Genomic DNA, 133,966 nt, shown 5'->3' on the forward strand with positions numbered 1-133,966 from the left:
TTAAAAAAAAAATATGTGAATGGATTTTAAATTTCAATAGAAAAATGATTTAAAGGTGAAAGCAAAATAAAATGAAGAATAGATGATAACCACGTATTCAAAAGAAAGAAAAAATGATAGAAAACGTACATTTTTTATAATCTGATGTTCTCAGGCCCTTTTTCCTATCTGTGAATTGTTTGTACGACTTTTCGAGTCCTCATATGACTTTTAGTAACTGCTTGTGAACTATCCAGGTCTTTTATCAATATAGAAAATATTATTCTGGTAGCAATAGCACCTGAAAGGTTTTACTCTTGAAATGCCCTTATCTACAACGCGACTAGAAATATGACTAGATTATGCTATGAAACAGTGATGGCATGGTGGAAGAGTCGCTGCACGACAAGCGGTAGATTGCAGGTTCAAATCCCCATGGTTCCTAGAAAAAAAAAAGACTTATTTTTTCAATTACAAGATCAAGCACGATTTTTTTTATCGACTCGGCGCAAGCCAAGAATTTCTTTATACACTCTAAAAAAAAACTGCTCAATTTGAGTCAAAATGTTACTCTTTTGGGTGGTCAAAAGGAAACCACCCGACTTTTGAGTAAACTTTACTCAGCATGTGTTGAGTAACAAATCTACCCATCTGTTGAGTAAAAATATTACTCAATAAAAGACTAAATCTCTACTCAGTTTGAATGAGTCAACCTTTACTCAATATTTACTCTTTGTTTAGCGGTTTCCTTTTTTACTCAGTACTGGGTAGAAACGTAATCAACTCATGTCGAGTAAGAAACTGCTCATGAGTTGAGCCAAATTTTACTCAATTAACGAGTACATGTTTTGACTCAAATTGTTTGAGCGATTTTTTTGCTCAAATATTGAGTATGTTTTCTGGGTAACGCTTAGTTGCTCAATCAATATTGAGTAAAATCATGTACTAAGTTAAGTACATGTTTTTACTCCATTAGGGGTGCAAACCGATGCAATAGCAGCACCTTTAGGGGTTCAATCCTGCACCCTTTAAAAGGTGCAATCCTGCACCCATCATCGAGGAATACTGGTAAAATTTGCTCGTACACAAATACATATTAAACATGCATGATGTTTCTTGGTTAGTAATCATATAATCAATATATCTATTGCTAAAACGTGAATGTAATTGTAACATGATCAGACAAAATAATATATTGGTTAATGATTGCCAAAGGAAAATACAAAATCAAAAAATTGATGTGCATTGTCATAATTTGCTTAACAAATCATGATAAATGTATTTTTATGTGAACACGTGGAAAGTAATCATGAATATGCATGCAATATGCAAACTTTTATTTTGCACCCTCTTTTGGTCGATAGGGTTCATTTTTGTGGGAAGGGTGCAAAATCTTATATTGCACCCTTTTTTTAACCCCTTTTCCTTCAATAGGGTTCATTTTTATGTAAAGGGTGCAAACTCTTATTTTGCACCCTTTTTTGCACCCTTTTTTCTAAGAGTGTATCTCAGTTCTTTCGCATCTTTCTGCACGCGCACATGCATGCACGAGACATGCACATGACGGACAATGAAAGAGTACAAAATATCCAGTTCCTTAGGTAGACAAAGGAACATACAGCTGCTATTATGTAAAAATGTGTAGAACAGGTGTCACATGCATATTGACAGCTAGTTGCACTTTCCATCGATCCAACTTTCACTCGCACCCGAGGTAAATTCGGGTAAGAGATCAATGTTGATTTATTTATCACCTGCCGCAGCGTAATACCCAACCGTAGTTTACTCAAAATTGATACAAACGAAATTCGTACTCAATGTTGAGTCATTGATTTACTCTTTATCGAAGGTAACAAATTACTCGGGTGACGAGTACCACTAAAATCAAGGTCTTACTCCAGCTTGAGTACTGAATTGCTCATTTTGTTACTCAACTTGTTTTACTCGGCACAATTTACTCGCTGACATTAAGAGTGTAACAATTGAAACTTTTTCTAGGAATCCTAACTTTCAATTATTAGAAATACTTTGGTGTATACAAGCCATCAAACCCCCACGCAATTTCTTCACAATTAAACCTCATATCTACTTCTGTGTCAACTCTTTCTTATGGTAATCGCTCTTTTTGCAAAGCTTCTGCTGAACTTTGGAACAATCTACCTTTAAATGTCATAAACTGTCAAACCGTTAACCTATTCCAAACTAGTCTTAAAGGTACTATGTCCCTTTTGCAGCCAATCTCAAATTCTGTACAACTTTGCAGGAATTATGAATATGTCATGTATGTCCTATCTGTGAAATTTAAACGTTGTGTCCTCATATTCAAATTTTGCAAGGAAACCCGTTTACTTGCTAGACTTCACTGTCAGACACTATTGAGTGACTGACTGGCTTTTTTCTTCTTTGGTAATAACATACATGAAAAGAGTTGTAAAGGGTACATGAGCATTTGTCTACATCAATAACCCACTTCTTGTGATGGCCAAGATTAAACTGATTGAATCTTTGCGCAGCATAAAACGTATGACCATTCGGTACAATTGTCTGAAAATCAAGACTATTACTTTTGGGCTCTATAGCCCTAAAGTAGATTTGACATCTAATAGTCGTTATTTTCCCACTTGAAGACAATTTCAAGCCTCACCTTTTTTAGGGAAGTTCTAAATTAGTATTATCTTTCAAATGCAGTTGGAATTTAACTTTTTCATTTTTTTGGCCTGCAAATGGGACATAGTACCTTTAAAATACATTTATTCAAAATTGTGTTCGATAATTAATTAACTCTGTTCACTGTGTTTTGTATTCCATTTGTATTGTAATTTGTAAGTTTATTTGCACTTTTTAGTTTGGTTTAATATGTAATTTTATATCAGTCTATTTTGTGTGTTATAGCGCTTAGAGACTTCGGTGGTAAGCGCTTTATAAGTAACTTTATTATTATTATTACTATTATTATTATTATTATTATTATTTAAGCTATTGATGCCAGTTGATGAAAGAGATTTTGTCTGAAGTCCAATGTACTCCTTTATATGTATCCAGTGTTTTTTTTTTTTGGGGGGGGGGGGTGGGTTTCAGCAAGATTTAGTAACTTTGAGAAAATCTTGATAATTCTATAACACAATATATTAATCTCATAATCTCATTCATTCAGATAACGTTCTGAAAATTATGTATTTTTTCCCAAAAAAAATCATTACGACTTCATTAGTTCATTAATACTTTCAGGAGGTCATTTATTGAAAGACTTTGCGATCATATTCTTTTGCAATTTTCATTAGAAATCTTTAAAGTTTCTGTGATTTCTAAACACCGCAATACACAATTTCTCGCATCTAAATAAGCAAAGGTTTCTTTCACAACGCTATTTTAAAACGCCACCACCACCACACCAATAACAACAAGAAAAAAATGGATAGCAACGAATACAGACATTCTTTAATAATGTCTTTGAAAGAAAACAAAACTAATGCAATTTCAACAGCTTTGATAATTCCAGGTTTATCAGTAATACTATTTCCTGATCAAAACTAAGAATCACATGTTTTATCTCGTTTACTTGCAGTCTCCAAGCGATTGTAATATCGACTATCATCATAGCACTATCAGCAGCTCTAGCAGCTTCTGCCTCTATAGAAAATCATAGATCTGATGCCCAGTTAATAAAGAATTATACAGATACTCCTAGTCTTCTAAGAATGAAAGGTAAGTTGTAGACACTGCTGCCAATAAATTTGAAATACATCCCTCAAACTCTTTTCATGCAATGGTTGTTACAATATTGTTTATTCGAGATGGATAAAGAATCCTAGAGCACTTACCAAGGCGTATCTAAAGGGCTCAAGGGAGCCATATCCCCCGTTCATCTGCTAAATCGTTATCAACTCAACATTCGTAACGCCTTTTGAATTTCCTATCTCTAAAAGCACTTGATATATTCTTGAAATTTACTCAGAATTATTGCCTTAAGTCTCCTGAAATCATTATCACAAATAAAGCTTTTTTACTACTATTTAGCATTCATATAACTTTCCCGTCTTTATCGCATTATTGGATCACATTATCGTGGGCTAAAATAAGGATTCTAAAAAATACACACCTAATCTTAAAACCTGCATCATCAATTGCCGTAGGGTTTAAATGAGGGATTAATCTCTTGCAGCTGCAGACAAGATTGTTTATAACAATGACGCCTAAAATGTTTCTTGTTTCTTGTTTACAAATATTTTTTAAAACTTATCTTATCCAGGTTTAAAAAGCTCTGTCGTAGTAATTTATTGAATAATTTGTTATCAACTTTTGTGGCTACTTAATATGATTCGTATATTTGTGTATGTGGGGTGTGTGTGTGTGGGTGTGTGCGCGCGTGCCTAATGGATGTAATTTAATTTATATCATTGATTAATAATATGACTCTTCATGTATCTACTTGGTATTTGTTAAGTTTTTTGTTTTTCTCTCTGTTTCAAAAATAATGATGTTATTATTATGTTATTATCATGTTTGTTTTTCGTCAATCATGATTTAAGGTCTCTTCGATCTATACGATGTCGATGTGGACGGGTATATCATTCCACTCGAGATGTCTCTGTTTCTTCAACGTCGTCCAGGACTCAAAACCGACATGGATATCCTGGTCTTTCAGCTGCGAGGGATTTTCAGAACCTATGATGTAAATGGTAAGTATTTGGAACGAAAGGGACCATTTTGTATCGAAAGGACAAAGATTAACGTAACAGGCTACTACAGGGTGTACTAGCAAAGCTGTAATCAGCAGGCTTACGCTTGAACCCTAAGACATGTCAGTTTCACTTGTTAGAACTCAGTTACCTTGGACATTGTATCAGTTGTAACGGTTTGTCACCAGATGATATTCACGTCAAGGCAGTTCTGAAACCGACAACGCAACACCCTGTTGCAATTTTTAGCATTGTGATGTAGCCACACACACACACACACACACACACGCACACTTCATCTTCCTCTCTCTCTCTCTCCCTCTCTCTTTCTCTCTTTACAACATTCTATTCCTCATTTCCTTCCTCTATCTCTCTCCCTCTCCTTCTCCTCTTCTCTCTTTCTATATCTCTTTCATTATCCTATATTTTTTGTTCCACCATCTCTTTTATTTAGTCCTTTTGGAGAGCCCATGGAGAAAACTGAAGCACACAAACCGTTGCAGAAATACTCATAAAAGATTTGGTTACGGTGGTGTCTTTCCATTCAAATAATTATCATTATCTAGTATTCCATATGTTGTCGACTTTATTATACTATTCTTTTCTTTTATTCGTTTCAATTTTTCCTCCTCCGGATCCTAATTTACACAAATCAATCATAATACGTAGTCTTATTATAAAATTCTCCATTAATCTCCTTTAAAAAGAAGTGATAGGCCGTGTTAATTTACCAGCGTAATAATTTGTCTGATCTTCCTCCCCCCCCCCCCCCTCTCTCTCTCTCTCTCTTTCTGTCTGTGCTTCCTCTTACGTGACTGTGCACTACCAAGAGGATGGGCGATTAGACGAGGTTGAATTTTTGGAAGCTACTCCTCCTGAAAACGAAGAAACCGAGCCGGAAGAAGAAGATGCCTTAGTGATGTTTGAAACGTTTGATAAGAACGGAGATGCACGATTGAGGTATGTATTGCAGTGGCCCGTTATTGTTATAGTTATCATTGTTATTATTATCATTCATAATTTTGATATTCAAATTCACATTTATTCGGCAAAAGATAAAAAACATCAAAATGAAATCATTATAAATATCATATGATATCACTATCATTATTAATAGTTGTAGCAGTAGTAGTAGCAGAAGTAGTCGTAGTACTGTAGAAGTAGTAGTAGCGGCGGTAGTAGTTATATAGTATTATTAGTAGTAACAAAGTAGTAGTAGTAGTAGTAGTAGTAGTAGTAGTAGTAGTATTAATATTAATATTATCACCATCATCATCATAATCATTATCATCATTATCCCCTATAGTTCTTGGTTTACTCCGTTTGCATAAACGACCCACTACGATAATTAGAGCAGTTTAATCTCAGTTTACTACATATGCACGTCCCTCCCTCCTCCCTAATCAAGTAAGATTATAAAGGGGGAAAAGAAAGTGAGAACGAGGGGGAGATTAAAAAGCCTCTTGCCCTTATATTTTGGTATTTCATACATCGAGTAAGACTAGTGGTTCCCGCCCCCCTCCTTTTCCCCGGTCATGCTGGCGCCCCTTCAGCCCGATATCCATGTTACATAATAATCTAAATACGCACACACAAGCCATGCACACTCCAGAATGTTGTTTCTTTGTTTTACTACATCGTTGTTTTTTTTTTTTTTTTTTATTATTGTTCTTCTTCTTGTTGCTGTTGCTGTTGGTGTTGTTTTTCTTCTCCTTCTTTTTTTTTTGTTCCTCTCTTCTTCGTCTACTTCTTTTACTACTTCTTCTTCTTATTCTGCTGCTTCCTCTTCTTCTTCTTCTTTCGTTTGAGGCAGCACAGAATTCATTATACTTCATTGTGAAACAATTTCTTCTTTTTTATTTGACCATTCAATTGTACCATCTTATTACAGTTTGAGAGAGGTCATGGAAACAATGAGAACCATTTCATCAACCCCTCTAAATCCAATAGAAGCAATTCATCAATTCGAGCTCATTGATACCAATCAAGACAGCATTATATCTTATGATGGTAAGTACAATCATTGAGATTCCTAAGATCTGAGATGCATGGTCCTATGTGCTATCAGTGTCTGTGATATGGTGTAATATTGAAGCCCTAAACAAAATTGCGCTTCAAAAAGGGTAAAAATCTTTGAGTGGCCGGTTTTACCCCAGTAGACTGTACTGTAATAAAAACTGTTGGGGAAAAGGGTTTTCAAATTTCAATTTTAATCATAAATATCTTGATAATCAGACAGGCGATCGGCTTGTAAAAGGCATAGGAATCCTGACTGACCTAAAGGTTTTAATTATGATTGCAGCATGAGCTAAATCCAGGATTTTGCTAAAGAATCTGAGACAAAGATACCCAATCCCTTTAATCAGCTCGGCGACAATAATTTTCCCGCACTTTACTTCGTCAAAAAAGCAGGGTTCAGAAATAGGGTTACCATTGGAATTTAGGTTAGGTTTAGGTTAGAGTTGGGTATGGTGCTTGGTACAGTGTTTAAGGGGAAAATTAAATTGTTAAAATTGCCCTACAAAGTCATCTTTCAACTAAATTCTTTGCAGTAGATCTATTTGTATTTTCTAACTTATCTAACTATTTGTTTCTTTTGCGTTTTGAGCAAATTTAAGTAACAAAGAGTTGGTGCATTATGCAAATGACTTTTTTTTCGACAAGAAGATCCCACGATTGTCAATTTTAGGGTCTTAGTTAAGCTTTCCTAACGTCAACTCTCTCTCTCTCTTTCTTCATGTTTATTCCAATATTCTTTTGTTGTGTTTCTTCCTCATTTTAAGTGTTTGAAGTCCATGTATTTATAATAATCTCCCTCTATTTCTTTTTCTCTCTTCCGTTTTTCTAGAGTTTTACAGGGCCCTCGAAATTATACCACAAAGCCAAGCCCCGACAAGTGGTGTATAATAATGCGGACTGCAAAGTAAGCAGTTCGATTCTTTGTCTTCTACCCAATCAGGATGAAAGCGGAGCGCTCAACCGGAAGTAAATTTCTTAAAATATTCATGGTGCTCGCTGACCCTTCGTCGATGCTGTTCCATGTGGTCATTTCAGATTTCAGATTTTATGTATGTTATTACCAAAGAAGGAAAAAAGCCAGTCAGTCACTCAATAGTGTCTGACAGTGAAGTCTTGCAAGTAAACGTGTTTCCTTGCATAATTTGAATATTAGGACACTGCTAACGTTTAAATTTCACAGATAGGACACACATGACATATTCATGATTGCTGCAATGTGATATTGGCTGCAAAAGGGACAAAGTATCTTTAAGGGGGATTGGAAATCCAAGTTCAAAATAGTGGAATCCATTCTCAATGAGTATGCCTAGGTCACATTTGCGAATCGAATCGCAATCAGATCGTATAGTATGCGGTAGATTGTATTATGCCTCCTTCTACTGTACAACTAGCTCGAATGTACAGTTTTTTTTCTCGACTCAGTTCTATTCTCTATGATCTTTGGGAGTTCCTGCCTTGGTAGACAAGTGTCCTCTTTTCTAGCTGATCAATGTAAGTCATTGCTGGGCGACCTCTGGCACGTTTGCCCTTTGAAGGCTCCCAGAAGATCGGAGGCCTATACTGTAAATTTATTCGCGTGCAAAAAGATAAAAGAAGTGTTTATGTAGAGCATAGGAACTGTGCAGTAATACGATCTACTTGAATCATCAACATTATTATAAAAATGTCTAAATCGTGCATGAAATCACAAACGCTGACATAATTATGATAGAATTTAGAGAGAGTCATTCCTCATTGAACAAACATTCTATACACTGCAACATTAAAAAAAAAAAAAAAAAAAAATCATACATTATTGTACCTTGCCCAGACCCAAGCCTTCTATTTGATAATCCAAAGATAGGCCTACGTCAGAGTTTGATTCTTCGAGGCAATTATTGCAATAGGTGTTTTATATTTTCATAAATCCCTAAAAAAAAATCAGCAGTGCAAAAACTTATAAGACATTATTGTAGAATTGAAAGCATGTCAGTGATACAAACATTTAAAGTGTCGTGGGGTCCATTAGTGCAATTGAAGGCTTTTTAACCTGTCTAAATTTTAATTGGATATACTACAAAGTTTAATCTGACATTTCTTTTTCAGTATTCGACATCAAAATGTATATAGGAGCCTATATTTTATCCATTCTTCTTTAAAAATGGAACTCCATCTATTTCGTCTCTTGCTCTGTTTAGAACCATGCAGAAGGGCGATAATTATCAGTTGTCAGTTTGATTAGATTTGTGATATATTTTTCCCTTCAAAATTGGGGGTGTATAATAATATGTACATGCCGTCCCCCTCACCTAATTAAAATGTATAATCCCCCTCCCCCGTGATTGACACACGTGTTCATTTTGTCTCTGAAGATACCGACGGTATGGTTAAAGCCTGTATGGAAAATCGGATTCCCAAGATTGGAATTAAGATGGAAGAAAGTTACAAAAGTTGTAAACAACATTTAAAGGGATAGTTGAGTTCTGTTGCAGAGGGCGCTACACAAAATAATTTGTTTGTGAGATAATGAAAAACTGAGTGTCAAATTTAAAAGAACATAATATTTAAATGACAAATTCATCTTTGTTTGATCAAAATCGGTTCAGAGACGGCTGAAATGTCCATAAATATAACAATTTCGTACCACCACAAAAATTAGATATTTTGAAAAATTTGAAAAAACCATTGAAAAAACTAAATAACGGCTTTTACGTCGTATTTCAGCCAATGCCGCTGTATCTTTTTTGTTGGCATTTTCGTGTTGCTTATTATTACGCACAACCAGCCGGACCATGTATTGTTATTTTTAATTAAAAAATTAATTAACGGTCGCCGTGTTTTTTTGAAAGTGGAGCTGTATTGGTATGATCGTATTGGCTAAACTCACACATTTTTTGGTCTAAAATTAACCGTTCATTGAAATTTTAGTTTCTAAAAGGGCACTAGAAATGTCATAGATAAGAGTAAGAGCAATAACCATGCACTTTGAAGGCATTTGCGGTCTGAAAACAGAACTCAACTATCCCTTTAACTTGACCTATTTTACTGTGTTGGTGTTTTTCTTCTTTATTAAACGTCATTGAAGAATATCAATATTCAGTTCATAAAAAATACGAAATGTAAAGTATGATACCTAGTATAACACGTAATAAACGAGCCAATACAATGGTGAAGTAACAATTTAATGTACATGTATATACCATTTCGAATCGTATAGATTATTTTCTTGATGCACTAGAAATAAAGTTTTTATTTTGGAAAAACTAATACCGTATTAATAATGTTTCATATTTGATGGGGGGGAAGGACAATTCATACTTTGGACGATCAGAAGGAGGAAAGAAAAATAGGGGAGGAAGAAACGTAGTGCACAATGAAAAAAGGCAAGAAAGAAGATAAGGAGAGGGGAACGGGGAAGAGAGAGAGGAGGGCGGAGGGAGATCTAGAAGAGGTGACGGAGGGACGGAGATAGCAGAGGGAGAGAGAGAGAGAGACAGAGAGACAGAGAGACAGACAGAAAGACAGACGGAGAAATATACAGAGATACATAGAGAGAAAGAGGGGAGGCAGAAAGAGACAATGTCAGGGAGAGGGAGAGAGAGGGGGAGAGGGAGAGACAGACAGACAGACAGACAGAAAGACAGACGGAGAAATATACAGAGATACATAGAGAGAAAGAGGGGAGGCAGATAGAGACAATAGGGACTTTTAGATTTGCGTGGACTGATACGTGGTACTTCCATTCAAGGCAGTGCTTTAAAAGGACGTCGATCGTAGCATAGACCTATTGTCTTCGTGCGAATCTAAAAGTCCCTAATGTCAGGGAGAGACGGAGAGAGAGAGGGAGAGACGGAGAAATATACAGAGATACATAGAGAGAAAGAGGGGAGGCAGATAGAGACAATGTCAGGGAGAGAGAGAGAGAGAGAGAGAGCGAGGGAGAGAGAGGGAGAGGGAGAGAGACAGGGACAGAGACAGAGACGCGTGAAAAGCATGGTCATCTAACCTAGGATGTAACCGGTGTGTCGCCCATATCATATTGCCCAACCCTCCCCCTTCCCCTATACACACACCTTCTTTAATAGGGTTCTCCAACCCTTGTAACAAGATCAATTGTAATCAAGAAGAAAAATTAGATAAACAGAATGGCAAACAAATTGAAATAAAATTAAAGAGACTAATAAATTAGAAAGTTATGAATGTTTGAAATATGAGATCACTAAGTCTAAGCAAATCTAAAATTGGCCGTTTGGTCAGTGGATTGTGATGTAGTCACGGATAACTATCGTTTGTCGTGTAGTACACATTTTTTCCCTCTGTGCTTTCTCCCTTGGGGCATTGCTCAAAATTTATCATGGATAGCATATTATTATAGAACCTTTACAAAGAATATATACTGTCCTGGCTCATGCAGCCCCCTCGATTGTCCACTATCTATTATCTATAACTTAATATTTGGCTGTAATTCCTTCTATTTCTATTTTTCTTAAGCGCTTAGAGACATATTTTGTGATAAGCGTTATACAAATGTTGTTAATTATTATTATTATTATTATTATTATATTGTTTGAATTTTAGTCATATTAATGTGTGTTAGAACAAAAAGGGAAAGTGTTCTGCCACTGCATCACAATCATATTGCCGATTAAGCCATTTTGAAGAGCGCATACCTAAATATTATTAGTGATAAGTTGTTATTTGAGAATATGATTAAGGGACAATTAGGGGGCTGGTGGATAGATTCAAGAAAGCTGGGACGGTCGGGGGAAGGAGGTGAAGAGTATATATTAAGAAGATTGAACATAAAATGTAATTGCCTTAATCTGAATTTGTAATGTTTTTGGCCTAAAATTAATTGTATTCTATTGGCTTGATGTATCTGTGCCAAGCCTGGTCTGTGTTAATATATTTTGAACTAATGTAGGTTGATAATTATATTAATTATAGTTTGTAATTAGATATTGAATGTAGGCCTAGTGTCTGAGAATCGCCATTTTTTTGTAAAGCGCTTAGAATCATTGTATTTAGCGCTCTAGAAATAAAATCTATTATTAATTATAATTATTATTACAGAGAGAGAGAGAGAGAGGTGGTAGAAAGAGAGGGAGAGAGAAAATGATATATAGAGCCGCTGACAGACAGAGTGGAAATCAGAATGGTAAAGCTAAATTATGATAGGGATCGAGGGATGTTCTTATCTCAAGGCAATCGTATTATTTCTATAATATTGTAAGCATAAAAGTCAGAAGAAAAAAAGGGCTTTTGAAGGCTAAACAAATAAGAAGAAGAAAGATAGAGCGTTTGAAATTATTTTAGATTGCAAATGATTTATATTTAAAAATTAGCGAATTAATCACAAGAATATAAAATAATATTGGAGATAAATCTCCAAGTTTGGCTTGCACTGGTCATGAACTTACCATTTTCTCCCATCCATATTTTCCCTCGTGGCCGCATCACTGGAAACATATCATTATTTCATTTGATCTTATTCATTTTCTTCATGATCTTTTTCCAACAACATACTAATCATGATAATAACAAAATCATAATAATTACATCATCAACGGTAAATATTTACATTATCATAAACTTGGAAGGATTGCCATTATAGACATCTATACGCTGAACAGCTGCTTGAAGGCGTGGTTATGTATAAAAAGTTATGAATAATTCATTAAATACCCGGCATAAACAAAGAGATCCTTCTCCCGAATCCTTCTCAGCCTGATAAGCTTTGAACATAAAGATAGTTATTGTAATTAGAAGACATTTTTTTCATCTACAAAAACTTATTCACGTAGGGCTAAATGATCAGATTAGCTCGATTTTTACCATATATTTTACTTTATGTTACTTTACTTTAATTACTCAAGTCCAGGGCTCAACTCTACTCTACTTCACTTTACTTTACTTTACCTTACCTTACCTTACCTTAATTACCTTACCTTAATTTACTTTACTTTACTTAACTTTGCTTTAGCCCCGGCTTTAGCCAACTTTCCTTTACTTTATCTGATCCAACGTTGCTTGTCTTCGCGCCGCGCCGAGGACCAATGATGATGACGTCAAATATTCAACAACAAAAGTCAATCAAGATCAATTTTTCAAAATGGCGGCGCCCACAGTCATCTTGGATAACGGTGCTTACCACGTTAAAATTGGACTAGCATCTGATAAAGATCCCAGGTAGGCACGAACTTATTGTTGTCAACATACATATCTTTTTCACTGTAATGGAATGATAAGATTTTACGGTTTTAGTGCAAACTATAATACAAAGAGCTGATTACAGCCAACATCGAAATACGTTACGCATTGTTGTAGTCCCACATCATCTATATTTCTGTTAGCTGGCCTGTCGCTGATATTTCTATAGAACAGACGGGTACGCACACTCCTGCAAAGCATAGAAGTCAATGCTAATTAATGCGCACATGTATGTCCCTAAAGTTACGGCGGGTCAAAAGACCAGCCCTGTTATAAATCTGCACTAGTCTAGTAACTAGAAAGTAGACCTAAACAAACAATGCAATGCATGAATTATCAATTTGAAAATAAAAATCTATCAGATCCGTTAATCGTTATCAGCAAAAGCAAACTGCCAAACATTCAAACAAACTTGATTAACCAAATCAGCATCTGCGGCGCAGCGAAGACAGAAATATTGATGCTGACAACAGCTAGCATGTCGGCGATGATTAGATGATGATGTCGTATTGACGTAGATGAAGTCAGTGAACAGGTGAAGATGTCAACGTACAAATACAATGTCCATGATAATAAAAATCGGTTCGGAGACGCATTGAGTTAAGACAAAAATAGATCTTGAACCACAGCAACAGTCAAAATGACTTAGGGTCTACTAACGAAGATCGAAAATACAAGATGCTACGACGACGATGACGATAAATACGTGCTGTTAATATTGTGAAAATAATTATGCAGACTGGGAAAACCAATACTAGATTGCTCTTATAGCTCTGCATGGAGTAAAAAAAAAGTTGAATCACATCCATGAAGACAATTATCAAACGCTCCAAATTGCGATGTGAATAGGAGCAGCAGTCGAAACCCCTGCCAGAGGTGCAGGGACAAAATTTGGACAACATAAAAAAAGGTAACATTATAACCCCCAAAACAGCAACAGTCTGTGCGTGCCAATATAAAAAAATCCCACTGGTTTATTAGAGCAAAACCCCAATCAACATGGCAGCGTGATTGGTTAGCTAAGCATACGAAAGTTATATGCACTTTGCGTAGCAGTAGAAAATCTGCGTAACAAAAGAATATACAGGTATATCAAGAAACCAGGCAGAACCAGTTACGACATGTCTTGAGTCCAGTGGAAGAATACCACGCCAAAAGTTAAGGGGATCAAAATTTCCTTCTTCGCCATTTTAAAAAAGGAATGGAACACATGTATTCTGAATGTGAATCGTGTAAAAAAAACAATGCATACAACTCGTAAAACAATATTGCAGATGCAACAATCATGAACCAGTACTATTTCAAGTAATCGTTTTAGCTTTACCTTGATAATTATGTCAAATGATGAAAAAATATGATGCCAAAAACTTGGTTCATAATCCATATTGCGCATACGTTTCTTAATTTGTTTGTTTCACCTGACTGCTAAGAAAGTATGCTTTTCAGTAAGCAACTAGGAGACCAACAGCTTTTAGTCCTCTCTGAGGGACTTGGTATTAAGAATTAATGCCTTACCAAAGCACACTAGCGCATTGACTTGGTTTCGAACCCGGGACCTCCCGGTAACGAGACCACTGCTCTACCACTGAGCCATCGCACCTCCTCATTTTGTTCTCTTTGTTTTTACTCGGCAGGCACATACCAAACTGTATCTCCAAGTCTAAAAGTGAGAGGAGAAAGCAGTTCATTGGTAACCAGATCGAGGACTGCAGAGATCTTTCCGCACTCTACTACATGCTTCCGTTTCAGAAGGTAAATTTCAATTTTCTGAAAAAAGACCCTTGAATAAATCTTAAAGATAAACTTGAGTTCTGGTAAAAAAAGAAAATCAATTCTCACAGAATCTAACAAAACTTACACTGAATGTTCAAGATTACAAATAAATGTCATGTGCCAAACAATTTTGGAAGAAAATGTATGCTGGCTGAGTAATGAGCATAGAAAGATAAGGAAATCAGGGTACTACTAGCCCCGACGCCATGTGTGTTGTCCCATATACATCTTTATGTGTAAGTGATTGTTACTTTACCAAGACTCTGCCAAATTTATGATGATTTTGATGACTCCAGAACCTTGCATTACACACCATTACTTACATGCTATATGATCAACTTTTCTGATCCATTCCACACCTTTTCTTTCACAATGCAATTGCATTACCAGAACTCAAGTTTATCTTTAAATTAAATTTAGCTGGGGGTGGGAAGGGTGGGTGGTGTAGTTTCTGGGAATATATTGCTGTTGTTATGATGAGAATCATTTATATGAGGAGCACATGCAGGAACACTGATGATGAACCATCGCTCTTGTTAGTTCTATGCATGTCCCTGAACTTCCTGAAGTCATACAAATTGTTAAGGTCATTCTTTTTCTTGTTCTTCCGGTAATCTTCAAAGGGCTATCACAGAGATGGTGATGAAGACAAATGATTTTTGATGGGATAAGGCCCTTAGATACCGCTTGAGTAGTTCTTGGTTTGGGTTGGGGTTAAGCCTAAGTGAAGTACTATTTGTCTAGTCCCATCAGTCCAATGTCAGATTCATATTTCGTAGGGTCCATCTCTCCCATGAGCCTTGTGTCATTGGTCCTGTTATGAATGGGCTTTAGTTTGCATTGGACCAGTGACATGTAGGACCAACTTTGCACATCCAAGTTCTTCTGTCCTATTCATAGTATTGTCTGTAAGAGGGCATGTACACTGTAGTTGGTGCCATTATCGTAAAGCATGGAAACTCGTATTTTTCTGTCCTTTCACCCATGCAGGGTTACCTTGTAAACTGGGACGTGCAGAGGCAGGTATGGGACTACATGTTTGGCAAAGAGCTCCTGGGACTGGAATGCCCAGACACGACGGCCGTTGTCACAGAACCATACTTCAACTTCTCGTCCATCCAAGAGGCTATGAATGAAATCTTCTTTGAGGAGTACCAATTCAAGGCCTTGTTAAGAATAAATGGTAAGAAATGGTGTACAGATTTTACAAACGTGGTTTACCAATATCAAAAGTCAACTTTGAAGAATCAAATGTAGGATTTTGTTTGTTTGTTTGTTTGTTTTACCGCTAAGTAAGCAGCCAGGGGACAGACGGCAAAGGGCACTAGTGCATTGACTTGGCTAAATTATATGAATTATGAATTCATTTTTTCATTAGCTGCATTTTTTTCCATGGGAACAACAATCATAATGTTCCTGTTTTAGAAAGGGAGAGATGAAAAGTTCCAGAGATAAATAGAACAGTTTACATTTGTGCGTTAGGCTCCCCCTCGAAGTTGCATAACACTCAAAAGAACATTATTTAATCAAGGTGTAAACCTGCCCCCCCCCAAAAAAAAGGGCTGACGCCCCCATAGTTTCATGCATATAATTCTGTATAATCCTATCTTAATTGTAAGTTAGTAGACATTCCTAAGGTCATGATTGAAAAGAGCAAGTGGTGTCAAAGAGTGAAATCCAACTCAGCTGCAGCCAGCACATGATGATGATGATGATGACAATGATGACAATGACGATGATGATGATGATGATGATGATGATGAAGATTAAGATGATAATGATTATGACGATGACGATGATGATGATGATGATGATGATGGAGATGATGATGATGATGATAATTGGGGATTGATGATGATTATGATGATGATGATGATGATGATGATGAGGGAGATGGTGATGATGATGATGATTTATGATGATGGTGGTGGTGGTGGTGGTGGTGATGGTGGTGGTGATGATCATCATCTTCATGATCATGATCGTGGTGGTGGTGGTGGCGATGATGATGATGATGATGATGATGATGATGGTGATGATGATGATGATGATGGTTATGATGATGATGATGATGGTGATGATGATGATGATGATGATGGTGGTGGTGGTGGTATTGATAATGATCATCATCATCATCATGATCGTGGTGGTGGTGGTGATGATGACGAAGACGATGGTGATGAACCCTGAAAACTTGACCTACAATACAATCCTATTTTTCTTTACGACTTGTCAATCTTTCAGCGGGTACCCTGAGTGCACACAAGAGAAAGTCTGAAAATCCCGAGCACCGATGTTGCCTCATCGTAGACAGCGGATACTCCTTTACCCATATAGCACCTTATTACAACAGCCAGAAAGTAGCAGAAGCGATATTCAGGTATGAGTAGGCGTGTGTGTAATTTATTTATTTATTCATGATTTCTTTCAACAGGGTAGTTTTATTCAGTTCCACTGGAAGCCAGTGGATCTGCTTTTCAAGAAAGCCCTGCATAATACAATGACAGTATAAAAATAGTTTGTATACATTGCCCGATTAAAGGAGGTTCATTTTTGGATTCATTGGAGTCCAAGCTATCAGAAATTGATGGGGTTCAAATTTTCCCAAAGACACCAAATTTCCCAATTGCGTTTTATATCAGCCATTTTGGCTCCCAATATGGACCCCCGAGGATATGAAGGAGGGGTCTGAAAATTTGAACCTCATCATTTTTGGCCAATTGGGACCCTTTTGAAGCCAAAACAGCAACAACAACAACAAAACAAAACAAAACAAAACAAACAAAATTGGCAAATAAATCCTACAGGATTACATACCATACCGCACTAATAAGGTCTATTTAAAGTGATTTTTGTATAATTAAAAGAACTGATTCTGCAGACAGTTTAGCTTCAGCTAGATTTTACAAAGCACAACACGCATATACAGTCGATGTGCGCTCATTTGACATTGACATTGACATTTCACGTAACCTACTTTGCTATGCTTATTCAAGGGGCAAGTGGGGCAGCAGTAAAAACTAACAATACAAAAGTCCTATCGCAGGGAGATAGTACTTATCTATCATTTATCATGCGACCTCGTTTAGACCAATCAGATTGCAAGATTCTTAGTATGTGGGATATAATATTTATTATCAATTATTTACCAAAAATTATTAAAAAAACTGAATTGTTTTTAACGCCAGTTATGTAATATGTGTGTAATGGGCTTCTTATAGACGTGATTATCAATGAGATTAAAGTCTCGGGACTGACCTTCAACGTGATAATCTGAAATATCAGGCACCTTCAGCACTCCTTGAGATGGATATATGAGCGCATCAGAAATGTTATCAAATTGCAGCATGAGCTCAATCCAGGATTTCTCTTAGAATCTGAGGCAAAGATACACAATCCCTTTAATTTACAATTTTGTACTGTAAATATCACCACTGAGCCTTCTCAGAAATGGTATCTTTCAAGTGATTATTTTTAATTAAATTCTGTCTTGACGCAAGAGGAGAGCTACAAAATCCTCATTATAAAAGAGATTAAACGTTCTGTGACAAACATTTTTTTAAATAAAAAAGGAAAGAAGAAATGAAGTTAAAATCTATAATTTAAAAAAAAACTTAAAAAATTAGAGACACTATACAGTGAAGATGACCAGGGAAATCCCATTATCTTGAAAGGGCAAGGCGCCAAACTTGTGGAATGATATTAAAGTGACTCAGTAACATTGTTGAAGGTTGATGCAAAAACTGTGTAATTTTTGGATGAAATGTTACTGGTATTAAAATCCTGACAAAATTCTCAAACCTCAAAGATATTTATGGTTTTCTTTGAAGACAGTAAATTCTCCCAATCATTTTTGAATTTTCTCAACCACTTTTCCATGAAAAAAATTGACAGGCTTTTAAAAATCTTTCATCACTTAAATGTCTAGAATGGTATATATAGAGCCATTTCATAGCTTTGTGACAATTTACATTCACCTGAAATGTAATTAAATTGTAATAGTATAGTTGGGAGAATTAAGGAATCGATCAGATCAGTTTTTCCCAATTTTATCATTAATAATGGTCTGTTTTCACTCAAACTTTCAGATTAGGTTTAATTGTACATCTAGCATTGAAGTCACTACCTTGGCACCGTTTTCTCTCATCTGATGTTCCAAAGGCCCTTTAATAACACATGCGTAGGAAATATGTGCTCTCACCTCACCAATACGACCTACATATCAAATTATTTACAAACCTCAGCCCTCCATGTAAATCCTGCCTTTTTTATATGGAATTAAAAAAAATACCCCACTAGGCATCCAATATAAGAACATACATGTAGTTCCAGGAATATATTTCAGATGCAGGTTTATCCTAAAGTATCTTCCTTAAAGAGAAAAATGTCAACATGTCTTTAAAAATTTTGTTTTCATGGCTTTATAAGAGTAGGGATTAGCGGTAATAATTGGACCGCGCCTTCTTTAATCTTCCACTTCAGTGATGCTAATTCTCCCGAATCCAAAGCAAGATAAATATTTCTTCTTCTTCTTCTTCTTCTTCTTCTTTTTCTTCTTCTTCTTTTTCTCCTCCTTCTTCTCCTCCTTCTTCTTCTTCTTCTTCTTCTTTTTCTTCATAATAATATCACACCTTCAGTACACAATGCACACCCACCATATTATGAATTCAACTGTATACATTTCATAACCATAATTTTCATAGTAAACTTTTTCTCAAGTGCCAATTTAGAATCTGCATGTCTCAAGTCTCAACAATTCAAGAAAAAAAAAGTATTACACAAAAAAGTAATATCGTCTTTTTTCTGATCTACATGAAAGTCTTAGATTTTTAATCATTGTGAAAGGTCAGCCCTGGTAATATAGATGAAGGCTCTGTAATTTATTTCTGTACAGTTTGGCATTTGATAGAGATGTTGTTGTTGATTGTAGCCATATACTGTATAATAGATCATACAGTTTCAATTCTCAATATAGGTCAACAAAAGTTTGATAAGAATCTGAAAGCATTTCATTTCCATTTCAAATCATCCTTTCTGGAGCAATTATTTGAAAGAGATTATATTTCACTGTCCACTTTAAGCCTTTGACCAGTCACCAGACCATTCTAACAAAGTTTGATAAGAATCTGAAAGCATTTTATTTCCATTTCAAATCATCCTTTCTGGAGCAATTATTTGAAAGAGATTATATTTCACTGTCCACTTTAAGCCTTTGACCGGTCACCAGACCGTTCTAATCTTCAATATAGGTCAACAAAGTTTGATAAGAATCTGAAAGCATTTATTTTCCATTTCAAATTATCCTTTCTGGAAAACAAAGGATAGACTCCAAAGTGAGTCCCAACAATTTTTTGAAAGAGATTATCTTTTACTGTCCATTATTAAAGGTAATACAAAGTTTTGGTATGGGGTCATGAATTTGGTTCAAATTAACATATTGGAAAAATTATGTGATCCTACAATATTCAGTAACCGTTGTCGCTGTTGAAATCGAGTCTAACGTGATGAAATTGTAAATATTAAGCTGTTCATGTTGTATAGCTCCCTCTCATGGTCAAGATATCAATTTAGCTATAAAATAATGTTTCTTGACTAGAATCGACCGATTGGCTATTCCCATTTGGAAATTATATACCACAACTACATATTCTGAGATTTTCATGGTCGCAGCTACCATTGTTTGGCCGTAGGCGCTATTTGAAATTTATTAAAATTTACCGGGAACACCGGTAAATTTTTCAATTCAAATTTTCTCGAAAGCAGAAGTGTTTTAGGGGCTAAATTTTCTGGTGCTTATTATACATCCACAGGGGCATCCAAATATATACAAATTGTAAAGAATCACTATCCAGCCAATTTTCAAAATTTACCAAAACTTTGTATTACCTTTAAGCCATTCACCAGACAGTTTTAATTCTCAATATACATATAGGTCAACAAAGTTTGATAAGAATCTGAAAGCATTTCATTTCCATTTTAAAGGCATCAATTAACAACGTTAAATCTGAGATGCATGGCCCAACGTGTTATCAGTGTCTGTGATATGGTGTAACAGTGAAGCGCTAAAAAAAAGTGCACTTCAAAATGAACATGAAGTGCCTCAACAAAGTAAAAATCTTTGAGTGATCGGTTTTACCATACTCATTTTCCCCAATAGACTGTAGTGTTATAAAACCGTTAGGAAATTGAAGAATGAAATTTGATTTCCAATCATAAATATCTTGATAATCAGACATACGATAGGCTTGTAAAAGTCATAGGGCTCCTGATTGACTTAAAGGTTTATAATTATCATTGCAGCATTAGCTAAATCAAGGATTTTTAAAAAGGATCGAGGACAAAGTTACTGGATCCCTGTAAGCCTATGGCCAGACAGTTTTAATTCTCAATAAAGGTCAACAAAGTTTGATAAGAATTTGAAAGCAATTATTTTCCATTTCAGCTCATCATTTCCAGGAAAAAAACATGGAAAATAGACTTATTTAACAGAATTAGTTTCATACTTTGAAAGGGATTATGTTATGTTGCCCACTCTGTCTTATAGACAAGGCAGACTCAAACATTATTTCAGGTCATATCTGACTTAGTTTATTCCATATTTTGAAAGCAGTCTGTTCCTGTTTAAAATCATCATTTCAGGATAAATGTGGGAAGCAAAATCTTAACCAATGATTTGCAAGAGTATATCGTATCTCATCCCCAGCACCTCGTGGCTGAGAAAGTTGTATTCTTTAGAATTTACAATGTAGGTCATGTCCAATAACATTTTATGCTTTACAGAGATTTTGTAAGCATGGTTTTTCTTTCCTGTTTTAGAATCAATGTCGGGGGGGGGGGGGGATAAAACTCATAAAGAGAGCTTTTTTTTCATATCGTCAGCTGCTAATCAAACAGTTTTCAATACTTGCTCTCATATCCAATACAGTTTGACAAATATACATGTAATACTACCGGTATTGGGCAATATATTTGTGCTTTCAATCGTAATTTCAGGATCAACGTCATATGAGAGAGATTACTGTATATTGTATTGTCCGCTCTACATGTACGTCATAGATCAAACTATTTTAATTCTTGTGGTACATGGTTTGTCAACAAAGTTTGATACAGATTTTGGAGGCATTTTATCTGTTCTTTTCCAGGGTGGTAAAACTCCTCACCAGTCATTTGAGAGGGGTCATTTTTTTTGTATCATCATCTTCTCCTCATGGAAGAAACGGTCATGATTGATTATTTAGGTCACGTCCAACAAAGTTTGATAAAGGCATTAGACTTTTTTTTCTCATTTAAAAAGTCATTTCAGGGTCAACTTTGGGGACGAAACAGTTATGATCAAATTTTAAGGTGATATCCAACAAAGTTTCATTAAGGCATTAGAACTCTACTTCTGATTTTTAATGTTATTTCAGGATCAACATCAGGTATAACAATCACAGTTACAGTCATTTGTAGGTCATTGAGGGGGTAAACTTTTAAAGATAAAGTTGAGTTCTGGTCATGTGATTGCATTGTGAAAGAAAAGGTGTGGAATGGATCAGAAAAAATGATCATGTAGCATGTAAATATTGGTGTGTACTGCAAGGTTCAGGAGTCATCAAATTCATAATAAATTTGGCCCAGTCTTGGTAAAGTAACAAGCACTGTACTGTACACAGAATGATGTATATGGGACTACACAAACATGTAGCATAACAATCTGTCCAATATTTATGATGTTACATGTACATGCCATATTTAGAATATTATGGCATTTGAAGAGCGATGCTTTTCAGGGAGCATTTTTTATCTCATGTTCTTCCACACTTGCATTATACAATGATATCACTCACAAATTATTTTTCATCTCCTCTTTCTCTTTAAATGTCATTTCAGGGTCAACGTGGGGGGTAAACTCTTGACCAATCACCTGAAGGAGATCATCTCGTACCGTCAGCTGCATGTCATGGATGAGACGTACGTCATGAACCAGGTCAAAGAGGACGTATGCTACGTGTCATCCCAGTTCTACAAAGATATGGAGATTGCCAAGTAAGTCCACGGGTAGCCCTAGATGTGAATTGTTGTTATTATTGTAATTATTATCATAGTTATTATTTTTATTATTGCTGTTGATCATCATAGTGATCTGTCAGTTTATGGCAGGTTCAGTGACCCAATCAGAATTCTACATCAAGCTTCTCCACAAGTACCTCGGTCTTGAGCCATCCGTTTCAGCATTTCATATCCTGTTACTCCACATTCTGTGATTAAATCATCTAGAAAGACTTTACGAGGGCTTCCCCTCTTCTTCTTTCCATGTAGACAACCTAGATTTGATGATCTAGTGGGTCAAAGGTTATCTGTCCTCTGTTATCATTGGTCAAACAGTTTTGAGCATCAAGTAACGCCTAGCTGGAATGCTCCCCAGGGAGTGGAGATTGTGCACACAGTGTGTGCGGGCAAGTATTGAATCCAATGACCAGGGTAATAGTATATCTGTAAAGCGCTTCGAGACATTATAGTTGTATTAAGCGCTATATAAAAGCGGAATTATTATTATTATTTATTTTCAGGTTAAAAGGAAAAGAAAACACAGTTTGCCGAGAGTACGTCCTTCCGGACTTCCACACTGTTAAGAGGGGCTTTGTGAAAGAAGACGGTAGCAAGCAGAAACCCAACGAACAGGTACAGATAAATCTTTAAATCACTTCCCGACTGACTGTAATACGTACTGTACACTGTATGATAGCTGGAAAAAACAAATCACAGTCAAACCTGCTTTAAGCCTCGGTCACAAATGCCATTTTGAACAGCTACGAACGCCGTACGAACGATTTTCAGACAATGGAAATTCGGGATGACAATGGAAAAACAGGGGGATTCGTACCAAATTATCGTTCGTACGAACCTTTGTGACCGTTACATTAGTGACCACCTGCCTACAAAGACCACATTTTTTGTTTCCCTTGAAAATGGTTTCTCATTGAAACATGTACTAAAGGAACCTGTCTACAAAGACCACTTTGTGTGTTTCCCTTGGGAGGTCGCTATAGACAGGCTCGACGGTAATTGGAAACACCTTGGTAGAAAACATTAAATGGAATAGCATTGAGGTATATTTTATTGTAATCGTCGAAAGACTTATATTTTTTGTTTTCAGCATCTAAAGATACCTCATTTAAAGCATTTTCTCAAATTTAGTCAAAGTGGGTTGTTATGTGACTTCTGAATTGCCATTTCTTTTAATTGTTATAAATAGACTTGTTTAATTATCATGCAATATTTTATAATCCAAACATGTCTATTTGAAAATGCATTCTACTACTGGCTTCCACTGTACAATTAATCTTGTAAAAATCTTTCCAATTGAATCAAATATAAATAATTGCCTTTTAACATTATGTTTTTAATGCTTAGCGTCACCTTCTCCTTTTTTCATAATTTTTGTGTCAATGTACATTCAAAGAATTCAAAAGTGATTTTAACAATGAGATATTATTGGTCGTAAAGGAGTAATATTGTTTAGTTATTTACAATAAGCAATGTAAATATTCCCATTTAAATGTTTGGAAATAATTTCCCCTTTCTTTTTACTGCAGATTGTCCGCATGAACAATGAGCGTTTTGCTGTCCCGGAGATACTCTTCCACCCCTCAGACATCAGTATACAAGAGAAGGGGATCAGCGAAGCCATCGTCCATTCCATTAGTGCTACACCAAAAGGTAAACAGAGTGGTGAATAAGGTCTTATTATTCAATCCCTAAGTAAATATTTATGATTAAATGATTATTAGACCATATAAGTATAGTAGACACAATGGGAATTAGACAAACTTTGATTTTTTTCTCAGTTTTACTCACCTAATGTGAATTTTAAAAATTTTCATTAAGAAATATATCATCATTATAGTTTGCCATTACACATTTTCTAAGTTTTCCCACCTGGTGTGAATGGGCGCCGCAGACAAATCACCAGTCTGCAAACCTGTATTTTTTTTTGTCACACAAGATGCATCCTCATCTCTAGGGTAATAACGTTTTTTTCTCAAAGTTTTACTCACCTAATGTGAACGAGACCGCAGAAAGCTCAGCAATTTATGTATTTGATTTTTCACACAGAAATATATCATCATTATAGTTTGCCATCACAAAGTTGTTCCCACCTCGTGTGAACAGACCTTGATTTTTCACACAAAGATGCATCTCCACCTCTTCTGTAACAATGTTTTTTTTTTCTAAAGTTATTCCGAAATGTGAATCGGCCCGCAGAAAGCTCACCTGCATGTACATGTATTTTTGCTTCTCACACAGAGATGCATCCCCACCTTTACCGTAACATCGTCCTGACCGGCGGCAACTGTGCCTTCCCTGGGGTCAAGGAGAGGGTGGAGAAGGACGTCAGGTCCCTGGCCCCCGTCGAGTACGATGTCCAAGTCACGCTTCCACCAAAGTAAGCATGAAACTTTGATTCAAGGATGCATTGTTTTTGGTGTATTTCGGGGAGATATGATCTTTTGATGTTTTTACATTTTAGTGTTTCTATCAATCGATAATTGTTTAAAATGTAGTTGTTGAGGGGGAGGTGGATGGATTTGGTCTTGATGATAGCTGTCCAGGAGGAAGTAAATATTTGATTTGATAGTTTAGTACCACTTTTGTGTCACATAAAAACAAACAAATATCGAAAGGAAAGAAACTATTTTTAATTCAGTTTTATATTATTTGTAGCTTATATCTAACATGTTCATGTTATCAGCTCTACTCTATCTTCAATGAATGTTGAAATTGTTTAGTGTCAACCTGTTCCAATTTTCCATCAGGGTGTAAAAGTTTGTATAATATTCTGATGATTTTGTAGTCTCAAGTTCGCCATTATATGTAGGACAAAGAACAGAATTCTAACTAGGATATATAAAAAAAAAAATACTTCATGAATCAAATTTGTTTTCAGGTGATGAAGCATCTACAGTACATCAATAACAATGCCAAGAATTTGTGAATAAGTTGTCATTTTATCTTTTTTCCATTCAATTTTTTACTTTTCAGCCCCGTGACGTATGCATGGGAAGGAGGGAAGACGATGACAGAGTCCAAAGAATTCTCCAAGCTGACCGTCTCCAAGAAGCAGTATGAGGAAGAAGGCCAGAACATCTGTTTTGACAAATTTGACGTCTGATGTCGATGTTTAGTTTCAAAAGGACTTAAATCCTGTATTTGGATCGATTCTTGTGGATGTAATGTACATGTACATGTATCTGTTCATGGTTTGATATATTATGCTCAGGAATTCAGTGTTGCAAGAAGGCCAGAAATATAAATGCTTTGAGGAATTTCCTGTCTGATGTCAACGTATTGAACAAATTTGATGTCTGATGCCAACATTCAGTTTCAAAAGGACTTAAATCCCGTATTTGGATTCTTGTGGATGAAATGTACATGTATCTGTACATGCCGGTTTAATATAAATGCTAAGGAATTCAGTGTGGCAAGAAATGTAAATGTCTTGAGGAATTTGTTGTCTGATGTCAAACATATTGAACATTTAGTGTCAAAAGGACTTTGGAGCAGATTGTGTTTGAACTCTTTGGATACATGTATATCCCTACATGACCATTAAAGTACACAGGATTTACGTTTTTGCAGAGAGGTCAGATCATCCGTTTTGAAAAATTTGATGTCTGATGTCAGCCATTCATTTTTAACAGGACTTTACACATCCTGCATTAGGACCTGCTGAATGTGCGTCAGAATCCAGCAAGAAAGATGGAACATCAGTTTTTAGATGTTTAATGTCAATGATGAAAGGACTCTAAGCTGTATTTATACTTCTCATAACCAGCATATTTGTATAAGTTTTTGAGCATCTCCTTCAAATGTGTCCAGTAACATGTTTTAACGGGATCGGGATGTCCACAGACTTTAATAATTGCACAATAGTTTGGAAAAATTGGCCCCTACTGCACAGATTAAACTTGCTGAATTCCCCCCTACCTCCATGTGAATTTGCCTATGAATAAAAGGTACTTAAAACCTGTCATTTTGAAGCCAACTTAAGGCTACTTGTCTACCTAACTATTTCAACTACACCTCACTGTATTTACTTCTTATCTGTGCGCAAGAGAAAAAAAGCCTTGTAGAATCCCTCCATAGTAGTCCCTATCCATGTTTTGCTTTAGTGGATTTTATAAAGACTAGTTTGACTGTCCGACCAGTCTTCAAGACCATAGCGTGTTAATGCTCTTCTGTCTTGAAAATAGACAATATCGTCTGTAGAGAGCCGAAAATGGCGTAAACTCTGTATTCAAGCAGGAGTTAACACACTTCTGGCTCTCAACAAACAATACTTTTGTATGATGATGTGTACATAACTGCATTCCTTGTAAATATATTTCGTAATAAACACACAGAATAAATGATCAAATGATTTCTTTACTTTATTGCGGGTACATATGGAGTGTTAAACATTGATACACACACGATTTTACACTTGACAAAAATACAGTATACACAGTGCGAGAGGATTTGGCAAGCTTATTCAACAGATATACATGTATATATATAAATTTACAGTCAAAATTATGCAGTTGATTCAAAGATATTATATTACTATTCACATGATACTACTAGACTACTGTTTCATAATAATATTACAAATTCAAGTGAGTTTTCTAAGACTGATGCTACAGACAAATCATCTGAATACAATAACTGAACAATAGTTTATATTGACCATATATACAGCAATAGTACATGTTACAACCTACACTTATAGCTTTGTGCAGTATCTTTGGAAAGAAAGTACATTGTACAGTGGAACCTCACAATACTGTTCTTGGGACCAATTAAAGTACCCTTTTATATTGAAATGTCTTTATATATCAGGGTTAAAATGTACCAATCACCACAAAATATTTGCTCTGTATGTCGTAGAAGTTGCACATTGGTAAAACTACAATTTATATTGAAGTCATGAGCCACAAAATGTCTTTTCAGTAATAATAGTTATAACAGTGCTTAGAAAGTGCTTTCCACCCGTGATATTGCAAGTTTCAATACACACTAAATGAGCATGAAAATGACTTGTGGGTGCACTAGTCAACGCAATTGTTCGCATGTGCATGAAAGAGGGCACATGCAGGACCCAAGTCTGACTGGGGTTCTACTCAATCTGTGAAAGGGGTCTTGGATTATTCTTCATTTTCTCCAACCTGTTTAATAACCCATAGAATGCCAGGTCAATCGTTTTGAAGTGGATTTTGTATGTACACTGTACTAGCTATACACAAATTATATTTTTAAGGGGGTTGGTACACTTTAAATCAATAACAAAGTTTTACAAAGAAGCAGGAGCAGCAAAAATAACTTTGTTATAATGAGTTTGTTTTGTGCTATTTGCATTTTTAAAAAAAGAAGTCCTCTGTATTACATGTAAAGAACTTCATCGCTTTCACTAAATTCTGCTTTTCATACCATTAAATTTTATACAAGATAATCTTGCATTAATAAGGTTTTAGCAAACTGGTTATACTAAAAGCATTGTTAAGCTAACTGAAGCATACCAATAATTAATGCACTAGTCTATATAAATGAATTATTATTATAATTATTGAACTAGTGGATAATTAAAGATTACATGTAATAAACCCTGTATAATTTGCTTTGAGTTCAGAATGGATTAAATACATAATCTTCTCAAGTAATGATAGCTGGATTTATATTTAAAGGGATTGGGTATCTTTGCCTCAGATTCTAAACAAAATCCTTGATTAAGCCCATGCTGCTTGCAATCATTATTAAGTTTAGGTCAGTCAAAAATCCCATGACAAGCCAATCTAATTATCAAGATATTTATGATTGGAAATCAGAATTTAAAAAACTGTTTTCCCAACGCTTTTTTAATAAAACTACAGTCTATTGGGGAAAATGTGTATCGTAATACTGGTCACCCAAAGATTTTTACTTTTTTGAGGCACTTCATTTTGAAGCGTTTCAATATTACACTATATCACAAACATTGATAACATGTTAAACGATGCCTTTAAACCAGTGGGATTTCAAAGATAACATGTAATAAACCCTGTATAATTTGCTTTGGGTTCAGAATGGATTAAATACATAATTTTCTCAAGTAGAAATACATGTAGTTAGATTTATATTTAAAAGTCCACATATTCATATATTCTCTCTCAGGTGACGTGGGAGTACAAGTCATTACTTCGGTAATATTTGCTTTGATGGAATTAAGTGTGATTAATACTCTGAATCTAATTAAGTCATTTAGGGCCTTAAAATTTGAAGACTCCCTTACTGGATAATAGCACATGTACGATAACTCTTATCCGAGACTTCAATGTAATCCACAGAACTGCTCAAAGGGCTTGAGGTAATCCTTAGATTCTCTTCAAAATAGCAACTCCATGTCACACATGTGATCATTTTTCTATTTCTATCCATAATACATGTATCTACATAAGATGAGGTTTCAGTGGTACTGTTAGTGACATTCCTCCCCTAAAATGGATGAACTATTAGTATGAAAACTTTATGGCACAGGGGAAAAAATACCTCCAAAATTTCAGGGGCTACTTTTCAAGCTTGCTTGCATGAAAATAACATTCTTTAATTTGTTTTTGCATTGAACTCTATGCAAATTTTTCGGGGCTCTTTTATGACTTTCTGGGGCTTTTGGGGGCTTTGGGGGAGCATTTCACCCGAGCCCCCGTGTATTTTTTTCACAGATATGCCATCAATAACATCTACATGTTCCTACGACAGCTTTCATCAATAAATTTACAAGTCAATTTTTCTTCCATCATCGATGCTACTAAAAATTGATAAAAAAATGATTTCAAAAAAATAAAATCTGGAATAAAAACTTATCATAAATGATGAAGTCTATCATTAATGATCTGTATACCAGCCGATCGACACAACGTTACTTTTCGGAAGAAAAAGATCCCTCACTTCTACCAGTCTGAATTCAATAATCCTTAGTCTTCTCTGCAAAATGGCAACCCACAGATGTCATTAAAGCGATCAATATACCATTTGTTTTCCTTCCAGCTGCTCTACAGACGATATTTTTAATCAGTCTGCTCCGAAATAGATTTATTATTTGAAAACAATTACATGTACATGTAAGCCATCATTCTGTTATTTCTATTGTCTGGATGTTGCTACTCCAGTTCCATAAATCCATTCATGAATGTTTAATGACTGATAAATCTGCTAATGATTGCCTAAATGACACCAAAAAATTGGAATAGAGGGCAATTATCCATAGATATAAATTGCAGGTATTAACAGCCTACACTACCACCCTCTTGTGTGGAGAGAGAAATACACTGTACATGTAATTAATGAATAAATAAATAATAAATAAATATATTCATCTCTTCTGTCAATCATCTACTATGATCTACAAAATGCTGAGTTTCATATTAAAATAAATTGATCTCGATTTGCTTTAAAGGTAAAGACCAGTATTGGAAACGCCCCAATTTCAAAAAATGAAATGGAAGCTCCTATTACCAATCATGTGAAAGAATATGTTTTGAATATTACATGATGATAAAAATTTTGACGGGAAACCGCCTACTAATTGATATATTTGGTAAATTAGTGTATCTCTTGCCTGTTGAGAGATATGAAATGCACGTGTCGCGCACGTGTGTGTAGTCCCATATACATCTTTCTGTGTACAGTGCTTCTAACTTGATGAAGACTTGGCCAAATTTCTTATCATTTTGATGATTCCAGAACCTTGCAGTACATCTATGCTAGATGATCAACCTTTTCTGATCGATTTCACAACGTTTCTTTCACAATGCAATCGCATGACCATAACTGGTCTTTAGCTTTAATGCAAGCGCAAACCCTTGTCAGTCGTGCATGCAAAAAAAAATGTGGAAAAAATACTTGCTGTTCAGGAACAAAATTTGCAAATGTTTTCTGGTTTTAAACAACTTTAAGGTAAAGACCAGTTATGGTCATGCGATTGCATTGTGAAAGAAACGTTGTGGAATCGATCAGAAAAGGTTGATCATCTAGCATAGATGTACTGCAAGGTTCTGGAATCATCAAAATGATAAGAAATTTGGCCCATTCTTCGTAAAGTTACAAGCACTATACACAGAAAGATGTATATGGGACTACCCTATATCTCTCACAGACCATGAGAGAAACAAATTTACCAAATATATGAATTAGTAGGAGGTTTCCCGGCAAATTTTGTATCATCATTTATTAGTCAAAACATATTCTTTCACATGATTGGTAATGAGAGCTTCCATTTCATTTTTTGAAATTGGGGCGTTTCCAATACTGGTCTTTACCTTTAAAACTATTTCAAAGTAGATTGAAGCAAGCCTTAAACAGACATAAGGATGAACTTTTCTTTAAGAAAATGCAAAGGCGATGATTGTACTTCTTTTCTTTTGTCTCAAGACTTTAAAATTCTTAGTGTCAATGACCCTGCCACTTCAGAAGATGAAAAAAATTGTCAAAAAAGCACTTTTAACTTTGTATACCGGTAGAAATTTCTTAATGTCTTGATCACTATCTTTCCTCCTACGCAATTTTCTGCAATTTCCTCCATGAATTTCTGAGTGTAATTCCCTCTTTTCCCGCTCTACCTTTATCTCTTGGGGTATTGATGCCTAACCTGACAATAAAAATGCAATTATACGTCATTGCACCCACTACGAAAGAAGAGAAAAACAAATTTTATTGACGTCTTGTGCGTGGAGCGAGGGAGTGACTTCAGATAAATAGTGTTCGGTTGAATGTCCTCTACAGGTAAAACTAAATTTATTTTTAAAAAAATTAAAAATCAGAACCTATGAGCCTAGTTTCGTAAAAATTGTTATCAATAACAAGTAACAATAACTGGTATATGGTACTGAATTCGAGGCATTTGATTGGCTGATAGCAAATTTCTCATTTGTGAAAGTTTCAACTAAATCCACCTCGCAACTTTTTTCCTCGGCCAGCTAGCATCAAATAAAAAATACACGTCAGAGTATCAAACGTTTCATTAGAAGTTGTTACCATGGCGATAAGTAGCCTTGCGACTTACTTTCACCCATCAAATCTGCTCCTAAAACCTTTCCCTGTATATGTTTATGGCCTGTAATCTGGATTCACCCCAACCTACTTCTGTATGACGGCACAGAGATGCAATTTGGAAGAAGAAAAAAACATGGTTACCATGGTATTGTTTTATAAGGGATAAGACTACCAAAGATATAATAATTACAACAAAAAAATTAATTAAAAACATCTGTAAGACCTCATCAACAACCGAGTTCATAAGAGGGCAATGTAACTTGATTTGCAGCTTGCACCGTTTTTTGTTTATAACTCTGATGGATTGTAATCCGGATTCAACCCAACCTACTTCTGTAATAGAGTGAATGACTACAAAACGGTCTCTAAGACATCTACAAGAGAGCTGGTAAAAAGAAGAAGCCATTGCTTCCAACTCGTGCTATTCAATAGTTTTTATTAAAGCCTATCTGCACTAGTTCGGCCAGGAGGGATTAGACCTCCCTGCCCGGTCATTGACAGGTGGTTATCTCATCAAATCAGTTCTCAATTAAAGAAAAAGGGACCATGGGGGACCAACAGGTACCACGTAGGTATTGTTTACTATACAGAGGGCGCAATTAGCTACAAGTAGTGCAGTCCCGCTTTAAAAGGGGACCATGTACCATCAAAATAATGTGTACCTTCTTGTAAAAAAAGTACACTCTCATTACAGATTTACAATGAGGCAATTTTTTGGGCTATCCCACTTCTTTGCAATCTGTTTAGTTTTATTTCGTTTGTTCTGTTTTGTTGTTGATATTGTTGTTTTGTTTTGCCTTTAAGCCGTGCTATATAAAGGTTTCAATATAACAAGGTGATATCTTGGTCCTAAGGAGTGTGTTGCAGTAAGGTGTCATTGTATACTTTTAGGTGACACAAATGTCTCATAAAATTTAGCTGACAATCCATGCGTTAAGGATTACAACAGTTAAAAGGGGAAAAGATGTTATGAATACTCTTGAGAACTTGACTCTGACTTTAAACTTCCCAGCGAGTCTAATCTCAAATCTCTAATCATATATTTTGATGAGGTTGGTGCTTTCAATGTTATACAAACACAAATAAAAGTAAAATAAATATCTCATTTGGTTAGTGGTTAGAGAAGGATTAAAGTTGATAAAATCAGGTTAAAAACTGTCGAGAAAAAAAATATTAGTAAAAAATTGTGAAAGGATTGCTTTAAGAATTCAAATATGAAATGTACAAATCTTTGCACCTGCAGCATCAAGGTTTAAAAGATTAAAGTACATTTCAATGTTTAAAAACAAAAGAAAACTGGAATCATTCAATTCAAAAATACATATCAATAAAATTGTCCACATCCTTGTTTTACTACATGTATTAGGGCTGAGGAAAACTGCATCTTTAGCAACCATCTCATATTCTTGCCCGAGGTTCCAAGCATTGAACTTCCTTGCTACAGAACAAATAGCCTTTGAGGTTGAGTCCCTATGTCACTCCACAATATCAAACTCTCAAACAGGGACCTTTTCACAAAAACTGAGGATGGGGAAACTATTAAGCATCCACAGGAAAGTGATCAAAATCTTGACTGTACACACATTTAATGCATCATGTACATTTCAGATTGTAAAACTTAGATGTATATCACGGTGTGCATCACAGAAATGAAGGTTAGTAGTTAGTATGCAATAACTGTGCAGTCCTTGGGGGCCACATGCTCCCAGAGTACTAGAACAATGGTGAAATTTCTACTTGATTCCTATGAAAATAAAGAAGTTAGAACATTTTACACAACCTGTCACCAACAAGCAGGATTTTGATAACAAGATGTAAGAATATAATGGCAAAGGTTGCCCACAACTTGTATTTAAAAAAGAAAATTCACTGTCAATAATCGGAAAACTACGAAGTATGAAAATCAAGGAATATAGAGAACGTGTGAGAATATATAGACAAATATATGGGCAAAACATAGAAGGGGGAGATGTACTTTTAGGCTGTATATAGTATCCCCATTAAATATTTGATACATGATTTGGCAATGGTAGTGTTCTCATTGATATTACAGCTCTGTTGTTGATGGATAAAGCAAAATGGAATGATTTTGAGCATATTGTATAAAATACTAAGTATTCATATTTGAGGGAAATGGAATGAATTAGAGCATATATCTGCAAAGGGTTTCTTGTATATTTCAGGGAGGGGTTTTCAGAAGAATTTTAACGTATGCTAAGTTTTATTTTTATAGGCACACATGTAACAGATATACAATTTGGCAATGGTACCTGGAGAAAGTTTGATGTAGACTTAGGGAAAGGTTTTCTAAAGTAAAATGTACTTTCAACTTGTGCTTCTTTTGTCTAAAGCCGGGGTAATAATATCACTAGGAGGCCCTCAGGGAGAACAGTTTTAATACCAATGAGGCAACCCTGCGTAAAGAAAACAGGCTGCTATTATATGAAACTATGGAAACATTATTGCTCTAGTATACTTAACAATGTTGATTATGATGTTGATATTGACATTCACGAAACATGCTAGAAGATACTAGAGCATGTCTGCAAATTGCCTGTTGTAAATGTCTGGATGGGCTTTCTGAAGCAGTTTGAGCTTTTGCTTCTTCTCCTTCAAGGATAGCTTGGTGTTGTCGATGATGGTGTTCATGAGATTCCGCATGGCGTCTTTAGTGTAGTACTAGTCTTGGAATATATACTAGACCATGTCTGCAAAGTGCTTGGTGCATTGTAGACCGTTAGATGGGCTTTCTGAACTTCTGAATCAGTTTCAGCTTCTGCTAATCTCCTTCAGAGTAGTTTGGTGTTGTCGATGATGGTGTTCATGAGATTCCGCAAGGCCTCCTTGGTGAAGTAAGTACTGGTCTTCGAAGATACTAGAACATGTCTGCAAAGTGCTTGTTGTAAACCTCTGGACGGGCTTTCTGAAGCAAATTTAGTTTCTGCTTCTTCTCCTTCAAAGATAGCTTGGTGTCATCGAATCGACGATGGTGTTCATATGATTCTGCAAGGCCTCCTTGGTATACTACTTGTCTTGGAATATACTAGAGCATGTCTGCAAAGTGCTTGTTGTAAATGTCTGGACGGGCTTTCTGAAGCAACTTTAGTTTCTGCTTCTTCTCCTTCAAAGATAGCTTGGTGTCATCGAATCGACGATTGGTGTTCATAAGATTCCGCAAGGCCTCCTTGGTATAGTACTTGTCTTGGAATATACTAGAGCATGTCTGCAAAGTGCTTGTTGTAAATGTCTGGACGGGCTTTCTGAAGCAACTTTAGTTTCTGCTTCTTCTCCTTCAAAGATAGCTTGGTGTCATCGAATCGACGATTGGTGTTCATAAGATTCCGCAAGGCCTCCTTGGAATAGTACTTGTCTTGGAATATACTAGAGCATATCTGCAAAGTGCTTGTTGTAAATGTCTGGATGGGCTTTCTGCAGCATTTTCAGCTTCTGCTTTTTCTCCTTCAGGGATAGCTTGGTGTTGTCGATGATGGTGTTCATAAGATTCCGCAGGGCTTCCTTGGTGTAGTACTGGTCTTCGACCTCAAACTGTTCCGTTGTCACCATCTGGCAGAAGACCACTTCAGACAGAATAAACAAAACGGATAGGAGTTGAGAGAGAAAACAGAGTTATGAAGAAGAAAAAAGCAATATAACGTAGACCAAAATGTTCATTAAGCCATATTCTATGCTTGATTTTGCAATTACATGTATACGCTATATCCATTTTCATGATATAAAAAAGAAAATAACGGCGATATGCCATGTTTAATAGCAAGTATTCACTTCCAGCAAAACAAATTAAAAACATTTGCTTTCTTATTGAAAACCTAAATACATCTCATCACAAGGTGGCGCTGTTTATTCACCATGTTCTATCACAATAGAATTCTCTCCTCTACATCGGAAAGTGGAAATAATGTGTCCAGGAACATACTTGATGGCAGATGCATAACGAATTTTAGAAGCATGTTCTTGATGGACAGAAATTCAAGGAGACAAAAGATTCAACATTTCGTCAGCCGGGTGGCAGAAGGACATTAGCGCGTGAGTGACTCGAAAACTACTTTTCAAATTATTCGCATTTAAAGATTTGTTTTATATTTAAACTGCTTTCCGTCCCCAAAATTGGTTTAAAACATAAAAGATTAATAGAAAAGTTGAAGTAGAACACGGCCAAAAAGAAATTCTTGGAAATAAGTCAGTTTTATAAAAGTTTGAGGCGATTTAGTGCCAACGCCCTTCTGCTTAAAGTTTCATTGTTGACCTGAATTTCGAGCTAACGTACTTCTGCCAGCCAGGTGACGATTTATTCTTGAAATCAGAAAAACTGATTTGTTAACGCCTAAACTATTCCTGCTAAAAGCGATCAGAAAAATAGAAATTCACAAATCTAAAAATTGACACAAATAAACTGACAGTTAACATTAATCAAAACTGTATAAAAGATGAGAGATATAAGTTTGAAACTAATCACAGGACTTGTAATCGTTTTTGATGTACCGCAGCTCTAACATCACAGGTCCCAGTTCCCTAAATTTGCAACAAACTTAAATTCACAATCATTTATTTCACTCAATAAAAATAATGAATGTGTACATCAATTAATTATAAAGTGAAGAAAAAAAATACAAAACAAAGAATTTACAATATATAAATGCAGAGTAGCAAAAAAATACGAGACAGAGATCAGGTTTAGTGAGGACCAGCATTGAAGATTGAAAAACTTAGTTTTGGAGAAGAAGAAGAAGAAGAGGGGAGGGATATTATTTGAGATAAGTTCTTGAGCTTTGCTAGAAAAGAATTAGAAAATGATGAAAGGACTAGAGTATGTGGAGGGCCATAAATAAACTGAACAAAACACTGTCCATACCTCTGCAGTGGTCCTGTTCACCCTGTTTAGCCTGCGCCACGCGCGTTGTAACCGCTTGAAGAACTGCCTCCGGGACCTTGAAGATCTTATTCTGGGTGTCCAGGAAGAAGGACACCAGGTTCTTGGCTTGGACGGCCGACAGGAGAGGGCTGGATATGATGGCCTCCTGGAGGGTGTTGCAGACGTTGGTACGATTGTCCACCTGCCAAGAACGAGAATTCAGAAATGACATTATTCCCAATGTCTACAGACAGGACTTACAATTCTTGAGTATCTGTCCACCTGTCAATTTCTAAAGGGGAAGCCAACCTTTTAAAGGCATCGTTTTTAAATCTGAGATGCATGACCCTGCGTGTTATCAGTGTCTGTAATATGGTGCAATATTGAAGCCCTAAAAAAATTGCGCTTTAAATGATCATGAAGTGCCTCAAAAAGTATAAAGATCTTTGAGTGACCGGTTTTACCATACTCATTTTCCCCAATAGACTGTAGTGTTATAAAAACTGTTAGGAAAACAGAAAATTTGATTATGATTTCCAATCATAAATATCTTGATAATCAGACAGGCGATTGGCTTGTAAAGTCTTGGGATTCCTGACTGACCTAAAGGTTTATAATTATCATTGTAGCATGAGCTAAATCCAGGATTGTTTCGGAATCTGAGACAATGTTACCGAGTCACTTTAATACAAGCATGAAAATGAGAGAAACAGGTCACTGAAAGTTTGAGTGAAATCAGATCAAAAATAAGAAACTTATGAACTTTTTAAAAATTGATCAGCACTATCACATTTCTTTACCTGATAGGCCAGCCTGATGGAAGACTTCTTTCCAGCCTCGCCCATGAACCTTAACAGCGCCCTCAGCCGCAGTCGGGTCGCCCCCGGCAACAGGAGGAGGCACAGCTGGGTCAGCTCGATGGCCCGCGAGCCCTTCCCGCCTCCAAGCGCACCGAGGATCGTCGTGACGATATCCATAAGGAGAGGCGTGATGAGGGGTTCTTTTCGGCCGTCGGTGTAAAGTTTGACGATAGTTTGGAAGAGGAGGAGCTTGCGGGCGTGCAGCATCCCCGCCGTGTGGGTTCGGCTGGAGCAGAAGTCGCGTTTCAGGTTATTCCCATCCGGGTGGGCGTCTAGACAGTGGATTGCGGCTCTCAACCATGGGTCAATGCTGTGTCGATGGAACGAATAGCATTATTGCAAATATATCGTACAGGAGGATAATCATGTCATACACAACGTATTATACACTAGTAGTGTATAGAATTGACATACGTATGACCTACAAAGGGTTTCTCACATACATGTATGTGAGATACTGGGAAAATACTGGGAAAATTCTCCTGGAAAGTGTGATTTAAAACGTCTTTTACAAACAGTTTACTTGAAAATCACTCTTTTCAGAAGAATTTTTCCAGTATTTTCCCTTGTTGTTATGTTGTGACGATATCTCTAGTTTCTAGTGATTGAGCTTGTGGAAATTGGGTATATGATTTCTGTTAGTAATACAGTCAAACCTGCTTTTAATAGTGACCACCTGTCTACAAGGACCACATTTTTATTTTCCCTTGAAAATGGTTTCTCATTGAGACATGTACTAAAGAAACCAGTCTACAAAGACCACTTTTTGTGTTTCCCTTGGTTGGTCGCTATAGACAGGTTTGACTGTATATAGAAGTGTGTCTCGAAAAGAGAAACAATTATTACTTGTTGACATCAGGCCTCTGGACATTCCGTCTACTGGACATCCTCTTGGCCGGGGTATTCAGGTTAGGCATAGACTTCTCTACATGCTCTGCAGACTCGTAGTGGTAACTGGCTGCACAGGCAAGCAGATTATCCAGGTGGGGGAGTTCCACAAGATGTAAGATCCTCTGGATGATGACCTCCTTCCAGATTTCACTGATTACTACAGAAACAAAAAAAGTTGCAAAGAATTTTCAATTCAATTCAATTCAATGTATTTCTCCACAAATGCAAAACATAGGAAAATACGTAAAATAAAATACATACTATACATACAATACAATAATAGAACATGTACATCATATATAAAACGACTCCATATGGAGCAATGAGTGATTTCAAGTTTGGTGTTAGTGTTAATGTTAGTGTTTAGAGCAGTCAAGAGCTCTTAAATCGAGCGGAGAATTTGCTGATGAAATTAAGAGCCCAATACTGATATCAAAATCGATAGTTTAACACCAACCGTGACGTCACCCCATACTTGATTTTACGACCATGATTTAAAATTAGTACATCGAAACTAAAGATATCACGAAAAGTACAGAATAAATTTACACCTATTTCTCTGGTCTTAGAAAATAACTAATTTTACACGAAAGAATATAGGAATTATGTGTTTCACATATTTTTATTTGATCGTCAGACAATAAATTGGCGTCCTTCGTGCGTTGAATGTGTGCGGGTACAACACTAACACCGAACTGGAAATCAACATTTGCTTATTCCCTAGGGGCTAGTGTTAGTGAATAGGACATTTGTACGTAAAATATTAACACCAGCCACAAAGGTCGATTCAGCAGACGACAATTTTGCAAAATCGATAACACTAGCTACCGGAAGTTGACGATATTCAGAGGTCAAAGCCTTAACACCAGCAGATTTCCATTTCGGTGTTTAGGCTGGTGTTAGTGTTTATTAAACACTAACACCAGCCTTAAACACCCAACTTGAAATCACTCAATGTGTGTTTTAAAAAGAAACAAAATCAGCAAATGTAGAAGGGGTAGTCAAAAATCAAAATTGATTTGTCGAGGACTACCCCCAAATGAATGATTTTGTTTGCAACAGTTTCATGCTGCCAAATAATTGCATAACAATTGACTCAACACTGTATTTTTCCAATTCGTAAAAAAGGACCAGCTTAAACGTGGTATAAATCCTGCTTTTAAAGGTATTACATGACTGGGTCATGACCCAACATTGACGTAAAACAAGAACCTTTAACTAAGTGCAAGGGAAGATGCTTGCAAATGTTTTGTGCGGCCAAATTGATGCCATGAAATAAGTGAATCATAAACTGATGCAATAGATTTTTGCAATTCACAAAAGATCTATTTTATTTTTACAAATCATGGAATTTTCAAGTTGTAAACGCTTCAGGCTTTACATTATACAAGCAGTAAATTTTCATCATACCTTGTTTAGAAAGCTTCCTCTCTCGCCTACTCTCCCTACCGAAGCTCTTCAGGCCCGGGGTAGCAGCACAGTCCTGTAAGTTGCGGCTGGCAAGAGGCTGACGAGTTGGGGTGACGATGGCTGTGAGGGCCTTTGAGTGGGGGTCTTCAAAGGCGGGGTTTTGTATCCCTTTCATGTTCGAGGAACGCCCCTCTGCAAGGGATGCTCTGAATTATGAATGACAGAGAGAGATAGAGAGAGACAGCAAAAGAGAGGAAAAAGTGGAGAGAAAGAGAAAGAGAGAGGGAGAAAGAGAAAAGAGACCAAGTTAAATTCGGTATGGAAGTGTATCTTCAGAAAAATCCAAGATGTCTATTGCCTTTGTTTTGAAGAACTCTGTCATTTTCTTCAAACAAATTACATGATTCTTACATGAAGGAGATATCAAATCTGTCTGAAGTGCATATACATGTACATGTACATGAAGTATACCAATATAACTGTCTAAACAGGCCGATATTCGTACAACTGTATACAAATATATAGCTATCGGAAGACGTATAGTATTAACCAATCAGAACGCAGAAAACTATGCGACTATACAACTATGCTTCAGACCTGCCAACCTCTGGAGTTCAAAAACTGTATTCTTTAGTGTCAAAAGTTGTATTTTACTGACAAAAGTTGTATTCTTGAAAATAAACACAGATTGTTACGCGGATCAATGCCTCTTACAGTTTCTACCTACAGGAAGAATTTTTTTTATTGATCATTGGTTGAATATGTATTATTTCGTCACGACTGGTGTGTTCGATGAACCAATAAACATCCCCAAATTGCCAATGTGAGATGCTTGTAGGATACTTTACAGGACAGAATGGACATTTTGCCATTGAAAATGGCGGACGCACACACAAATTTTTTTTTTTTTTTTTTTTTTTGAAAATCGTATTTTATTAAGGAAAATCGTACTGTCGTATTTGCTTCTAAAAATCGTACTAAATACGACTAAATCGTACTGGTTGGCAGGTCTGATGCTTCCATCGAAGCACTCGTGAACGCATACATAGTTTCCACATGCAGGGCGAAATGCCATAACTCTGTAAAACTCTATGACTCTATATCTACACAGCCCTCAGATAGACAAATAGTTTTAACCACCACACACCATTACACCTCAACATTATTCTTTCAGGTTGCAATAATTCCATTTCACTTTTTTAGAAGCACAGTCAAAATAAATCAAATGGAATCTAATTTAAAAAAAAGGGGATGGAAGCTGAGGACTTTTGTTACATCATACCTGCGATCAAATTTGGCTGTTCTACCTAACCCAATGCTGTGGCGTATCCTTCTCTTCCTGTCAAAGGGCTGCTGTAACATGTCAATGCTTGCTCTCCTGGTAATGAAAAGAAAACAAAATAAGAAGGAGTTTAGATTCCCACTGTCTTCATCCATCTATAGAATTAGGTTTTCATGGGAAATTTGACACCATTCTGGTGTTGGCCCAATAACAGGTGTTGTCCATCACCAAGTTGTGATTGCTTGCAACTGATATTTGCAATCGATTGCAACTCAACTTTCTTGCAACGGCCCACTAGTCTCCTAAATGTCCTAGGATGTTGATAGTATTACAGTTTTAGTAATGAAATTAAGTTAACTAGATCTTGCTTTTATTCTCCCCTTCTCTCTTTTACTATTGGGGCATTACAAAAGAGACGAGTTGCGATCAATTGAAAATTTGGAATTAATCGCAAGACTTACGCTTGATTTGGGGGATTTTCAATTGATTGCAACGCCCAATAAGACAGATAGGTCTTGTGTTATGAACAGTGCCCTAGCCTGCCATCGTATGGAGTTCTCATCATAATATCAAATTTCCCTCACCCTCAAGATTTGCACATGATGAAGAAAAAAACTGCAGCGGTTTGTTGCTTCATTTCTGAACGAGCCTCTGCAATGAGGTTCAAAACCTTGATAAAAAGAGGACACCTAAACTTTATATTCCAAAATTTGTTTTTTTCCAAGAGCTAAGCTGATTCTCTTTTTGAGGGCACAACGAACTGTTCAATGTGCCATCTCTTACCTTTTGCACGCCTTTGATTTATTGCTAGGTGAGAAGTCTATGGACTCTGTTTGTAATGCTGTTCTTTCTTCACTCAATGATTCCTCATTGCTGTCTTTACTTGTAAACCTAAAGAGAAATTAGAAGGAAAAAGAATTAATAAGTCAAACAAAATACTCTCTTTTCAGAAAATATTTGTAAATGCTTGAGTTACAAATGTATCCTGTGGCAGAACTAATATCCATTCAGTGTAAACAATTACTTTTTTGGTCACAGGAGTTCCTTACAATTTTCAAAAATGTCAGAGTGAGATTTCTGCAATCTTGCCTCACCCATCCCAACTTTCTATTTTGTTACAAAACTGTGAGATTTATATACATTAAACTTATTAAAGTTGCCTTGAAGCTCTTTTTTCTTTTCCTTCTAATTTGATGAATGATATTCACATACTGGGTATGATGAATATATTTGAAAGTTCAAATGAGGTCAATATTAGGCTTGATCTTTTATGAATTTTAACTGCTAATAATTCTTGTAGACATAACAGAACTACTTTCAATTTTGATTCATGATATTGAATAAACAAAATCAAACTATAATGATATCTGATTTTTTATTTGCAATTTCAAAGAAAGGTGCAAAAGCGGAATGCAGAGTAGATCTCTCTGACCATAATATAATTGGTCACTTTTTAATATAAACAAAGCTTGCTTTTACCTGTAATATTGTGAGTTGCTGTCCATAAATACTGCCCTCTTGTGGCCTATGTTCCAAAAGGCTTGTGCATCTTCCATGATGTTTTGGTCGAGAAAATACTGAAAATAAAAAATGCAATTTGTAAGAAAATGATGAAATAAATCAGAAAATATCAATGCAAAAAGTGCCCTACAGATGACACCCTCATACCTCACACATTACAATGCTGTTTCATAATTTCTTTGCTTTCTAGTTTTACATGTAAGTACATTACCCTGCAACTTCAGTTTGACACTAAATCAGGAGTACCACTAGGCACTAAGTACCTATAACAAGCCTAATCCGACAATTATAACCAGTTGTGAACACTGTAGAATTAAATATGGATAATGTATCAGTTTTGTACAGAAACTGCTTATTTCACGATTTTATTTTCAAATCAGTAATATCTCCAAACTTCCATTTCAAATTTCATTGTCATCTTGTAGTGATCCAGATCATGGCCATGAATAGCAATCCTCATAAAAACAATGAAACATATCCGCCATAAAACCCCTAAAATGTATAAAATATAAGAATTCATGAAAATAAAAATGTAAGAAATCATGAAAATAAAAACAATAACTGGAAGAATTTGAATGGATATGAATTAAGAATGATGGACTTTTGATACCTGGCACAACTTTGCAATCTTCTCTCTTGTGACGTCTTTCACATCCGAGTTTTCCCTCTCCAGATAGTCACAGATCACATCCACTGCATCTGACCCCAGGAAGCAATCCTCGTATGACCTCATCATGTGCTTCCTGGTTCGGACATCCACAGCGGTCTTCAGGTGATCAACGATGGCGTTCCACATCTTGGTGGCTCGGAATGGGCCGGGAGCTATTAAACAAATATAAAATAATGCAATTATCATTTATTTCCTAACTTACATACATGTAAAACCCCACTCCAGCAAAGCATAGAGAGTCAAAGCTAATGCCTATTGACCTCTAGCGTTGCACTACGTGCTAATAGGCAGCAATTGCACACACGAATAGTCAATACACAAATAACAAACAAATGCACACAATGATGCTGATGTGGCTGTAAGCAAGTTTGACAGTAGACTCACAATTTAATTTTTTTTAATATTCTTTCTAACATTGGTGAGTTGAAAAAATTGTATTTTACTGCTACATGTATTTAGGTGTCATCAATCGTCACTAAAGTACCGATTTTTAGTGAAATCTGTTGAGTACGATGATGTTTGAAATGTTGAGAATCAATAGAACAGGTTTTAATACACAGCCAGGGTAGTAATGCAGAGCTACATGTATGTGTGGTAAAACCCCTACTAAGGATTTGGAACTTGGAAGCCTGCAAAAACTGATCTCAAAATGTGTTGGTAGCAGCAAAATGAAAGCAGACATATGCAAACTTGAGATCAAAAGACTCTGTGGTTTTCTCTCTATGAGTATGAGTATGAGTGAAAATAGAAACCCTCATAAAACACTTTCAGTTGCAAAATTCATACTTGAAAGGAAAATGATTGCAATTTTGCTAGTAATTATTGTTTTGCCACCACAATATTAGGAAAGTTTTTAATTGTATACAGGCGCCCTTTCACAAGTTTTGAGATGTCCCTTTGCAAATCCCTGCAAAGCCCTCTAAACTAGATCTAGTTTAACTTTAAAGCAACCTAAATTTAAAACGTACTTACAATGTAAGGTCTAGTAGTACAATGCAAGATAAAGCATCCAAATAATTTATAAGAATGAAAAGGAAGTTTAGAATCTGAAGTAGATCTAGACTATTTCATTTTTGTTTGCAACCAGATCGATGGAGAGCCTCATTATCATAATTGCATAACATTAACAATATTGAAAGTAAAGATTAAAACTCCTCCAACAGGCAACAGGACATTTCTTTTACATCGAATTCTCAAACTTTCAAATTCATCATCATATTCCTAACAACACTCAAATCAACAATAGTCAATAGACCTCTACATCCATCATTCATTCATCGTTCATGGATTCATGGTCATCGTAATCTTTATAAATCATGTCAATCATGCCAATTAATCAATCATCAATCTTAACACATCATTAATACATAATAACATTGATATTCTGATTGGTAACGGACAACGAGCTGAGTTCTGAAACGAAACATCAAAGTTCTGAGACGGTGCAACATCAATTTCATCACACTGACACTGCACTCAGGCAAGCGCTCGCTCCGCAGCTCGCAGCTTTGTGCGAACCCCTGCGCTACCTTGGGTGGCGCCTGCGATGGGGGTGGCAATGGACCCGTTGCATGCATGTCGCAACGACGGAAGGCCGAGCCGATACCAAACGGCCATTCTCCTAGTAAATTAATCGCATAAATAAAATAAATAGCTGTTTTAAATGGTAAGATAATTTTGCAACTTCGTCTTACTCGAATTCGGCTGCTCTTCCCCATGAAGATTCATATTATTTGCCGGTTCTGCGAGCATTTGGAATCCAACCAATGTTGCCATTTTGAATTTCCCTGGTTTGAATGGGAGCTGTTACATGTTCTCATTGTTTGTACAGGATGTTGAGGTGCGGCGGAAATTTCAGGAGATATGACACCATTCTTCATATGCTACCATGCATGGCTTAGCTTTGGAGGCGATTTGGACTGACTCGGAGCGGCATGAAATGCCAAAATTAAACAATGTTCCCATTTCCCTCATGTATTCATTTTTTATGTCTTTTATTGTTTATTTCATTTATTCGCTCGATCATTTTCGAATTTCATCTTTTTCTTCGATTTAACATTAATTCTTAGTATAGTTCTCTATATATTGTTTTTATGTTTATGATATGCCTAATAATATTTCATCAACTATTCGATTATATGCGGACGATTGTATATTGTACCGTCCAATTTTCAATGTAGATGATTGCAAGATATTACAAAATGATTTAGAAGTTTTAAGTAAATGGTCTGAAACATGGATGCTCGACTTGAATGTATCAAAGTGTAAAACTATGAAAATGTCTCGAAAGCTTCACGATATAACATATAATTATTCTCTCAATGGACAGGAGTTAACAAATGTAAAGTCTGAAAAATACTTAGGTCTTGTAATAAATGATTCTTTAAACTGGAACGACCATTGCACTGACTTATATACAAAATGTAACAGGATCATGGGAATTATAAGACGGAATTTTGTTAATTGTCCAAAGTCTATTTTAAAAAGTCTTTTTGAATCACTAATTCGCTCACGTTTAGAATATTGTTGTACAGCATGGGATCCCTATAGAAACACACACAAAGAGAGGATTGAACGTATTCAAAAACGTTACGTAAGGATGATGTGTAAGGATTGGTCTACGAGTTATAACGTGTTATTACAAAATGTCAAAATGAATTTATTAGAAAAATAGACGAAATTAGTACCATAGACTTGTTTTTTACTATAAGATTGTAAATAACTTGATTAATGTAGGAGAAGTAAATAGGTGCACACGAGCGAACAGAATAGGAAGAAATGATAATACTTTTAAGATGCACGTTCCATATGCCAGAACAGACTATTATATGAAATCCTTTTATCCCCAAACAATAATGAATGGAATCAACTCCCACAAACAGTAGTAAACAGTCAATCGCTAAATACCTTTAAATCGGCTCTGGTAAAACATCTCAATCTAGATTTTTGAAATAGAAGTGTCTTGCAATTTCTAACTTGTATTTCTGTTGTTGTATTTATATTGAACTATAACCTATGTCATACTTCGATATTTTATGTATCAATATTTACTGTGTAATTATGTATGCCATTTTACTGCCCATATCTGGGATGCAAACCTGTATGGGTTTTTCTAAACCTTGTTTTGTAACCCAAGATATGTATATATTTTTATATTGTCTGAATAAAATCAAATCAAATCAAATCAAATCATATAATGACAAAACCATTTTCCTTCATGCACGGCCCACCTCTCTTTCGCTGATAATGAGTCCCGATATGAGTCCATAAATCTTTTCAATCTTTTCATGATGCCGTGATTCACATTAGGCTTCGTTTTAATTCTCTTCGGGCCAGGATAAATTAGGGAAGATTGCAGGATAGTTGGTGGCTCTCTTTGCATTTATTTTTAACATGCATGTCGTCTCGCAATTCGCAAATACAAAAACAAATCACAAACATAAACAATCATAATTATACAAATTGAACAAACATGCATCACTCCCCACATCGTCAAAAATTCACGATTTTTCTTCTTTTTTGTCTGCCGAAACGTTTTTTCCTGTCACCGATCTTATGGTTCTTCTTGTTGATGTTGTTTTGTTGTTCTTCTTCTTCCTCTTCTTCTTCTTTTTTCTCCTAGCTATTTTTGTTTTCTTTTTCTTCTTCCTATAATAAGGGAGTTTACAGATACAATCTGCGCATGGGCAGATAAAGGTCATTTGTACCAAAAAGGTAAAACCCACAGAGATGAATATATGCGCTCATGAAAGTTATGTAACATTATTCATTTATGCACCAACGGTACATTCTATGATACGCAGGTGGAAGTATTCTTTTCAAGAGGGCAAACAAAAGGTATTCATGAAGCACATCTAGGACGTTGGCAGTTATTATTCTAATATGCTCAAAGTGGAACTTCTCCATGTGTAAAAGATCTGTGGATATTTGGGGTCATTTGTACCATGTGCTATCTGTAAACTCCCTTATAGGCCTAAGTATTAGCATGTCTTCTCCGCCTCGTTTCAAAAACCTATTATGCGCTGAACTTAGGATTACAAGACCGCCATCTCTTGTTCAAATTCTAGAAGAATAGTTATCACAATAATATTTTGTTTTTACTTTGTTACACCAAGTTTCACTCTAACAAGTTACAGCCTCAATCAAAATTATAAGCTATAGATCAGAGCCCGTTTATATCACAATTATTTTTCATTTTCCGAAGAAGGAAGTGAAGAAAGGAGATAAGATAAGAAGAGGAAAAAGAGAAGAAGAAAATAAAGAGAAGGACTGAGTAAGAAAGAAAGAAATGCATTATAAGAAAGAAGGAAAGAAGAAGGTGGAAAGGATAAAGAAGAAATAAAGAAGAAGAATAGGAACAAGAAATAAAGGAAGCAGTTTAAAAACGACAAGAAGAACATGATTGCAAACAAAAAACTTTCGAGAAATCAACTGGACGGCAATTAGATAGCCTATCCAATAGAATTCATTTTCGAATTAAGGCATTCATATCAGAATTATGTATTAGGGCATACGTCATAATCAAATGTTGATGGACAGGGCTTTATAAATTTTGCATACTTTTCCAGCTAATGTAATTGATAGCCCATCTGTAAACTCATTCAAATCCAACCTGGAAAAAGCATGGAGAGCTAATTATGACATGTACAACCCTAAAGAAATGTTTCCTTGCTATTGCATTGTCCGAAGCTCCGACGCAATCCCCAGTACATTATGCAGACATTAATCCTGCTGCAGAAGGGCATACAAGTAATTATACTTGAAGCCCAACATCAAGGTAAAAAAAAAGAGAGAGAAAAATAAGCGATTGATGAAGGACAAAATAATCAACATTTTGTTTTTTTACAAAGAATGTGTCGTATATCGTACATTCTTAGTAAATTTGTAAAATTTAGTTAATATTTGAAAAATGGGGACATACATGTTTGTTGGGTAAAATATTATATATCAAATGGGCCTATATACTATATACTGTACACATTTTTACTCGATTCTGTGTCCCTTTTACCCGTACAATAATTTGTACACAACAAAACACCATGTCCGCTGTTTCCCGACTCATCATTGGGTAAAATGTCACCCAACTGTTTTAAAAGTATATATATATATATATATATATATATATATATATATATATATATATACGAATAAAGAACGAATTCCATAATAGTATTTCAAAGCATCCCGGATTTCCCCTTTTTAAACGGAAGGAAAACAATTTTCAAATTGGCATTCGACCAATTCAGCATTCAACGCAGCCTAAATAGCCGGTTATGAGAAGAAAAAATTGAAAAATAAACGGAAACTGATTTCAAAGGAAAGGGAAATTACAAAATTATCCGAGGTAATTTGTTATTCCCTGGAAATACATCGAACTATATTGATTTAGGGGGGTTGGCAAGTAGGGGGGCAAGGGGGAGGCAAGGGGGGTGCGAGAGGGGGGGGGGGGGCAATCCTCTCCATCTGACCCAACTTGCCATGTCTGAAGTTTACATGTTATTTTAGTTAATTATAATATGTTGAATGTACATCTATGCATCTTTTCTTCTTTTCTTTTCTCTCCCCCCTTCTCATTTCTCTATGTATCTCATTCTAATTCTATCCCTCTGCGCCTCAGAATAGTTTACTAGATCGATGGCGCATAATAAATGCTGCATTATTATTATAATGTACAAAGCTTTTCAGATTTGCGCCCCATCTGCCATTAAATATTGGATTAGTAATAGTTACTGTTAAGATTCGAGTATAAACTAACATGCCTATACGAAATAAGGAAAAAGGCCATGCAATAAAAAGTCGAAAGGAAGTAAACTATACTTTGACAATCTCTGTTTACTGAAGTTCCTGTAATATACAAAATATCATAAACAAAACCGATGGCTTGTATTATGTGAAATGAGGAATAAAAAAATTAAGCGAACTGAAGTGAAAAAAATACTGAAGAGGAAGAAAAAAGGGGGCGGGACGAAGAAAGAGACAATAAAATGGGAATGGAGTGACAACGGTGAAAAAGATTAAGGTGTAATATGAAGAAAAACAATAACGGGGGAAAAAGAAGAAGAAGAAGAAGAAGAAGAAGAAGAAGAAGAAGAAGAAGAAGAAGAAGAAGAAGGAGAAGAAGAAGAAGAAGAAGAAGAAGAAGAAGAAGAAGAAGAAGAAGAAGAAGAAAAAGAAGAAGAAGAAGAAGAAGAAGAAGAAGAAGAAGAAGAAGAAGAAGAAGAAGAAGAAGAAGAAGAAGAGGAAGAAGAAGAAGAAGAAGGAAGAGGAGGAGGAGGAGGAGGAGGAGGAGGAGGAGGAGGAGGAGGAGGAGGATGATAAGGAGGAGAAGATTGAAGAAGAATTTGAAAAACACGTGACAATGTATCTTCGCTGTAAATTGTGAAGGAAACGACCTTTGTGATATATTTCAACATAATTACAGTATCTTATTATATTGTCATTATGTAATTCATGTTTTTGTATTTATAGATCCTTCTTCTTCATCTATACATGGCAAACAAGGTATAGTCTGCCACTGAAGCTAGATGTGTATGTGTATCCCTTTTGCAGCCAACATCAAAATATGTATAGAACTCAGCAGGATTCATGATTATAAATTAGCTGTAAAGGATACATTATCATTTGAACACATCGATGACCCACTTCTTATAATGACCAACAGTAAACTTATCGAGTCTTAACTCGATCAGCACAAAACGTATTACGACTATATTATGCGGTTCAACAAGGGTCTGGAAATTAGCGTTTTAAAAATGCCTTACGGACAATAATCATAATTCCACATAGAGGCAATTACCAGTTCTAATCTTTTAAGAGGAATTTTTAGTTGGCATCATCTCTTGTTTACCATAGTATTTACATAATTTTATATTTTCCGCCTGTAAAAGGGACAGACTACCTTTAAAATGACAAGCTCTATAATGATTTTGTCGAGTGATGGCAGCAAACATCTTTTGTAACTTCTTCCACCAAAAGTTTGCGCGACCACTTTGCTCTGCTTCTTTGGTTGAAACAAATATCAACGCCCACGCTTTTGTACGTCTTTTGTACGTACGCCTCATCAACTCCAAGCCAGTGCACACGGCGTTCAAAAGCTCGACCATTCCGACGCTTCATACGACTCTGCGGGAGACCGGCTTTTCGGAACGTGGATAAATTCGTGGAAATATCTCACTTTTTGGTCACTGACAGCAGTTTTGTTGGATCGTCTCTGTTAATTGAGGATACCATCTAGGCTGAGGAGTGCCTAAGTTTATTTACAGAAGTTTGGAATTGTATTTTTCAGTAAGTTTAATTCAGTTTTGTTGCTTAATTTTGTTCAAAATTCAGCCGGGCTGGGGAGCTGGGAGGTTGTAATTGTGTAGCTGTGGAGATTTATTGCCGCAGGGCTTTTTCCATTGTAAGGATCATTTTGGATGAATGAACAACAATACCGTAGAACTTATTATTAGATGGACTACTGCAAGTATGAATGAGTACTCTCGTGGCTAGGTTGACAGATTACACAAGTAAACCGTATAAATGGTAGATCGGTTGGGTAGTTTAGTAGTAAATCTAGGCTTACTAATGTATCTGGCTAATACAGCCTACAGATATATTATAGATCATTCATAATCATACTCAACAACATGCTTAAGTCATGAGTCATACATGTACTCATACTCATACTACTTGTCATATATAGACCTCTAAATGTAAGTTGTAGTTGTACTTCTTAATTTACGAGACAGAAAGTTTAGTCGGCTTGAAGGTAGACTTTCGACTTGGACTTTGGAGGCTTAAAGTTTAATGGAAGAGTTTAAAAACATTTTTTGGTGTCAGCTTACGTTTGTCACCCATGGAAGAAAACGCTGGGTTTTTAGAACACCTTTCCAACTGAGTCTTGGTAAAGTAATTAGCCTACTACTGTAGTTATTCCACAATCATGAAAATTAATTATTTATGAATCTCCTTAAAACTCACTTTCCCCAGCGCTTATGCCTCTGAAGGGGTCATCACCATCCATTCTTCTGGTATGCATAGGAAATGTGTTACAAACAAATTATATTTACCCCCCCCCCCCCCCCCCAAGGCCCCCCCCCCCCCCAACAACAACACCCAAACCAAATGGGTGAAATGGTAATTCGTGTTTGGAAAGGCATGACATGACCCTGCATGGCGAATTAGAATTACATGAAATTGTGGATTTGTGGTATATACACAAAAAGGCTGATATTGCGTTGCCAATTTGATGATAACTTTATAAAAAGTAGCAATTCAATACTAAAGTTGCTGAATGGGGACCACGCTGGTTTGTGTCTTAGAAAAAAAATTAATATACAACTGTTATTACTTCAGATACGATTAGGCATGGTGATTTGCAAAAGTATATATTAAAATATATTAATTTTTTCGAAGGACAAATGACAAGCTAGCACCACAGTGGCAACCTCAAAATGAGCGCGGTCCGCATTCAGCAACATATCCCACGCTTATACTACATTGAATCACTACTGTTATAAAGTTATAATTTCATCATCAGTAGGCTGATACTATTTTCACTGTAAGTGTAATTATACAGTTCTGTCATTATTTATTGTTTCCCTTTCAATGTAAGTTCACTATATGTACATGTATGCATACAAAACTGAAAGTCAAAACAAGTCAAATCAATTGTTATTTAATTACACTTAATCCTAAATACAATGTATATTGTAAATAAAATTTTGCATAAAATTATAAGTCAACTACTTTTGTTCAGGTCCTAACAGATTAGATGTAGATGTACATGTACATACTATGCACCTAAATGTAAATGTTGATGAACCCCCTGTTTTATTGACCAATACATACATGTATAATATGGTATTGCTATAAAAAGTATGAGCCAGTTATTTTTTACGCTTCAAATTATGAATTAGTACACGTCTGTACACTGTAAATGCGTTAATGCCCCTGACCCGCTCCGCTTACAAAAAGTATACAGCATGTTTAATACTACAGTTACAGTACATGTACATGTATACCAGTATACAGTGTAAGTACATACATAATTCTTGCCATTTTATAAATAATAATAATTGGAAGTGACGTTAGAATAGATACCCGACAAAAGCACTTGGTAAGTTGGTATTATAACTTCCGGTCTTCCAGATTATATAGGCATTGTGAAAACATCAATAGTACTGCCAATCATCGCCATTGATTTTGTGTATTGGTCAGTTATTGGCCTTTTGGCATGATTAATTGCAGCGAGTCTACCCTTGTATGGATTTTCATTAATTCTGAAATGACCCTCAATAGTAATTAAGTGTAGAAAGCTGATCCCTCACGTAGAAGAACAATGCAGCAAATTTTACAGGTACTAGTTTTTGAGATTAATCTTTTGTTCATTTAGGTGAAAAGTTTTTTGTTATTATCTTTATACATAGCTTGGGCTCTGATTTCAAATCTTTATTTTGGATTATTGCTTTGGGTCAGTTTTGGATGTCAATTGTGCATTTCGAGAGAAATTGATACAGAGTAATTTCTGACTCGTTGACATGTTTTTTTAAAAACCAGAAGTGACCCTCAATAGAAGCGTGTGTACTGTATACAGAGAAAGCTGATCCCACAAGTAGCAGTACAATGCAGTAAATTTTTACAGATTGTTATTTTATTGTATCAAACATGTACAGGAGGTGAAAAGCTTTTTGTAAATGACTTTTATGGATAGGCCTACCGTAGCTCGGGCTTGATTTGAAATCTTTAGTCGGGTAAAGGCTTGGGATGTGTATTTTGAGAAAAATTGTTAGGAATAATTCTCAATTGTTTATCAATTATAGATGTACGAAATGTAGATGTTGTTTTTGGATCAGCAAAATATTGTGAACAAATAAATAACATTAAAGGACCCTTCATTGTTGTAGGTATGGAAATCACATTTACTTGAAAAACACTGAATTTGCAATTAAGTATTGAAAAGCTCTCTATTTTTTCTTTTAATAAAATAACAAAACATCTTTATGTACATGTGATCAATCACCATTAATGGGTTGGGTTCCCAATTTGTTTTAGTGTGCCAAAATTTGGCTTCTATGCCTTTACTTATTGCAATACAGGGTTTCATACCATACTACAGTATGTGCACTGTACAAGTACTGGTACATACCGTATTTGCCGGCGTATAGGCCGCAGTATTTTTGGAAGAGAAAATATCAAAAAGTCGGGGTGCGGCCTATGTGGCGAAAGAGTAAAAAAAGTTTTTTTTTTTTTTTTTTTTTAGTTTCGATTTATGGCGCTATGCCTGGCAATGTCTCCCAGCTCAGTAATCAGTGTGTTGACTCACCACTCGGAAACTACAACAACACTAAAATTTGACTGTCATCTTGGTTTGAAAGTAATCTTTCTAATAGATCTCAAAATTCTCAATATGTAATTTATAATAATAGTTCCTCAAATTTTTTTCTATAACAAATGGTGTACCACAAGGTACACCACTGGTACCATAGGTACTTTATTGTTTTTAATTCACATTAATGATCTTACACATTCTTCTAAAAACGACATTGTTACTATTATTTGTGATGTCAAAATCGGGGGTGCGGCCTATACGGCGCTGCGGCCTATACGCCGGCAAATACGGTACATGTATACATGTACATGTACTGTAACTTGTAAGTGACAAATTCCTCTACAGTTTAAAACCCCACTCAAATTACAAACATGGCGTGCCTACCAGTACCATGGTCTCCACTTTAGTTTAGATTTCATGAGTTCCGTCTTTGTTTAAACTTTAAATCATAAGTGGTTTTCAATCATTTTAGAGATCTCACTTTCTATGTAACAGTAGAAGTTTAAACAAAGAAAAGAAGACAAAAACAGTGTTCCTTGGCTGTTGCAAGACTTCGTGCCTGGTGTTTTATCATGAAATGTAAACTGAAACTATTAGTACTGGTATACATGTATCTGCAAAATCTCCCCAGACAGTATGGTACACCCTTTGTACATTGCTGCAGACTGCCTGTGTTTGTGTTGTAAACAATACCTTCAAATAGTAGATTTGCATCCATGGGTATGATTTGTCACACCCTCATGCAAACATACAGTATGTACATTTTGTGTACATTTTTAAAAATCTACATGTACAGTATACATGTGCAGGCTTATGCAAATTTGTTTTGCATGCCAGTTTTTATTTCACTGTAGAATTCTACTAAATTGTAGGCCTGTAGTGTAGGCCTACAGTACAATTTTTACAAACACATACCGGTGCTGTACCTTGTACAGTGTATACATTGTACTTGTACAGTGTATGACTGTACATGTCAGTTCACGTCGTTTCACGATCATGTTAATAACAAAAATTATGACTTCCACTGTAAATAATGTGGAAACATTGGTACATCTAGACCTTTGTACATACATTGTACGGCCTGCATTTTTAGTTTTTCTAGATTTAGGTACCTGTATAAGGCGTAAAAAAACACATGTTGTATTGCCCTTTACAGTTGTACTATAGGTGCCAAAACATGGGTCGGTCGGTCGGTCAGAAATCTTTTTAAAGTTTGTTAACCTTAAAGATAAAGACCAGTTATGGTCATGCGATTGCATTGTGAAAGAAACGAATCGATCAGAAAAGGATGATCATAGCATAATAAAGGTGTGTACTGCAAGGTTCTGGAATCATCAAAATGATAAGAAATTTGGCCCAGTCTTCGTTAAGTTACAAGCATTGTACATAGAAAGATGTATATGGGACTATACGCACACGTGCGCGACACATGCGTTTATCTCTCACATACTGTACCAATAGATAAACTAATACCAAGTATATCAATTAGTAGGCGGTTTCCCCGGCAAACTTTTTATCATCATGTATTAGTCAAAACATATTCTTTCACATGATTGGTAATAAGAGCTTCCATTTCATTTCTTAAAATTGAGGCGTTTCCAATACTGGTCTTTACCTTTAAAAAAAAAAACTCCCTCTTTGGGCTGATATTTCTCAGTTTTGAATGCTTTTAAACATTTTTTTTTATTTCAAAATTTGTGGGTCGGTCGCAGAGGGCAATGCAACATCTTTTTTTTAAAGGCCTAACATGCAACCCAATTGTTTTGTAACATTTTAAGTTGCCTGCCCACATTATTCATGTTCCTGTAGTATTTTGAGTATGACATGGGCCACTGACTACTCAAACATGAGGGTTCCATCTCTCTAGTTTCAGTGCATTCAAAATGAGATCAGGCCCTTTTCTCTACAGGTGTGTATCTAGTCTACATGTAGGAATGTTTGTATTGTGGTTGGTTGAATTATTGAGTAGTCTTCAAGTGCAGACTTTTATTCACAAGTCACTATTTAAACTACAGTTGGTGTAAATGATGTCTTGAGCTGTGTTAATTCATATTCATGATTTCATCCTACAGTATTTTTATTCCTATATGAATACAGTATATGTACACATAAAATCAACTTTGTTGGCTGCTAAGGGTAAAATATATTTGCCCTGTGGTTAGTTACTGTCATCATGGCCTACATAACAATTATTGGGATACTGTTGTGGTAATTTCATATTGTCAATCAATAAATTGCACTATTTGTGCACTATTAATGACCCCCTGGTGTGATTCAGCCAACAGACTCTAGTCAATTTATATAAATGTTATGGTACATCATGATCTTAGATTGTGTTCCCTAAAAATGGACCATTAATATCTGGGTAAGCATCATCAAATTTTATCTTTCAGCACATGCGGTATACAGTCAAACCTGTCAATAGTGACTGTTGAAAGATCAGATGAACGGATAAATAAGAGATCACTGTAGACAAGGTTCATGTATAAGTGGCCATCTTGAAAGTGCTTTATTCATGTATCCTTCCGCCAATCGCGGCCTCATTACGCACATCAATGAACTATTGATGTTGTTCATATAGTACCACAACATCCCCCTTCTTTCAATGACAAGTTGATAGTGCTTTCATTAACCAGTTATATCTTCCCTGCTCAATAGGCACTGTACATGACGGAAATTATCCACTAAAACAGTAACACAATTTAGAAATTTCAACAAGAGGAAACATTCCAAACATATTCTTCTTTTCTTTTCTTTTTTTCTTTTTTTGAGAAGCACAGTACTAAAAACTGTTCAACTAAAACGTACAAGTACCTTTCAACAAGAAAAACAAATTTTAGAATGGTAAAATAGTGTTCTCCACTATAACAGGCATATTTTTGTCGCTGAATCGACATACTTGTATAATGTAATTCAACTTTTTATAATTTACATAACTTTTGCTGGAATAAACTAAAGTAATTCCATATTGCTTTCTGGCAAACAGTTATAAACAACATTTTCCTGTGAAAAAACGTTTTTCATCCCATTTCAATTAGGACTTAGCAATACGACAAATCAGCGTAACAAAACTATAATACCTGGTCATTTGTGTGGAGAGAAGAAATATCGCGAGCACGACATACAATTGTTAAATTCGGTTCTGTATACAGAAGAGATTTTCTGTTGAAAGATAGCCAATATTAAGCGTGGCAGTTATATAAAACATTTTGGTTATATACATGTATACTGATTAAGATATTGATTCGCCTGATGTCAAATATGAGGTTTTACTATCATCAATGTAATTCTACCGGGTATGCTAAATCATTAAACAAATAAAGTATAGTTGTTGTTTATCAATCTATTAATCGATGAAGTTTTTATTCTTGATAACGAGATGGGGGATTAACCTTGCGACCATATCGTGTGACATAGGCAAAAGAATCAGAACGAGGGATTGAACCATCGAAATCCTGTGTTCCTGCGGGTGTTGTGCAGTTGTCACCATCCTCTCTTGGAAGATGCTCTGTCCCTGGTGTGGGTGCTGTTGCCGTCTCTATTTGTATCGGCATCTCTCGCAGATGGGACCTGTTTCTCCTTAACACCCTGCCATTTGGTGTTGTCACTTCATATGATCTTGGTTCTGGGCAAACTCTTGAAACCTCAGCCGGCAGCCATGTATTGTCGTCTGGATGCAAAGTTCTGACTTTCTGGCCGACCTTCAGGAGGGACAGTACCCGACCGGCATGTCTGTCATGGTCGGTCTTCATCACATCCCGCCTTCGCTGGAGCTGGTCGTGGACATCGCTCATCTGTCTGTCATGATCATGGCGACCTGGAAGGGTTGTCTTCATTTGCCTCCCAAACATCATTTCGGCAGGAGATGGCAGGTCCGATTGAGGCGTTGCTCGAAGGTGGAGAAGTGCCTTTTGGACATCTTGTCCTGTCTGTTTGCACCTCTTAATCATCGACTTTATGGTGCGTACCATCCGCTCAGCTAGGCCATTGGAGCGCGGATATCTCGGCGATGAGGTGGTGTGCTTGATGTTCCATGACTCACACATGTCTTTGAAAGCTTTTCCAATGAACTGGGGTCCGTTATCAGATATAACTTCGGAGGGCACTCCCAGGAGGCTGAAGGTTTCTTTCATTACGGTAGCAACTGAAGCACTTGTGGTGCTGTGCATTTTCCTGATCACAGGGAACTTGGAATGATAGTCAGTAATGAGTAAGTATTCAGTTCCATCAAGAGAAAACAGGTCTGTGGCTACCTTTGTCCATGGCGTCATTGGAACTTCGTGCGGTTGTAGTGGTTCCCTTTGTTGCCGATCCTGGTTCTCCTGGCAAGCAGGGCAAGTCTTGACAAGGTTTTCAATATCCTTATTGATGCCTGGCCAGTATACCGTGTCCCTTGCTAGTCTACGAGTTCTCTCTATACCCATATGACTCGTGTGTAGCTGCTCCAGGATGTCTGATTGCAGCGTTGAAGGTATCAACACCTGTCTTCCTTTGAAGATAATGCCGTTGGCGACACCCAGTTCCTCTCGGTATGACCAGTGAATCCTTGAGCTGCTTGGAACCTGCTTAATCACGTCTGGCCATCCATCGTGAATAATTCTACTCAGCTGCTTCAAGTTTGGATCGCTTGCTGTCTCTCTCTGCAGCTGTGTCTGCTTCATAGGTGTGAAGCTTGCCAGATCATTGTCATGATTCTCTTCTAATTCCATGACTTCATCTACATGGAGCTCAACGATGACGTCTCCTCTCTTTCTGGGGTTTGGCAACCTACTGAGTGTGTCTGGTAATGTCATCTGACTTCCGGGCTTGTATAGGATATCACAATCATAGCCCTGTATTTTGACGAGAAGCCTCTGTAATCTTGGAGGCGCACTCCCCAGGGGCTTTCTACAGATCGTTTCGAGTGGTTTGTGGTCAGTGTAGACTGTGAACTGGTTACCAAACAGATATGAATGGAAACGTGTGATCCCAAAAACAAGTGCCAATGTCTCTCGCTCGATGTTTGAGTAGTTTGATTGTGCATCTGACAAACTCTTTGAGGCGAATGCGACTGGTCTTTCATTCTGAAGGAGGCAGGCTCCAAGTCCTTTGAGCGATGCATCTACCTCTAGTACTGTTGGGACACTGGGGTTATAGTACCGTAGACACTTTCCTTCTGAAATGTCTGATTTCAATCGTTGAAAGCATTCCTCATGGTCCTCCTGCCAGGTAAAGGGAACATCTTTACTCAGAAGATCACGCAGTATTGCTGACTTTTCAGCATAGTTTGAGATGTATGGTGATAAATAGGTCATCATTCCTAACACTCGCTGGAGATCGTCCTTGTTCTGTGGTGTAGGCATTTCTCTGACATCCTCCAACTTGCTAGGATCTGGTTGTATGCCTTTGTCTGTGTACAGTGAACCAAAGAAATTAATGCTTCTCGCCTTGATCACACACTTTGTACTGTTGAACACCAGACCTTCTTTTTGTGCAACTCCCATCAGTCTCCAGAGATTATCATCATGCTCCTGTTCAGTCTTGCCAAATACAGCTATGTCGTCAGCTATACCTTCACAGCCTGGCGCCTGTGCAAGGATTGTGTCCATCCTTTGTTGAAAGATGTCTTGACTCACCGAAAGTCCAAATGGAAGTCTGCGAAAGCAATACCTTCCAAATGGTGATCTGAATGTAGTAAGCTCCTGCGATTCTTCGTCCAGGTGGACTGACCAATATCCTGCCTTTGCGTCCAATTTCGAGAAGTACTTGGCCTGTGAGAATGCAGGATTGAGCTCCTCTAGAGTTGGAATCTTGTGAGGGCATCTTTTCAGGTTTTGATTGAGCCTTTTGGGGTCAAGGCAGACTCGCAATGACCCATCCTTCTTCAGGGCTGTGGTGAGGGAACTGCACCAATCCGTGTGATGAGTAACTTTCCTAATGATGCCGTTACTTTCCATCTGATCCAGCTCTTTCTTGAGCTTGTCCCTCAGGTGGATGCTGCATTTTCGAGGCGCATCAATTGATGGAGTTGCATCCTTCTTCAAGTGCAACGTTGCCTTGCCACTGAAGTTCCCAATCTGGTCAAACTGGTCTGGGTAAGCCGCCTGTAGGTCTTTAGCTGACCTGATGGGAGGAAGATCATTTGGACTGTCCAGGCTCGTCTGTTGTTCTACTGTGTGAATCGTAACAATCCCTAGCTTTCTGGAAGTAGGAAGTCCGACAATGACTGGTCCCTTTACGTCCGCAACATACCATGTTTGGTCTACGACCCAAGGCGACCCTTCATACATCATCGACATCATCAAGGTGCCTAAGCAGCGTAAAGGCGTTTCTCCGTAGGCAGATAGTCGCGTAGTAGTGGGACGGATAACATCTTTCCATCGAGCCCTGTACATGTCCTTCAGCGTCCGCAGTGGCAGAACATTACCGCTGGCTCCTGTGTCAACCTTTGCATTGAGGCGGTGATGACCCCTCAGGTCTGGACATATGATGTTGATACTCGCATATGCTTCGGTCTCCTCCGAGTCAATAGAGTTTAGCGATATATGTATCATGTGGAATTCACGTTCCCCACTGTCCGGTTGGTTTGTGTCGTCCGGTCCAATTTCGTCAACCTTACGCTGGTTCCTGCTATGAAAGGATGTAGGCCTATACTGCCTGTTTCTGGGCTGTCTCTGCTGTGAGCTCCACCTGTCTTGTGATGGTGGACGTCTAGGAGGGATCTTCGGTTTGACCTGTTCCTTCGTCTTTCGACACATCTTCGCCCAGTGTCCTTTGACGCCACACGAATTGCACAGGTCCCCGAAGGCTGGACACCTCTTTGGAAGGTGTGAAAGACCACAGTTCCTGCATTTCTGCCTACTGTCGTGACTAACAGCATCAATGTTCCCACTTCCAATGGTGTGGAGCGTCTGCAGGCACTGTTTACCGACTTGAATGGCCTCATATTTGCGGCCTTCTTCAAGAAGCTTATCAATTGAGAACCCCTTTTCTTTGTCGAGTAGGTCTTTCTGAAACGACTCGAGTTGTGTAGACGAAATCACCAGCTCTATGAGTCTTTCACTCAATTCCCCCTCGGTGAACTTGCATTCCTTTGCCTTACTCCGACATCTATTGACGAACTCGTCGATCGTTTCTCCAGACATCTGCTTGTATCGCATTAATTCGAGACGATGAATCCTGAAGTTCACTTTGACATTCAGTTGGCCTTCGATTAGGGCCCATAGCTTGCTTGGGTCCTTCTGATCCTCTACACCGAGGCTAGAGGCGTTTATCCTGCGTAACCCTTCGTTCCCAAGAGCTATCTTTATTTTTGTTGCCTGTTTTGTAGTATCAGTTATCTCATTATCGAGAAGGCAAAGTTCCATTCGCTGTTGAAATAACGTGAATTCTTCAGCGAGACCACACTGAGGGTCCCACTTCATCTCTGGATAGCGAGCCATGGTCCTGGTTTCTACAATGGGGTCTTGGACTACACAGGTAATTACATGTAATACATGAATTGTGACTTAAATCGACATGTAGGCCTACATAGCAATTAACATTTACACTATAGACTAGATCTATATGTACAACTTCAAAATGTAGGTTCAAATGTATCAAAATATATCAAGTCTAGACCCATAGACAATTAGACCCCCTTGTGTAAGTGGTCTAGCAAAGACAACTGGTCCTGGACCCGCTTTAAGGGGATACCACGGACCACTGTTTGGTCTAGACTCTATAGTACAAGTGGCAGTAGAGTCTACCACCACTAGATCTAGATCTAAGTTAGTAATAGTACATCAGCACTTCTACATACATGTAAGAGATATGTGTGTATCATTCACTTAATTAGGACAGGTCCACATGTAGAAATTGGACTTGTTAAGGTCTAAAGTAAACACATCTAGAAATCTAGACTAGGCCTAGTCCAGATCTAGACCAGGTCCAGTAATATAGAACAAGGTGAAAGTAGACTAGATTTTGATCAAATTACACCTCATACTCATTCTCATACTCGGTCTAGTCTAGATCCATAAGTGGATTCTAGACTAGAAAAAAGTGTCTAGACTATCTATCTAGGCTAGGTCTTGATCTAGACCCCTAGACTAGACTAGACTCTAGTCCAGTTTTATACGACAAACAAAGCACATTAATTATGGTTTAATTGTTTCAAACCGAGTCCAAACATTATATGTCTGCTTAGATTATAGTCCATTTGATTGAGAGTCTAATCTAGTTTTCATTCCACAATCAGATCCGGCCAAGTCCAGCAATCAGTCCTGGATCTACTTGCACGGTCCGCAACACGACGCTCTGGGTCCGAGTGGCGGCTAGTTCCAAAACCATAATGCAGTGCAGGGCTGGAAGTCCGAGGTAGCGGCCTTAGAGCTGTACTGTTCCCGGTCCCGGTCGAGCCTCTAGGCTCTGGTCTTGTCGAGCCTCTAGGCTCTTCTCCTGACGAGCCTCTAGGCTCTGCTCCTGGCGAGCCTCTAGGCTCTGGTTCTGCCTCCGCATCAGTTCTGGTCCTGAATGTATAGGGCTTTAGTCTGACAGTCAATACACTAGTCTACTCGTAGTGTTTCCCGCGTAATATAGTGCGCAACCTTACGCCGACAAAGTCATATTGGAGACGCGGCTGTGAGTTTACTCTGCTGGCTGTGCAGTGTGATTGTCGGCAGTTCAAAAACCGTCCCTTATCAATCTTTCATAAGTCATTCAAGATTATTGCTTGCCCTATGTGATCTGCAGTTCGATAGTAATAGATATGGCAATTCTTTTGACCGCTGCCACCATGTTGAAAGATCAGATGAACGGATAAATAAGAGATCACTGTAGACAAGGTTCATGTATAAGTGGCCATCTTGAAAGTGCTTTATTCATGTATCCTTCCGCCAATCGCGGCCTCATTACGCACATCAATGAACTATTGATGTTGTTCATATAGTACCACAACAGTGACCACCTCTGTATAAAGGCCATGTATTTTGTCTCCTTTTTGAAAGAAGTATGATGGTATTACCTGTCTACAAAGGCCACTTTTTTCTGTCTCCCTTGGGTATTAATGTACCTTTAAAGGCTTTAATATACAGGTTTTAGGTTTGTACTTTTTCCTACGAGTACTATACTGGAATATAATTTCAAAATTTGAAAGCACCATGAAATCTAAAAATGTTACCTTAAATTACAGTATTAGTAGACCTACAGGTACATTATTTGACTTTTTATTTTTGTAGGACCCTGGCTTTTGGGCTCATTTTGATCTCCTATAACTTTAAAATAAAGTGAGCTATTGGATTGATGTACATGTACATGTAGACATTATTATTATTATTATTATTATCTATTTGACAAATCAGAAATCATACAATGAGTTTAACAGTCGGATAATAGATAGAAATTTCATAATACATGCGAACTGCAATAGAAAGGTGGAGAGGAGAGAGAGAGAGAAAGAGAGCGAAGGATACAATCTGCTGGTCAAGGGTGACAAAAGCAATTGAAATTGCTATTCAAAGCATGTCATGTCACCCCCCCCCCCCCTCTCCATAATGAAGAACAGGATGTGATGTGCAAAGTTCTGGAACAATTTAGTGTTCCATTCACACAATTTATTATAGAGTTCTAATCCTTCTTTTGTCACCTATTACATGTACAATACCTTGTGAGTAGGAGGGCTTCATTAGACCACAGATCATAGTAAATCCCCTATTCCCCGAAGTCACATTCTTTAGAACTGGACACGCTCCTTTTTTTTGATGGGTTAGGAACATCCCATTGTGATGATTTTTGTTTTAAATATCATAATCTCCTCTTTTATAGGATCAAAATTGAATTAAAATTTCATATCTGGCGAAATGTTTGTAGTTTTTGTGAAGCCTGTTTACATAATTTGGCCTTTATACAATGGTACACTTGTAGGAGATGTTAGTCATTGACAGTTCAGACTCTTTAATTCCTTACATGCCATACAAGTAATCTTCCTGATCGAGCCACTTTGTGATTCTAGGTATTATATCATGAACAATGTATACTGTACATACATTGAAATCTACAATATCTATTTAAAATCAAGGGTTTCTCCCCAAATATACTACTACATGTAGGGTCTTTGGTATAGAGACTACAGTATTAGGGGTTATGTACACATACAGTCATGGTACTATTCTACAATTAGCCTCTAATTAAAATTGACTTGTACATGTATGTTCAATTGTTAAACTTTATCAGAGTGCAAAGAAAGCAAAATGGTTTACATCAAGGAGGTGGGAGTGACAGACTCCCTACACCCTCCCTGTGGAGAACACAAACGGCACACCCTTTTTTTTTTATTGGTTTAAAGATTTTTTTTCTTTCTACTCTCAGAAAACTTTAGACTATTACATGTATGTCTCAGGAGGCTTTTTCAGCTTTTTCAGCCTGCCATTTAAGTGTGTACTTCTTGATATGAAAGAAAAAAAAACAGACAAAGAAGAGAAAGAACATTTCTTTCAAAACATATTTAGAAATTCTAAAAGAATTCTTATCATGAGAGATATTTTGATTTCAACGTTATTTAGTGAATGTGCTTGAACTTTGGATGAGGTTTTACCTTTGATTTAATATTGAGTGATTATAATTTTGACCTAAACTGTACTTGTCACTGATGGACAAATTAAAACAGTGAATTAGAGTAGAGCCCAGATGTACTGTATGTAATACTTAAGTTTTTTTAAAAATAAAATGCAATCCAAATAAATCTACATGTCTAGTAGATTATCTACAAAGGGGTAACATTATTTGCATACATGTGTACATGTACATGTACATTTCTAATCAATCCTTGAAGTTAATTACTCAATATTTCTCACTTTCCAATCCAGCTCGACTGCACCATCCTGCGCCATGAAGCCTTGGGCTCGACTCCTGTGATAGGCGCACCAATGAGGATTGTGTGATGAATAAGGATTAGGCGCTCATCAATAATTGCTTGACACACACAGGAGACGTGGTGGGTGTGAAGACGAAAATCCAGCCAAGATGTACGTCCCGGAAGGTGGCAGGGTGGAAGGAGGCGAACAAGAAGGTAAGGATTAAAAAGCATGCCTGATAAAAACCGATTTAAATTGGTTTTCCGATTCTTTTTTATTTTTCCTGATTTTTTCCTGATTCCCCCCTTATTTTCTCTATTCTTCCCTATTTTGCCCTATTTTTTTCTCAATTTTCTTACTCGAAAGGGGGGAATGTTGTTAGATGCTATTTTTTCCCCGCAAATCCGCTTCTTTTTTTTTACTCAAGGGGGACGTGGTTGAGGGGAAAACAAAAAACCTTTTTTTTGTTAGTGCCCACTAAACACCCCTGAAAAGGAGTATTTTGAACTTTACTCTTTATATTCTATGGTTTCTCTAGTCAGAATTAGGTAGTCAGAATGACCCCTTCCTCCTTCTTCATCCACTGCTCACTGCCCCCCCCCCCCAAAAAAAAAAACAACAACAAAAAAACAAAAAACACACACACACACCAGAACAACAACAACATACATGTAAGAAGAAGGGGAATGGGTAACTGGTAGTCATACATGTAAGTACCCCCTAGCTTGCATCTGCCCCCTCCTCCCCCCTTCTATCCTGCCGGCACAAACAAAATAAAATGAAAATACTCTGCCACTGTGCCAGTATATTCCCAAAGTTGACCGGGTGAAAGAAGGCAAACATTTCAATTCAATTCAATTTTATTTCACATCTCTTTCAAAACACATCAGAAGATATTCAAACAAATCAATAATACATGTACATTGTATGTACATGGCACTATGAAAGAAGGATGAAGGGTGATGGGTGCAAGGGATCAACAAAGGCCATTGGCCTGTCAAGGCCAATCCCCTATTTACCTGTAACCACACTTCAAGAAACATGCAATGGTATGTCTTGAAGTTTTTCACCACAATTTTTCAGTTAGAATGATCCCCTGCCCCCCTGCCCCCCTGCTCCCCTGCTCAAGCGATTTATGTTAATGAACCTTCATGTTCCAGCACCAATTCTCTCTGATTGCTGGCATATCCAGTACTTCCCTCCAGTACATGTACCGTAATTAACGGTGTATAAACCGCCCTCGTGGATTAACCGCACCCCTCTTTTAAAAAAAAAACCCATGCAGGAAGGCCTTTCATTTAACTGTGAGGTGCAGTTGAATGTGTCAGATCATTAATTTAAATTGAAAAACAGTAGAGGACCTAGGATAGAACCTTGTGGTACACCATATAATAGAAGAAAAATTGGGGAATTATTATTATAAACTACATGTACATACAGGTGTATTGAGATCTATCAGAAAGATTACTTTCAAACCAAGATGACAGACAAATTTGAGTGTTCTAGTTTACGAGTGGTGAGTCAACACACCGATTACTGAGCTGGGAGACATTGCCAGGCATAGCGCCAGATGGAGGGGCATACCTGTTTTTGTACCTGTGTATAAACCGCACCCCCGATTTTGATTTTTTTTTCAGCGGCAAAAAAGTGTGGTTAATACACCGTTTATTACGGTACCTTCTCCACATAAACTCCAGGAGACCAAATTTCACAATACATTGTGAGTTTGGGTACCCGGTAAACAGGATGGTGACAGAGTAATCTGATACGGATTTAGTGAAAATATTTTGTTTTCATTCACAAGAATTCCTTATAAAAATGCGATTCTTGATACAAGAAATAGTTTGGAATCCTCTATAGGAGAAGCATAATTTAGTCTGTTTCACTTGACTGGTACATGAGATGCTTCGAGCATGGGATTTCACCCTTTCATGAATGACTATAAAAATGTTCACGTGGAAGTATTAAATAGAAGAGTTAATCGAGTTCTGACGTGTAATGTACTCAATTCATTTGTCTATGCTACATGTACAGTACAGTAGGCCTGTAGGGCATTTGGTAAAAATGGAGCTGTGTGCAGCACTTAAACGACTTACTACAAAGGATAGATTACTCCATTCATAAACCAACAATACAGTGCAGTCAGGGGAAGAAGCATTGGCCTGTGGAAACTTGATTACCACCTTTCTTTTTGTCACTTTACATGGTCGTTCACTATACATCTAGGCCTGTTTTCATCAGCTCGAGTATGCCAAATAACCCGCTATGTTAACTATCCCGTTAATTTGGGTCCTTATCAGCCCACAGTTGTAATTAGCGGGATATTTGGTTTAGAAAATAGCCAGAGAAATCTTGTTCTTGTCTCTGAAATATCCAGCTATTTGGGAAATAAGGGGCTAATTCGCCATTGTCCGAGCTAGTTTGTGATGAGCGTATCGGTCTGGTGAAACTTTGGCAAACTCAAGCTGATGAAGACAGGCCTTACAGTGTATGAGTTGCGTTGAATGGGCTGAGCGAATTACCTCTGCGCTCAAGATAATTTTGTGTAGTCCCTATTTGATTATGATATAAATTAGTTTTCTTTTCCTTTCTGTCTTGTCACAAGTACTGTACAGTATACATGTACATGTACATGTACTGTAATATACAGACATTGGGCCTATAAATGTGTTTGAAATTAACAGAAAAAAGAACAAACATTGGACATTTTGTTAGGTCCCTAGCTCTCTTGTACTGCTGTACATGTACATGTAAATACACCTGGGAAGTGTTTCACAAAGGCTAAGATCGAATTAACTATGGCAGGCCATTCATGCCACTGTTTGCTATCACCATTATGATCTGTAGATTATATCTTTTTCTTCAATAATGAATTATCAACAAATATAAATTCTGTAGATTTGTGACCATGATTTGTACGTCCATTGAGAGACCAATGCCAGTAAACGGTGAGAGCAAACAGTGGCATGAATGGTCTGCCATAGTTGCGTCCAACTTAAAGGTAAAGACCAGTAATGGTCATGCGATTGCATTGTGAAAGAAACGTTGTGGAATCGATCAGAAAAGGTTGATCATCTAGCATCTAGCATCTGCAAGGTTCTGGAATCATCAAAATGATAAGAAATTTGGCCCATTCTTCGTAAAGTTACAAGCACTATACACAGAAAGATGTATATGGGACTACCCTATCTCTCTCACCAGACCATGAGAGAATTAAATTTACCAAATATATGAATTAGTAGGCGGTTTCCCGGCACATTTTTTATCATCATGTATTAGTCAAAACATATTCTTTCACATGATTGGTAATGAGAGCTTCCATTTCATTTTTTGAAATTGGGGCGTTGCCAATACTGGTCTTTACCTTTAAAGTCATTCTTAGGCTGCGTTCATGCTTAAATTTTGAAGGCAGAATGAGCGATCTGAAACGCTCATCGTAAACGCTCATCGTGATCGCAGTTCCACGATGTAGTGTTCATGCTTACTTCTCTGGCTCCCCCAGGCAATTCTCAGTGTGTGGCCTTAATTGGTCTTCCAGCTGGATTCGCAAACCTTCACTGTGCATGCTACGTAGACCCACTAGAGGTCAGTGCGTTGACCCCATTTAAACGCGTTTACAAATTGTAAACGCATATTTTTGTGAGTTTACGATCGGCGATCGTGATCGCCGTTTTTCGGTGATTCTACAAAAGTGAGCTAAGACGCAACCGTGTTTTAAACTAAACGCGTAACAGATGCCTGATTCTGGCCGTCAAAATCAAGCATGAACGCGCCCTAAGTCTTGTGAAACAACCCCCAGGATACCCACAGAAATCCTTTATTTTCTTTTTGATAGAAAAGACAAAATCAAACAAAACCAAGCAAACAAAACAACAATAATGTCAACAACGACAACATCACCAACAGCAACAACAACAACAACAACAACAACAACAACAACAACAACAACAACCTCAACACCACCAACAACAAAATTAAGAATGCTCTGCTCCAACATGATAGGAGTGTGTACTGCACTGTACTATGTCATATTATCAGTTGTACAGTATGTAGGTGACAATTTTTACATGTCTGTACATGGCAAATCACAAGTTTCAAATATCCTTTATATGAAGTTCTTTGATCTTCTTCAGTTGTTGATATGCTTTTATTGAGAAAATAAATTGGTACCAGGGTGGATTTTCCCTTTAATGATTTCATACATGAGTCGAAATGAAGTTCTGAGCAGGGGAATTGGCTTTTTGAATGAACGAGAGAGAATACGTTTGTCCAATTTTGGGAAAGTTCCCTCTCTTCATATCAATCTTCAATATCTAATTCTGAAATCGGAAATGAGAGAGATCTCCTCGCGACATCTAACGCTGAATAAATAAACTTCAAGGCCGCAGTCGGAGCCTGGGACATATAATCGTCTGTTTGGAGCCAGAAGGTATTAAATGCACGTACAGTGTGTAACTCTGTGTATTAAAAATGATGTAAAAGAACGCCCTTTTGGCTATAGACGGACAAAATGAGCCGTGCAAAATCGTGGCAGATACTCGGAGGAGGAAGGATCAATGGAAATTTGGAGGAAATGAAATCGAAAGTAGGGATAGAAATACATTTTATGAAGGATTTAAATGTACATGTACAGTATAGTATTACATTACATGCCCATTGTATATTGTAATTACGGCGCTTGCATGGTTTATGATATTTTGACAGAAAGGAGAGTTTAATAGCCCTAAACTATAAAGGAATGATTTGTGTCAACTTTTTCGTTGGCATTTTGGTGAAACTTGAAAGGTCGCAAATTCAAATCTATTGAAGTCAACTTATAAATGGTCAACAATGTGAATTTGTTGTAAGAATTCATATAACTTTGTTTTAATTTATTTTGTTGTTCATCCATTATGTCTGGATTCACCTTGGTACAAGTGTAACAAAATATTTCTTGCAGAAATGTAAGAATATATAGTTTTTTTAGTGGAGATATGCTAGGAAGGTGAACACAGAGTTTAATACATGTACATGTAATTTCCATCAAGAAAAACTTCATAACAATACCCTTGTCTTGATCAGATTTTCATCAAAATTTTCCCTGGTCTGCTTGTTCCATATTTTCCTTTATTACTTTTGAGGAAAAGATTACAACACGTACTAGATGCAAGCACGGGCCGCGCTATAACCATACAGCATTGAAAGTGAAACATGTATACAGTATGTACATGCACAAGTGTATTTATGATCTGTTAAAAGCAAGAAGTTCCGTGACCAGATTATTATGATTATATTAACTTGTCAAGTTCCGTTATACTGTAAATATTTCCTGTTCTCACATGTGGGACATTTACATTGACCTTGAATTGAATTGAATTGACCTTTCAACTTAAATACCAAAAGCCCAAACTTGTGAAATACTCGAAACAAAACACATGCTGTGGTAATGGAAATGAAAGCAATATTAGTCAAAATGGAATTTATGAGTGGACAGAAAATCTTTGCTTGTTCCTTTGAAATTACACTGTATGTGTAACTGTTTATTTTAATAGGAGTCTTTCAGGTAAGCATGAATTTTGTTTTATATTGTTGCCATGGGTACAGTCCGTGTAATTTGAAGGTTCGTAACCAGGTCATACACTGTACACTGTAGTCCTCAGTGCTTGCTTTAAGCTTTGAAGCTTGCACATACATGTACAGGTGTATACATGTACATAATTATATCAAAGTGGATTAAATGTGTACTGCAAAAGTGGAGACGACAGGGATCATGGCAATAAACTTCCATGAGTCACACCAATTTCTTCATGTGTTTATAGGGACACATTAATGTACATGTACCGTATACATGTACATGTTCAGACTCAGAGTTTTTTTTTTAGTTACTGTTCATGAACATACATGTATGTTCACAAAGTACAGATGTACTTATCTTTTATGGCAACATTAGATTTTTTGTGTTAGTTGTACTTCAATTGTTTATAATAAACAGCATTCGAAAATCCTTAACTGCTTGTAAAGTTGCCAAAGTTTCTGGTTTTGCTTAGGACTTTCGCTGTCACTGATTTTGTCTAAGGTTCTGGGGGGGGGGGGGGGTGTTTTATCAAGCTTTTAATTTGAGGGCCTAAATTTGATTTCAATTTTAGGGCCTGTAACATCCAAAAAATGCTTAAAATTGAATTGATGAAACAGCACACAAGTATCAATTTTAAGCTATAACTGATTGGCCTTAAAATTGAATTTTTTTGTTTGTTTTTTGTTGAAAAATCAAAATCAATTTTAGTTAATGAAACACCGCCCAGACCTTGTGATCGCGTGACTTTTGATGAATCACCGTCAAGGGCCAATGATGTCAAATGTTGCAGTGACTGAATTATTGAGAACTAAGAGCACTATTTTATGTAGACAATTTGCCACGCTTGGATTGGATGGATGTCCATTTGATGTTAGATTGTGGATCAATTATTGATGGAATGGATTACGGGGGGATGTAAGCGAGACGGAGACATACGTGGGCCTTTTTTAATTGCTGCGTTTGTTTTTTTAAACCAGTACAGTTGATATTCCATTCTGTGTTGGAAACTGGAGAGAGTTTTGAATGCCTTTCTTGTTTACCATACATACATGTACATGTTCTCTTCCCCCTATAACCCTCCCCTTCCTCCTATTTCTCCTATTTCTCCCCCTTCCTCCTCTTCCTCCCCCTTCCTCCCCCATTCCTCCCAAAATTCCTTTCCCAATTCCTCCCCCTCCCCCTCCTTCCTCCTCCTCCTCCTTCCACCCCCATTCCTCCCCTTCCTCCCCAATTCCTCCCCCAATTCTTCCCCCAATTCTTCCCCCTTCCTCTTCCTCCTTCCTCTACCTCCTCCTTCCTCTTCCTCCTCCTTCCTCCTTCCCCTTCCTTCCCCTTCCTCCCCTTCCTCCTCCTTCCTCCCCTTCCTCCCCTCTTCCCCCTTCCTCTCCCTTCCTCCCCCTTCCTCCCTCCCTCTTTCCCTCCCTCTTTCCCTCTCTACCCCTCTACCCCTGCCCCTCTTTTTTCTCTCTCCATATTCTCTATCTCTCTCTCTATATCTCTCTCTCTCTCTTTCTCTCTTTCTCTCTCTCCTTCTCTCTTTCTCTCTCTTCTCTCTTTCTCTCTCCCCCATTCTCTCTCCCCCTTTCTGTGACACTTTGTGTCTCCTACATTTACACCATTCATTGGTGTTTCTCTCCCCTCCTCCCTATCCAACACATAATTACCTCACAATCTCCCCTTCCCCTCTCTCTCTCTCTCTCTCTCTCTCTCCCTCTCTCTCTTTTTTTTCTCTCTCTTTTTCTCCATCTTTTTCTCCATCTTAACCAGTCCAAATATTTGTTCATGCATTTCATTTCCTTCTGCCATGAATGTTCTCTCTCCCCTCCTGATCTCTCACCCACCTACATGTGTATGTACACTATTTGTACCCCTCTAGTCTACTCAAGGATAGTTTGTAGTTGTTTTCTTTTTTCTTGTTAGTTTGTGTGTTATACATGTACATGTACCTTTAAACTCCAGACAATTTTTGTTGTTGTTTGGGGGGGGGGGGGGGGGAGGCTGAACCTTGCCTCTAATCTAATCAATGTTATTTTTTAATCCTGCAACATTACATGAATGCCTGAAGTTGGACTGCATTTTTCCAAGCTCGTATTTCAATCTATTTCAAGTATAGCCTAGTTAAATATAGCCTGTGTTTTCCTTTTCTAAAAGCTTGAAATCTGTTCAGTTCAGTTTGAATTTCGTCCTCGGACATTACAGTAGTGCCTAAAGTGAAACTGTTTAGTTTGAATTTCGTCCTTGGTCATTTTAATACAGTAGTGCCTAAAGTGAAACTGTTAAGTTTGAATTTTGTCCTTGGACATTTCTATAGTGTCTAAAGTTAGACTACATTATCTCAAGTGTCTTTTGAATTAAAAAATGACATGAAACTCTACACAATTTTTTTTTTGTGGGGGGGGGGGAGGATGGGGGTGGATTGAACCTTGCCTCAAATCTGATCAATTTGAAATCAATTCTGCGACATCCATCCATCGCATGCCTAAAGTTAGACTGTGCATCATTTCAAACATGTTTCCCTCCATTGTATCTCAAGGATAGCCCGTAGCGCCGATAATGGAACTATCATCGTTGGCATGGCGATCATTATTCATGATGCCTGGAACCATTTCCTGGGAGTACCTATACTCTGGTGTGTGGGTGTGAAGGAGATGGGAATATTAGTTATTAATTCATCGGACAGTACCTCAAAGTCCAAGGGGCCCGTGAGGTGGCTACCGTTGAGGTGGAGAATCTAAACATGTCCCTAATTAGAAAATGAAGGGATACTGATCGGATATTTTTCTCCATCAATTTGGTTTTAGGTAAGGTTTTGTGATTGCTTTATAGGTCTGTGATTTATTTTTTTGATAATAGCATACATGTAGTACAGGTTCCCAGAGTCTTAAAGGTACTATGTCCCTTTTGCAGCCAACCTCAAATTCTGTAGAACTTTGCAGGAATTATGAATATGTCATACATGTATATGTCCTATCTGTGAAATTTAAACGTCAGCAGTGTCCTCATATTCAAATTATGCAACAAAACCCGTTTACTTGCTAGACTTCACTGCCAGACACTATTGAGTGACGGACTGGCTTTTTTTCTTCTTTGGTAACATGAAAAGAGTTGTAAAGGGTACATGAGCATTTGTCTACATCAATAACCCACTTCTTGTGATGGCCAAGATTAAACTGATTGAATCTTTGCGCAGCATAAAACGTATGACCATTCGGTACAATTGTCTGAAAATCAAGACTATTACTTTTGGGCTCTATAGCCCTAAAGTCGATTTGACAACTAATAGTCATTATTTTCCCACTTGAAGACATTTTCAAGCCCCACCTTTTGTAGGGAAGTTCTAAATTAGTATTATCTTTCAAATGCAGTTGGAATTTAACTTTTTCATTTTTTGGGCCTGCAAATGGGACAAAGTACCTTTATGGGGGCCCGTGAGGTGGCTACACTGAGGTGGAGAATGTAAACATGTCCCTACCGGTAATTAGGAAATGAAGGGTTACTGATCAGATTTATAGGTCTGTGGTTTAGTTTTTTGATAGGTCTAGGAAGGTCTTTGGGCAGGTTCTCTAAAGTCTAAAGTCTTGGGATAAGGGGGGGGGGGGGGGGGGGAGACAAAAGGGGGCTCTATATGGTGGTGCAGAGTTAACCTACATGTATCTTAGAGAATGGACCACTGCTACTATGATTAGATGAACGAGGGATCCTACATGTACTATGACTCGGGTTACTGGATTTTAGGTTGGATTTTTCGTTCGGTTCATGTTATGTCTGATTTCTGTGATTTCTATGGAGAAAGAAAAAGACGTAACAAATCTCCATACCCAATACAAATATTTCTCTCTTTTTTGTGCACTAATTTGTGCACTCTGCCAGCTACAGTACAGTACATGTACATCAGATCATGCTACTATGGGACTTTCACACATAAGGGAAAACGTTAAATGTACAATATCCGGTTTTCGCAAAAGACAATGAATGGATTAAACCTTGGAACCGAACTAAATGAACATAGGATGATGTTCCTTTGGGAGAGAAAGGCCTGTAAAAAGATATCAAGGACATCAATTTGTAGCAGTAGATTTTTTCGTTTGATGGGATACCATGATTGATTATACGGGAGCAACATTGCATTTTCATGAGCAAGTTTAATGTCAGGGCTTAATAATGACAGAGGCCTGACAGGGGCATCTTCTGCACACACCCATTAAGAATCTACTGTTGGCCCTCTTACATGTATGTCATGGGGTGCCTGACTGACCTAGAGGTTTATAATTATGAGTGCAGCATGAGCTACCGGTGAATCCAGGACTTTTTTAAGAATCTGAGGCAAATTTACCCAATCTCTTTAAAGCCTGTCTGCACTAGTTTGGCCAGGGGGATTAGACCAGTGTGGTCACTGACAATCTCATCAACTCAGCTCTCAATTAACATAAGAAAAAGGGGACCATGGGGGACCAATAGTCACCGCTTTATTGCATAGAGGGAGCAAGTAGCTACAAGTAGTACAGTTGGGCTTTAATGCACTATTCTCAAGAAAGCGGAAACATAAATTGGGACAAATAAATTGTTCACATACACATGTACTTAAACAATTATAAAACTTGATTTACCAGTACATGTATAAGGTATGAAATTTAAGTTGTTAACTATATGCCTATGTAAATATCTCCAATAAAATTTAAGTAAAATTAGCCTTTGTAAACTTTGCAGTATTGTTGTTTCAGTACACCTGTTCAAATGTAGAATTTACAAATACAATCAAATTGCAATTGAATTATTTAAAGATCTTAGTTGTAGTCGATTGCATAGCTGCCCAAACAATGCATGTACTGTACATACATGAGTGGCCGATATCATTATTAAACTGTGCATCATTCTATATTAAATGCAAAATTGTAGCCGATATTTGTACAATTGATTTTCAACCAAAGCGAGTCTTACTGCCATAGATACTGACCGTTCCACCTTATTGCGTTCTGCATTTACTCATTTTTTATTGACCATAAATTTTAATTAATGCGCATCTCGGGAGAAAGTGAGAAATCGATAAATCATTCATGGAATCGGGTTTCTAGAACAATGTCAATTCTTTATAGCCAGAAATGCGTTATTAAACTATATATTAATTTATTAAAAATGTATCAGTTAATGCCCTTCAGGCTCCAAACAGAGGATATATTGTGAGCCATCGTTATGGAGTTAGATTACCAGAAATTAAATCATTGATTATGAATTAAGTCATGGTTACCGTATTGGGGGATTACACCAACTGTTTTAGATACCTGTATGATTCCCTGTTTTCTACAGTGTTTTAAAAAATTATAATAATAAATATGAAGGACAATAATTATAATTATGAAGGACATTAAATATTCCTACATGGTTGGCATGTAGTGTGTCTTTGTGTGTAGTAGTGCTTTGTCGGGTAACTTGATTTCAGAACATAAAGTACATGTATTTTCCTATTAATCTTAAAATTAGTAAAAATGAACAAAATAAAACAACAACGACAGCCGGGGCAGCAGCAGCAACAAGAGCCTTTTGAGGGTGTTTTGAATTGAAGTATTATTATTTGTTCCCTTTTCTTTTTTATATGATTATTAGCAAACAATTACATGTAAATAGTTATCATGATTAAACTTGTCATTATTTGAAATGACTACTAAACTTCCTGTTATAATTGGTTTCTCTTTCATACTGTACTCAGTCATATTTGGTTCTTCATTTTTGTATTTGTTTTAATCGAGAGTAATTAACTGCGTAACGTTTATCAAATTTCATTTCCTTTATACATGTAATCTTAATTTATATCAACATTCATTTGTCAAGTCATAGTCTTTCAATTCTTTTATTTTCTTTTACTTGTTTCGATCCTTAATCAATCACTATGAAGTGATACCCGGTAGTCTTTAACAAATCTTTTGTTTTTATTTAGTCTATCCAAAGTCATTCAACTACATGTAGTCATAAGGCTTGTCCTCATCAGCTCGAGTTTGCCAAATAACCGGCTATTTTGACTATCCCGGTCACAAATTAGCCAGTTGATTTGCGTCTTCATCAGTCTGCTGTTGCAATAAGCAGGACATTTGGTAGAGAAAATATCCCAAGAAATATTGGTCTTGTTAAAAAATATCCCCCTACATGTATTTGGGAAATGGTGGGCTAATTTGCGCCTAGTCCAAGCTACTTTGTGATGAGCGTATCGGTCTGGTGAAATCGCAATTTAATAGGGCTTCGGGATGATGTCCAAGTCTGAAAATAGCGGTTGTTTGGTAAAATCGGTAAAATCGAGCTGATGGAGACGGGCCTTGTAGTCTTTTATCCAATCTTCCTGTTTATATCATCCACTTAGTCATAATCTTAATCAAATCCTTCTGTTTGATTTTTCTTCTACCAACAGTCATTCACCAAGTCGTCACCTTACTCACCTCAACGGCCTCTCTGGTAGTCCTAGTCCTAGCCACTTTTTTCTGTGGAATGTGTTACTGCTTCGGGGGGTCCAAGCCGGACTACGACGATGACGAGGGGACCACGGGCTTCAGGAACTCGGACCAGGAGCAGAAATGGCCGATCTTAAATCGTTCGGCCTCGTTAGGAGAGAGGGGGGCGAAGAACGGTGGGAGGACCCAGTCACCGGTGTTCGTACACCAATCAAGTTTAAGGTAAGGCGATGTTGTTATTGTGGTAAAGAAATACAAGTATTAAGAAGATTTGTGATTGTTTGTAGTATTAGAACTGTGTACATGTAAGTCACTGTACCATTGCAGGTGACTTTTGCACAGCTACATTAAATGTGGGTGTAGATGAACTAAAAGAAAAAACAGATGGTTTGTTTATAGAAAAATCTTGTGTTAAATGGAATGTTACCAGTTAATCCGACATGTCATTCCACAGGTCAAAGTGATTTGTGTATCTATAGTATACCTGTAGTAATGTTTGTATGAAATTAAAAGAAAGTCTTTAATAAGAAAATAAAACCTGAATGAAAGAAAGAAGGACAAGTCTTTAGAAGGAAAAGACATAATGACAGAAAGAATGAGAAGAAAAAAAGGATAGAAAGAAATAAAGATAAAAGGAAGAAAGAAAGAAGAATAAGAAAGAAAGAAAAAAAAGGGAAAGGAAGAAAAAAAAACAGCCGTTTTATAAGATAATGGATAAGTAGTATGAACAACAAAAAATGTATGCACACAGAATCCAGTCGTACAGGGTTACCATGTGCTAGCTTTTAACATAGAAAAGGATGCAAGTACATGTAGGAAGCCAAGAAAGGTGTATAAAGCTTAAATATAGCTAATATGAAGACAATAATATTAACTGTAGTAATATAAAGTGCCGCAATCTTAACCTAAATTGGGTTCTGTGTGCAGGATTTTTTATTGTCATTCTTTCATTTCTAAATACTCTGTAACATTCAAACTGTAGAAGGCTGGGTAAATATTATTTGGCAATCTTGAAGTAGTAGACAGCAATAAACTGGGAAAGAATAATATCTGACTTGCCTACTAACGTTTAAGCTTCAAACAAGCTAAAGCTTGCCTACTAACGTTAAGCTTGATACAAGCCTAAACTACATTTTTTTCCAGTCATGATTGCCCTAGCCAATGAAAATTTCCTGTATTTTTAATAGATTTTTTGATATACCTACAGGCTGTACACAAATTGTTTTTTTTTCGCTGATCTGTACCTTTAATCAGATCAATTGAAGACAGCTGAGGAACCCTTCAATACGAAGGCCTATATATCTTAAAGTTCATCAGATGATGAAATTGATTGGTTTTGATCAATTATTCAGTTTCCACTTGAGAGTTTCTTCAAGGTTCTTCCATTGATTTGCACACCTTTGGCCAGATTCCCAGAATGTTCATCATCGTTTCAAAACGTGTATCGCGTTTTAATGGTCAGGACGATGGTTTCCATCGAAATGTCATCTGTTTGGAGCTAGATGGGTGTGTTCTTACACAGAGTTAATGCACTTATGGCTCCAAACGATCATAACTCACTGTGTCATATAAAGTTGGAATATACAGGTATCTATTTATTTTACCTCATTTATGAAATGATTTGGTTGATATGGTTTATTCTTGATTGATATACAGTGAAACCTGTCTATAAAGACCACCCAAAGGGAGACAAGAAAAGTGGTCTTTATAGGCAGGCGGTTTCAATGAGAAACCATTTTCAAGGGAAACAAAAATGGTGGTCTTTGTAGACAGGTGGTCTTTCTATACAGATGGTCACTAAAGCGGGTTTGACTGTAGTTTATATCTCCTCAGAACTTTGTTCATTGACCAGGCTTAGTGTCATAGAGATTGATCAATGGAGTTCTAAGAAGATATAAAGCCTATCTAGAATAAGCCATAGTGTCACAATCATTCTATTGATAACAGGTAAGAAAAAGTTATTCAAATTACAGTCAATTATATGCTTTAGTGAACACCTGTCTACAAAAAACACATTTTTTGTTTCCCTTGAAAATGGTTTCTCATTTAAGCATGTGATATTATTAAAAGGAATCCATAAGCAGGGCTGCCAACTAGTACGGATTTTCCGTAATTGGTACGGAAATCAACGGCAATTACGGAAGCACGGAAACCCCTTCAAAAATTACGGATTCCCCGATTTCTGGACATGCCTATGTATTAACACATGCATTATGCATATGCGAGTGTTTTAGCGGTAATGATCGCGATACTTCCCGGGCCTCGGCCCGGTGGTTAACTTTTGAGCGCACGGAAATATCATCCGCGCCTCAGCCACGACCACTGCACACACATGTAGCTACCATCGAAAGATATGCACACCGCCCTGCCTATATGGGCTGCGTGTGCTAGCTTTCAGCATGCAATATATATCGGGGAGACGGCAAACTCGTCCCAAGTCCATTTAGCCACCTTGCAAACCAACCCGTACGGTACCATGTCCATGTGTAGTTTATAGCAGGTCTACAATTTTTTTCCCCTCATTGTTATGATAATAAAAGTACGACTCAACTAATGATGAAGATGATGATGATGATGATGATGATGATGATGATAATTGTCATAAGGAAAATGAATGTACTTCCTTGATTAAACTTGAATTTATATTCAACAATTATTGTCATTGTGTTTTATTTCACATTATTTGTTGGATCATGTTTATTCATTTCATTTTATTCATATACCCCTTTTCATTGTTGATAACAAAATATGATACACGAATAAATTTTGAATGAGCTGACACACAAAGTTTTGACCGATACGAAAGCGCATGCATGGTGGATGTGCTGAAACAAGTGGCACGATATTTATCTGGGCGAAATATGCATTGGCCGAGTGTTACACTACCGCATGTGCAGCAGGTCGGCCGTGGTCGCGTCAAACTTCGAGTAACCGACGGAGAAAAATGACTTCAACTTCATCGAAGAAGCGTTCTAAAAAACTGCAAACCTTCTCAGGTGAAATGGTCATGCATTGTTCCGTCGAAAAGGAATACAAACAGTGCCTGTTGTACACATTGCTCATCCGATTTTGGAATTGGTCATGGCGGTTCGAACGATATCCAGGTACATCTGAAGTCGGTGAAGCACCGGACTGCAGCGGCGGAGGCAAGTTCCAATTCCCGCAGTCATGACATCGCCCAGTTTTTCGTCGCAAAGGACAATTCTGTCACGAACGCCGAAGTGAAGTTTACTCAATTTTTGATAGAGCACAACATCGCGTTTTCAGCAGCAGACCACCTTTCACAACTTGTCAAAAATGCCTTCCCTGACAGTAAAATTGCAATTGTAAAAACCTGAAGTGAATATACACACGTAAGTGAAACAGGGTAATGATACATCAATCCTCTAATAACCATTGTTTTTTTTATAGCACTTAAAATGATGTTATAAACAGAATGTTCTTGTTTTTACTTCAAGTCCTGTCATTCAGAGTGATGCTATTACCATGGTACTAGTAGTTTGTGTTGTGGTGTTGTGTGCAGCTCTACAATGTACGTGCAAATGCAGTCTTCTTGATGTTGAAAGCGCCGCGCTTGAAATTACTGATTTCCATCCAAAATTACTGATTTTTAGCTTTCAGATTACTGATTTTGGTTTCAGAGGTTGGCAGCTCTGCATAAGTCCACCTGCCCATAAAGACCACTTTTCTTGTCTCCCTTGAGTGGTCTTTATAGACAGGTTTCACTATATGTACAAACTGTATCTATCAAGAAAAAGCCATAGTGTCACACTCATTCTATTTAAAGAAGGTAAGAAAAAGTTGATCAAATTCATGGGCGACAGTGCATTTGCATTTTAGCTACATATGTAGACTGTCTATAAAACAACCACAATCACAATGAGATCCATGGAATATCTTCGAGTGAAAAGGAGGGGGCAAAAAGAAAATGACTTTCCAGTCTGAGAAATATATTGTCCCTTTAAATGGATACTCAAAACCACTCTTTGTTGTGTTTTGCATATTTTATTCATGTAGAATATGCGATTATTTTCATGGATTATGAGTGTTTGGTCATTTTTTACGTGGCCCATAAACGTCATGTACTGTACATGTAGTAGAACTAATTTTGAAGTGTGTTTTGTGAATGCAAGGAATAGGTGCTGGAACAATTGCTTTCTGAATTAGATTGGATTAGGTTTTAATTTCAATTTGAATTTCAAATGTCATATGTGAGATTACTTATATTTGCAAGTACTTGTTCTGAAGCATACGCGAGAGATAATTGTTAGATTCGTTTCTTTTCACCCCTCTTACCTCTAATATTTCCCTCTGTGGAATCGATGTAAAATTTATGACCACGGCACAAGCTCATAAACTTACCTTTGTCATACTCGATGCTGTCTTTAAAGAGAAGGTTGAGTTCTGGGGAGAGGTGAAACAAATAATTTGTGAGTGTTATCATTGTTATTATGCAAGTGTGGAAGAACATCAGAGAAAGATGTTCCATGAAAAGCATGGCTCTTCAAAAGCATTCATATTCTAAATATAACAAGTAACAGCTTAAAAACGAGGCCCACATTTTTATACAACATGTTTGTGTAGTACAGTACATCTTTCTGTGTACAGTGCTTGTTACTTCTACCAAAACTGGGCCTAATATCATTTTGATGAATCAAGAACCTTGCAGTACACCAATACTTACATGTACAATATATGCTACATGATCAACTTTTTCTGAGCGATTCCGCACTGTTTCTTTCATGATTCATTCACATGACCATGACTCAACTTTATCTTTAAGTCGATCATTTCAACAAGCCATATATATAATTGAGCCAAACTTACCTAGGCAGGCAATCCGCTATGGCATAATTGCGATTTACCCATGCGCTGAACCGGGAGACTAAATATTGAATATTTTCCACTAGATGAGCTTTTAATTATTAACGATCGGGCTTTAATACAGGCACACCGTGAAGTTGACTGGTTTGGGCTATAGTGAACTCGTAATGTTGAAATATTCATCGGGTATTAAGGCACTTGGTGGGGAAGGGTTATAATTCCTGGCCTGGTTTTGATAGGATGTTTTTGTGTTTTGTTTTTGTTTTTTAAGATAAGGTTGAAGAGATAAGGAGTTAAAAAGTATATGAGATTGAAGCAGATTGACAATCTATACACATATATTATGACAATCCTATTTCAAAACCTTTAGGAAAACTCTCAGTTTATCATAACTTTAATAACTATCACTTTTCAATATTTAGTGAAATATGATTTGAAGAGAGATGGTTAGGAGGGGGAGAAGGAATGAGTGAAAGAGTGAGAGAGAGAGAGAGGGAGGGAGAGAGATAGAGAAAGAGAGAGAGAGAGAGAGAGAGAACATGTACATGTACTGTATGTGAGAGAAATAAGAGAGAAAGAGAGTTAAAGGAAGAAAGATCAAAGCAGAGAGAGAGGGAGGGGGGGGGGGGGAGGGGGAAGATGATAAAATATATTCTTCATGTTCAGTATGTGCTTGTGTAGAGACTAGATTTGAATTACAGTTGGGTTGTAATGCATAACAAAGATATCAATTCATGAATATTGATACTAAGTTCTGCTTTACTAAGAAATTAATTTCTAAAAAGGGGATAATTCAACTTTAATGAACCTTTACAATAAAACTACACCTCATATTAGTCACAAAGTCGCCATAGCAACAACTCATCAATTTTGTTTGACAGATGGGTTGCCTACATTTATTACCACATTCCCCCAAAGTGCAGCGAGCCGGCCATTCCTTAGTTTGTTTTTAATTACGAAAACATGCCCACCAACTCCAGAGCCTGACATTTTTTCAATATCACATGTATGTTTGTTCTGACAGCATACTCAAACAGTACCCCCCCCCCCCTGTACTGCAATTCGCATCGATGTACACATCTAGGGTGAGGGATGATTGTCCGTAGATTTGTCCTAATTATCAGCCCGTTTATAGGTAGAGAGTCGGCCTAATTGAATTTTTAAGTGGCAATATTAGCGCATACTCGTGTGATAATTAGTCCAGTTGGTGACAGCTTGTTGAATTTGCATTTCACTTCAGCGTGGCTCATTATTCGCCCATTTTTATCACCCAGCACCGTTTTCCGGTGTCTATTGCGCCCTATGGAAGTTTCTGGATGGCATTGTCACTGTGTTTGCTAGCAAAAGAACAGATGTTGGTTCGACCAGATGCTTCTTTGGTTGCCTTCAAGTGTGATCGCTTTTTAATGTTCACTTCTTTGTGATCACTTAATGCTCCTTTTATCCAAGTACGTAACGCATCTATTTTAGTGCGAGGACTGGAGAAACATTGCACAGCCTATTTGTAACATTTACCAATATTGTGGTACTATCATCAGTGCGTTAGGTGGAACATTCGGAACATACGTGTAAGCTAATCTGGATATCGGCGAGAGCGATCACTTTTTAATGTTCTCTTCTTTGTGATCACTTAATGCTCCTTTTATCCAAGTACGTAATGCATCTATTTTAGTGCGAGGACTGGAGAAATATTGCACAGCATATTTGTAACATTTACCAATGTTGTGGTTCTATCATCAGTGCGTTAGGTGTCACTTGGAACATATGTGTAACCTACTTTGGATATCTGCGAGAGCGATCGCTTTTTAATGTTCTCTTCTTTGTGATCACTTAATGCTCCTTTTATCCAAGTACGTAACGCATCTATTTTAGTGCGAGGACTGGAGAAATATTGCACAGCCTATTTGTAACATTTACCAATGTGGTGGTACTATCATCAGTGCGTTAGGTGTCACTTGGAACATACGTGTAACCTACTTTGGATATCTGCGAGAGTGATGGCTTTTTAATGTTGTCTACTTTGTGATACCGTAATGCTCCATTCATCTCTGAAAGTACGTACACATAATGAATGTACATGTACCACGAAGAAAGTAGAAACCTGCACAACCTAATGTTCAGCAAAGTGACAGTTCTTTCATCAGTTTGTGTGAACAGTTGCTACTTTGGATACCTGCACGAGTGACCGCTTTATAATACTGCCGCCGTGCCAGCATTTAATGTTTCTTTTTATTTCTCTCGTGAAAGGAAAATAGTACAGTAAAGTCAGTAAATGGAGCAAGTAGAAATATCTCACATTTGAGGTGAACATGTACCAATGTGACAGTTCTTTCATCACTTGGTTCAGTGTCAGGTCGAACAGATGGTGCATGTACAGTTTTGATTAGCAAAGGTTGTCTTCTTTTATATCATCTTCTTTGGAATTATATCTAATGATCGGTTTGTAGATCTATCTTACATGAGGAAAATATCATAGTGCAGTATCGAAGGAGAGGAGAAATGACACACAGCCTTAACATTTACCAATGAAACAGGTCTTTCATCAATCTTCAGATTAGACTTCAGATGGGGTTTGCAGTTGTGATTGTTTGAGTGATGTGGATTAACTCCGCCCAGCCCTGCATGTTCAGTGAATTGCACCCAGACCCGGCTCATTGAGTTTGCCGATACTGATTCTGGTTGACTCTGACTTGCATTAAGTAAGAAAGCAGCATTATTGTGTGAGAAAATGATGAGGATTCCTTATTACTTGATGAGCATACCGGATAACTCGAAAAGGCCATCGTGCAGCTTTTGGACCCAGTGAATTACATACTACATGAATAGCACAGACGAGAAGAGAAGAAAATTCTGCATTTGATGGTATAGCGTGGTACTGGTGAACATTAACTACTTGGTAAGGTTGTCTAAGACTCGGTTTCACCATTGAATATCACTACAATGTGGTAAAAGCCCACTTCTTGTGAATTGGACGTAACATCCAAGCTTGAGTGGAGCAGTGCTACCAGTTTTTACTCAGCTTACAACCAGTGAATGTCTGTCAAGTTGTGCTGCAAATCAGGTGAAGAGGAAATATATTTGGTTACAACTCATATGACATAGATAAGTGAGAACATTGAAAGAATATTGAACTCATCCAGGAGCATAGGGATGAATTGTGTGCTGGTATGACATGGAATACATATTGGAATTTTAGGACCACTACATTTTAGGAATTTCTTTGGAAAAAAAGTGTCAAAAGGCGTACAGAGAGTGTTGTCCGTATTCCCACACACTTCTTTTCATGAAGAGGACACAGATTCTTTGTAGGAGAGAGTTAAAAGGATCCAACAAGGTAGTGTCAAATATCTCACCCACTCAGTTGAATGATGCCTTTCACATGATATCTTCAAGGCACTTCTCGTTGATAGGTCTGTCGCAATCTTCCTAAGATGTGAACATAGCCTATGGGTTTTGAATGGAGAAATCACATTGATATGCAAGCAAGCTTTGATACCACTGTTGGATGTGCAGTCAAGAGCCGCGGTTAAACAGCTTTTATAGATTGAAAGACATTGATTATTAGAAAATTCTCTTGTATTGCACTTCCCACAGTTTGTTGAAGGTCGCTTTACTTAGATTCATGAGAGCATAAACCAAGCTTTCTTTGTTCAGATTAGTGGGGAAAATCCCTAAACTACAGTGTGATAGAATATATCAAGAAGAGTATATTGACTTCCAAAAGTCAGGCACTGACATCTTTCCACAATCCCAAATTCATGTCTTCAAGACTTTTATATGGTAAAAGATATGTGGACAGGGATTAAACGCTAGACAACTTCGCATAGATGTGTATCCCGGATCCTGGAAGTAACCACTGCATACACTTGGCCTTTTTGTGGGTAGTGGGTGTCCTTCAAAGTGTCGAGTTTGCAATCCAGTTATAAGATAAGATGCTGTGATGTGAGGAGAAGGTGACTGACAATTTTATTTTAACCTTCAGCTTTTCCATGCCAGTTGAGGTTTTCTACCCTCGATATTGACATTGGAAGGGATTTTGACATTTTTAGAAAGACTTGTGGAATCCCCCGTCTTTTGAATGTCATCAAGGACTTTTCCTGACAGGCTTTCTGAAAATTGTAGGTTGCTTATTTTACGCTCCCTAAAGTGTGTAGTTTTCTCTTTCTTCTTTATAGACTGTAGGAAACCCCCTCTGCCGAATTATCTATCGTAATCGTATCTAGCAAGTCACATTTTCTCCAGACATTTTTTTTTGTTCGTTGCCAAATTTTGCTCTGCCCTCCTTATCCTTGTAGGTTTTATTTTGAGACCCTTCCAACTTTTACCACTCCCTATCCAATTTACCACTCCCCATCCACAATTGACCACTCCCTATCCCCATTTTACCACTCCCTATCCCCATTTCACCACTCCCTACCCACATTTTACCACTCCCTATCCACATTTTACCACTTCCTACCCACCATTTACCACTCCCTATCCACCTTTTACCACTCCCTATCCACATTTTACCACTCCCTATCCCCATTTCACCACTCCTTATCCCCATTTTACCACTCCCTATCCACATTTTACCACTTCCTACCCACCATTTACCACTCCCTATCCACATTTTACCACTCCCTATCCCCATTTCACCACTCCCTATCCACATTTTACCACTCCCTATCCCCATTTTACCACTCCCTATCCTCATTTTACCACTCCCTATCCCCATTTTACCACTCCCTATCCCCATTTTACCGCTCCCTATCCTCATTTTACCACTCCTATCCCCATTTTACCACTCCCTATCCCCATTTTACCACTCCCTATCCTCATTTTACCACTCCTATCCCCATTTTACCACTCCCTATCCACATTTTACCACTCCCTATCCATCACATTTGCCAGTCCCCAGCTAGCTGTCTTGGCATAATTTACCCTTCTAAACCTTGCTAATTCCCTGCTCTCTTTCTCAAATTTGCGAAGCCCCTTTTAGTTTTTCCTCTGGAAATTATGCTGATGGACGGGATGATGATCCCCCAAATGGGATTGTTAGAAAAACAGGCATGCTCATTATAGCGACCGTAGGCTCGGGAAGCCACTGGAGATAAGACCTGTCAAATTCGATTTGCGCATCAGGAATCAATACAAAAGCACACGAGACGATCTGGGAAGTGGCGTTATAGTCACAATTTGTTACATATGGAAAATATGCTGGAATGTGTGCAGAGAATGATTTAGATAGGAAGTTGGTGGCAGCGGAATGATTCGCAAGGAGACATCAATTTAATGTGATCTATGTGATGGTATGGCGTCTTCTTTACAGATTTTCATGTTGCCTTCGGCGTTAGGATATCTGAGGATTAACATGGAGACGGAATATATCAATTTGGAGATTTTTTATCGAGCTTGAGCTGGAATACAAACAGTCAAACAGTGGAATTTACTTGATGAAAATGAATGAGCCCTTGCCTTCAAGGTTTTTATATGTGTGACGTATTTCTTTGCATCTTATGGCATGGTTCTGATACTGAGAGAGCAATACCCTTCAGGAATAAAATGGATAAGCATTTGAGCCCTGGATTAATGGATCAGACTTTACATCTTTCTTATTCATTATTTAAAGGAATGATCATTTCAGCAGAAAACAGAAATTGATTTTGAAACCTGGATACAGCCATAGAACAGCCTTAAACAAATCTTAAGGATTTAAGGCAAGCACTCTGGAATTAATATCTGCTAACAGGAATGTCTACCTCTTCAAAGTGATGCTTTCTCTCTGTTCTAATAGCCCTAGCGATTCAAGGTGCCTACTTTTAGCAACCCAATTAACGCTTGCATCAGTTTGTTTACGCGAAATAATTTTTCTTTCAGATAGAATAAGTCCATTAAAATCTCTATTTTTGACTCTTTTGAAGAGCATCTAATTAAATCCTTAGAGTTTAATCAGCAGAATAGCATAACTTGGAGGATAAAATAGAAATATAGGAGCAGGCAAGACTTACATCAGCAACTTGTCGCTGAACTGTTAGTGACCCCAAATTTCTAGTCCAATCTGTGATGTTCAAAATGTACCGACGTGAAGTTGGATCATAGTGCAATCCTCCTTTTAAAGAACTACGAAATAGAATCCTTTTGCATCATATTGGAATCGTATTCTTTGATATCTGTGGCGGCGTGGTGCCGAAATCAAGATGGATTTCGGTATCAACTTTGGGATGTTGTGGTGCGGGCAGGAGAGAGACCTCAGCGACACCAGTCCAGATGTTGAGTAAGTTTGATACCCCCCACCCATCCTAATTTTGATACCCCCCTCCTAATTTTGATACCCCCTTCTAATTTTGATACCCCCTCCTAATTTTGATACCCCCCTCCTAATTTTGATACCCCCTCCTAGTTTTGAAACCTCCTCCTAGTTTTGATACCCCCTCCTAGTTTTGATACCCCCTCGTAGTTTTGATACCCCCTCCTAGTTTTGATACCCCCTCCTAATTTTGAAACCTCCTCCTAGTTTTGATACCCCCTCCTAGTTTTGATACCCCCTCGTAGTTTTGATACCCCCTCCTAGTTTTGATACCCCCTCCCCCATCCTAGTTTGCATGCACAAACCCTTATTTGTTGTGCGTAAAAGTGTCTGAACTCTGAGACTAGGCTGACAGTATACTGTGTAGGCTCTGCACGTTAGCTGACCTGCACACAGCCAGAGACTGTCAGAGCTAGGCTCTTCTCAAGGCCTTTATAGGAATGTTGGTAAAGTATCAAATTAGAATCTGTGCCTGCAGACTACCAGATGCAGATTTGTTTCAATTATAAAATAAAAAAATTATATCACACTGCCATTTATTTTCATAATTTTTTTAAATATGAAAACTGGTAAAAATGTAATTGATAAAATATAAACTGTACATGTACATGTACATACATAATAGACATGGGAAGGATATGTAATCCCTGTTTTTTTTTTTTTTTTTTTTGGGGGGGGGGGGGGGGGTGGGGGCTACTTTTATTTGTGTGATGCTGTAAATACTACATGCACATGTAGAACATACTGTAACGCAGTGCAGTGTACTTGTATTCATTTCTTCATGTGTACTCACTCAGTGAATGCAGTTTTTTGCAAGCTATTTCTTTTGTTATGTATTTGGATATTAGGTTTGTACTAACTATTCATATTTTATGAAAATTTGGAATGGGCTTTGGAGAGAATTATATTGAAGTGCACTTCCCCATAATTTCAGATTAGTATATTTTTTCATCTTATTTCTAGGTCAGAGAAACTAAGTTCTACCCCTAATCTTCAATTTCATTACCTAATCTAAGCTAATCTATTTCTGGTAGATTATGAATTTTTTAGTAAAGTCGCTTCAGTCACAATTTTTTCCATCTAGTGTGCAACTGTGCATCCCTCAAAAACCCTATAAATACTCATGACATTCATATAGCAGAACTTTCTGTTTAACTTATTTTGTTATTTACCTTGTCATATTACAAAAAAATTCCATAGATATTCCTCCTAGTATTTCCTATTTTTTTCTTTTTTGGCTTTATCTTTAAATTATCCAATAAATATAGCTCATATTAGATCCTTGATATTTTCATCATTTGCCTTGTTGTTTTCCTAACTGTTTCCCTAGTTGATGATATTAGCTCCTTTGTAATTATCTTTCCCTTCACTGTATTTTCTAATAATAAACCATATTCCTGACATTAAAGATAAACTCCAGTACTGGTAAAAAAAAAAAAAAAAAAAAAATTCTCACAGAATCAAACGAAACTTACACTGAATGTTCAAGATTACAAATAAATGACATGTGCCATACAATTTTGGAAGAAAATGTATACTGGCTGAGTAATGAGCATAGAAAGACAAGGAAATCTAGGTAGTACTAGCCCCGACACCATGTGTGTTGTCCCATATATAGCTTTCTATGTGCGTGCTTGTTACTTTACCAAGACTCGGTCAAATTTATTATGATTTTGATGACTCCAGAACCTTGCAGTGCACACCAATACTTACATGTACATGCTAAATGATCAACTGTTTCTGATCCTTTCCACACCTTTTCTTTCACAATGCAATCGCATTACCAGTACTAAAGTTTATCTTCAATGCCTGCAAATTACTTTTTGTAAAATGGCAAACGCCCTCCCAATACCATCCAGTATAAATGGCAATTTCGAGAGCAGATTGAGTTTATGACAATGAATGAGATTTCTCATTCTATCTTCAATATTTCCCATATACATTGAGTAACTTGAATCAGAAAGCATTGCAGATTATTCACTCTTTTTTTCCTAGAACTCAAATCATCTCTTTAAATCCCTTCTAAAACCATTCATCCCGCACGCATACTAGTGGGAGGATGCAAGCATCAATTAGGTATTAGTAACAGTACAATATATGCAGCTGCATGCTTCATTGACCCGGGGATCCCTCTTTGCACGACGATTATTAACAGTTTGGAGCGGGAGTCTCGGACACCGTTGATTTTGGCGTGTAATTTGGCGCCCGGGCAATGGGGCACAAGTGTGAGAGTGCCAATTAATGCCTCGTCAAATTTGGCGATCGTTGCTCTTCACGTTCTGCCCAGGCGTGGTGGTGTATTTGCGCTATTTAAGAGGTGAGGCTGCGTTAGGGTCATTATGAGTCAAGAGCACGTTAATGGCCGGAGAGTTGTATAATCGGCCAGTAATTCTTTGTAAATTCTTTTTCAAAGACCCTACTCCCCACTCACCCTCACCAATTTAGGAAAATTAAACCCTTAGTTAGGCTGGTAGATGTCAAGGAATATCAAATTCTTTTTTCACCTACTGGTGTTGTAAGGGGGTGCAAACATGATATACAGTTTACGAAACATTAATTAAGAGGATTTTCGTTTTGTATTTAGAAAACAGATGGCAATGCCAGACAGATACATGTAATAGGAACTTTGCATGGCTGGATTAATAAGGAGAGAACTCCATGAAGTACTGTAAATGTACTTTCACCTTTTTTGGAACACGTTCATTTGATCAGTGGAAAGTGTGGTTACTCAAGCACTTTTTTGAACTTGCAACCAATTCATCCAATACATGATGTACAGGTACATGAACATGTTAATGTACTTTCGCCTTTATAGATAGCCTTGTGATTGCAACTTCTTGGAACAAGTTTATATGACCATTGAAAAGTGTGTCCACACAAGTTTATATGACCATTGGAAAGTGTGTCCACACAAGTTTATATGACCATTGGAAAGTGTGTCCACACAAGCAATTTTATCTTGCAATCGATTAATCCAATACATGTTATACATGTGTATGTAAATGTACTTTCACCTCATACAGCCTTCTGATTACACCTTCGTGAACTTCTGGGAACATATTCATAATGATCAGTGGAAAGAGTGTTCACACGAGCAATTTTAACTTGCAACCCAAATCATTCCTGCGTGTGCCGCTCTAGGTTTTGGTGTGTTCGGACAAGCAAATTTAACTTGCAACCAAAATCATCCCTGCATATACCGCTCTTGGTTTTGGAGTGTTCTAGATTATTATTTTTCTATTATTTGCTGTAGCGACCTTTTTATATTTACAATGTAGCTATACAATGTCAAAGGTACTGTATGCTAGTTTGTCTAATAATTGGGTTGTGATTGGGATTGGTGTGTGGTTTAGGATTACAGTTGGGTGTAAATGCTGGGTATAGAGTCGGGTCCTGGATTGAAGTTAGGAGTTATTTAGTGGAACAATAATCATCACTGAAACATACATGTAAGTCACATAATATTTTGTTTTAAAGTGTGAAAAGAGAAACATTGTTGAGCATTGTCTAGGGCAATGGTCTTGCAAACGTATGTTTCAGGCATCGGACTGCTAATGGCTTGTCAAATATATAGAGTTAGTGTTAGGATTAGGGTTTGGATTTAGGTTAGGTTTAGGATCAGATTAAGGGTTTAGGTAAAGTATTTGATACAGGGTTGACATTTGAAATTTGATGAGTGTAAGGGTGCATTCAAGCGACACTTTTTTACCCTAGAAACACGTTTTTCAAAGAATTTTAGTTTAAAACCTGGTTGCGTTCAAGCGATTTTCAAGCGAGAATCAGCTTTGATGAAAAATCGCTTGAACGCTCTCCCGCAGTAACCATGTTTTTTAACGACATTTTGATTTGCGATTCTTGGTTGTATTTCTAGTTTTTAAAAAATCGCTTGAACGCACCCTAAAACTATTGCGGGAGAATGTGTCGTAAAACCGTCTAGTGCATCTTCAAGTGGGGTGTTTCATACTCGTCTTCTAGGGCTGCACACCGCAAAGGGATGGGAACTGTAGGGCCCGAAGCATGTGACGCTGTCAAGATGGCGCCTTTCACGCCTGCTTATTAGTGCGCAGCACCTAGTAACTGGATTGAAAGAAGAAGCGCCGTTTCAGGAACTGAGTAAACAGAAGCGGCAAACGAGTCCTGGTCTTGTGAGAGTTATTGCTCGACTGGAAGAGATGAAAAGATAGAGACGGAGAAGGAAAGGGGGAGAGACTGAGAGATAGGAAGCAAGGATAGAAAATGCATTACTAAAGACCAGTAAAGAGGGAGAGAGAGAAAAAGAAAGAGAGAGAGAGAGAAAAGATGAAGAGAAAGAAAAAGAATGAGACATTTACTCTGTTATGGAAAAAGAAACAAATAAAGAGAAACAGAAAGGGGGATTCATGTAAAACAAAAGGGCAATTTTCAAGAAAGAAAGAATTAAAAAAAACAGTGAAGAGGATTTATGGGAACTGAAAGAGACAGATTGGCAGAGAGAGAGAGAGAGAGGAGGGGTTGAAATGAAATGATAGAAAGGAAAAGAGGAGAGACAGAAACATTGAGATGATTGGGAAACAAAGATGGAGTGACAGAAGAGAGAGAGAGATTACATGCTACAATCAAAGACAAGCGACCTGTTTCACAAAGCCCTTTTTCAATGACAAAAATCAATGACAAATCTGCTGATAACCAATCAGAAGCAAGGATTTCACTAGCTTATCACAAAAACTATCATTTGTCACTGATGACAAGTTTTGTGAAACGTGTCCCTGATGAAACTGCCAAATATGGTATCCGACAAAAGTCGACACAAATCCTCTTCAGCGTACGTGTTTATTAGTCAACAGAAGGGGCTGAAGAGCTAGGAATGTTTGAGGGTGGACTTGCCCTTTAAGTGTTCGGTGGGACTTGGAGATCATGTATGCAGATGACAGCTTTTGATGGACTAGGCAATGACCGTGTGGGTGACGATTGTACATGGTCCTAATTAATGATGCATGGAAGAAGACATGAATATTGTACCGTTATCTGGAATGTGACAAACTGCGGCATTGGGGTTTGGCAAGTAAATGAGTGTGAGATGCACGTTTCAGAGGAGGGTAGAGAAGGGTAGATGAGGGTAGATGAGGACAAAGTAGAGAGAGAGAGAGAGAGAGAGAGAGAGAGAGGGAGAGACAGAGAGAGAGGGGGAGAGAGAGGGGGGGGGACGGTGAGAGAAAAGGAGAGTGAAAGAGAGAGAAAAAAGAGAGAGACATAGACAGAAACATATATACATGTATATATATATATATAGAGAGAGAGAGAGAGAGAGAGAGAGAGAGAGCGAGAGAGAGATGGGAAGAGGTGAAGAGAAAGAGAGAGAGAACTAGACCTTAATCTACTCTGTTAGGGAAAAAGAAACAAAGATGAAGAGAAACAGATGGGGAATACATGATAAACAAAAGGGATGGATAAATGATAGGAAGGGATACAAAAGCAAAATCGTGAGAGACAAAGAATTTTTCACAAATAATAATGTGTCAATTAGAAATATATGGACTGCACCTAATCGAGAGTAAAAACCCACCTTCCTTGCCCTTTTTTGTGCTGATATTCTGAAGAGAAATCATGATTGTGTCATTGCAAGTTGCATGATTTCAGAGTGTTAAGTGCATGAAGGTATATATGAAGTGGAGTGTAGAGGGACGGTTGACTGGTAATGACCTAGGCTTTTCTCAATTGACCCACATGTAGTAGATGGATATAAAGTAGACACAGAGAGAGAGTGAGAGAGAGAGTGAGAGAGAGAGAGAGAGTGAGAGAGAGAGAGAGAGAGTGAGAGAGAGTGTGAGAGAGGGAGAGTATTAAGAGAGATACAGATAGAGAGAGGGAGGGGGAGACAGAGAGAGAGAGAGAGAGGGGGACAGAGAGAGAGAGAGAGGGAGAGAGAGAGAGTGAGAAAAAATGAGAGAGGGAGACTCCGAGAGTATATATAAGAGAGAGACAGATAGAGAGAGGGAGGGGAGACAAAGACAGAGAGAGAGGGGGGGGGGGGGGAACAGAGAGAGAGAGAGAGAGAGATAGAGATAGAGAGAAAAGGGATGGATAAATGATTAGAAGAGATTTAAGAAGGCAAAATCATGAGAGAAAAAATTAATTCCTAACACATTATATAATGAATGTGTTATATAAGAACTGCAACCAATAGAGAGTTACATTATAGCCTTGTTGTTTTTTGTGCTGGTATTCTTAGAAAAAGTCAAGATTGCATGAGATGATGGCAAGATTTTATGCATTGTAGGTATATATACACATATGAACTGGAGCGTAGAGAGACGGTTGGCTGGTAATCACCTGGACTTTTCTCAAGTGACCCAATAGGCCCCTTCGTTCTGCAATCAAACTCTCTTGACCGTTAAAAAAGCAAAAACATAATACTTTGGTGATAGGTCCTTTTCATGCTCTGCTCAACGTTTGACGAATTCTCTTCCATGCAGGCTCCAAGCGTTGCATCTCTGATGTTACTTTGTAATAGATCAAAATTAAAAACCAATCTAATGGAAAAGGCAGATTCAACCTAGTTCTTAAATTGTTACCTTACCTTGTTATCTTATGTTTGAAAAGTTCACTTTTGTTCTCTTGTCATTTTTCTGTTCACTTTACTTGCATTAGTATTGTAAGGCGCTTTGATATAAATCTCTTATGAAAAGCGCTGTATAAGAAGTTATTATTATTATGTAGTACCGGCAGATGGATACAAGGTAGAGAGAGAGGGGGAGAGAGAGAAAGAGAGAGAGAGACAGAGAAGGAGACAGAGAGGGAGGGAGAGAGAGACAGAGAAGGGATGGATAGATATACATGTATGAAGTGGAGTGTAGAGAGACGGTTGACTGGTAATCACCATGGCTTTTCTCAATTGACCCACATGTACATAGTGGCCCTTCCACATACGATGCAAGAAAACGCTGCATTTACAAAATATTTTGTGCATGTAAGGCCATTAAAAATATATACATGTTTAGCGTCCCCGCCTGCTTCCTTTTTGGGGGCCGCCTCCTTTTTTTTTTTTTTTTTTGAAATTTTTAATTTTTTTGAAATCTTTTTAATTTTTCAAATTTTTTTTAAAGAAAAAAAGACATAAAAAAACTCTGCCAAATTGATCTATTTCTGATCTAAAAAAAATTGTCGGTGGCCATGTTGAAAAATAGCCCGACTGTCAGGGAAAATGTATCGAGCGGCCATTTTTAACTGCCATTTAAAAAAAAAAGGCCTTCTCCTTCCTATTTTTCGAAAAAACAGGACGCTAAACATGTTTTTTTCTAATTTGGCCTAGATGAATAGAAATGTGGATGAAAAAGGAACTGTACAGTGTACCCAACACAGGAGGAGGCATATTTACTGTCAACAATCTTATAAGATATAAGATTATGTTGAGATGTTGTGGTTTAGCGGATTCAATAGATGGAATTGTACATAATATATTCTCTCCCTTAATTAATCGTCTTGGCCTTACATTTTTTGAATGCTTTCAGCATTTTGTTAACTAACTGTGCTGAATCCAAGGATGACTATAGGCCTGTCGTCATCAGCTCGAGATTGCCAAATAGCCTGCTAATTTTGATTTTGGAAATAATCCCTAAGTTACAAATCACGTGTTCATCAGCTCGAGACTTGACATTGAAATTCAAGCTCGAGAAATTAGCTTGAGATATTATGCTCAGCGTTCGTGCATAGTGCGAGTCTTCGGGCTGGTAAAGGCACACCGGACAACTTGCGGGATATTTTGCAATCTAGCCCAAGATAACTTTGGATGATTTTCTCAACCAAATATCCAGCTAATTGCGACTTCGGGCTGATGGAGACGCAAATTAACTGGATAATTTGCAATCGGGATAGTTCAAATAGCGGGATATTTGGCAATCTCAAACTGATGATGACAGGCCTTTTGTAGGCAATTTGAGTATCCCTTAGGATGTAAACAAATGTATTTATACATTTGCTCTGAATTGATATTCTTGTTAATACTTTTTTTCAATATGTTTTTTTGTGGAAACTTTCTTGACAGAGACTAAAACAGAGAACTATGCAGCGCCAATCGAGAATACCTTTAAGTGGTTACATATTCTCAAATTTGAAAGCATGCTTATGTCTATGTTTGAAACTTTTTTAAAATAAACATTAACGTGGACGATCCAACTCGGAGAGTAACAGAAAATCTATCGCCACCAGTAGTACGATGGTATGCTGTAATGTATGGAATACTATGGTATGATGTACTATATACATTATGGTAAAATCTCAAGTTTCAAATCATTTTCTTCCTGTGTTTGAAACTGTCGATTTCCAATTTCTCCAATTTTGAAGACCCCGTTCAGAGAGCGACGAATCGGTCGCCGCGAACAATGACGAATCCATCGCGACCGGCTATGGTACGATGGGGGACTCGTCGATCGCGACAAGGACGACGGCGGAAGCTCACGTAGAGGTAGCGGATAGTTTCGCACAGACGAGCTTTGAGTTTGAGAGTAGAAGGTGGGTCTAGCATGCATGCAGTGCTTACTAATCAACCACCGGGTAACGGGACTTGGGAGAAACAGTGCCATTGGGTGTATACCAGATTGAGATACAAATTATATTAACTCTTTGTCCGATTTGGTTGACAAGGGATCTAACAGTGGATTACCATAGTCAGCTTTTGTGACAATCATCAAAACAATGTTGCAGTTTAGGATTTTAATCTATATATATATAGCAGAGAAAGAGTTTAGTTTATAATGAAGAACAAAAAAAGTTCCACAGTTTGATAAATTTTATTGAGTCATCTTTAGTTAACATTCAAAAGCTTGACAACTAGTTTTTCAAAATTTCAACACATTTCTTCATCTGGGAAAGTTAAACAGGGATAAATACATGTGAATCGGGTGTAGTTTCATTGTGGACAAAAGTTCTTTCATAGAGATTTAGAAGATTCCCTTTTGGAGAATCTACCTCCTTTCTGTCCTTTATCATACAAAAGAAAATATGTTAATTCCTTCAAATCTAACAGTTTGTGCTCCGAGGAATCGTTTGCTCACTGACTCATGAAAACTTCTCCCTTTCTATTCATTCTTACACTCAATCAAAAGGGGGTTAACTCTGTTTTCAGGTATATGAGTTAATGCTCTTCTCCCTCTAAACAGGATATATGATATTGGGGATTTTATTCACTTTCAAAACTTCTTTGCTGATTTTTGATAAAAACAAACAGCAGCAATTTTATAAGATATTAACAATACTCTGGCTCTCAGGAGAGAATCTTTTCCTTATGTTTTCTGTTGCCTAAAATTTGTAAAATTGATGGAGTAGGGATGTTGCATATTAAACAAAAACCTTAGCTTTAATAGTTTTAACTTCTGGATGTAACAAATTAGGAGAACATATTGATTTATTTAATGAATTATCATGGTACAGTATTTTATTTTTAAGTATAGAAGTGGTATAATTTGTATCTCAATCTTTACCATGGCACAGTTTTCTTTCATATTCCATTTTCATCACTTGTATGCTAGACTTATCACATTTAAACATAACATTATGTTATTTTTTCTTTAATAGCACACACCCTTACTAATATTCAATTCTTAAATTTGATGAGGGAAATTGATATTCCCATACTAATCTGTTAATACAAATGAAGAAAACTCCCTTGATTTTGCAAATCTTTTAAATATGAATTTTTTCTTATTTTTTTATGGTATCATATTGATTTCATCATATTCAAGTTCCAATGGCTTATCTAAGTAAAACACATGAGGGAAACCAAATGGCCACATTCAATATCAGTTTTATTCATGCATGAAAAGAAACAAAATATTAATCTTTACTTTTTACGTACCAAAAGTAGGTGTATATGTTATATATACATGTATCTAAAAATCACAGTTTTATGGATTTTTGCTACAATGTAATTCAGCATATGATTTACCTGTTTTCTAGGGCTTTTTTGCATCACAAATATTCAAGAGATATTTGCGCATATTTTGGTAATCGCATTCAAGAATTATATCTGCCAGCTTAATCCTACTCATGCATGAAAATTTGAGCGCAAATCCTCTTTTAAGGTGAGCAAGACATACTCCTAAGCACAGATTATACTTTGGAAAGGCATTTTCAACTAAAAAGGATATATTTCTGCTATCTTTTCAAATTAAAAAATGTTTATAGCAACATTTGGTTTTAGATTCATCATGAAAGCACAAATATTGTACAAATGCAAGCAGAATCCATTTGTATTATTAACATTGTGCAGGAAATATATATACTGATTGAGATAAAGCACATGTAATGTATACTAAATGAATTAAAAGGTATTTGAAAACATTTCAAATCAAAATCTTTGATAACCTAACCTTTCTAAGATTCATTACGTGGGACAACACATGTTACATTTTCTTTTATTTCTACTAAATCTGGTGTATTATACCAACTGAAAATATCCATTGATTAGTCTAATAGTATAGAGCCCATTGGAAACCTTAGTAGTAACGTCTTTCATGAACCACAAGGCTATAGTCTCACATCCCCCTGTTAGTTTTTCATAGTTTTCTTTTTACATTATTATACTTGTCAAACTAAACTGATCAAATTTGGTATAAATCAGAAATACTTCTGGAGACAAATATATACTCAAGGCATGCATATATTTCATAGATATGCAACAACAGGGGCACTTAACATTAAATCACTATACTGGTGTGAATTGTAATTGATTATGATGAAGCATTGTTTGCTCATATAAAAGCAAACACTTATTATTTTATTCATGGTGTGAGGTTTAGCAAATCAGTCATTTAGAACTAGGCTGTCACGAGCTTAAAGCCTATTGGACCATAAATGATTAATTTAGTATTATTCTTTATAGCACATTGTTGAATAGTGATGATTTAACAAGTATTAAAGCCACACTGCACTACTTGCGCCCTGTACATAGCAAACAATGTCTAATCGGTGACTGTTGATCCCCCATGATCCCCTTATTCTTATTTTAATTGAGAGCTGATTTGATGAAACAACCACCTGTCAGTTACCTTGTAGGGAGGTCTAATCCCCCTGGCCCAGAGCTACCAAGTATCACGCATTAGGCGTGACATCACGCATTTCGAGGGTCTGAAAATGCTCTTATGCACGACGCGCGCACTAGATTTTGAAAAAACGCTATACCTTATACATGTGTTATACCCTCGCATGCGCGCTCACGTGCCAAATCATGAAAATGTCACGCATTGCCGATCTTCGAACTTGGCGTCTCTGCTGGCCAAACTAGTACAGACAGACTTTAAATGATATTTAACAAAATATATCTGATTGGGTGATGTCAAGAATGAGTTAACATCTACTTCAGATGTGTAAAATCCTCCATATAATTTAGAAGACCGTAGTTTCATAGTATCAAACTATAAATATTTGGTTATTAGGTTGTTACATGTATCTTCTTCACAAAAAGTACAAGTAACATGAAAGTATACCTATGGGACCTATGGGACCTATGGGACCTAATGTATGGGACTGTAGGGGGTTAATTATTGCCAACTTTGGTAGAGATGTTTGGGCTTTGTCTTCTCCATGCACACTGTGTGTTTACTCTAATATGATCTAGCATGCACAGGTGTTCGTAGACTAAACACTTCACTAATATGGTGTGATTTATGATATTTACACAGGCCTTGAGTGTGAGGCACTGTTCACATCTGAAAATAATTCAGCTTAATTTTGTGTTACATAGACAGACCTCAACCCTCTCTTTTTCAAGGGTCAACTTGGTTCATCACTTTATATCCATGTTCATGATCCCCTTTTTCTTTAATTTTTTGAGGGTTGTGAGTTATAGATGTGGTTAGAAGATGCCTGTTATCGCCTAGCCCTGTCTAGACGAAATACACACCTGATATGGTGTGACATATTGTGTGAGGCACTGTTCACGTTTTAACTTTTATTTTACAGATGAGTTGTAATCCACTTTAACCTTACCTTGGACTTTTGACAGTTTTTATTGAGGGGGGAAATCATTAATCTACAAGTTTCCTCTAATTTTGTCTGTCAATAAAGTTTTTTTTTTTTTTTCTCCTCTGTGTAGTCAATGGTCTTTCTCTCTTCTTCTTTTCCTGAACTGAACATTTACATAATATTGTGTAATGCACTGGTCACATTCGTATTTAATCTGGTTAACATACGTGCATCTGAACACACATTAACCCCATGTCTCATGTAGGAGTCTTTATTTCTGTCCAGATAGGCCACCACTGTCTGACAAATGTGAACAGGGTCCAAATACATTTGATGTAGTCGTCAGGCATCCCAAAACAGCGTCTCGATTACTCCCCGAAGCATTAGCAAAACATGTGAGGGATTTACAGAGCCTGAAGAGGGAACTTGGGGTAAATGTTAAAGATCATATAATTCGTTGTAGCAGCATCATTACACTTACATGTATATCTCACTAAGGAGAATGACCTTTAAAAGAAACAATTGCATCAACATTGGCAACTCTTTTCATTTTTTAAACATTTTCCCCCCTAACAAACCTCCTGAATTTACTTTCTAATACTTAGAGGAATATGACCTTTTAATGGAATGATTGCATTAACTTTACATCTCAAAATTGGCAGCACTTTTCTTTTCTTTTTTAAACATTTTTCTCTTTTCCAACAAATCTCTTGGATTCACATTCTAATATTAAGAGAATATGAACTTTTAAAGGAATGATTGAATCATCTTTACATCTCAAAATTGGCAACCCTTTTCATTTTTTAAACATTTCCCCCCCCCCCCCCCCTAAAACACCTCTTGAATTTACATTCTAATATTAAGAGGAGGAATATGACCTTTTAAAGGAACGATTGTATTAACTTTACATCTCAAAATTGGCAACAATTTTAATTTTTTGAACATCATTTTTCCCAACCAATCTCTTGGATTTATATTCTAATATTAAGAGGAATATGACCTATTAAGGGAATAATTGCATCAACTTTACATCTCCAAATTCACAACATTTTCTTCATTTTTTGAAGAATTTTTTCCCCAACAAGTCTCTTGGATTTGCATTCTAATATGAAGAGAAATATGAAACGAAATTTGCAATTTCTTATCTGAAAATCTTACTGTCAAATATGACTTTAAATTAGTAGATTGTATATAATCCTTTTAATTGTGCAGTTGGGTGGGGCTGCTTAAGTGTTTGTTTTGCACTTCACCGAAAGGTGTCGTACAAATAACTGTATGCAAACTTTTACTTTATTTATGAAGTTGACGAGTGCTTAATACGTGGCACTTTTGCAGACATTTCTCTACCATAAACCTGTATTGACCTGTGAGTGCACTAGATTCAAAATTTATATTGTGCGCTGTGGAAAGCCCCCCTAGATTTTTAGTTGTAGTTTGCTGCCGGTTGATGGATGTTATCGATAAGCAAGGTATGATTTTTGGCACTTTATTCTTTTCTTGACATCTAAAGTTGTATCAGCATTGATGCAGATGGGTTAAAGGGCTTATCCCCCTTCTCAGCCACTGAATGTTTGATGGCATAAATCATCTATTGATTGCAAGAAAGCTGTAAGGCCTACATAATGTATTGTCAGTGACAGTATCTGCCTTCTTGCAATCACCTATTGAAATGTGCATTCACCTATTGAAACGTGCATTCACCTATTGAAACATGCATTCACCTACGTAATGTATTGTCAGTGGCAGTATCTGCCTTCTTGCAACTTGCAGGCGGCTGGCGGAATGAACTTTCAAGTGGGAAATTTTGTCTCGTAATGATTAGTTTCATTGTTGTATTCCATGTAGGAAAACAGCAACATGTCAAAGACAAGTCGAATAGCCCTGTCAATCACATATTGAAACCTGCAATCATCTATTGAAATGTGCAATCACTTATTTAATTGCATTCACCTATTGAATTGCATTCACCTATTGAATTGCATTCACCTATTAAACGTGAATCGCCTATTCAAACATGCAATCGCCTATTCAAATGTGCAATCGCCTATTGAAACGTGCAATCACTTATTGAAACATGCAATCGCCTATTGAAACATGCAATCACCAGTTGAATTGCATTCACCTATTGAAACGTCCAATCACCTATTGAAACGTGCAGTCACCTATTGAAACATGCAATCACCAATTAAACTGCATTCACCTATTGAAACGTCCAATCACCTATTGAAGCATGCAATCACCTATTGAAAGATGCAATCACCAATTGAATTGCATTCACCTATTGAAACGTCCAATCACCTATTGAAGCATGCAATCACCTATTGAAACATGCAATTATTCATTGAAACATTCAATCACCTATTGAAACGTGCAATCATTACAATGCAATTAAATAGGTAGGTAGGCCTATGTACAACAGGGTATTGAAATTGCCCCGAGTAGATACTTCGAAGGTATTGCGATCATGTTTAGAATCCATTAGTAACAAATGTCCCCTGAAAAATACAAAATGGCAGGGGGATATTACTTGATTGGCGCATACAGAGTTGAATTTGAAACTGATTAATGATTACCCACTATTCCCTGTCAAGGCCTGAACATTAATGCTTAGTTGACCATTTTTTAGATATAGGTACTACGACTGTCATCGTCCCCCGGGCACAGACAGACTTGAGCTCGCCGCTTGTGTTGACGGCGGCACAACGTGGTATCGTTGTCGGAATCAAAATATGAATTTTTATTTGATGGCAAGCCGATGGCATCTCTAATTGTTGACCCCTTTGAGATCTGGTGGTCGGGGTGGTTTCACACCAGGGGATATCATGGCACAGCATTAGCACTAATAACCTTGCATTTGACACCCCCACCCCAATAAAAGGGAAAGATCTGTCTTAAAGGCATCGTTTAATAATGTTATATCTCAGATGCATGGCCCTACGTGTTATCAGTGTCTGTGATATGGTGTAATATTGAAGCCTAGAAAAAATGCGCTTCAAATTGGTCATAAACTGCCTCTAAAAAGTAAAAACCTTTTAAGTGACCAGTTTACCATACTTTTTCCCCCAATAGAATGTAGTGTTATAAAAACTGTTAAGAAAACAAATATTTCAATTTCGATTTTGATTTCAAATATCTTGATAATGAGACAGGTGATCGGCTTGTAAAAGTCCCTGGGGTTCCTGACTGACCTAAAGGTTCATAATTATGATTGCAGCATGAGCTAAATCCAGGATTTTGTTTAGAATTGAGACAAATATACCAAATTCCTTTAATAATCTGAAAGATTTTAACCCAAAACTATAATTATAGGTAAATACAGTGGTATTAGGGATCTTTTTACGACCTTGACACATTAAAAATTCAACAAAATATATCAGCTTTTGCTTCAACTTAGAGCTACGACATTAAGAAAATTAATAAATTGGGTTTTGTTCTAAGCAGGATACTTCTGTATGGTTTACTCATATCTTTCTAAACAATTTGATATTTGATGAATGCACATTGCACAAATTGCTCATAAAATTTAATATATCAATACAGTGTCTACACATGTACATGTACATGACTTTAAGTGCTACCCTAATTCAAGCAGACTTTTCCCTCTAACCTTATTTCATCTCCTGAAGAAATAGAAACTATACGTCGTGTGCTTGTAATGAAAATTATTCATGCTTGGGTTTAGATGCGCTATTATGATGTAGCTTAGTGGTATGGGATACTCTCCATACTCTTTAATGGCCCATAAATATTCATAGAGGGACTCTACGCAAGGCCCCTGGGGTACGCGTATGGACTCTCTACGTACGATCATTAGGCCTGTCCCCATCAGCTCAAGTTTGCCAAATAACCCGCTATTTTCAGACTCAGGATATTTAGAAGTTTTATTTGAAGTTTTATTTATTCCACATTTTACATAGAAAAATAGTTAATAGTCTTTTTAAAATTTTTGTTATACAGGTGTATCTTATTTTCCCAAAGCTCAAAATTGTGTGGTCACCAGACCAATACGCTCATCACAAACTAGCTCAGACTATAGCCCGCTTTTTCCCAAATAGCGGGATTTTTTAACAAGACCAAGATTTCCTGGATTATTTTCTCGACCAAATATCCCACTAATTGCAACTGCAGGCTGGGACTCTACGTGAGGCCCCTTGGGTACGCGGATGGACTCTCTACGTAGGTTCATTAAGCCTGTCTTCATCAGCTCGAGTTTACCAAATAACCCGCTATTTTCAGTCTGGGGATATTATCCCGAAGCTCAAAATTGCGTTTTCACCAGACCAATACGCTCATCACAAACTAGCTCGGACGGGCCCAATTTAGCCCACCATTCCCAAATAGCGGGATATTCTGGAAACAAGACCAAGATTTCTCAGGATATTTTCTCGACCAAATGTCCCGCTGATTGCAACTGCGGGCTGATGAAAACGCAAATTAACTGGTTAATTTGCGATTGGGATAGTTAAAATAGCGGGTTATTTGGCAAACTCGAGCTGATGAAGATGGGCCTACTGTGGGGCTTGGAGGGGGGTTGTGATGTTCCCCTTGCGGAGGATGGAAGCAGTGGTTATAGAGGGCGGTAAATTGGATCCGATGTCGAGGCGAGAGGTGGCTAATTACCTCTCGCTCCCCGGGTCCAAGTCTAATACCGAAGGGATGATGAGACTATTTACAGCAGGTTGATTGTAAAGCTCTCTGAGATGTTTACAATTATGTGATTGTGACGATTGTCACGAGATGACAGTTTTGTTTTGATGAAATATTGAAACTCTTTTCATGTAATGCTTTCCATTTGCCATACCGCACTTGATATCAAACTGCAGCTTGGCATCAGGAAAAAAAATGCTTAATTATTTTTAAATCAGGGAAATCGAAAGAACATTTGCTGTACTGTCCTATAATAATATAGTCAAGATGGCCTTTAATATCTGTGATTAAAGCTTATCTGCCGTAGTTTATAGGAGGGATTAGACTGCCCTGCAAGGTCACTGGACAGGTGGTTATCTCATCAACTCAGCTCTCAGTTAACATAAGAAAAAGAGGATCATGGGGGACCAATGGTCACCGATTAGGCATTGTATGTTACATAGAGGGCACAAGTAGCTACAAATAGTGCAGTGGGCCTTTAAGTATTTCTAATTTCTTACACGTTTCGCTGGGAGCCAGAAGGCCATAGATTCTCACAACCCAAACCTTTTGCTACCAACAGACAAGATATGACCATTATAAAGCAAACCCATTTCATATGTGGCTGCAGTCAGGAAAAAAAGTATAATTTGACTTAGATTTTATATGTTATGATTGACTTGTTTGCTATGTAGTGGTTAATTTTGATCATATTCAGTAGTTCATCAAGGAGGTACTTTATAGATTGAAAGTAGGGATTATGAAAATTATAAAAATTATAAAAAAAAAAAAAAAAAAAAAAAAAAAAATTATTATTATTATTATTAATACATTTTTTCCCTTTCGCTTTAGGTCATTCCCCCTATTTTCCTCATTTTCACACAAATCTAAGATGGTACCTTAAAGATTCCTTGCACATTAAGCTCAGACAGATCCCCCAAACATTTCACCCTCATATGTAGTAGCTTGTAATAGGTTAGCCTACATATTCCTAATGCATGCGAACCGTATAAATATGGTGATTTGGGACGCAACCGTAACACGTGTATGGTGATTGTGTACTGTGAGAAATATCAGTTACACTAACCGTATAACACTTGACTTGACATGTCAAGATTATTTAACCTGGTATCCTGAAGGTAGTGGCCAGAAACTACTTCATAAACTTACACTTATTAAAGAGAAGGTTGAGTTCTGGGAAGAGGTGAAAAATAATTTGTGAGTGCTATCAGGATTTTTACGCCACGTGTACAGAGTTTGTAACTTTACTAAGACTTGGCCAAATTTCTTATCATTTTAATGATTCCAGAACCTTGCAATACACACAAATTCTTATATGCTAGATGATCAACCTTTTCTGGTCGATTCCACAACGTTTCTTTCACAATGCAATCGCATGACCAGAACTCAACTTCATCTTTAAGCATACTGATAGTTTCAGTGTTACTGTAACTGGTACTTTTGCAGTGCATATATGTACACTGTTGCCCATAAAAATTGGAATATTTCTTTTTCTTGCTTTTTTTCATGAAATCATTTGTGACAGTATCATTTAGTCTTGATAGAAAAAGTTTATATCTATCAGGGACCTGTTTCACAAAGCCCCTTTTCAATCACAAATGACAAAAATCTGTGACAACTCTGCTGATAACCAATCCGAAGCAAGGATTTCAGTAGTTTATAAATAACAAAAACTGCCATTTGTCACTGATGACAAGTTTTGTGAACTGGGGCCCAGAACTTCATCGGCTAAACTCTGTGAGACTTTAGATTGATCAATGAATGAAGTTATGAGAAGATATAAACTTTATCTATCAAGAAAAAAACATATTGTCACAATCGTTTCATGTAAAAGAGGTAAGTAAAAAAAATATTCCCATTTTATGGGCAACAGGTGTATATTTTGCCTGGATTTTCTGAGATATATTCAAAGCAATCAAAATTTCACAGCATTTAAAATGCAGGAATTGATATCCTAAAATATTCAAATATTTGCAAAGATCCTCAAGTGAATATTACAATAAATGGAAAAAGCGAAAAATTCCTTCTTGGTATTTAAATTTGAAGCTGAGAAAGATTATACTCCATATCTAAAGCAAGCTGACAAGTTAATGAGGTCAATAGTCATCTTCTCTTCCTTCTGGTCAATTCATAATAAGAGAAGTCTGTGCTTGTGGACAAGTGGAAGAATATTCATAGAAATCTTGTCTAGCTGGTACAAATAATCAAGTTTGGTCTTTACCAGAATTCCCATGACGGAAAGATGAAAAGGAAAGAAAAAAAATGTTTAAACCAAATAAGAATGGCGATCGCTAAAGTAATCAAGGTTTTGTGGGCTATGACCTGATTATAAGTTTGATAAATCCAGATTTTCTGCCTTCATTGACCGACATTCAGCAAACCTTGCTTCGAATTGACGATACTAGTCTGAGGCACAGACCCTTGCTTGTCATAAGAGCCCATGATTCAGTTGAAGCTATTAAAACAAGATGACCTATTTGTCCATGTACATGTATGGCATCTAAAAGATAAAGGCCAGTTCTGGTCATGCGATTGCATTGTTAAAGAAACGTTGTGGAATCGATCTGAAAAGGTTGATCATCTAGCATATAAGTATTGGTGTGTACTACAAGGTTCTGGAATCATCAAAATGAGAAGAAATTTGGCCCAGTCTTGGTAAAGTTACAAGCAATGTACACAGAAAGATGCATATGGGACTATGCGAAACGTGTGCGAAACGGTCCCGATATCTATCGGGTCCAAATAGATATAATGATTTACCAAATATATCAATTAGTAGGCAGTTTCCCGGCAAAATTTATATCATCACGTATTAGTCAAAACATATTCTTTCACATAATTGGTAATAAGAGCTTCCGTTTCATTTTTTGAGAAGGGGGCGTAAAATTTAGACTACACTAGACCTTGGTCCGTTAATACCTTTTTAAAATTTGGATTGAAACAGAACTTAACACTCCTGGCGTTCCACAATTATTAGGCCTACCTACATGTAAGCATGGCTGCCATTGCGGCGCTCCAGTATTTCAAGGAATTAATTCCTGCCAGGCACCTATTTACTTCACCTGGGTTGAATGTGGCAAGTGTAGATCAAATGTCCTTGCCAAAGAACATTAGTTTTGCAGCGGGACTCGAACAGAGGACCTTGTGATCCACAGTCCAGTGATGTATCCCCTCGGCCATGACACCTCTATTTGTGACAAAAGTTAAGTATGGCAATCTCCTGGTTGTTTCCACTGGTCGTCTGAAGCTTGTAATGAGTTAAGAGTCAAAAGTACCATTAGAGTATGTGGTCACAGACTACGATATGACAGGGGGTATGGGGGCGGGTAGCAGACGGATTAGGATTTTGTAAGTCTGTTGGCTCCTTCGTAAACTACTTGGTTGCACTAAGCCTAGGATTACAACAAATCTGTACAGGAATAGCTTGTTTAATATCCAATACATATCCCTGTGTTGATTAATTTGTCTGCATTATTTTGAATCAACGAATCCATCATATATTACAGTGCGGATCCGTCCGTTCAGAATAACGCCAACAAATCATATTTTCCATCCCCTACAAAGCAGTTGTTCACTGCCTTTGTTGCATTTATAAGCACGACTCCACTTAAAGATGTACAATCAAACCTGCTTTCGCGACCACCTGTATAGAAAGACCACCTGTCTATAAAGACCACAATTTTTGTTTCCCTTGAATACAGTTTGCATGCAAATGTGTGTTCAGAGTAAGATATTCTCTACTGCAACGTTGATACTTGAAATTTTACATTATTCATCCATTCTCGCACCAGGCAATAAAACAGCTATCAAAAATTAATGTTTGCACTTTTTACGAGTCCGCAATGCTATCAAAATTGCCCAAGAGTAATGTTTGCTCATTTGACGAGACTGCAGTGCATCATAAAACCTAATAACTGTTTCATTTTCTGTTTGTGACAAAGGTTTGTCATAATATTTGTATCTGCCAGGTAGAAACCCATCTCGGGAGAAACAGGTATTAAATATTTATATAATTTTTTGGTATATATCATGTTCACGTGCAACTTGTACGTTGTAAAACGTAAGGTAGTGGAATTGGTACCGTTGAACCTGCTGTAGCGTCCACCTGGATAAAAAGACCACCTGTCTATAAAGACCACCTTTTAAAATTAACACCTTGAAAACCATTTCTTATGCAACCTGTACTAAAGGAACATGCATAAAGACCACTTTCCCATAAAGGCTACTTTTTGCGTGTCTTTATATGCAGGTTTCACTGAATTAAAGATTCTGTAAATGAATACCAATGAAGCACAGAATGTCATTTTAAGCCCATATTTGTACTGGCTGCAATTTTGGCATGTACAATGTACATGATCCATTGTAGATGATGAATGTCTATGGTTTATTAATCATTCTCCAGACACTTGTCTGTTTCGTTTTTTATGGTGTCATTAATTTAATTAGACTTGGTTTTTGCTGGTATCCTGGTACCAGGGGATTTGTAAAAGCTTGCATATATATAAAATTAAAGATGAAGGAGAAAAAGTTGTCCCCCCCCCCCCCCAGAGGGAGGAGGAGAGAGAGAGAGAGAGAGGAAGGAATAGTGAGTGGGGGTCGATGAATTCTGGAAGACAGAGGCATCCAGGAGAAAGAGGGAGAGAGGGGGGGGGGGGGAGGGTGGGGGGGGGGGGGAGACGGGCAGACAGCTAGTGCATACTGAAAACAAGAAAAAAACCTAAAGCAAGAAATAAAAGATGAAAGAGACAAAAGTAGAGGGAGCTAGAGAGGAATAGTGAAGTATTAAGAAACAGCAAGCAAGGTACATTATAGATATTTTTTAAGAAGATGATCTTTTTTGGGTAGAAAAAAAGGGGGGAAAAATGGAGAACAGCTAGGGTAAAGCGTGGGAAGACAATATATTTTTCCGTTGATCATAAGCTGTTTTTTTACATGAACAACGCTAGTTAATGAAATCACACATGTGTTGGAATATCCACACCGTATTTGAAGCATGGAATAATTCAAACTGTGTTTTTATTATTTTCACGGAACCTGATTTTGCTACAACTCAAAAGCGTTACAATTAATGGTCACCTTTGACGCTCTTTTATCTACGTTCAGTATTCTGATTTCAATTTTGTTATCGCCACACTTTCAATACAATATGTTACCTTCAAACTACTTTTGTAATCTACAACATTTACTTTGATTATATATATACATGTATACTCAACTCCTCCTGATCTATTTCCCTTTCAAGCCTAATTTGTGATTATTACATTTTTACTGTTGTAAAGTAATAATCCTACCATTTTTTAATTAGAAAATACTTTGTTTATGTTTTACAACGTTTGTAATTAATTAAGTTCATGCTTATCTTAAACTCATTTGTAGTTCAGCTCTCGCGCTGCGATGATAATTATTAGATAATTACCATTAATATTATTATTATAATCTGTCAAATAGGCCTCCATTCACTTTAAAAGCCCTCTATTCAGTGAAAAACATCTGGACTAGTGTAAAGTTATTCTTTTCCTAATTCTACATAATTTCCATAGTATTTGTTCCAGAATTTTTCCTTGACAGTGAGGGAAGATCAATAATGTATTGCTGTCTTGTCTCTCTGGCCAACACCTCGTTTAAAATCACCTGCCCCAGCTTTAGTCTTCTTTCATCACTACCTTTCTTTCCTTTTCTTTCTATTTTCTCCTTCTCTCTCTCTCTCTCTCTCTCTCTCTCTCTCACTTTCTCTCTCTCTGTCAAATTCTCACTCTCTCTTCTATTCTCTCTCACCTTCTCAATACCCCTCTCTGTCTTCCTATTCTGTTTCTTGTTGTGTCCTCACATTCTCTTTTGTTTCCTCTCTCCCTTGCTTTCTTTTCCTCACTTCTTTTATTTAAAACGATTACTGTAGTGGACTAATAAAATGATTATTTCATGAATACTCGTATTATATTTACTGCATATTTCTCCAATAACATATCTCTGATAAGCTGTTATGTCCAGCTATCGTTTTTTAAAATGTATTCCTTCACGCCATCTGCTGTACAACCCAATGGTCGTTAACTCTGATGATATCATTGGGTGTCCACAGACAATTTGTTCCCTTTAATGATGATTTGATTCTGTGATATTATCAGTACAAGTATGTCCTTTTCTTGGATGTGTGAATGTATGATGTATTTATAATCTCTTCTACCGGTACTTGTGTCTCATTGTGAAGGTACGTTTCTACCTTCCTTTATCCCACTCCCTGTCTATGAATCCATTTTTGTCTCAAACTCTGTCCATCTCTCTCCACCTCTGTCCATCTCTCTCCACCTCTGTCCATCTCTCTCCATCTCTCTCCATCTCTCTCTCTCTCTTCCTCTCTCTTTCTCTCTCTTTCTCTCACTCTTTCCCCCTCTCTCTCTCTCCCCCTCTCTCTCTCTCTCTCTCCCCCTCTCTCTCTCTCTCTCTCCCCTCTCTCCCTCCCCCTCTCTCTCTCCCTCTCCCTCTCTCTCTCTCCCCTCTCTCTCTCTCTCTCTCTGCTCCCCTCTCTCTCCCCATTATCTCTTTCCCTCTTTCTCTCTTTTTCTCAATTTCTCTCTCTTTCCTGCTCTCTCTCTTTCTTCTCTTTGTGTCTCCATCATTCATTTCTGTTTTTCCCCTCTCCCCCACCCCTCCTCCCCCACCGCTCTTCCCCCACCCCCACCAACACATATTGCCTCACAACCTTTTCCCCCTCTCTCTCCCTTTCTCTTGTACACGTAGCCAAGTAGGTGACAAATCTGCCACCTTGCCACCAGAACTGAGCAATAAACGCTCGGAGACTCCGAAGAAGTCGGTGATGTTTCGGTCCCAATCCGTGGACCCGTCCTTAATTCCGTAAGGATGACACACCCTCGTACTTTTCGCCGTGTTTCATTTTTGCCTGAAATTGGCTGCCGATTTGAAGAAGCTTGTTTTATATTCATGGCTTGCCTCGCTGGCTATAACTTCGCTTTCCATCTCATACCATTTTGTTTGGGATGCTGCATTTTTAAACAGTTTTCTTATGCTCCAACATGCTGCGACAAAGCAGCCTTAGACCTTGACAATTATTAAATGCATGAAATTTATAAAGCATAGCTCATTTGCATAACACAACCTTCCATCATCTAAAAAAAAAATAATAATCAATTGAACACAAAAATTTCATTATGAGGGCATTGTATTTTTTTTTACTGGGTAGTTTCTTATTTAATCATGAATATATTTTTTTACTCTTTCCATGATTACTCATGTTATCATTCTTTTTTTTCCATTTATACATTTTCCATCCATGGCTAAGAAAATAGGCATTAAGTGACAACAGGAAAAAAATAATTGAGACTGTAGAGTACGAGACTAAAAATAAAGCATGAAAAGTTCTTGGAATTGCATTTATTCAGCTGCATTCGAGCAAACTTTGCTGCTTGTTTATTCATCATTATCTTCATAATCATGTATGCAGGGATATAATAATATTTTCATGTCTTTGCTGTGCTCTGCAAAATACATTTCTCTGATACAATTTTTGTGTGAATCTTTACATTTTTGAAATTAAGAATCATGAATGAATTGTTTCATATTTTACTCGCGTTCATGTTTTTGTTTAAAAAAATAACTTTTGCCATTTATGACTGAAAAGGATGCTAAACATTGGTGTACCTTTAAATTTTCCATGGCTTGTATTCCATTTTCTGCTTTTTATCAACTTGAATACAGATTCTATTTCTTCAATATTGTGATTATCTGGCATATATGTGTAAGCATACATGTACATTCATGCATCATTATTCAGCTAAAATACGATTTGTTATTCTCATTCAGCCTTTGTTTTATATTCCATGCTGTCGGTATCATTACCATCATTCGCGGTGAAAAATGTAATTGCCTATTCAACTTTGCCTTGATGTTCAGTCAGAAACTTCTCTTGGAAGTTTTCTTTCTTAATTGTTCTCATCATGTCCTTCTTGTCCATTCAAAGCATGTCTTGATGTTTAGACAGAAACTTTCTTGATTGTCTACATCTTTAAGGTTTTCTGTCCTATTTTTCTTTTTCTTCTCAAGCTCATCAATTCCATATTGCCTCTTCAAAGCTTGTCTCAATGTTTACTACATGTATCTACATCTTTAAAGTCTTCTTCTTCTTCTTATACTTCTTCTTGTCCTTGTTCTTGTTCTTGTTCTTGTTCTTGTTCTTGTTCTTCTTGTTTTTGTTCTTGTTCTTCTTGTTCTTGTTCTTGTTCTTCTTGTTCTTCTTCTTGTTCTTCTTCTTGTTCTTCTTGTTCTTCTTCTCCTCCTTCTCCTTCTCCTTCTTCTCTTCCTCCTCCTCCTCCTCCTCCTCCTCCTCCTCCTCTTCTTCTTAATATTCTTATTTATCATTTTCCTTCTCAATCTCATCATGTCCATCTAGCATATGAAACTGTACTCTTGCGCCATGCTAGCTGTGTGGTGTTGTAATGTTTTATCCATTTCCTGATCTCATTATTTCCCGATATAAAACAGCCAGTTTTGTTTCATATTGGAATATAGTCTCCACATTCAAGTATCTTCTCTCTTGAAATTCTAAGCACCAATCTGCTTCATAATACAAATATATATATATATATATATATATTATAATCACCTTCAAGTGCTATTTTTTAAAGTGAAGATTCACAAATTTGCAAACAAAACTGTATTGCAAGTGTGAGTAGAAAAGTCCTATTTCTGATACAAAATGAAAAACAAAACAAATAATAGATACAAAAATGTTTACCTGAAAACCTTACATTCAAAACTGGTATTGTGTAGAGAAGGTCACCTTTTGTGAATACAACTCTGATAATGCTGTTTGTAATATATTACTGATTTGGCATTCACGATGACATTGAATTTTGCTTTCCTCATCACTTTTGCATGTATATCTAATAGCAGCTGTCAGAATCACTTTCGTTTGGATATCTCTCATCTATTTTGTTTCCTTTGGAATCTGTGAAATATTTAAAGGCACTGTTTTACATAATATGTAGGCTAGTGGAATTTCCAGGCAAAATTAGATTTGGTTTTGTTTGTAAAAAAGAGCCCCTTATTTCACTGTTTTCCGAGTGAATTGTTCAACGCTCTGTAAGGGGGGGGGGGGGGTGTCTATTCTACCTGTAACTGCAAACCTCAGATTTTGAGATAATAAATACAGTTTGGAAGAGATATTTTATTTTCATAGTTCAAACAGAGTCTAAAAACTTGCTTTTATTCTGTTCTCAAGTGGCTTTCATTAATGTCATTTTTTCTTGGCTTTTCTTTAAAAAATATATATATTATGCTGCACTCTGCTGTGAAAGTGTTATGGTAAAAAGAAAAGATTATGAACTTTGCATTTCATATCAAAATCTGTTACAAATATAACATTCAGCGAATGGTAGTTCCTGTTGCATAAATGTGCTACAAGTCGTGACTGTCAAACTTATTTAGTTAAACCAGCAGGACAATATTAATGGGAGCGATGCACCTGGTTGAACCATTAGGCTTAGAGCCAGAGGATGAAAATTCAAATCCTTTAACAGACCATTTTCGTAATGTAATCAAATTTAATGCACAATTCTTTGTTGAGTGTCATGTCACACATTTTTTTGATTCACCTGGTACAAATAATTGTATTTGAATAGTCAGAATGTGAATTGCATGCATAAATTATTGCTAGGCAGGATAAACATTTTGGCTCGTTCTATCTAACAACACCAAATGTATGCAATTTATATTCTGACCAGTGAAATCAGTGGCGGATCCAGGGGGGGGGGGGCACGGGGGGCATGTGCCCCCGGCCAAAAAAAATATGTTAAAATCAGCCCTAAATTTGGCCAAAATGTCTTGAAAAACAGGGACGTGCCCCCCCCCCGGCCCAAACAAAATTATTAACAATTTTATTAAAAAAAAAAAAAAAAAATGCCAATGGCTGACCTAAAAAGGTGCAATTTTTGGGGGGACTAAAAAAATATATATATATATGTGTGCCCCCCCCCCCGACAAGAAATTCCTGGATCTGCGCCTGGAAATATAATTAGTTGTAAACCAAATTGTAACAACAATGAAATAAATAATAATCATTCAAATTCTCAGTGATTACTTTTTTTAATATCTTTATAAAAGCTTCCCTTTCCATCTGTGTTCCTTCAATGTTGAATATTAACATACATTGTATATTTATATTAAAAATTCTTTTACAATTAACTACAAATGTAAAGAACATCATATTATTTCTAATATTGATAACAGAAGCTTTAAGTTGCCTGTCTTGCATGTTTATGTGTCTTTTATTTTTGTTTCCCTCCATTTATGTTTTGCATGACGTTAATTTGTCCCGTCTCCAACCAACCCGTCCATCTCTTCTGTTTCACGTCTCCATGGAAACCGGCATGTGAATCACTCCCTGCATGGACTTTGTACTGTCCCTATTTCATGATGTTTTTGGTTCGTTTTCTTTCTTTATGATTTCCTCTGCATCAATTTTTCTCGTCTTCTTCAACTATTTACTCATCACTTCCTTATCGTCATGGATACCATTTAAATATTAACTACCCACTTTGACCACTAATTTAAACACGCACCTGTTTGGTTTGTGTGCTATCGAATATGTATCCCCGCAAATTGAAATTGAACCCCAAATGACAATTTTGGTAATTGCCACTCCTTTCGCCTCGCTTGGAATTATGAAATCATTCTACTTCACAAAAATCAAATAATTATGTTGGCATGGTTTTAATTCTTATCTCTATCACTCATTAATGCACTAAATATATCAATTTTGGTATGAAAAATGAACAATTGCTACTTTGCTATGAATGCATGTGATTGCGGTTAATGTGTGGTAATATGATACATTAACAAATCAAAAATCTCTGGTAACTTTCTAAAAATGTTTTTTTTTTTTTATTGTGAATTACTATGTTCATTAATTTCATTTGTTTCATCTTATAATGAATTTTTTCTATTCATTTTTGAAAATTTACATTTGAAAATTCATAACTCATTGAATGTTCATTTTTTCCCCTCACCGTATTTGACTTTAATGACATTTATTGCCTTTCCATGGGAATATTTGTATGCATATATGTTTGAATTCTTATTACCATCCATATACACAACAAATATATATTATTTAATCATCTGATTTTTTTTCCCATGTAATCTTGCTCGATATGAACATAATCACCCCTTGTGTGATTCAATAATGGGACACAATATGTAATGGATTCTCACATGCAAAAACCACGACACATATATCCAATTTCATCATCGTAACTCTAAACGATATCATTTAAATATCCCATTTGACAAAAACCATGTTAACGATGCATTTGGTATCCTCCTGCCTGCGATTCAATTTCTAACTAATTTCTCACACCGTCTGATAACGGCATGGCGTGAAATGATGTGGTCTGCGTTGAGTAGGTTGCAAAGTTTTGCCCACGAAGTTGGGTCTATGTACGCCGAGCCGGTCCAACCGGCCACGAAACCCGGGATCCTTCACACCGTTCATTCCGAACCAGCAATGTCTCTGCAATCAGAGTATGTACATATTGTGATATTCAAGTTAATAATGTGTGATGTTTTACGTGCTATTTTTTGCAGGGAAATGATTTTGAGTGTGAAAGATGTAGTTACAATGTGGTGTGTGTTTGATAATTGAGTGACATTGCCTTACTTGTATTAACATGATGGGAACTACTTTAAAAAAAAAATTCTTCATAACGTTCATTCCGAACCAACAGTGTCTCTGCCAATCGAGTATGTACATATTTTGTTAAGTTTAACGTGTGAGGTTTTATGTATGAATCTTGCGCAAAATTATTTTAAGTGTGAAAGGGGTTGTCACAATGTGGTGTGTGTTTGATTAATTGACTAACATTGCCTTAGTTGTAACACAATAGGAACTCCTTTTGAAGAAAAAATCGACCTAAGGCAATTTCAAAACCCTTGTGAAACACCAATTGAAATGTGCTAACGTGACAATGATATATTGCTTAATCTAAAAATGATTTCTATGGGACGTGCAATAGGGTATCGGAATTGGCCTTGGGATTTTTTTTGAAAGATAATTGTGATCGTGTTTCATGTGGGGCAACGCGGGAAATTAATTATTTAGAAACTTGGGGTAAGGAGCCAAGTGAGTTATTAGCTTGTAAAGGTCACAGTGAGATCTAGGAAAGAACAATACTTCGGAATGAAATTTGATTGCTAAATTGTCATTTTGCTGCATAACAATGAAATCTGTTTTGTGCGAGGTAGGTTGACGTTACGTCCATGTTTTCAACACATTTTGAGTAAAACAGTGTCAGTTTGAAATTTTGAATCGTGCAAGGTCATTTGAAATGTTTGCAGAGCTAGCCATGCAATTAATGCAACTGATGCAACGCTCCGTGTAAATTAAGACACACGCTGTTACCAGAAGTAGACATATTTAACAAATTTGTGAATTAGAATGGAGACAAGGCTGAAATCACAGGTTTCATTTAATTGCAGGAAATCATAATTACTCTTCAGGCCTACCGAAACAGGTCATGTTTTCAAGAGGAAGTTCCTTTGTATAACATACAGCGTGTCCACACGCAAAACAATTTATCCCGAAACTCTATAACGAAACGTCGTATAAAGAATCATCGTATAAATTTCAGTGTCCACACACAAGAAACGTCGTATAAATAATCATTGTATAAATAATCATCATATAAATTCCAGGATGTCCACACACAGAAGAAAGTAATCCTGAAACTCTACAGCGAAATGTCGTATAGGTGCGCAGTTTGCTACTGCGGTCATGAAATGGAAGTGAAAATGAGAGGTCTGGTCTCCTTTCGCTCGAGGTCACGTTAAGCCCCGCCCAGTTAGTTACACTAGTTACACTCCCCCTGTCCGCACACAACATATTCCGTGATTAGGCGTGATTAGGCGTGATTCTTTATTGAGTTTCAGTTCGAAACGATGCCCAAACCTGCGTTTCATTAGACTAGTTTCGTCATACGACGTATCGTTAGTGAGCGTCCACACACACAATTTTCATCGTAAAACTATCGCGAAACGGTATCACTATTGCGAAACGGTATAGCTAATCACGCCTAATCACGAAAAATGTTGTGTGTGGACAGGGGGAAAGTTGAAAAACAAACTAATCAACATCTTGTTTATAATTCCACCAACAATTGACCTTCGATCTCTTACCTGAATTCACTGATGTATGGTGATATATGGAAACCCATATTTTTGACTGAAAATTAGTATTTGATTTATTGATTTCGGTGTCATTTTTGGAACAAATATATCCATGTGCATAATGTGACATTTACAATACAATACAATACAGGACATTGTATAGAAAAAATAAGAAATTGAGTTACAAGCTTCATGGCATGCATATGTGATTAAAGAGGGCTACAGCATGAGCATGAAGCTTGATGTGCTTGCAGCCTTCCGTTAAAGGTAAAGACCAGTTATGGTCATGCGATTGCATTGTGAAAGAAACGTTGTGGAATCGATCAGAAAAGGTTGATCATCTAGCATCTAGCATCTGCAAGGTTCTGGAATCATTAAAATGATAAGAAATTTGGCCCAAATATTAAATATAAAAGGAAGAGAGTGGCATGCTATTATAAGAAAGATACGGTAGACAAAAAAGGGGAAGCTTAGAGCACTGGTTTTTCTGGCTACCGTAAATCTCTGTGTATAAGGCGCACTTTTTTGCCGCCGAAAAAAAATTAATTTAATTTTCTTTTTTATTTATGGCGCTATGCCTGGCAATGTCTCCCAGCTCAGTAATCGGTGTGTTGATTCACCACTCGGACACTAGAACAACACTCAAATTTGTATGTCATCTTGGTTTGAAAGTAATCTTTCTAATAGATCTCAATATGTAGTTTATAATAAGGATTCCTCCAATTTTGCTTTGGCGTACCACAAGGTTGTATCCTAGGTACTCTACTGTTTTTAATATACATTAATGATCTTACACATTCTTCTAAAAACGACATTGTTACTTTTATTTGTGACAAGTTCACAAGCACAAATCGGCGCCTTCAGCAGCACCTCCATGTTAAATGAAAGTCCTTCCCCGCGTGTGTTTTCGTTTCGGCAAAAAAAAAAAAAAAAAAAAAAAAAACACAGGTGCGCCTTATACACAGAGATTTACTACAACAAAAGTAACACCTGTCAATGTAATAAGACAAAGGTTTACAAAACTAATGATGATATTTCAAACCTACCCCCAAGTTTTACGATGTTACATGACATATTTAGAATATAAAAGCATTTGAAGAGCCATGCTTTTCAAGGAACATGTCTTATCTGATGTTCTTCCACACTTGCATAATAAGAATGATAACACTCACAAATTATTTTTCACCTCTTCCCAGAACTCAACCTTCTCTTTAATACCTCGATGGCAATCTGTAATTATGTTCCAGATTATGAAGTATTACCATAAATCAGGCCATCTTGTGCATGTGTAGGGTGTCTTCGTCTTGTATTCACTCATCGTTTTTTCTAATACTTTTATTTTTGTGACCTTTCCTGAGGAGGTGAGTTCTATTTAAATCATAAGAGAATTGCAGGAAAATATATCCCCAGGAGCTTTGTGCTTCCATGATTAGCTAAGTACTCTCTGGGGTGGATTTGGACGTAAGCCTGGGGAATATTGTATTCAGTGGCGTAGCTCCAGGGGGACATGGAGGAGGAGGGGGAGGGGGGGGGGGGTCCATCTCCCCTCCATTGATTGGTGAAAAATACAAAGAATGCTCCCCCCACAGAATTAAAAAAAAAAAAAATCCCCCATTACTACTACTTCGACTACTACTGCTACTACTGCTACTGCTCCTGCTTCTACTACTACTACTACTACTAACTACTACTACTACTACTACTACTATTACTACTACTACTATTACTTCTACTAATACTGCTACTTCTACTACTACTGCTACTACTACTACTACTACTACTACTACTACTACTACTACTACTACTACTACTACTACTAACTACTACTACTGCTACTACTACTACTGCTGCTAGTACTTCTACTACTACTACTACTACTACTACTACTACTACTACTAATACTACTACTACTACTGCTAGGGTATACTACTACTACTACTACTACTACTGCTACTACTGCTATAAATGAAATAAAAAAGGAGCAGAGGAAACAGACCATTGAAGCAGACATCTGAACCACCTTAGGCACCCTCCCCTATAATCATTATTTTCGTAAATTGGCATGCCATTTTACGAGTGGAGTCTTGCTACGCCACTGATTATACATTCCCTGTCGTTTTAATGATGCGGATGAAATATTCTAGCTAGACCACGGAGAGAGTGAGAGAGAGGGTTACAGATCGGTAACCACTTAAGAGCTCGTCCTTGATCTGAAAAATTTATTTGAAAGCTAGGGAGAAAATTGCATAACTCAAATTGAAATGACATTGATTTAAAGGTAATAGTGTAACTAGAAGTAGAGAAAATTGAGGTGACTGGGTATTAAGTATTGCCCTTGATTTAAAATTCATTAAAAGAAATATGAAATTGCATTATAATTCAAGTTTTTGGGATTACAACAGCTTTTACAGTAATCATACGTTGTGGTAGTGAGATATATGTAGAGAACCTATTAAACAGTAATAAATTCTCGCTACCCCAAATAGCGATTCTGCCGAGATCCGGGGAAAATCCTGAAAACGCGCATTGCATTATGGGATAGCTTTTCGACATTACAGCTTCCTGTGCAGGCGTTCGTGATCACAACCCTCTCTTTCACGGTAGAGTTTAACGGCCTTTTGTGCTAAAGTCACTAATTCTGCCCGAAGCTTTCCATTGCATATTATAATCTGTACAAATTACACTGATTGGCATCGATTTTAGCGTGCGTGAAAACTCTGCACAGCGAACACAGGCGCTAGCGCCAGCGGGATGGGACTCTATACCGGAAGTTGTAGTGACGACCCGAGAGAGTGAAAATTACCTCGTCTCGCGAATTTCGAGATTTTCGTACCTATTTAGGGTAGCGAGAATTGACCTACAATATGTAAACTTACTCAAGAACTTAACCATTACACTGAGAAATAACCCTTTCTTGAAATTTAAAACTTTAGTGGACCTATTAAACAGTAATGGGTTGTTTAGAGCAACAATATGTTTACTTATTTAAGAAAACTTGTACTGAAGAACTTAACCATTACACTGAAAAAGTATTCTTTTATGGAATTTTTAACTTTAGAGCTATAGAATTTGACCTGTCTGTTTGAGTTTCAGAAGGGCGTTATAACTCTACTATATAGAGGGCACAATTAGTTACTTAACGTCCTTCTCGCTCTCTGCTCGCAGTATATTGCAACCTGTGTTTTATCATTGCTACATATTAAAGCCCATCTGCACTTGTTAGGACCTCCCTGCATGGTCACTGACAGGTGGTCAGTCTCATCAAATCAGCTCTCTATTAACATAAGAAAAAGGGAACCACAGGGGACCAATGGTCACCGATTAGGCATTGTTTGCTTTATAGAGGGCACAAGTAGCTGTACGTAGTGCAGTGGGGCTTTAACTACCGCCAGAGGAAAAGAAAATTACATTAATAAGCACTTACCGGTAGATTATAGAGAGCCCATGAATTTGAAAATTGCTTTGTGTGCGGCCATCTTGGATTTTTTGCCATGCGTAGGAAATAAAGAGGAATTACCAGATAAAATGGTACTCGTGCCCTTTTCTGTTGAATTATTTTTGGGACCTTGAAATTAGATGCGAGTGCATTCACTCACTCAATCGGCAACAAGGCTGGTTATTTTAGTATGCATTAAATGGTTAAGCTTGCAACGGGGTGCCGTAGCATAAAGGTCGAACGGACCACTTTCATGTTCGCGTATCTCCGTCTCTATTCAAATTGAATAGCTTCCAATCAAAAGGATGTACTCCCAATCTATTTTCATTTCAAAACACATGCAAGTGAATTGGTTGAAGTTGTTGACTACAAAATTATCTTGTCCCTTAAAGGTATAGACCAGTTTTGGAAGCACCCCCCTCTCAAAAAATGAAAGCTCTTATTACCAATCATGTGAAAGAATATGCTTTGACTAATACGTGATGATACACATTTTGCCGGGAAACCGCCTACTAATTGATATATTTGGTGAATTATCATATCGATTTGTGGCAGAACTCTCCTATATATATAATGACAACCGCTGAAAAGTTCATTCCATCAGTCTTTTGTCGCTTCAAGGCCAAAAGGATGTTAATTGCGTTTAAGTATTCATGTTAACGGTCTTCTGGCACAAATAAACAAATGAACTTCTCTTTTATGGGGGCGGGTGAATATTTTATCATTCTTCATTTCCAAATAATTCAAAACAATTTTCTTTTCATTTTGACCTTTTCATTGTACCTTAATGCAGCTCCATCTCCCGATAATATACCAGTGGTTATTTTTGTCATCATCCCTTCTAGCAAAACTATTTTTATACTTTGGATTATATTACACAGATTCGAGGGCACTACCACTGTAGAATCAGTTATCTTGTCAAAACAATATCCTTATTTGCTTTGAAATGGAGGCAATCTGTTCAATCCTGATAATACCAGAGGTTATTTTTGTTATCATGTTTCCAAGTGAAACTATTTGTGTATACTTTAGATTATATTACGTAAATTCTAGGGCACTCAAACTGTAGAATAAAGTCTCTTGTCAAAATAATAACATTATTTGATTTGAAATGGATGCAATCTGTTTAAAATTTGATAATGTGATGCTTTTAGTGAAATGTTGGGTAAAATTTACGATGAGAGAGACAAACAGCTGTCACATTTAATGATGACTTCATAGTGAGATATTTTTCACAACAAATTTCCTCTTTTCATGTCTTGTCTCCTCTTTTTATTTTGAATGTATGTCTAGGGGGGGGGGGAGGGTGTTGCAATTTTGATTATCTAGTGCATTTTTATTTTCTTGAATGCAACTCGGTTTAAAGCCTTTTTCTGCTTTTTCTTGTATATATCTACATCAAGTTTCTACATCCCATCCTACATCAAGGATCTACATCCCAGTCCTGTAAAAAAGGTTCTTTTCTAACCGTGCGTATCTACATGAAATCTAGACCCACTGTCTAGTCATTTTTGTAGGGGGAGGGGATCAAGGAAAAGGGATTAGCATGCTTGAAATAGGAATATTGGGTAGATTATGCAAACTTATGTATCTTGTTTAAGAAGCCAAGATTCGTCAGTATTATCGTAATCCATGATAATACCAGCCCCGGGGAAAATGCCTACAAACGCAGCTGTCATTTGTAATGATGACTTCATATGAGATAGGATATTTGTCCTTTTCACTTCCGATATCCTCCGTCCTTGTCCTTTCCTTTCTTTTTATTTAAGTGTTTGTTAAGGTTTGTTGCATATTTGTTCATCCAGTGAAATTGATTTTCCTGAATTTATGCCAGTTTAAAGCCTTCTTTTCTATACAATTTTATATCTATACTAGCTTTCATTCCAGGCCGGATAAAAAGCCTTCTTAATACCTAACCCTGCTTACCTATTTGAAATCTAGACTTCCTTCTTTTTTTTTCTTTTTTTGGGGGGGGGGGGGGGTATTAGCAACCCTGAAATTGGATATTGGGTAGATTATGAACAATTATTGTTCAAGATGGCTATTATCGAGTATTATCGTAATCAATGATAACCCCAGCCCTAGGGTTTATACCTGCATACCGCCATTTTGAATAACCGATAAAAATGGTAGTGGGATTAAAGGTTTGGAGGAATTTGGGCAATGAAAATCTTCTTCAGAAGGGAAAACAGTTTATCCATAGTAACTTCACATCTACTAGAGACTACTAACAAAAAAAAATCCCCCCCCCCAAAAAAAAATCCATTTCTAAAACCTGACTTTGCTGTCTTAGGCCATGCAATTGGTCTATCAAGTTATGACAGCAATTGAAAAAAATAAATATGATGATAATGATGATGAAAGTAATGATACAAATATTAACATAACATCAACACTAACAGCGCTACTACTACCACTACTACCTCTACTACTACTACTACTACTACTACTACTACTACTACTACTGCCGCTACTACTACTACTACTACTACTACTACAACTACAACTACTACCACTATACCACTACCACTACTACTACTACTACTACTACTACTACTACTACTACTACCACTACTACTACTACTACTACTACTACTACTACTACTACTACTACTACCACTACTACTACCACTACTACTACTACTACTACTACTACTACTTATACTACGAATAATAACAGTTCCATAGGATATAAGCCTAAATGTCACTACCACTAGTAGTCAAGAACATGAAATGTTATTGCTGTTTTATTCAGTGTATGCCTTTTTCACCTTTCAAAGCTTGTGGTAAGCAAACATGCACAAGAACCTGGTATGGCGATATGAAGCTGGGCTGACTGTCATTATTTCTCCATTTCCTGACGGATTATTGAGCCCCAGTGTGACAGCCGTGTCTCCTAAATAGTTAATGTACACTTTGAATGTCAAAATTTCCCTGGGAGAGACAACAATGATGCACAATTTTAGTACACTGCCAATTTTGTGTGCAGTGTTGTGAGGAGTTTGTAAGATTAGAATGAGGAGAAGTGAGCGTTAAACCATCAAACTTTAATTTGATGGTTTAGTATGAAGAAAGATGAGCATTACACCATTAAACTTGATAGTAATCTTATCTTAATACAAGTAACTCAAGCAGATATTTGCAAAGTAACAGTCTAATTTCACGGTAATGCAGCATTAAACATGATAAATTTGTAGAATTTAAAATCTTTATCCCCATAGAAACCTGTATTTTTGCTGCATTACATGTATGTCATAACCTCAATAGCAATTTCATATTAACTTTTAGAAGAACATTATCAGAAGATTTTTCACTGTTGCCAATTTGAGAATCAAAGGCCAATCAATTCATTCAGCCCTTTAAAACAGAATGATGGGAGCATTGAAATCTATGAACATGCTGCTCACAATCAAATGTTAAAGTCATTCCTCATAGGTAGGATATCATTTTCAGCAGCGCTTTGTAGTATTCTGTCACGTAATTAATTTCTGTTTTACATTCATCAATGCGAGAGATTTACACTGTTGCCAATTTGATAAACATAATCCAATCCCTTCAACCTTTTTAGAAAATACCCTGGGATGAGTTGAAAGCACGGCATCAATGAATTATTAGACTGATTGATGATGCTGTGATACAGCTTCAAAAAAGAAACCTTAATCCCCCTTTTCATTCGCACTGTGGTGATAAATGTATAATGGGTGCTGCGATTATCACCCTGCCATTTTTTTGTCCCTCACTTTCTCCCTCTCTCTCTCTCACTTTCTTTCTCTTTCTCTTCTTTCTCTGTCTCTGTCTCTCTCCTTCTCTCTCTCACTTTCCCTCTCTCTCTTTGTCTTTTTTCTTTCTCTCTTTGTTTTCTTTCTATTTTCCCCGTCTCTCTCTCTTTACGTTTCTCTCTCTCTCTCTCATCACACACACACACTTTCTCATTCCCTCGCTCTCTCTTTTTCTATCTCTTTTTCTCTCTCTCTCTCACACACACATACACTCTTTTTTTTCCTCTCTCTCACACACACTCTCTTTCTCTGTCTATCTGTCTCTCTCTCTTCTCTCTTTCTCTCTTTCTCTCTTTCTCTCTCATATACACACATACACTCTATCTCTCTCTCTTTCTCTCTGTCTCTCGTTCTCTTTCTCTCACACACACATAAACACACACACTCTCTATTTCTCTCTCTCTCTCTCTCTCCCTCTTTATCTCCCCCTCCCTCCCTCCCTCCCTCCGATCAGAGGATGATAGATACAATAGTGTGGCATTGACCGCTCATGCATTGTGAATATTAACTGCGGAAATATGATCTGGTCTTGGCGGCAAGGGCTGGTTTTCAGAGTGAATTTGGTTTTGTGATTCTATCATTTCTCTTCAGGGTTTCTGTGTTACATGTATCTATGTCTCTTATGTGTACTGCTTTCGGTTTTGTAATAAATAGCCGATAGAGATATTGTATTACAATGATACTGATAATGTATGAAGTGCTCTATGAAGATAATGATATAATTCTCAAGTGAAGGCAAAGTGCTTGGACTGTGCAAAAGATTTCCTGAGAATGATTAAAAATACAAAACTCAATTTTTTTCTTCTCCATACCAAAAAAACAAAAAGAAAGTTTTAAAAAAGGAAAATAATAGTGTTTTGAAATAGGAATAATACTCCTCTCTTTGTTAAGAATGCCATTCAGGGAAAAAATTATTTAAACAATTTTGGGGGCTACTTTTCAACCTTGCTTGCATGAAAATAACACTCTTTAGTTTGTTTTACATTGAACTCTACCGGTATGCACATTTTTGGGGCTCTTTTATGATTATTCTGTGGCTCTTTTTGGTATTTCTGGGGCTAATTCGCCCATATTTTTTCATTGATGCCATATTAATGAACTACAAATAATATGTTGAGTTAACCTGATGTTGAGAGACATATAACTTTAATTTTTGCTTTGGTTCATGTCATTATTACTGTTGTTCTTTCCTGGTTGTCTTGCTGTATTTGACACCTATGACTGATTGAATTACAAATAGCAAGTAGAGAAACCTTTGACGTATGGCTCCCAGTCGCTCTTGAATCAGTCACTGAATTGGAGTTTCTTACTGAGGCCTTACGCTTTTCTTTCTCCTCGCTTTTTAATAGTCTTTTAGACCAATTTGATTGATACCCTGCTTATATAAGGCATGCAAACGTTAATTCATAGATGACATTTCCACTTACTTGAAACATAATTTTCTAAGGGTGCGTTCAAGCTATTTTTTAAAAGCTAGTATCCCAAAATGAATCACAAATCAAAACATGGTTACTGTCGGAGATCGTTCAAGCAATTTTCCATCAACGCTGAATCTCACTCATTTCAAGCCCAGCCATGCACTGCGCAGTTTGACCCAGGAAGTATAGGTCAACTTCGGCGCACGCTCTCTGAATTTGTTTACGGTCGACTTTCGGCCGAACCGGATGCAGTCCATGATAATGACATCGTAGAATCATGATTAACATCTCTGTTGCATTCAAGCAATTTTTTAGGGACCATGGAATCACGTTACAAAACGCATCTTTTTCAGCGTTTTATGTTTGCATTTTGAAACACTTTTATTTTGACTACCGACAAAAAATCACATGAAATTGCTTGAACGAACAGTGTTTTAATCTAATCGTCTTTGAAAACCGAGTTTCTAGGGTGAAGTGTCGCTTGAACGCACCCTAATACATTTGTACCCCGGTATTCTCAAGAGTCGTCTCTAAAGGAATGCACACGCTTTGCTCTCAAATCTTTTAAGTGCTTCTGTGATCCCATGTTCTGGGATTGTTTAATTATGGGGATTTTGAATTTGATATCAAATGGATATAAGTTCGTAGCTATAGGGGTAGAGAAGAAGTATTTCATTTGGAAGATGGTGCGTTTTGAACCAACCTTGTGCACAGCCTAGTGCCTGTAGCTAAGGCATTATTCATTAATTATATAGTTCAATGAATGTGGTTAAAAGGCTGTAAGTAATATCATTAGTGATTTGTGACAATATGTACAAATATTGCTTAATTTATTAAAGGGCGACCAACCCTTGTAATAAGTTCATTTGTACCGGTATGCAAGCTGAACAATAAGTTTTAAATAAACTGGACCAAAAATATGAAAGTTATGAATGCTTGAAATATGAGATCACTATTAAAGTCTATGCAAATCTCAAATTGGCAGTTTGGTCAGTAGATTGTGACATAGTCACAATTAACTCTCCTGTTTGCCGTGTACCAGTATACCATACATTTCTGTTTTTCTCATAAGTGCCTTCTCCCTTTGGGGCACTACTCAAAATATATTCCGGATGAAATATTAATAAAGGGCTTCCAAATAAAAATACACCCTCCTGAGTCTTAAATTTTTGGAAAATCAATATTTTAGTCATTTTGTGTGTTTGAACACACAGGCAAGTTGTCCACCGTTACATCACAAGGACATTACTGATTCAACCAGTTTAAAGAGCCCATACGTATAATGATTACAATTTTTTTTTAAATAATAACTTTCTCTTTTTTGGGTTCTGATTTCATGACAGTTTATAAATTGCTTTCTTTAAGATACAAATTATATTATAGAAATAGGTTATCACCTTGGCTTAGTTGAAATTTCCTTAGTTGGCACTCTGGCTTTCTTGGAATGTCTTCCAACCTTGGTTTTACTTCACCTGGGTGGAGAGTGGTAAATGTAGATGAGTTTCTTGCAGAAGGACGCTAACGTGGCAGTTTAAAAACAGGCGATTTATAGAATTGTGTACCATAAGAGCCATCCTAACATCTGATAGGAGCCTTTAGTGGTAATGTGACTTAATGCTGCTTCAGCTAGACAGGGTCACATTTGTCACCTCCCTTTAAAGTCTGTAAAAAGAAAGAGAAACAGTAAACGAAAACATGGACAGTGATTTGCAAATAATTTCTGAATATGTGTTGATAGTACTGTCAAACCTGCTTTAGTGACCACCTGTCTACAAAGGCCATACATATGTTGATTCCCTTGAAAATGGTTTCTTATTGAATCATGTACTAAAGGAACCTGTCTACAAAGACCATCTGTCTACAAAGGCCACCTTTTGTGTTTACCTTGGGTGGTCACTATAGACAGGTTTGACTGTACAATTCATTTTCAGAAAATTGTGTATGTGTAACGTTGCAAACAGATTCCACTCCCACTTACACAAATAAGATTGAAAGCCATTTGAAGCTTGGTAACCATGACACGTCTGAAATGAGAATTGAGCTGTTGTGTGACTTACGGCTGATTTTGATGGAGAGGGTCGCAAGTGTCACCTGCATTAAGTCTGTAAACAGAAAGGTTATTGGCGCAAGGCTATGAGTTTGGTCACTGAGCTAGCAAATAACAGGAAATGCAAAGCTATTAAGGAAATTGCGACTTCGGTGAGTTAACACCCAGGTGTAAATGTCTTTAATGAGTGATTGGATTGGCGTTCATTTCGAAGGAGGGTTGAGCTCTGTTTAGTGCCTGTGTCGTTGATGAACGATTGGTGTCCATTTTTAAGTAAGGTCGGGGTCAGGGTCTGTCTTGGAGTCATTGTTTTTAATTTATAAACAGCTCCATTTCTGGGTGGGGTCAGGCTTTGTTTTGGTGTAAACATCTTTGATGAATGAGCTAGCGGCACCCATTTTGGAGTAGGTTCAAGCTTAGATGACATTAATTTTCAATGACCAATAAGTAAGGGGGCGACTAGCTCTGAACTGATACTCAATACCAGGTTTGATTATCTGTGTGAGGGGTAGAATCCCAATTTGAGCCATATCTTGCACTGATCATCTCACATATTTGGTAATGGGATTAGGTTCTGTTTTAATCAATTATTGATGACCATTGGGGGAGGGAGGGGTGGGGGGGGGGGAGAGAAGGGTGCTTATGAAAGGAAACTCAATACCTAGTTTCAATAATTCATGTGATAGATAGAATAGAAATACAAACTGTATAATGCAAGCTGCACTTACATGTAGCTACTGACATGTATGTAACTCGACAGTAGACAGTAGGTGTTTTAATGCAGTTTCTCGCTCTGTGTACACCGATGACCAATATGGGCTTGGGGGTAATTAGCTATGAAATGATACTCAATACATTCAATAATTAATATGATAGATAGAATCTTCATACATTGCAAGCTGCAATACTCAGTCTCACATATTTTCTTGTAGGTTTAGGCTCTGTAATTATCATCAATTATTAAAAACCAATTTTGGGAGGGGGATCGATGGCCATGAAACGATACTTATTTTCTTGTTCAAAAGTTAATGTGAAGAATTTTTAATACGAGCCATGCATTGGAAGGTGTACTGGTCCATCTTGCACACTTTTTGTAGTTTCTGGCGCTGGATTTATCAATTATTGATGAAGTGTCATGGTCTAGTAAATAAGTCACTGGACTGTGAATTGCATGGTTAGCCCACTATTATTATTATTATTGTCAACAAAAATTTGAAAGGGGGGGGGGATGACTTTGAAATAATATTCAGTACCCAGTTTAATTATTCATGTCTTAGATAGAATGCATGTGCAAGCCATATAATACAAACTATACTGAGCTTTCTCACATAATTGATAATAGGTTTAGGTTTAGTTTTTATCAACTATCAATGAAACATTATGGTGGGGGGGGGGGATGGGGGGGGGTTGCTTTGAAATGCTACTTGGTACCCAGTTTGATAATTATGCGATGGAATATCGATACAAGCCGTGTTATGAACGCTCTACTGATCAGTGTTACACAGTTTTCTTGTAGGTTCAGCTTCTTTAATCATTACATTATCAATGATCAAAATGAAATGATACACACTACCCTGTGCAATACGATACATGGAATACTGATACAAGCCATACAAAGAAAGCCGCACTGATACAGTTCACCTTACACATTTCCACAATACTTCCAGTTCATGCTTGCTTGTATCGATGGAAATATAGATTCTCTCCCCTCTCCATCGCAGATTAATAGTGCGGTTCATTTCAATTGAGGTAATTTCTTTTTAGAGACAAAAGAGATGGAATTTTCCAGGCTCTCTAACTAATTGCAAAGCCATTTTCAGGCTATGCATAAGGCATGTGATGTGACGGGGTTGCAGGCTTGTTTTGATATTGTAAAACATGTTTGCGTTTCAGTCGAACGAGACACAAAAAATATATATATATATATATATATATATAAAGAGAGAGAGAGAGAGAGAGAGAGATAAGAGTGAGGTAGATAGATAGAGAGAGAGAGAGAGAGAGAGAGAGAGAGTGAGAGAGTGTGAAAAGGTGGAGGTAAATATAAAGCAAAACAGAAAAAATTGGGAAAAAAGATAAGAATTATAACGAAGATTTACACATATAGCAAAGATAGTTTTTTTAAATAAATAAGTTGCGTTGTTGTGCTGGCAAGTTGGAACCCCCAATTTGCAAAAAGCTGATTTTCATTAGGGGTTGAGTGTTGCACAGAATTTAAAGAAACATCATGCAGCTACTGGTAGTAAAATACCAAGTCATTTTTATTCATACAGGTGTACAGTATTTGGGTGCATGTCATGCATTTCCCAATGGTTTGCATCCCAATTATCTTTGTTTTAGTATTCAGGTAGTTTAATAAGACAAGGTACGGTATTTATTATCTATGTTATATGTTTTGAATTGCAGTCATGTAAGCTCCGGAACGTGCTAACACCATACTTAAACACCTTGTTTACCCGTTGCACCAGTTTAATTAAAATAAACCATACACGTATCTGTGGGGTGCACGATAAGTATCTGTCATAGGTGACATCTTAATTATCTTGGTAATACTTGTAGTACATTATGGGGACAAGACAAAGTGCTTAGTTATGCATGCATTATAGTTCAAATTAACACCACACGGCTCTAGCACCACATTTTAGACACCACAGTGTTGGTCAAATTGACCATATCTATGCGTTGCTTGAATGATGAACATTTGTCATGGGTTCCATCTCAATTATCTTTATGTTAGTAGAATATAGTACATTATGGGGTTAAGACAAAAGTGCTTAGTTATGCATGTATTATAGTTCAAATTAACACAGCAATGTTCTAGCACCACAACAATAACCCAATGTCCAGTTTTTGTCCAATTGACCCTATCTATTTCAAATTCAAATTCAAACTTTATTGATTTCAATCAAAGCAGATAGGATCATTCTCGATTTGTGTACATTGGATAACAAATTCAAAAATTATAGTGTAACATAGATAATTGAGTGTAAGAGTATGCTAGCACCAAACTCCCATTACCAATTCTCACTTGGCTAATTATCAAATTAATGAGGCCTTCATCTTCCTTAAGGAACTTTCAGCTCCGTACTCCAGTCCTCACACACACCATCGTGATCAGATGTAATTAGTCGCAGATGGGAAACGAGCAAATATTTAAAAAGGATTGACCTTTATGAGTAGACCGAGACCCTCTAATCAAAATTCAATAAGAAATGTGTCGCTGGCGGAACGGATGGGCCGCTGCTTTTGGAGATGAATATTGACAGCTCGGCAAGACTCTAAATCTTGGTGATGTTACCCAATTGGATTAATGCTATCCAGTTGCCGTGCCATGGTGCGCTCCACATGCTACAGGTCTGTAATTTCAGGGTGGTGAGTCTCACCTCCCTGTGAATGTTCAAATGTGTTTTGGGGGAAAGAAAGACATAGGAGTTGGGAGTGATGTGGAAATCTTTCGAGAAGAGCTTCAGCGCCCCTCCATATAGAATTTTTTTGAGAATGAATGATATATAAAAATAAAGATAAAAACAAACAAACATGTTGCTCAGAACTAGAAGGGCATTTAAAAGTGACCACCTGTATAGAAAGACCACCTGTCTATGAAGAACACATTTTCTTTTCCCCCTTCAAAATTGTTTCTCATGCAGACGTGTATGCAGACATGTACTTAAGGAACCTTTACATATTGCCCACCTGCCTACAGAGACCACTCTTCTTGGCTCCATTGAGCGGTCTTTATAGACAGGTTTCACTGTATATGAGTTAACATCCTTCTGGGTCTAAACACTTGAAATAACACTATTGAAATTCATTTGAATTTCTACAGGGAACCTTTTTTTTGTTGTGTTTAAGCAAATATGAAAAAAAAATACTGTGAACAAAGGGGTGTTTATGAAAGTTCTCTGCTATGTTTAGAATAAAGGTCATTATACTTTTCCATTGTATGTGACTTTAATAATAAGTCCCTCTTTTCCCCCTCCATTTTCAGAGCTCATTTTGAGCTTTTTCATAGCTTTCATTGCTACTTTTGAGAGATAGTATTTATTGCTTTATACACCTCTTGGTGAAGATATTCTTCACATTTTTATTACCTTGGGCCCTCTCTTATAAAAGAATTGTGATTGTCTGGATCGATCACAAACATACAAGCGCCTTTCTCTTTGATACAGAGTTGTGATAGTCTTGAATCAATTGTAAAACTTAATAATACAAAATAAAACTTAATAATACAAAATAAAATGGCCCTGGATCCACAACAACACCTTTAATTTTGTGTTTTTGAAATGTGGTATCCCACAGGGTGCTATCTTTTACCCATACCTTCTCTCATTGATGACATGCACTTCATGCATGAGCGAAGATTGTACAAGAACATGGGATGGGACAGTTCAGAGGCCTATGTGAAATGGATACTTATCTTCCCCAGAGTTTCCAATCATTAAATATGCACGTTCCGTATCATGCTAGATGACCCCCTTGAAAACCGATTATCTGCCGCTCAACCGCTACGCCTCTCTGTGGTCTCTAATTTATTAGTGATTGTGATGAATAGTATAGAACTCGAAACTAATCCCCAGGTATAATGCTTGATTTACAGTAAATAATCTGTTTAAGTCTTTGTTTTTTCGATTGTCTGTTATTATGGACAGTAATTAGTAAGGTCATTAATGTCTTTAATATTATAATCATGAAGTAGCCAACCCAACACTCTTTTCCTATGCAGTGTCTAATTCATTTGTGTTATGATGAAAACAAAGTGATTAACACTAATTCGTCATTTAACTGTTGAATTCATTTTTAATCAATTAAAGTCTTTAGTTTAATAAGTTTTTTTATTCCGACATCTACATGTAATTGCTGGATTTATTATTAATCAGTGCAAATCTTTGGCTTTATAATTACTGTTATGAAAGACTTCACTTTGTGAAATTATGAGAGTCATGCACATTGTTATCTTACAAGTGACTTATCATAATGAATAACAATAATTAAATGAAGTTATATAGCGCAGCTGCTATATAAATATACTCTATAGATGCGTTGTGATGAAAATAAAACAACTCCTTACAGTGTTACTTGACAGACACGCAACAAAAACTATTAAAAACGAGTCCCGCCGCTGCACTAATGTCCTTTGGCAAGACATTGATCTACATTTGCCACACTCCACCCAGGTGAAGTAAATGGGTACCTGGTAGGAATTTATTCCTTGAAATGCAGCGCGCGTAACAGCTGCACTGCTAAAGCCAGGGTAATTATGCTGCATTATTGTAGAGCGCTTAGAGACTTCTGACAAAGTAAGTGTTAGGCGCTGTATAAGCACTGTAATTATTATTATTATTATAAAAACTCTGAAGACCGCAACAACAGAAGACACACTTTTTATCTGATGTTCAGCTGATTATTAGACCCTCGCCAGTGTCTGATTCATTAGTCCTTGCAATGATTAGAAAGAGATTAACATGAATAATCTGGGATAATGCTGGATTTACTGGTATTAATCATCTCTGAGCCTTAAGCTATTTCTCAATAACTTTCATGAAAGTTAATGCTTAGTAATACCGCATATATGTATGCAGCTCTAAGATTAGCCCGATTTCTTTTTTGTTTTGATATATTTTGTATTCTTCAATCATCTATGACCTCCTTCCTTTGCACGCATCCCACACAGATTGCAATCAAGATTGCTCTTGACATTTACACTTGAATGTTAAGGTTGATATAGAAAACTTTCATCAGTTGGTGTTATAACAATCAGCTTTTCTCAACCTTAAACTTTAATAATAATAAGAAAAGTTCTTCCTTATAAAGCGCATTTCAGGACCGCAGACCCTGGTCATCGGATTCATGCTTACCCGCAGACAATGTATGCACATTCTCCACTCCCTGGGGGGCCATTCCAGCCAGTCGCCATTTCACAAGCGCCACTTGCTAATCAAACCACATTATTTTTCGCTTCCTACCCATTTAACACCTGGGTGGAGAGTAGCAAATGTACATGTAGATCAATGTCTTGCCAAAGGACATTAGTGCCGCGGCGGGACTTGAATCGCGGACCTTATGATCCACAGCTTGGTGACATATCCACTCGACCATGACACCTTTAGTTAGCA

At 37.0% G+C, this 133,966-nt stretch overlaps 3 protein-coding genes across 5 annotated transcripts; 2 read left to right on the top strand and 1 right to left on the bottom strand.

Moving 5' to 3' along the window:
* Nucleotides 1–12,719: 12,719 nt before the first annotated feature.
* LOC583459 (actin-related protein 6) lies at nucleotides 12,720–27,267 on the top strand. Its single transcript, XM_783365.5, has 9 exons — nucleotides 12,720–12,845; nucleotides 14,501–14,618; nucleotides 15,630–15,822; nucleotides 16,884–17,019; nucleotides 22,512–22,667; nucleotides 23,192–23,303; nucleotides 24,218–24,341; nucleotides 24,930–25,068; nucleotides 25,665–27,267. The coding sequence occupies exons 1-9, from the start codon at nucleotides 12,769–12,771 to the stop codon at nucleotides 25,792–25,794; spliced, it is 1,185 nt and encodes a 394-aa protein (XP_788458.3). The 5' UTR covers nucleotides 12,720–12,768; the 3' UTR covers nucleotides 25,795–27,267.
* Nucleotides 27,268–31,439: 4,172 nt separating this feature from the next.
* LOC583504 (DEP domain-containing protein 7) lies at nucleotides 31,440–45,057 on the bottom strand. Its single transcript, XM_030988632.1, has 10 exons — nucleotides 44,884–45,057; nucleotides 43,130–43,341; nucleotides 42,478–42,575; nucleotides 41,782–41,889; nucleotides 40,999–41,094; nucleotides 39,717–39,922; nucleotides 38,262–38,463; nucleotides 37,356–37,725; nucleotides 36,556–36,757; nucleotides 31,440–35,263 (listed from the first exon to the last, which is right to left on the bottom strand). The coding sequence occupies exons 1-10, from the start codon at nucleotides 44,963–44,965 to the stop codon at nucleotides 35,067–35,069; spliced, it is 1,773 nt and encodes a 590-aa protein (XP_030844492.1). The 5' UTR covers nucleotides 44,966–45,057; the 3' UTR covers nucleotides 31,440–35,066.
* Nucleotides 45,058–50,141: 5,084 nt separating this feature from the next.
* On the top strand, nucleotides 50,142–116,550 carry LOC115925184. Of its 3 annotated transcripts, XM_030988633.1 has the most exons (6): nucleotides 50,142–50,473; nucleotides 64,325–64,527; nucleotides 76,264–76,525; nucleotides 95,736–95,903; nucleotides 110,736–110,849; nucleotides 115,416–116,550. In XM_030988633.1, exons 2-6 carry the CDS (start codon nucleotides 64,482–64,484, stop codon nucleotides 115,651–115,653), a joined length of 828 nt encoding a protein of 275 aa, XP_030844493.1. In that variant the 5' UTR covers nucleotides 50,142–50,473; nucleotides 64,325–64,481; the 3' UTR covers nucleotides 115,654–116,550. The 3 variants fall into 3 exon arrangements, with proteins under 3 accessions (XP_030844493.1, XP_030844494.1, XP_030844495.1); XM_030988634.1 differs by lacking the exon at nucleotides 110,736–110,849 and having other exon boundaries at nucleotides 50,144–50,473; XM_030988635.1 differs by lacking the exon at nucleotides 115,416–116,550 and having other exon boundaries at nucleotides 50,147–50,473; nucleotides 110,736–111,194.
* The last annotated feature ends 17,416 nt before the right edge of the window (nucleotides 116,551–133,966 follow it).

Source organism: Strongylocentrotus purpuratus, unplaced genomic scaffold (assembly GCF_000002235.5).
Source record: "Strongylocentrotus purpuratus isolate Spur 01 unplaced genomic scaffold, Spur_5.0 spur5_scaffold_17, whole genome shotgun sequence".
Taxonomy (NCBI): domain Eukaryota; kingdom Metazoa; phylum Echinodermata; class Echinoidea; order Camarodonta; family Strongylocentrotidae; genus Strongylocentrotus; species Strongylocentrotus purpuratus.

Bases quoted from the DNA above. Each gene is read 5' to 3' on its own strand.
- LOC115925184 (XM_030988633.1), top strand. From the start codon at position 64,482: ATGTACGTCCCGGAAGGTGGCAGGGTGGAAGGAGGCGAACAAGAAG. The intron at 76,526-95,735 runs GTAAGGCGATGT...CCAATTTTGAAG, and splicing joins GTACACCAATCAAGTTTAAG to ACCCCGTTCAGAGAGCGACG. The intron at 95,904-110,735 runs GTGGGTCTAGCA...TTGTACACGTAG, and splicing joins TTTGAGTTTGAGAGTAGAAG to CCAAGTAGGTGACAAATCTG.
- LOC583504 (XM_030988632.1), bottom strand. From the start codon at position 44,965: ATGGCAACATTGGTTGGATTCCAAATGCTCGCAGAACCGGCAAATAAT. The intron at 41,095-41,781 runs GTAAGAGATGGC...TTTCATTACCAG, and splicing joins AAATCAAAGGCGTGCAAAAG to GAGAGCAAGCATTGACATGT. The intron at 35,264-36,555 runs GTATGGACAGTG...TTCTGTCTGAAG, and splicing joins TGAACAGGACCACTGCAGAG to TGGTCTTCTGCCAGATGGTG.
- LOC583459 (XM_783365.5), top strand. From the start codon at position 12,769: ATGGCGGCGCCCACAGTCATCTTGGATAACGGTGCTTACCACGTTAAA. The intron at 15,823-16,883 runs GTAAGAAATGGT...TCAATCTTTCAG, and splicing joins GGCCTTGTTAAGAATAAATG to CGGGTACCCTGAGTGCACAC. The intron at 22,668-23,191 runs GTAAGTCCACGG...ATTTATTTTCAG, and splicing joins AAAGATATGGAGATTGCCAA to GTTAAAAGGAAAAGAAAACA.